This window comes from Coturnix japonica, chromosome 23 (assembly GCF_001577835.2).
Source record: "Coturnix japonica isolate 7356 chromosome 23, Coturnix japonica 2.1, whole genome shotgun sequence".
Classification (NCBI taxonomy): domain Eukaryota; kingdom Metazoa; phylum Chordata; class Aves; order Galliformes; family Phasianidae; genus Coturnix; species Coturnix japonica.
This window is the reverse complement of record NC_029538.1, coordinates 2145346-2281402: the sequence shown is the minus strand read 5'-3', so window position 1 is coordinate 2281402 and position 136057 is coordinate 2145346. Positions and strand designations below refer to the sequence as shown.

At 49.8% G+C, this 136057-nt stretch overlaps 7 protein-coding genes and 1 long non-coding RNA gene across 22 annotated transcripts in view; 5 read left to right on the top strand and 3 right to left on the bottom strand.

Annotated features, from left to right (window-relative positions):
- Positions 1-10196, top strand: part of SRRM1 (serine and arginine repetitive matrix 1) — a 15133-nt gene extending 4937 nt beyond the window's left edge. For 2 of the 9 annotated variants that reach the window (XM_015883626.2, XM_015883635.1), the window contains 15 exons: positions 272-442; positions 649-761; positions 1158-1358; positions 1847-2050; positions 2553-2672; positions 4102-4373; positions 4520-4600; positions 4923-5009; positions 5393-5537; positions 6059-6100; positions 6529-6633; positions 6969-7430; positions 8309-8495; positions 8805-8999; positions 9202-10196. In XM_015883626.2, coding sequence (XP_015739112.1) covers positions 272-442; positions 649-761; positions 1158-1358; positions 1847-2050; positions 2553-2672; positions 4102-4373; positions 4520-4600; positions 4923-5009; positions 5393-5537; positions 6059-6100; positions 6529-6633; positions 6969-7430; positions 8309-8495; positions 8805-8999; positions 9202-9306 — 2490 coding nt within the window. In that variant the 3' untranslated portion in view covers positions 9307-10196. Of the gene's footprint in view, positions 443-648; positions 762-1157; positions 1359-1846; positions 2051-2552; positions 2673-4101; positions 4374-4519; positions 4601-4922; positions 5010-5392; positions 5538-6058; positions 6101-6528; positions 6634-6968; positions 7431-8308; positions 8496-8804; positions 9000-9201 lie in introns of all 9 variants that reach the window. The other 7 variants (XM_015883629.2, XM_015883628.2, XM_015883627.2 and 4 more) reach the window with 7 other exon arrangements.
- Positions 10197-15495: 5299 nt separating this feature from the next.
- CLIC4 (chloride intracellular channel 4) lies at positions 15496-33169 on the top strand. Its single transcript, XM_015883625.2, has 6 exons — positions 15496-15697; positions 23438-23547; positions 26742-26867; positions 27416-27522; positions 28309-28490; positions 29013-33169. Exons 1-6 carry the CDS (start codon positions 15626-15628, stop codon positions 29175-29177), a joined length of 762 nt encoding a protein of 253 aa, XP_015739111.1. The 5' UTR covers positions 15496-15625; the 3' UTR covers positions 29178-33169.
- A 12192-nt stretch (positions 33170-45361) lies between these two features.
- On the bottom strand, positions 45362-74629 carry RUNX3 (RUNX family transcription factor 3). Its single transcript, XM_015883733.2, has 5 exons — positions 73941-74629; positions 73036-73192; positions 69508-69612; positions 56641-56805; positions 45362-48351 (listed from the first exon to the last, which is right to left on the bottom strand). The coding sequence occupies exons 1-5, from the start codon at positions 74556-74558 to the stop codon at positions 47828-47830; spliced, it is 1569 nt and encodes a 522-aa protein (XP_015739219.1). The 5' UTR covers positions 74559-74629; the 3' UTR covers positions 45362-47827.
- Positions 74630-78093: 3464 nt separating this feature from the next.
- Positions 78094-85928, top strand: LOC107324054. Its single transcript, XR_001559396.2, has 3 exons — positions 78094-78407; positions 80290-80657; positions 81966-85928. It is a non-coding gene; the product is annotated as an uncharacterized LOC107324054 (long non-coding RNA).
- A 31986-nt stretch (positions 85929-117914) lies between these two features.
- SYF2 (SYF2 pre-mRNA splicing factor) lies at positions 117915-121326 on the top strand. Its single transcript, XM_015883374.2, has 7 exons — positions 117915-118014; positions 118091-118195; positions 119190-119315; positions 119848-119965; positions 120065-120155; positions 120709-120807; positions 120910-121326. The coding sequence occupies exons 1-7, from the start codon at positions 117961-117963 to the stop codon at positions 121073-121075; spliced, it is 759 nt and encodes a 252-aa protein (XP_015738860.1). The 5' UTR covers positions 117915-117960; the 3' UTR covers positions 121076-121326.
- Positions 121327-121710: 384 nt separating this feature from the next.
- RSRP1 (arginine and serine rich protein 1) lies at positions 121711-126659 on the bottom strand. 2 transcript variants are annotated; one of them, XR_001559366.1, is made up of 6 exons: positions 126421-126659; positions 126220-126275; positions 124506-125129; positions 124035-124189; positions 122645-123136; positions 121711-122224 (listed from the first exon to the last, which is right to left on the bottom strand). XR_001559366.1 is itself a non-coding variant. In XM_015883371.1 (6 exons), exons 1-6 carry the CDS (start codon positions 126507-126509, stop codon positions 122042-122044), a joined length of 1188 nt encoding a protein of 395 aa, XP_015738857.1. In that variant the 5' UTR covers positions 126510-126659; the 3' UTR covers positions 121711-122041. The 2 variants fall into 2 exon arrangements, 1 of the variants encoding a protein (XP_015738857.1); XM_015883371.1 differs by having other exon boundaries at positions 122645-122725.
- A 70-nt stretch (positions 126660-126729) lies between these two features.
- On the top strand, positions 126730-131104 carry TMEM50A (transmembrane protein 50A). Its single transcript, XM_015883376.2, has 7 exons — positions 126730-126844; positions 126992-127095; positions 128347-128459; positions 129257-129324; positions 129520-129612; positions 130307-130367; positions 130634-131104. Exons 2-7 carry the CDS (start codon positions 127003-127005, stop codon positions 130677-130679), a joined length of 474 nt encoding a protein of 157 aa, XP_015738862.1. The 5' UTR covers positions 126730-126844; positions 126992-127002; the 3' UTR covers positions 130680-131104.
- Positions 131105-131898: 794 nt separating this feature from the next.
- RHCE (Rh blood group CcEe antigens) overlaps positions 131899-136057 on the bottom strand; it is a 6509-nt gene continuing 2350 nt past the window's right edge. For all 6 annotated transcript variants that reach the window (XM_032448922.1, XM_015883365.2, XM_015883366.2 and 3 more), the window contains 7 exons: positions 135776-135917; positions 135036-135193; positions 134624-134761; positions 134265-134395; positions 133754-133833; positions 133197-133270; positions 131899-132733 (listed from right to left, as the gene is read on the bottom strand). In XM_032448922.1, the coding sequence (XP_032304813.1) occupies positions 132707-132733; positions 133197-133270; positions 133754-133833; positions 134265-134395; positions 134624-134761; positions 135036-135193; positions 135776-135917 (750 nt within the window). In that variant the 3' untranslated portion in view covers positions 131899-132706. The remainder of the gene's footprint in view (positions 132734-133196; positions 133271-133753; positions 133834-134264; positions 134396-134623; positions 134762-135035; positions 135194-135775; positions 135918-136057) is intronic.

Sequence of the window (136057 nt, the reverse complement as noted above, 5' to 3'; positions counted from 1 at the left end):
TAGCAGTCACACAGTCCAAAAATAATTGTGAAACCCACAAAGGATTAACAGGCCTTTGAATCTTTATGGTAAGACACAAAAGAAAATTAATAATACGATAGACTTATATTGATGAGAAACCACTAGGGAGAGATTTAAAATCTATATACGTAGAATTCTTGAGTGTATATGTATTCTAGTCCCCATGGTAGCTTTAATTTAAGTTTTAAGACAAATTGTAGGTTGTTTTTTTCAGATAACCGGCTTGTCTTCCTGTCATATCTCTTTGCAGAATCCAGATTCCAAAATGATGCAAATCAACCTGACTGGTTTTTTGAATGGGAAAAATGCTAGGGAGTTCATGGGCGAACTGTGGCCACTGCTGTTAAGTGCACAAGAAAACATTGCTGGTATTCCAACTGCTTTTCTGGAACTGAAGAAAGAAGAAATTAAACAGCGGCAGGTAGGATTTCATGACAGAACTGTGGGTGAGTTGTGAGCGTTGTGCAGAATTAGAGGCAGTGCAGGTGCTGATGTTATGGGTGGTGGTTTGGGTTCTTTGAAGCACAAACATTTTAGTCTGAAGCAGTAGATTCTTTGTTTTCTTAAATACAACTTTGATAAGGTCTCTGTGGTGTCTCTGAGTTATGTGATGTTTGGTTACACTAGATAGAGCAAGAGAAACTGGCTTCTATGAAGAAACAAGACGAAGACAAGGAGAAGAGGGATAAGGAAGACAAAGACAACAGAGAGAAAAGAGACAGATCCAGGAGTCCAAGAAGGTAATAAAAATACATGGGCAGTGTATGTCTAGCAGTACTGTAGACTGCAAGAAAGAGTGCATGGCAAAGTTCATTGAAGTTTGTAAATAGTCCCCTTAGCTATTTCAGCAGGCTGATTTGACTTCTTGGAATAATTGATTAGCATTTAGACACTGACAGAGGTACTATTTACACTAGCAACTGCTTTCAGTGGTTCATCTGTTCCAGGCTTTGTCTTTTTGAAGTTTGTGATATTAATGTGGCTGTAAATTACTAGTAGAAATTCTAAGTCCTCCTGCATGCATTGTAGATGAGTACTGAGAATCAACTCTATTCAGAAAAGCTTCTAGGTCCTGAAAATCACTAGTTTTATTTTTATGTATGTTCTTTCATTATGAACTGCTTCTTTTTTCCCAGACGCAAATCCAGGTCTCCTTCCCCCAGGAGGAGATCATCACCTGTCAGGCGGGAGCGGAAGCGCAGCCATTCTCGCTCCCCTCATCACAGAACCAAGAGCCGCAGTGCTACGCCTGCTCCAGAAAAGAAGGAGGCAACTCCTGAGCCAGAACCCTCTGTGAAACCAAAGGAGACCGTTGTTCAAGAGGCGACTTCAAACAGGTGGGTGCGATAACTGTAGAGAATGGTACATTGATTCTTAACGAATGGGAATGATCTTAATGCATGTTAATGCAAGATTATTCCCCCAAGCTGGACTACAGGCAATGTGTACTTCTCGTGGTTCCTCTAAAATGACAAGAGTATTTGTCTAAGAATTTTCAGTAGGGTTTCTTTTTCTTGTATAGAATTCTAAGGGCAGAATCCTAAACTGCCACTGTTGTTTCATTACACTGGGCATCCTTTCTGCTTCTGACAATGTCATCTTGTTTTCCAGCAAGCTAATGCACAGCCTTGGTGTTACTCTTACTTGTCTTCTGAATCACTGCACCATATTCTAATTCTTTTCATGGTTGTAGAGTGGGATCTTTAACATGACAGAAGGGCAAGGGGATGTTCTGTGTTGGGGAATATGGTGTCAGCTTCTAAACTTGCTACTCCTGTGGATACAGTTTGTATGTGCTTGTAATTTAAGTCTTTCTTTTTAATAGTGATATCCCAAAAGCTCCTAAGTCTGAACCTCCTGTACCAGAGACAAAAGAAATTTCACCAGAACGTAATTCAAAGAAGGAGAGAGAGAAGGAGAAAGAGAAGACTCGTCAGAGATCCCCAACTCGCTCTAAATCAAGGTCAAGGTCTCGATCACGTTCTCCATCTCATTCTCGACCAAGAAGGCGTCACAGATCACGGTCAAGGTAGGGCTTCAATTTATCTTGATGGCAGAGATTGAGAACTGAATGTTTTCTTCTGGAACTGCCATTTAATGCCTTACTCTCAGTTAAGGTAATTGTGTTTTTAGTGATGTTGAGCTGTGAACGTTTTGGGCCAGATGAGAATGATATATTCAATGAATAAACATCTTGGGAAGCTGTTGTCCTCATGTCAGACCATGAGAAAGAGGCTGCAGAGACTAATGGTGACTAGGGAGGGAATGGTGCACTCTATGGGACCTTTTAGGTCTGATAATGAAGATTTTGCAAATTCCTCCTGCTCCTCTTTTTTTTTTTTTTTTTTCCCTCTTCACTCCTTTGAAGGTATTTGTAAACTTAAAACCACTGATTGTGGCTGAATGCAGCACTTGGCATCGTGATTTATGCAGTTGGAGAAAAAGCAACCTCACTCAGTGCCCGGAGGACGGTGTTCCTCAAGTCTAAAAATTAGATGGTTGCTTTTCATTGGAATTTCTGATTGTGACAGGTCTTACTCCCCTAGAAGGCGACCAAGCCCCAGACGACGGCCGTCTCCGAGGAGGAGGACTCCTCCAAGGCGAATGCCTCCCCCACCCAGGCACAGGAGAAGCAGATCACCAGTGAGGCGGTAAGATTTCCCTTTTCTTCTTTTTTTCTTCAGTTAATTTTGGTGAATGAGGTTTATCAGGACTGTCTCATTTATCTTTTCTCAGTGCTGCCAGTAATATATGATTTGAATGATGTAGAAACTGCCATGTCATGTTTTGTAAGTATTTTGGGGCCAGCCGGTAGCTGTCCACCTTCCAAAATGTGGCAGCTTCAGACCTTGAAATGGCTCTGGATAGCTCCCACCTTAGGTGGATGAGGCATCCTTTGGCTGATTTTATTTCCCCTTGAAGGGAAATGTTAGAACAAGCCCTGGATTGTACTTGTGGGGATTTTTTTAATTATGACTCACTGTTCCATTACATAAAGTTGAGGTAAAAAATTAAGCTTTGACTTGAAATGTATTTCTTCATGTTCTTCTGATTTTAAAAATAAGAACTCTTTAGGTTCTGCTCCTTAGTGTTGAAGGTTATATTTTTGATCCATGAGCAGTTGTTATGGTAGGAAAGTTCTGAGTTGCATTGCAGAGAATTATGTACTCAGGGCAGTGTCAAAACAGGGATTTGTCTTTGTAGGGATAGGATAAATTCCTGTCCTCTTCATAGGAAGAGAACTGCAGCGACACTTCCTGTGTACAATACTCCTTCCTTTTAAGAAGGAGCAGTTCTTCCTTTTTTTAAGCAAGTGATAAGTGCTTTCTTTTTGACTTTGTAAAGATGTTCATTTTGCACAGTTATTGCAAAAACTGTGGGAAGTATCGAGCGTGTATCTTGCAGGATGTACAAGAGCTCCCTTTCAGCAAGTGTTTGTCTCACTCAAGGTAGGGTTTCTTTTTTCCAGGTTCTCAGGAATTCTGCAGCCAAAGGTGGATTCTGCAGGTACACAGTTGCAACAGAACTTGCCACAAATTTTGCCGCAGAATTCTAGAGGCCCAATCTTTTTAGAGTTACAAAGGAAGGATGATAAACTAAAACATAAGGATGAATACGCAGGTTCAGGATTGTTGTCTGAAATTTTTGCCTCCTGGTGTAAAAACCTCTCAGCGTATTTGCACGCTAAACTCTGAAATAGATCAGTTTTGAAAGGTGATTAAATCACGTGTGCTAACATGGAGAATCCTTTTAACCATCCAAAAGTTAGAGAACCCAAAGAAAACTAATTGCTCCCAGGAGGAAAAGTTTAGTTGTAGCCTGTAGATTGACAAAAAATAAGTAAAGGTAACACTAACCATCTTTTATTATTTTTATTTTTTACTTGTTGTAGTTTAAAAATAATGGAAAGGTTTGATTTGTAGAAGAGATTAAGAACCAGTGCTGGAGGCTGTTCGTCGTGTTTTGGAAGTGCTGCTGTATGTGGCTCTGTATATGTGCTTGCAGACAAATTCAGTTCTGTGTTCATGCTCAAACATTTTCTAGGCCAGGTCAGTGTCTAATACTACATTTGATTTACAGGAGAAGACGGTCATCAGCATCTCTATCTGGCAGTAGCTCTTCCTCCTCCTCCTCACGTTCCCGATCTCCACCAAAGAAACCACCTAAAAGAACTGTATCCAGTCCTCCTCGTAAAACACGTAGGCTGTCTCCTTCTGCCAGCCCTCCGAGGCGAAGGCACAGACCATCCCCACCAGCAAGTCCACCTCCCAAACCACGCAGATCTCCAACCCCTCAGCAGTCAAATCGTGCAAGGAAAAGCCGTGGCTCTGTTTCACCTGGCAGGGGGGCAGGTAAGAAATAAGTTTCTTATACCAGCTTTGTCTCTGTGCTTTCGTCGTCTTCAAGATGACATCTGCACCTTGTTTGAGCAGAAAAACATGCATGGATTTAAAAAAAAAAGAAACGAATTGAAGTGTCTTGTTTGGTTTTCTTTTAGCACCGAAGCATAAGAGTACTGAAAAAAGAGAATCTCCTTCACCAGCACCAAAACCAAGGAAAGCTGAGCTGTCTGAGTCAGGTATGGTTCTTGCTTGTCAACACTGCCTTTGGGGTTTTTGGTCTAAGATGCGTAGCGATGAAAGGTGTTTGTAAAGTGCCGAGTGCTGTTGATAAGCTGGCATTGAAACAAGGTTTTCTGAAGCATAAAATGGTTGTTGATACTGCCTCAAATGTTCCACCTGAGCTTTCCTGTAAGAAGCTCAGCCATAATGTACTCCAGACTCAGTGCTATCTTCAGATATTTAAATTAAAAGGAACAAAGCATGCTTGATTACTTATGCCTGAATAAGGCAAAATTCATTTTCAGTTTGAATATTCTATCTGTGTCTGTATCTTTTCAGAAGAAGATAAGGGAGGTAAAATGGCTGCAGCAGATTCTGTGCAACAGAGACGTCAGTACAGAAGGCAAAATCAACAGTCGTCTTCTGGTAAGAATAACCTGCATTTCCTAAACCTGGATTAATGCTCCTGCAGGAGTTAATTATCACTCAGTCCAAATGTTGATTTCAAAATGATTTTGCTGTGTGCAGTGCTATTACAAACTTAACTGTGTATTTACCCACCCATAATAGAGTATCTTCATTTATTGTTCATGCTACTTTCATTAAGGAAGGCTTAATTCTTAGAGGTTGTGTCACATCTCCTGCTAGGCATCTTTGAAAGCTGCACTTTTAAACTCTTTCCATCACACCCAAATGTTGTTTCCCATCACTTCTTTAGTCTCTTATTGCAATGGGTTATTTCCTAGTATTGTGGACTTCTGACTTAGTGTAGAATCGTTCTCCAGAGGGTAATTCTTCTCCATTTATAGATTCTGGCTCCTCATCTTCATCTGAGGAGGAAAGACCGAAGAGATCCAATGTGAAGAATGGGGAGGTTGGGCGCCGCCGCCGCCATTCCCATTCACGCAGTCCATCTCCATCCCCACGAAAACGACAGAAGGAGCCTTCCCCTCGGTAACAGCTTCTTCCTATGAACACAACTCCTCTTTTTTAGTTTGGTAGCTGTTGAGTTCATGTGTTGATCTGTCAGCAGTTACCCGAAAGAACTAATTTGTGCCCTCTGTGCAAGCAGATAGTCTTTCTTTCTCCAAAGTAACTTAAAGAAGTAAACCAAGATCTTGGTGCTGGTTATACTGCTGGCTTCCTCTTTAGACTTTGTGATTTGAGATGTAATACGTTAAAGCCCCTACTGTGAACTGAGCTTGTACAAAATTTGATGTAATTCTCTTAAAACTGGCAACCGTTGACATTTCTGAGGTAAACTGATTTTCAATACAGACTGCTTTTTGTTATCTATCCTTGAAGCATCTAGCACTGCATATCACATGAGGGATGCCTGGTTAGATTCCAAGATTGCATTCTCTTTATCTGTTGAGAATTAATCTGAATTTATTGGAATGTGTTCATTTCTGCCTCAAATATTGGGCAGTTAGATTTTTTTTGTCTTTGTTTTGTTTTCCTTCCACTGCTGTCAGGATGCAGATGGAAAAGAGGTGGCAATCACCAGTGATGAAAAGGTTGGTTAGAAATTCATCTTTTTAACTGGATTTAGATATTGAAAGTCATTTAGGTTCTTCTTTTGTCACAGATAAAGTAATCCTTTCCTTTGAATTTGCACACTCACAGCACCAATGTGCTTCATGATCCTTGGAGTCCCTTCCAACCCAAGACAGTCTGTGTGTGGTTCAGACTGCTGCTGGCAGTGTCTAACAGGACAAAAACATTGAGTTCCTTCCACCCTGTACACCTAACTTTCATATCACTGTGTTGAGGAAGGTGGTTGTTAGCTGTTCTGGCTCATTAAGGGATCTCCCTTTTTATCCCCTCATTAGCAGTTCTAGTAGAATAAAAAGCACACCAGCGAGATAATATTACATAATGGAATGAGAAGAATAAACTCATGGCTCAGTTGCAACTTTTCTGAGTAATCCCTTTATTTCTGCAGTAGGAGGAGGAGGAGCCCATCCCCCCCACCTGCCCGGCGACGACGCTCTCCTTCCCCACCCCCACCTCCCAGGCGAAGGCGCTCGCCCTCATTGCCCCGCCGAAGGTACCGTGTTCTGGTTTTGGTCATTTTGGGTTTGTTGACTTCCAGCTGTGACCCATACAGGAAATGTGCTGTAGGGAACCCATTCCTTGATGCACAGCTTGCTGAGGGGGATGTAGTTTTGCTGTTGAGGTTTTCTGAGGTAGTTGCATGGTCTGCTTGTGGTTTGATTGCTGTATCAGTCACTGAATATCAAACTTTCCCAAGAAGCTTGCTGTTGAGTGAAGTATTAACTAAGTTTAGAGGAACATTTGTGTAATTCTTCTTAGCCATAGTGAATGACACTTGTAACTGATTTCCATGCCTGTATGGTACCTAAACATTTATTTTCTTTGTAGGTCTCCATCACCACCCCCACGCAGACGCTCCCCCTCGCCACGGAGGTACTCCCCTCCAATACAGAGGCGATATTCTCCTTCTCCACCTCCAAAGAGAAGAACAGCTTCTCCTCCTCCTCCACCCAAACGACGAGCTTCACCTTCTCCGCAGTCAAAACGCAGAGTCTCCCATTCACCACCACCAAAACAAAGGAGCTCTCCAGCTGCTAAGAGGCGCTCACCATCCATATCTTCCAAGCACCGGAAGGGTTCTCCTCCCAGTAGGTCCAATCGGGAAACACGTTCTCCGCCACAAAACAAAAGGCATTCACCTTCACCAAGGCCTAGAGCTTCTCATACCTCTTCAAGTCCACCACCACTGCGAAGGGGAGCATCAACATCGCCCCAGAGAAGACAGTCTCCATCTCCAAGCACTAGACCCATCAGGAGGGTGTCAAGAACACCTGAACCGAAGAAGACAAAGTAAAAAAAATCCATCTAATTTGTTGTTGGTTTTTGGTTTTTTAAATGATACATTACAGGTAGCTAGGGGATCACATGAACAATTGCTCCCCTGTATCCTGAGGTTGCTCGAGTGATGGAGATGCTCCTCAGCTTCCACTTTTGTACTGCTGAATCCTGAGGGGATTTTCCTGTACTTTATTTCAGTGGGTGCTTTTAATCTGAAGTGCAGGGAGAAGCATTGGAGAGGCTGTAGAGTCTGCTAGTAGCACAGCAAAGCACTGGGAGCAAGCAGGCCAAAACTTAGAAATTTTGTTCCCACTGTTGCTTAAAGTGAAATGAACTTTGTCTTATCTTAAAGCTTACTGCAGAAGGGAGCTCCTGCTTTTTATCAGTCATGAATGATTTCCTACCTGGTTGCACAAGATGTAAAAGTACTTAATGTTAGCAGTTATCTGTAGTGGGATTGCTGCTTTTGTGAACAGGTTGTCAGAAGCGCAGTGTGCTTCCTTACCCCTTCAGGGAAAAAAATTGTAGCTGAACATTTGCACTCTTAACTGGATGGTGAAATAGCTTTGCTATTCTCTTGAGGTTTTAATAGAGTTATAAATTAATCATATCAGGAAAAAAGGGAGCAATTACTCCTGACCAACAGTAGTCTTATTACTTAACAAGCTATCGTATTGCAGTATCCTTTTGCATTACAGATGCACACTGATGTAAGATCATTTTGCCCTTTGTGATATATGCCAGCACAGTAGCTATATTCTGTATTTTAAGTGTCTGCTTAACCGGGTTACAAGAGCATCCATTCATTTGACTTGTGAAATTTTTACTCCTTTGTTTCATCTCTTACATCTCTAATGCTAGAATCTAAGTGTAGCTTTTCTGTTTCCAAGGGCTTCCACCCCAAGTCCGAGATCTGCCAGACGGGTGTCTTCATCACGGTCTGCATCGGGATCACCTGAGCCAGCTCCAAAAAAGCACCAAGGGCCTCCATCTCCTGCTCGGTCTCGTTCCCCTTCTGCTAACTGGTCACCTGCAAAAAAGGCTAAAAGTCCAACTCAGAGCCCATCGCCTGCAAGGGTATTTGTTTGTTTTTTGGGGGTTGCATGGTATTATTTTCATAGAGGCAATCAGTTGCTAGACTGAGTAACCTTGGGGAGACTCCGTAGTTTTATAATTAAATATTTGTAATACGTGTTTCAAGCTCAGCACTTCTGAGACTAAGGGAAGTGCCTTTGTGTACCCTCCCAGTTCTGAAGGCAGGCTGTGTTTCCCTCAGTGTTAGGAGTTGTATGGCCCATCTGAATTGCCTGCTGTGGCTGTGGGTTTCTTTTCCCAGAGTTCAGGAGTCTTGGGAATGTGTTATATCTGTTGAATTGCTTATTGCAGAATTCAGATCAAGAAGGGGGCGGAAAAAAGAAGAAGAAAAAGAAGGATAAGAAGCATAAAAAGGATAAAAAGCACAAGAAACACAAAAAGCATAAGAAGGAAAAGGCTGCAGTGGCTGCAGCAGCTGCTGCTGTAGCTGCAGCGGATACCACCTCAGCACAGGAAGAGCAGGAAGCAGAGACAGAACCCAAGAAGGTATGAGTTTGGTTCCTATGATTTAGTGTTTCAGAGCCCGGTGTAAGGAAATAGATGTGAGTGCCTGCAGTGCTCTTGATAACGAATAGCAGTCCTGTTTCAGAAATACGGTGTGGTTTTAATTGATGCTTTACATTACTTGGGCTGCAGCCCTCCAGCTCAGCTTCCAGTTTGTGAAGAAATGCTTTCTCTTTGTTTCAAGGAGACAGAAAGTGAACCAGAGGACAACCTTGATGATCTAGAAAAGCACCTGCGAGAGAAGGCACTGAGGTCCATGAGGAAGGCACAGGTGTCCCCCCCATCTTAGGTCGAATCCTTTGATATAATGTACATTTTATTTGGTTTGTACTCAGAATTCAATTTCAAATTGCTAAATGTGTTTGAGCTTTAGAATATAACATTTGTTGTAATAATTGCTAGGTTGAGGTTCACCATGTACAAAGGGCATGGATTTACATTGCAAAAGGTGTCCACAGTGTACTAGTGACATTCTTTCATTGACAGTCAACATAATTTCCTTTAGAGCGAGACTTCTTAGAAGCAGTAGGGGTTTGTATTGAAGGTTTTTGACATGACCATCAGCTCCCTGGTTTCTTTGAAATTCAACAGAGCCTTTTAGAATGATTTGTGGGGGTCTCATTTGACTTCTTTTGTATCCACTCACATTACGCTACTAACCTTTGTGGTTTGTAAGCCTGCCCAGAAGTAAAACCACTGCAGAATTACCAAGGAAGTACATATATTTTAATGCTTTCTACTGTTGCCTGTACAGTCTCCATTAAAGCAAATCAAGAATAGCAATTTAGAGTGGTACATAAATGAAAGCATGTTGTTTACCAGGACACTGTGGGTTTATATTGATGTAACATGTTGATTTGGAACACTGGAATTTCATTTGTATTTTTTGTTCTGTTTATTTTTTTAAAGGGCAGTTTCCATGATCAGCAATCCCAGAACAATTCCTTCAGTTCCATAAATTCTGTTTGTGAGATGTCGTTGCCCCATTCATAAATCTTGTCTCGTTAGGGTTCCTCTGAATGGTGTGAGCCACTTTCAGAGATGTGGTCTTTGGAAGTGGGAGGAACCTGACCTTTGGATATTGTCATGTTTTCACTGTTTTGTTTTGTTTTTGTTTTTTTAACTAAAGCTATATAAAGCTTGTGGATTAAACAAAATAAATTTCTAAATTTAAAGAGACCTCGCCTATTTTTATATGAACGCTTGGCTAAGCAGCTTTCTTTTGTACAGGGTTAACGAATACAAAGATAAGGAATTATCTAAGGAATCCTGGTGCCTGGGAGGTTGTTGCTGTCCATTCATTTAACTTCTGGTTCAGAAACCAAATCAGTTGTGGAGTCTGAGGCTGCTCTGGAAGGAGGGCTGCAGCCTGGTTTGGAAACCAGTCCTACTTCTTGGTGTGCACAATTAAGTGTAGATATCTAATTAGTCCTTTTATCTGACGTGGTGTGGGATCTTTGAGCGAAGCTGATGTTCTGCAGGTGCCTAATGGCAGGGCCGTCTTCAAAGCTGCTTCTTTCTTCATTTCCTCATCTCTTGTTTCTTAGCCCAAGTGTATATGGAATGCTGGAGTGCTTATAAACACGGTTCATGCAGCATTGTGTGTGTGTGTAATAAATGGAAGAACTTTCTGGAGGAACACATCCTGAACAACACGTGAGTGACACTTGGTGCTGTGACTGCAGACACAACAGTGTTCCTTTTGCCTTTGGAGGTTCTGCTGTTAGGGTCCCCCCTTCTTGTTTCTTCTGAATGTCGATCCATAAGAAATAATTAAAGTTGGAAAAGAGCAATTAAGTGTGCTTTTTGAGGAGCGTTTCACTTTTGAATGGGATTTAGCTTCATATTTTGATTCTTTCCTACTCAGCCAGATTCCGTATTGCATCCAAATCCTTGTCAAGGGACTGCAAGCCTTCCCTTCTGGGTTAGGGCACCGTTTCTCACTGTTTTGAATGCTGCTGTGTGGATGCTTTCAGTACAAAATCATTCTGATATGATCATCCTTCAGTGTTTGTTTCTGTGCTGTGGCGTCCTGTGGTGCTGAGCTGTTGGCATAGGATTCCTTCCTCTCTTAATTAATTGTAATAGACATCACATCATCCAGAGTCACACTGATGGTGAGATGTTTACCACTCAGTCTCGGTTTAAGCTCATATCTCTGTACCTCACCCCTGTAGCCACGATGCTGCAGCTCACAAGGTGACCGTGTAGGACGCCTCAAACAGCATCACAGCATCCCCAGGCTGTGAATCACACAGTCCTTTTTGTTCTGGATCTGCTAACACTGTGTGTTTACATGTTAGTCAAGGCAGCCCTCCTGCAGTGACAGGTGAATGGGTTTGTGGCACTGACTTAATGCAACAGCTCTCACTACGCAGGAAAAAAAGAATGATCAAGCTTAATTAGATTGTAATAATTCAGATAACAGTCAGTCCACGGGAGAGGACGTAAGGATGGAATGAGTCACTGACAACTTGATATCTCTGCTTCTTAGTAAAGAATGATGTGTTTGTTGTGTCAACGCACAGGAAACAATAGCAGGTGTGTGCAATAACTTAAAGTCCATAGGAGCTCACTGTAGGACTGAACTTTTCCACTTGTGTGGCTCTGGGAGATTTGCATGGAGCACTTGCTATGCTTTGCCATAGAAGTTCTGCACTCTAAGGGAATTGGATTCGTGTTCAGGGCAGAGTCTGCTCCTCCTGCTGTGTAAAATGCACAGGGATCTGAAAGACCTTAATCTGTATTTGGGTTCCAGTTCCAGGCAGGGATGTTGCAGGAGGACGTTGCTCACCCCCAAACTTGTGCTGGGGATTGTTTGCCTGTGCAGCTTTGGGAGAAGAGGGGAGAAAAAGAAAGAAATGGGGTGTTGAACAACATCCACAGATACATCTGTTAACTGGGTGGGAGCTGGATGTGAAGGGCTCAGAGTCCATGCAGGGCAATGCTTTGGCAGTGCCACCACTTCCTGAGCACTGATGTGGAAGAGTTACCTTTGTCACCGCTGTGATATGAGACAGAACTGAGGCTCTGCCTCTGCTTATTAAAATCCCTGCATGTTCTCATGTACTGACGCAGGGGGACCATCACAAAACACAACTCAGCTCTTTCTTATTTCTTTTTAATCCGTTACAAGCACGCAAATGACTCTTTCCATTATTTATGCACTGGGAATACAGGATGCTGTTCTCACAGGCTCTGCTTTCAGCTTCAGCTCTGCTCTCTGGCTCAGGAAAAGCACCCTGGGGAAAGGTGACTGCATGGAACCCTCATGACAGCGTGATTCCCCCCCCTGCATCCATCCATGCAAAGTATTCACCAGCAGCAGGGCAGGATTAGCAGGATAATGGCAGGCAGATGGCGTGGACCTTCCCTACACAGCAGGGCTTTGCCACTCTACCAAGGAGCCCCAAATCTGCTGCCTCCCAGGTGAGCACCAACCCCAATGGATGAGGGGCAGATGGGGAGGATTTGGGATTGTCATCTCAAAATGCACATTGCTGTTATGGTGTCATTTGAATTTCAGGGTCCCATTGCTGTCACCAGGAATGGACGTGGAGGATCCTGAGGTGGAAGTGCCTCAATGTGAGGCTCCAAGTGGCCGTTGTTATCACAACCTCACAGCATTGCTACAGAAAAGCCACCAGGCTTAAAGAGGTGATGATTACAATTGCAAAACTAAATACCTGTTGCTCACAACGACCAGAATTTCAGCCCAAGCAGGCAGAGCGTGTGCTGCAGGCAGCTGTGGGCAGTTAGGAGAGCTCTGCCTGCAGGATCGCTGCTCACCCCATCCCTGTGGCTTTGCGTTCACACTCAGCTCTGTGCCTGCAGTGTGGGGCTGTGGGGTGTTGGGGGGGGTGGAGCAATTCCTGCTGTTGCGTTGAGAGCTGCAGATGTTGCTGCAGTACAAATATGGTTTATAAGCCCTGGTAGCACTGTGTGACCTTTGCTTCTTGTCACCAAATGCATTTCCTTTTCTTTTCTCGAGGCCTTTGGAAAAATCTGGCTCCTTCTACGGTGACTCAGAGAGGAGGAAATGCAATCCATGCTCCGTGTGCCACCCCCAGGACAGAGCAGTGCTGACACCACGGCAGCCAGAGAAGCCCAGAGAAGTTCTGAGAGGGTCAGGGCTATTCCCTCCAGGTCTGCAGGTGGAGGAGATATGGAGGTCTCAGGTCAGCATCCAACAGAGCCCAGCCCCATCCTCCCAACCCCCCACCTTACAGACCCCGATCAGATCCCCTCTCAGCTTTCTCTCCTCCGCTGTGAGGATGGATTATCCCGTGTCTACAAAGACTTTGTGACTTTGTATAGAGTGAGGGTTTGGTGCTGGGTTCCCAGGAGGAAACAGAGGTGGACCATAGAGCCGTTCTCCTTCCCCAGTGCTTCAGTGGCACTGAAGGGAGTGAGGTAGGAGCTCTGCTGTAACCCAGTGCGGGGACCCAATGCAATGCAGACAATGCGTGCTTTGTCCACTTCTGTTCTCTCAGTGCCATGAGTGCAAACACTGAACGCAGGACGCGTTAATTACCATCCAGCTCCCCGGGGTCAGGCCCATATGCCAACAACCAGAGCAAAGCATGGGAAGCACCGAGATCGTTAAGCGACGCTGAGCTGCAATTACTTCTTAATGAACGCTTCCTAGGAACAAGCAGCCCTTTGCCCTTTGTGCCCAGAGCTGCACTAACCGTGGGGCTGTGCAGAAGAGGATAGAACAAGAAATGATGGGGTGGAGCCCATTCAGCACGCAGTGATGCTGTGAGCTGTTGGCATTGCATTCACAGCGTTGGCTTTGGGCACACGATGCTGCGTCCTCAGCTGCTCGCTGTGTGTGCCTGCAGTTGGTGCTGCAATTTGGCATTCACCCCTGTAAAGAATGAGCTGCCTGAGGACAGCTGGCTGAGTGCTGCAGCAAACCGCCAACTGTCTGACACACACAGACAGACAGACAGACAGACGGCTGCTCGCCTCCACGTGGATGGGGTGAGCATGGAGCAAGTGCTGCTGGAGCAACAAAGCCATCCAACCTGGTGCTGGGGGATGAGTGCAGCCCCACATCTCTCTGTGTATCCATGCAGGAGGTGAGGGGAGCTGGTGCCTCTATGGGGCTCTGCATGTTGCCTGCAGCTTGGCCCAGGATCCTGAATAGCTCTGGGTGAGAGCTCTGTGTTTTTCACTGTGGTTTCTGCCCTTCTTTTAATAGGTGCCCGTGGGCAGGTTCCTCACACAGCCTCACCCACCCCTGCCCTGTTGTGCCCACGCCAGCCTCGTGCTTGCAGGCCTCATTTAAAGCCCTTCCTTTCTTCCCAGAGCCATGGTGGGGGGTGTGGGGGGTTGTTAAGCTGCTGCCCCACGCTCACACACAGTGGGTACAACATCCACCTCCTCCTCTTTCCAAAGCTCTTGGAAAACACGGGATGGAAAACCTCTGTGTAAAGGCCACAGTGCTGAGAGGTGAAACAATGGCACGCTGTGCTGCTGCCAGGCCAGGGGGGGAAAATAAAGCAGCATGAAATAACACGGAGGGAGCGACCTGCTGCTCAGTGCGGAGGTGGTGGTTGGTGGTGGGAGGCCGGCATTGCTTTGTTCCGGCTCCGGGGCTTTGTGCAAACAGTTCTTAACGCGTCACTTTGCTTTTCTACCTCGTTTCTTGCAGCTGGGAGAGGTGGGAGCCGCCGCTGTTTGTTTCCTAAAGCTCGTTCAGATGAATTGAGAGCGAGAATTGAAGAAACGAACCGGTACGTAACCAGCAATTAAAGAACTAAGAAACAAACGGCAACGTTTCGAACCGCTCCGAAACCGGAGGTGTGTTTGAATGGAGAGGAGGAGGGGCTCGGGACAGCAGGAAATTGTCATCTGAAAGTCAAATAAGCCAAGAGACGTTGAGCAGCGGGCAGGGCCGATCCACCCCCCCTTAATCCCCGCCATCCCCGCTGTGCTGAAGGCGGCCTTTGTGGCACAGCTCTGCTATTAATTGCAGGCGGAGGTTTCCCGGTAGGGCCGGGCGCTGTTTGGTTACGGTGTCACCTCCACCCCGTGAGTCACAGCGGCTCCTTGGACTCCATAAAACAAACAGGGAAAACCTCCAGCGGAGCCGGAATATTCAATTCTCGATGCTCTATTCCGAGCTAAACACCATTTCATCCCATTCCACCACCGCCCAAAATCTGCGCATTTTCTGCCCCCTATTCCTCAGCCCTTGGCCTGAATAACTCAAAGGCACAAACTAGGCTGCAGCTCAGCTCAGCTGCCTGAATAACTCAAAGGCACAAACTCAAAGTCAATCTAGGCTGCAGCTCAGCCCAGCTCCCCCCCCATCACAGCGCCCGTTTAGGGCCACGCGGTGCGCGCTCCCGCCGGCGCGCCCCGAGCTCTTTAGCCCCGCCCACATCCACCTTAGCCCCGCCCACTTAACGCTAACAGCTCGTTAAAGCCCCGCCCCCTTTCTATGACCGCCTCCAATCAGACCACGCCTCTCCGTTCTGGCTCCGCCCCCATTCCCGGCGCGGGCCGCAGTCGCGCGGGGCGGGCGAGGCGAACGGCGGAGCTTCGGAACCGGCGGCGGTACCGGCGGGTTGAGGCGAGAAGCGGCGGTTACAGCCAGCATGGCGCTGTCCGTGCCGGTCAACGGGCTGAAGGAAGGCGATAAAGAACCCGTCATCGAGCTGTTCGTTAAGGTACGCTCCGTTCGCCTTTCGGGGCTCTCCGGTTGTCGGTTCACCCCGTTGGGTTCGTCCCGGTACCGTTTACGGTTCTGTCGGTTCTGTGCTGTGCGGCCCGGAGCTGCGGGGCGGCGGCGGGTGACGCCCGTGGCGGCCGCGCACAAAGGGCCGGGAGGGGCGGGGCGAGGCGGGCGGCTCGTCGGTCCCATCGGAACCCAACGGAACCCAACGGGACCCATCGGTCCGATCAGCCCCATCCGAACCCATCGGTCCCTATCGGTATCAGAAGTACCGGAGGTTAAACGGGTACGTGCGTTCTCGTTGCTCTCGGAGCTGCTTTTGAATAGAGCCGGCTCGAACAAAGCGTTTTAGTGCTTTTAATGCGTTAAACTTTACCAACGGTGACTCCGTTTGTTCGGTGTCACCGCCCCCGAACACCGGGATGTGCAGCCCCGCAATGGGGCTCGGTGGGATGGAGCTGTGCCGAACCATCAGCAGGTCGGGTGTTGCCCTTTTCGTGCTGTACAAGAGGTGTTTTATGTATGAAATAAGCAAAAAACGCTTTGTAGGCAAAAATACACACGTTGGTGTCTATGGAAAGGAAAAAGCAAGGAGTTTCTGTCACTCTTTGCATGTAACTTTAGCATGTAGAAGCCTTTCTGCAGCTCTACCTGCCTGCAGGACAGGGTTCAGGTTAGGAGGCATTTGGGGCTTGTTGGCCCTTCGTGCTCTTCAGGTACGGGTTGTTTCCCTGGAAGATCCTGCAAAGGAAAAGCATCTCCACCCCAAAGCCACCCCAAAGCCGGCGCTGGGCGTTGCTCCCTGTCCCACACTGCATTGATGCTTATGGGACTAGTGGGTTTTGTGCCTTGCCAAGCTCCATGCAAATACAAGCAGCAAATGAAAGCCACTCGTAGCGCCTTCCTTGAGGAGCTCTGAGTTTGGCTTCGTGTCTTTCTATCAATGGGAAGCTCGGCGTCTGTGTTTGTTTCACAGCTTTGTGTTGTTCCAGTCTGGCAGAGCCTGGAGTTGCTGAGTGAGTGTTAGAATGGGTTTGTTTCGAGCCCCCCCCCCTGCATTGCACAGCACGTGGGCTTTGGGTTCTGCCCCAGTGCTGTCAGCCTGCAGCTGTTCCTATGGGGCAGCAGGACTTTGGGATCAAGGGAGAAATCAGGGCCAAGTGTGTGTGGATGAAGGGCAGCAACTGTGTGTCCTGAGCACAGGGGGGGGTTTGCAATGGTTAAAGCTGGGGAAGCAGGACTGTAGAACAAGGGGAGCTGCTTTGGGGGATGGATGTTGTTAACCCAGTGGGGTCAGTGCACACTGAGTCTGTTGTAAGGGGTGTTTGCATGGGCTGTGATGGAGGATGTGAAGAAGAAGGGGATGGAGGTAATGATGTGTTCCTTGGGGCTCCCAATGGGTGACTTGAGGAGCCGTGCCTGCAGCCCCCTGTTAAACAAGGCGCAAATGCATTTCAAGTCTTTCCTTTGAGAGCTGGTAGGGGACGGGTTTCATTTCCTTTCCTCTTGTGTGTGCATGTATTATTAATGGGGAGGCCCGGTGGCATCGCAGAGCAGTGAAGACCACATTGCCACGAGCTCAGGCCTTGTGGTTTGAATCTAACGCACCCAGGCCACTTAGAGTTGCAATTTAGGAGATCAAATGTGGATTTTCACTGTAAATAAGAAACGTGCCCGACTGCTTTGGTCAAACAGGACCCACTCATGTGTGGAAACCACAGGACGGAGCCTGTGTACAAAGGAGGTGGGGATGGGAGCTGCCCACAGCGCGGCCTTTGGCATCCCAGAGGGCAGGGAGGGATCAGGGCAGGTAATAGCAAGGTGACAGCAGGTGTGTGAGAAGGGAAACCCAACCAACAGGAAGTCTGTGGGCTGCTGTCTGCTAACAGGAGGCACTGGGATGCTGTAGGTGTAGGGGATGGCTGGGGAATAGCCCATCTTCACAGCGCAGCCTGGCAATTAATGAGGTGTTAATGGGTATCTGGCAGCTTCCTATAGGGTGTCATTGGGAAACTGGGCTCCTGCTTTGAGAACCAGGTCGTTTCTGTGTGTTGCTCTGCAGAGAAAAGCTGTGAGTTCACATTTAATCAGTATCCTTTAATAAATGGGAATTGGGCAGGTGGGCTCTTTGTGCTATGGGATGTTGGGCTGTTCATATGGCAGGAGGGGGATGCACAGCAACTTGTGCTTTGTGTGAATCAGAGCTCATTGATGGAAGCAGCAAAGCTGGAGGCACAGCAAAGCTGGAGGCACAGCATCGCTTCCCAGTGCTGCTCCTGTCAGGGGCAGGCATTGCTTGATAATCCTGTTAGGTGAGGTTCTTCCCTATGCACCTTTTGGAGGTTTAAATGCAACACTTGAGAACATCTCAGCCTGCACGGTGAGGGTTTTGCTGTTCTATGAGCACAAGAGCTGTTGGGGATCCCTGTGAACCCATGTGTGGTGGCCATTGGGGTATGCGCTGTGCTGGACTGGAAGCTTTTTCCTCTTTTATACAGCAAAGCAATGGGAAATGGGCCTAGAAAGCAATTATCCCTCCAAGGATGATGTGGAGGAGCAGTGATTTATTGGTCAGGATCTGCTGATGGGTCCTGAAGGAGCCACAGCCATAGAGGTGTTGTATGGGCTGCAGTGCCATAGTGAGGGATGAATCTCCTCATCTGTCCCAAGGGGGAATCCTCTTAAAAGAGCTGCCCTGTCGGGAGGTCAGGATGGCTGATGGCTGAGAGGTGAGGGCTGGATGTGTGGGAGGTGTGTAACGTGGTAATCCCTCATGGGCACAGCCTGGTGTGGTGGGGGGCTGTAGGTGGCCATATGAGCACAGTGGGTCTGCAGCTCTCTTTTACCACCAGCACTCACCAGTTTGTTGTCGTCTCCGGGATCCCAGCCAGAGTTCATTGGACTTTCAGCTAAACAGCAATGTGTGCTCTGGTGGACTTTGCACTCAGGGGGTTGCAAGCATAAACTTCAATGCACACCATTAAAAAGATGAGATCCAGGAGCTCCATTGCTCCCCAATGTTGCATTCTGCTCCTTTATCCTGTGCAGTGCCACAACGCGAGGCCTGCACTGTTCTACACCAACACTTAATAGCTAAAACACCCTTAAACAGAACCGCTTTGTGTCCCATAGGAGCTGAAATAGGACCTTGACGTCAAGGGCTGTAAATTCTTTACTTGGCGTGTTGTCCTTTAAAAGATAATGGTTAATTTCTTTCAGCTCGTTTGGATTTCTTATTTTCTTGTTTTTTCCTCCGACTCGGTCTGATTTTCAGGGCCCTGAATGCCGTGTTTGTTTATGCAGAAGTTAAAAGCATAAGCTAAGCTGCTATTAATTACAGCCCTCTTTGTGTGCCCGAGTTCTCCAGGAGTTCAGCCTGATTCCTTGTATTGTTGGCCAGACAAAGGGCAAGGAGAGGAAATGACTGCGTTCAGTGCACTGAATGTCCATATTAGGTATAAACTAAATATAGGAGTGTAATCCAGGAGTGAAGTCATATCTGTGTATTTTCATGGCAAGAGCTAAACGAGATCACTCAGTGCTACTGGATCGGCTTCAGAGCTTGTTGGCTCTGCTAAAGAATGACTCTTTTGGCCAGACTTTGGGCTGTGCTTTGGAAGGCTGCTATTTTTAAGTGAAGGAAACGGGGTGGTGGTGGTTTTGTCTAAAAATAAAGCAAAAAAAGAAAGCAATGGGGCTGTTGCTTTAGTCCTTCAAAGCACTGTTTGAGCTGCCCCCAGTGTGCCACGCTGTGCTGGATCCTAATGAGGCAGAGTGTCCTGAAGGATGAAGCTCTGCTTTGCATGCAAAGAGATCCCGGTGCTAAGGGATGTGGGATGCACTCAGGGCTGGCACAGCAACAGCAAGCAAACCTTGATGCTTTAGCAGCCCCACAATCCAAATTCCAACCCATTTCAGCCTGGGATGGTGGTTTTATCCTGCTTTGAGTGGCCACTTAGCAGGGGGTGCAGGTTCAGAACTGCAGCTCTGCTTCAGTGAGTTGGGAGAATTTGAGCAATGTTTTCATTTCTAGGCAGTTCTTTCACAGCTGTGGCTGGTTTCTCTCTGGTTGGTTTTGAGCTGTATTGCTGCTTTCACACGTTGGAACTCCCAGGTGATGGATTTACTATAGACAGACCCATAATACTGAATAGTCAGCAGCCCAATTGGCAGTTTCCTACTTAATAATATTGCGAGAATGTGTCATAGCAGATTGCCCTGTGTTTGGCCACATTTATCTTATCTGGGTTTGTTACAACCTTTTGTTAAAGGCATTGCCTTGGTGTAAAAGGGGTGGAAATGGTGAGGTTGCTTATTTTTCCTACCTCAGGTCAGGAGGAAGTCACATATGGGCTATCAATAATAACCCCAACTTGCTGTATTAGTTGTATTAGCTGCCCAGATCTGCTCATGGTTTGGATAGGAATGGCATCACAAGGCTAAATACATCTCCATCCTGAAATGGGCTCTGCTGTGTGAGCTGGATGCATGGCCCAGCAATGGAAGGGCTGTTTGGATGGGCTGATAAACGTTTTCTTTCCCGATTTAAGGAGCTCCATTTGTTCATTCATTGATCCTGAAGTGCTGGTTGGGTTTGTGTGGATGTTGGCTGATGTGGGAGTTGGTGATGAATCAAGGGAAGATTACGCAGCTCACCCCAGAGCCAGCAGTGCTAAGGCTGCTGTTACCCTGGGTGGGGTGGGTGACGATCATCATATGGAACCCACAAGTTAATCATCACAGGCAGGTTTGTATTGGTTTGTATCCATGTATGAGCACAGCTAAGCTGATGGAGCATTAGCAAGCTCGAAGCTCCCATATGAAGGTTGAAGAGAGGGGTTGTGCTCATCAATATGGCTCATATAGGGATCACTTGTGCTGTCCCACTGCTCTGCCCCAGGTGGTGCCCGCCCACCCCTCCTCCTGCACATCTTATCTACAAGCCTTGCCCTGCAAGCAGCACGGAATTCTGTTTATCCAGCTTGGCGAGATAAAGGCCAGAGCTGAGCTGGAAGGATTGAGGCTGATACTGCTGGGCTGTTGTGTGTATTAGGTGGGGAACGTCGGACCGCTCCTGTCTGCGTTTCCACCCCTGGGCTTGGAGCTGCTGTGTGTTCTTTCACTTGGATCACTTTGTTAGTTCCCCGTCCAGCGTTTCCTTTTCAAACCCTGCTCCGTATGGGATGATTTGCTTATTATTTTGGATGAGCTCACTGCTCATGAAACATGCAGGAGCGATGGTTATCTGCTCTTTGGGGCCATGGGCATGCACCGTGCTGCTTTCTCACGTCGTCTTCCCAGCACAGTGTTTTTTTTAGTTAAAGCTAAGATACAGCTTGCTGAATTCAAGCCTTTCTCTTCTATTATTATTATTATTATTAGTCTGTTTGCTTGAATTTCCATCTATTACAGTGGAGGAAATGGCTCTGAAGCGGCTCTTGCAAAGACATTGACCAACCCATCTCCCTGTATAAGTCTATGTGTGACCCGAGGAGCAATGCAGCAATGCACAGTGCTGCTCCCAGTGACACAGCACGGAGGTCTGAGCAGCAGCAGGAAGATAGGAACGGGCCTCTTGGGCAAGCACTTACAAAGCAGAATCCCTTGCCTCAAGAGCATTGAAGCCAGAAGTTTCTTGGCGTTCTGACCGCATTCCTTTTCCAGTATGTGCTCAGAATAACTTGGGACTTTTTGGAGCAGAAGTGGGACAACCCTATGAATGCAGATAGAAAAGCCTTTCTGAAAGCCATGGTTCTGTGCTGTGCCATAAAGTCCCAACTACTTTTTGCTCCCAAAGCAGTTTTGCATTGGGTTCCATGTGGCCCAACATTTGTAGCACCGCTCCTTGAGGTGGAGAGTGCTTCATTTCAGCTTCGATCCTTCAGTCCTCCCCTGGAAATGATATAACTCCATGGTGAAAAAGAAGATGTGAGTGCAGGTGAGATGAGCCCTCAGCAGCTTGTGTCCTGTTAGTTAGCTCTGCTGGCTGGCTTTGGTGTCAGGAGTGCTGAATTAAAGATGAGTGAGCAGAGCTCTGTGTCCTTAAGGGTGGATTCATGGGCTGAGCCCAGCATTGTGCTTGGTCACCCTTGGAGGCTGAGATCAATTCTGTACCACAGAATCATTTCTGCTCCAATATATATATATATATATTACTATATATATATACACATAGGGTGTATATATATAGGTATGTTACTTATGGTGGGATGGTGGGAAGCAGGAACACATGCTGCTCATGGTGCAGCAGCTCCCATCCTTACAGTGGTCGTATGCACAACAGAAAGCTGTGTGTTGAGCTGAGCACCCAGGCTTGGCTGCTCTTTGCAGTGTATTCAAAGCAAAAAGCAAGCACAAAATCCAGCGACTTTCCTTCTTCAAAGGTTCATTAGTGGAACTGGGAAAGGTTTGAATTAAAATGGCTTGTGTGTTGTCCACAGCAAAGCTTGAATTGAGGGCGGCAGAAATCAGTTTGAATCCTCCTGGTGCCTGCAGGAAGGCATCTGAATTGTTTTAAAGGTAAAAGAGGCACTTGGGCTGAAAAAGCTTCTTTTCTTCCCTGCCCTTTGGAAGTGCTGCTGCTCAGCTCTGTCACTTGCACAGTCTGTCTGTGCTCTCCCCAATGGGGCCCCACTCAGTGGCCGGGAACTGGCAGAGAGCTGGAGAAACAGCAGATCCTTTGGTGAGTGCCCAGACCTTACTCTGCTTTTGTTTGAATGGATCCCCACCGGTCAGAGCCCAGGCTTTGCATTCAGCCCTTCCAGTCGTCTGCCCCACATCTCACATCATTTCTTATTGCAGTGTCAGAGCAGGACAGTCAGTGTGTCCTATAGTACGGTCTCATACCAGCAGCAATGGAGGAATCAACACGTACCCAAAGACCAGGTTGATTGGAGTCACCTTGGAAGTGTTCTGTAATAATACACAAAACCCTGTAGCTTTTTAATATACAGCAGCCTCAACTCCCGAAGCAGAGCTCAGACTTTACACCAGGACTCAAGGTTTCCACTGTCTGCTTCTATCCCACTCAGATTTTCCAGCTCAGCTCTACACACTGCACTGTCAGAGCTGTGATGGGATGTGTGCCATGGCCGGCTGCCCTGGGGTTGCTCACTGCTGTTGTACAATAACCTTTCTTGTGGCAGCACTTGTTGATAAGTTTCCTATTAGAAGAAATGTCTCTGGAATAGGAGCAGCAAAGTTGCAGCGTGCACAGCTCTGTTCTTCCTTGTAACACCCGTTTGGTACAGCCAAGGTTTGGAGCTGCTGCTTGCAGTTGGCTCGCTGCAGTGCCATGCAGTGAGATGAGCAATGGACTGGAAGATGGCTGTAATTAATTGCTGTGCCTCGGGGAAGGCGAAGGAATCAATCCAACAAACAACATTGGAAAAGTGCTTTTGAACGTGTGGCAGCTCGGGGTGAATTGCTCTGCAGTTTGAGGTGTATCTGCTACCAAAACAACGTGATCCAAGGGGAAAACACATAGAAATAAAAGAACACAGAGGCCCAGTGTGTGAAGTGTGCTGTGTGCTCTGAGGGTGCCTATTTATGTGTGTTGTATGGGGATACCTTTGGGTGCTCTGTTCGGTGCATTGGGTGCATCCTGCAGCCTGCTCTGCTCTATGGGAGAGCTAACGATGTGCAGGCAGTGATGCCCATGATCTGCTGCTGTGTCTGTCTCTGTATGAAGAGCTTTGAGCACCTTCTAACAGCTGTGATCTGCTCTCTCCTGCAGGCTGGAAGCGACGGGGAAAGCATAGGAAACTGCCCTTTCTCACAGAGGCTCTTCATGATCCTTTGGCTGAAGGGAGTGGTGTTCAGTGTCACAACAGTTGACCTGAAGAGGTAAGGAATGTTTGGTGCATCTCATGAGCCTGAGCACAGTGCTGTGACAGACGTTTGCATGGGGCTTCTAAGTTTTGCATATTTTTTCTGAAGCACAATATATATAATCCTTGGAAATACTAAGCGACAACCATGGTTTAAATGCTAGTAGTGTCTGTAATATCATAGCACCATAGAATGGTTTTACCCCCCTGCTGTGTGCAGGGTCACCAACCACCAGGCTGCCCAGAGCCACATCCAGCCTGGCCTTGAATGCCTGCAGGGATGGGGCATCCACAGCCTCCTTGGGCAACATGTTCCAGTGCGTCACCACCCTCTGGGTGAAAAACTTGCTCTGTTCTTCACCTGCAGAACCAATCAGTAACGTGGGGTCTCTGCAAGCAGAGCATTGAGGGTTGCAATTTTGATCCAATAGCCAACAGATGCTGGAGAACTGTCACAAATAATAACATGCAGCCACTCTTCTCTTTAAGGATATTAAGGTGAGGTTGGTTATCATGCACTGAGAATGTAGGAGTGGCTGCTTGTCACCTGAGCTGTGACTTCTGTCTCTGTGGAAGGAAAACCTGAATGGGAGAGATGGGAACGGAGCAATCTCAGTTTGCTGAGGCTGGGTGTATGTTATTAGTTAGTCATGCCCCATTCAGCAGAGGTCTGCTTCTCTCTGGTGGGATCAGTGTTTGCACAGCCCCAGTGTGACGTCAGTTGGCTGAACTCTCTGGAGAGGAGAAACTGCTTGTGCACACAGAGCTTATTTTTGAAGCCAATAGAAATGCTGCATTCTCCAAAGAGCAGAGTGTCAAATGTGTGCATCCTGCTGGACTCGCTTTATTCTTTTAATCTGGTTTTGGAGGGGCTGATTTGGTTTGCTTTCACTTCAAGAAATAAAACATCCTCCACCCTCCCCCTCCGTTCTGACTCTGACAATGCTGGTTTTCAATGACCAGTATTACCTAATTCTCTGCCATAAGTCTGAGGCAGACCACTCCAACAGAGGGTCAAGAAAAAAAAGCAGCTTTTGTCCATTGTTTGCAGCTTTAAGATGCTCTTTGGCCAACGTGGGGTGTTACTGCAGATGTAAATTGTGTCACAGTGCTTTTTGCACCTGGATTTATTTTGCTAGCCAAAAGGCAGCATTTCCTTGCAGACCATGCTTCAGCCCCAGGGTGACTTGTGCTCAAGGGTAAAAGCAGCTTTGTCTGTGCAGCTCCAAAGGTCAGGGCTGGATGTAACAGCTCACAAGTTAACAGCTTGGGATGCTGGAAAAAATGAGTCTGGGTTCACTGACTTTGTGACATGTCTTTTTCCCTTCCATACTTGCACCGAGCATCACGCTGCACTCGCAGGGAACATTTTGCAGCCCTCAGTTCTCCTCTGAGGACACAACACGGACACACGGGCAAACAAAGTGGGAAGCACAGCTCTGTCGAAGAAATAACGCGTTTCTTCCCTCTGTGTGGTCAGACAGAGCCTTTATTCTTTCCCTTCACAGAAGCAGCATTTCATCTGATTTGTGCTGCTGACGAGCGGAGTTACAGTACATAAATCAGCCTGAGAGCATTGTTGGGCTTGTAGCAGCACTCAGGGCCGGGCTGCCTTCAGTTGGGTTTCGAAATCCTATTTTAAACATCTCCATTGTGTCATTTTTAGTTGGCAGGTGAAGATTAAATAAATGTTAACTCAGCCCAGGGCTGAGTGCACCTTCAACAGCGTGAAATGCTGCTTAGGAACTGGTGGCAATGTTGGGTTTGTTTCCTGCTGGTGTTTCCTTCACGTTGCTCTTTGGGCTCTCATTTCAGTGCTGCCATCGTTGTAAATCACACAGTGGAGTGGACATGGATGTGCATCACTTGGGAGCTGGACCAGGTGACCCTTAAGGGTCCTTTCCGACTCAGACAAGATTCTGTGTCGTATTTGGGGCTCAGGCTGTGCTTTGTTAACCTCAGGTTAACAAGATACACATGGTCCAAGTGGAGTGGCAATAGGGATTCATGACGTATCAACCCTTGGGATATGTGCACTGATCCTTTAGGAAGGAGTGTGGGAAGTGAGGCTTTGGTTGGTTTGTTGGATTAGGCTGTTTGTGAAGTTAAAAACCTCTTTGTTGTAGTGTTGCTGTAATTCTGGTGGTCCTCCTGTGCTGGTTTTTAACACGATGTCCCCTTTGAGGAATGTTATCTAGGCAAAATGCAGAACTGGAAGTGAGCCACAATGGCTTCCTGTAATTGTTGTGGGTTGCAGAGCTGTATTTCAATGAAGTGTTCAGCTAAAGTTAATGCTTTCGCCAATGGCAGACCTTAAACCCTAAAAGGAAGAGGGCAGTGACAATTCATCCTTCGTGGAAGCTTAAAAATTGACTGAAAATGGTTAATTTCTTGCACAAACATCTGACTTCTGCCACCTGGCTGAAAGCAGGGGATTTAATGGTCTTAAGAATGAAAATCCTTATTCAGTTTTTACACGTCCAGCCAAGTGCTCAGCCCTGCCCTAAGTAAGTACTCTATGGCACCGTGTCCCATTGCTGTTTCCTTGTAGTGGGCAGGAGGGGAAAATTGTGGCATTGGGACCTTAATCTTGTAAGAGAAGCTGCATTTCCAGAGCAGACCTGTCACTGTGCTGCTTAACAGTGTCTGAGTGCTGCCCCCCAAAGCTCTGCTTTCTCATGCTGGCCGTGTTTGTTCACATTACCAACCTACTTCCCTGCACAGCATGGCCAGGAGCCTTTCCAGCCCCACTACAGGAGGGAGAAGCCAATTCCTTATGGAGCAGAGAGCCTTAGCTTGGCTTCAGGTTTGGTTATTTGCAGAGGAGCTCTGTGCAGAGTGGGGGGGATTATCTCTGCCTGCAGATTACGCTATATATAAACTCTGTAGTCCAGATCTTGGAAAAGAGAAAGCATGTTGGGGGTGTAGAGCTGTGGATCTCCCTGTCCCAGCCGTGCTGTCCAATGTTGTACCATAATAAACCCCATCCAGAAGGTAGGAAGGAAGTGGCTGTTCTTAAGCACTTGAATTGTTGGTAAGAGAACATTAATGGACATATGAGGCTGTTTTCCCATAGAAAACTGGTGATATGTTTTCTGAGCTGCCAAAGAAATTGGGGAACCTCCAGCGGTGCTTTTGGGATTGTAGCATTGTAGGTGGGGTGGTGGATGTGCTGAGCTTATTTCTGGATCCCTTTGTATTTCACCCTAGAAAACCAGCAGACCTTCAAAATTTGGCTCCAGGCACCCACCCACCCTTTATAACTTATAATGGTGAAGTGAAAACGGATGTGAACAAGATTGAAGAGTTCCTGGAAGAAGTTTTGGCTCCACCAAAGTAAGTGTTCAAATGAGAATGTGTCACCTTCGATTAGATGGGGTGTCCTTAGAGGGATTCCCTGCACTAATTAGGAACTCCTTTGGCAGCTATAAATGGAAGATGGGGCTTTGGGAATAGTTTGGAGTTCTTTTACTCTGTAAGCAGATGGATTGTGGATGATCACACGGAATTGATGATTACAAAATGCAAATTGGAAGTAATTCTCTAACATCCAGCTCATTATATCAGACATGACGGTGAGTCCCGGGGATAAGAGCGTTGAGTATTTGGAAGTGATGGCTGAAAATATCGAGCACTTCTTGAGATAATTAGATTACACAGCACAAGCGTGTGAAACGTGGGCTCTAAACTACAGCCGTGGGGCAGTGGCAAAGTGCAGACACTGCCTTTAGTGTGGCACGGCCTTCTTCTTCTGTTCAAAGATCTGGGGCCTGTGATTTCTTTGCCCCTTTGCTCTACACTGCTGTGTCACAGCTCTGCTGAAGGATCCATCTCCTATGAGTTGATTCCTGCTGACCATAATAATTCTGCTTTTTGCTTTTTAGATACCTGAAACTTTCTCCAAAGCACCCAGAGTCCTACACTGCTGGAATGGATATTTTTGCCAAATTTTCTGCATTTATCAAAAATTCCAGGCCGGAGGCTAATGAAGGTAAGTCCCTGCAGTCAGTACTGTGCGCACACTGCAGTGTTTTCTCAGCATTAATTACAACCCATGCAATCTTTCCATTGCATTGAGTTGAAAAACAGCTGCTATGGAAGACAAGAAGGAAACAGTGGCTTTAACACGGAGGTATTCCAGCGTTCTGTTCTGCCCTGGCAATAAATGGGTGTGTTCTGGGCTGTGTGTGTATGGCAGGCTGGCACAATAGCTGTGTGCTTTCTCCTGCTGAGAAATGCCTTTTGTTTCTATGGGTTCTGCTGCCCTCTGCTGCTGGATGTTCAGAACCTCCACAGCTGCTTGCTCAGTCCTGCCTTGCAGCTGAGCATGTGACATTAAAGAGATTACGTTTAAATGAATAGCTTAGCTTAATGCTAATTACTTTAAGCCAGTTAGGAAAAGTCTTAAGGAACTGACATAAGCCACTTTTTAAACCAAAAATAAACACTCTTAGAGCAATTTTAAAGTGCTGCTAGCTCATGTGTAAACCAACTTCTAGATAACATGCGTCTGTGTGATATTTAAAGGGATTCCAGTTGTGTCTCAGTGTTCCAAGTCACCACAAGTGAATTCCAAGCCAACACCAGCACTGCTGTTGTTATAGAAGCTGTGCAAGGACTGGCAGTGCTGCACTGTGCCTCCTGTTCTGGGGAGCACGGTGATGTGGATTTTGTATTTCACATCTGGTGTCACTGTTGAAAGGATTAATTTGCTTTGAAATTTGCTTGCTGGAGTTCATTTCTTTCTTGTTCTTGTTCTGAACTCCTTCCTCTCCAGGCTTAGAACGTGGCCTCTTGAAAACCCTCCAGAAATTGGATGAGTACCTGAACTCTCCTCTTCCTGATGAGATAGATGAGAACAGCATGGAGGATATCACAGTTTCTACCCGCAAGTTTTTGGATGGCAATGAGATGACACTAGCAGACTGCAACCTGCTGCCCAAACTACACATTGTGAAGGTAAATGGCCTGCGGGGTGTTACATGAGGGGATGACACGGTCTATGGCATGTTGGAGTTTAGCTCCTTCCAAGCATGTGTAGGATCCCACCTAAATTTAAGGGTGATATTAGCAGAAAAGTATGGTAGTATAGGATATGGTGGTATATATGGCAGTATAGGGAGCTCGATGTATGGGGGGAGTATAGAAAGCTGAAAGGGAGGTAGCACAGTAAGTGCAGGGGAGGAGGTGGACCTGCATAAGCTTGGCTTGGTCTCTTCTCACTGTTTCCAGTGACCTCTGTACATTTTGTACTGCAGATGGAGCCACAGATTAAGCTTCTGCCTGGCTGCAGGAGTGTTTGCTTTGTGAGGACAGAATTAAAGCCGGCGTGAGGCAGTGTGGTGTCGGGTCTGGGCATATCCCAGAGGGACGGGTTCTGCAGAACATGCGTGTGTTGGAAGGGCAACAGAGTGAGAGAATGAGGAGGGATGGAGAAGCGCTTCATGTGTGTCAGTCTGTGATCTAATCCTTCTGTTCCAGGTGGTGGCCAAAAAATATCGCAACTTTGAGATCCCCAAAGAAATGACGGGGATTTGGAGATACCTGACCAATGCTTACAGCAGGGATGAGTTCACCAATACCTGTCCTGGAGACAAAGAAATTGAAATAGCTTACAGTGATGTAGCCAAGAGACTTACTAAGTAAACAGCACTTGCAAAAAGAGACGACTTCTTGCGTATTCCGTAACAATGCTTCTAACAGACTGCTCTTTTCATATAAGATAGCAATGTTTTTGTTTCGTTTTGGTTTGTTTTTTTGCATGAACTCGCAGTTTATTCCAAGTTATGGTGGATAGACCGGGTACAGTAATTCCCTAAAGTTTGCAGACTTAATTATAGGCTTGTTTTTCCTTACCTCTTTTTCATGGCAAGTCATATTATTAATGCAGTTATGTTACCATTGTGGGGCGTTGGGTTCTTCAGTATGAAGAGTTCTCTTGCCCCCATTCCTTTTCTTTGCAAACATTTGGTCCCCATCTACAAATTGGTGTGGGATATACCTGTCTTTCTGTATGGTACAAGGAATATTTATGTATTTTGGAATTTATTGCTCATCCAGAAGTTCTATAACAGTTGTCATATGTGCAACGCATCGAGCTGTACCTGTTGGTCTATCCTGTTTTCATATAGAAGGGAACTTAGTCTCCAGAAAAAGCCATTTGAGAACTATTTGGCAATGCTTTTAAAATAGATATATATATATAGATATATAAATACACATATATATTATAATTCTCTTGGATTTGAAATCACAGTAATGGTTGAGAATGGACTCACACGTGAAACTTGGATTTGAACAACCTCGAACATCAGGGAGTTTAAATCCAGGCTTGTGCACTACAGCCAGGAGCTCACGGTGCCGAGGTAACATTTAGTTGTGTCTCCAAGAACGTGGTGAGATCAAACAACAGCAAAGCAACTGACAGCTTACTCTTAACCCCAAATTCTGAGTTGCAGCAAATGAATTCCTGTCAGGATGCCCTTTAACATCACGAAACCAAATGAATTGGATGCTTGCCATCTGTTCACCTTAAGCATTTCAAGTGGCTTTCTATTTTTTTTTTTTTGGTAGTTAAGAGCCTTTATTTTGTATAGGTCTTTCTGGTGATATTTACTTACAAATCTTTGCTGTCCTAAGCAAAAACGTGTGAACGTTAGCGACGAGTAGCTGCTGTACGTGGTGGATAGCAGTGCAATGATGGGCGATGCAAAACTGAACGCTGAGAGCCCTTGGAGTTGGAGCCTCTCTGGGAACTTTTGTAAGCTGTTTGACTTTATGTTTGTCCTAAAGAAAGCTGAAGTGACCTTTTAAAGATAACACTTGCCTTAAACTATAGCGTTCCCTTTTCTTTTTTGAACCTGAAAGGATATCTGTTAGTTACTCCTGTCAAGAAAGGGTGCGTGGGATCCAGCCCTGTGTGCTGCATTTACCTGACCTGCTTTCTGTGCATCTGGATTGCAGCTTTGCATGATCACAATCGTTGCACTACTATGCATGACCTTTTTACTGCAACACTGAGGAATAGCACTGCAGGTTTTTTTTTTAAGAACCAATTTTTAAGTATTTCTAAAGTGGGGAAAATGGTTTCCTTGTTTCAGACGAATGATTTTTGGTGCACGGAATAAACAGCTCAGTCATTTTTTAAGAGATCACCATAAACGACTCCAAAGAACACTAGACTTCTATGCCTATCTTTTTTTGTAAAGCTACTTTTGTATTGAACTGGTTTCAGAAGTGCTATTCCTGCTCGGTTGTGCTTGGAATATTTGGCATTCTGCAATAACACAAAGGCGCTCACATAAACACTTTTATACACTATGATTTTTGGTAAGCCCAACTTTTCTAAGCGTCCTGCTTTTGCTACTTTACGTACCCGTGACGTTAGCTTGATGTAGAAGAGGTAGAGTAAGAGATGTGCGTTTGTACACGTGGCTTGTGGTGCCTTGTCCTGCCTTCCTAGAGCTAGAACTGCAATGCAAAGGCGATTGGCAGTCCTGTTACACGTCCTTCTAAGGAAACCATAGATACACTTAGACCTTACTGTGACTTATTACGGGAGTGTTCAGGCACTGAAACAAAACCCTGCAGAGCAACCTGGTTAGGAAGAATTAATTGTTGCCCTTTATTAGTTATTGTGTTCTGATGTCATGTTCTCACCCTGACTGAAGTTTCTCAGCCATAACGATCCTCTGTGTAGGGGTTCAGCCTCTGCTGCAATGACAGGGATGACTTCTTTTGTCAGATAACAGCACTTGTGTTGACGCAGGGTTTGAAAAGGTTGTTGTGGTGCTCCTCGTTTGTACGGTTAACCCTTCAAAACAGAGAATAGGAAGGGATGTCATCAGTTTGTTCCATTCTGAGCTCCCCTTTTAAAGCACCGATCGGCCCTTGGAGCTGTCTGAGGCTCTAAGAGCACGTTGGCTGCTGCACTTAGCACGCCTGCATGCATGTCAGCATGGAGCAGCTTTGTGCAGCTTCTCCTGTGCGTGCTGCCTGCATATCAATGCACGCAAATGCCAAACCTGCTCAAGCAGCAGCAGGCGTGCTGTCTCGTAATGATAATATATTCTCCCTGCTTTCCAGGCAATCTTCAGACCATTGTAATACACCGTATTCAGCACAAAGTATTATAATGATGCTGTCTGAACGCTTGTAAACAAAGCTGAGGCTCTTGCTGTAACGAATGTATGTTTTCTATCCGCACAACGCAGTGCTGAGCGTTGGAGCCTTTCTCTTAGGGGCATAACTCAAGCAAGCGCCAGGTTGGTAATTCCAAAGGCGGTGATGTGTGACAGCTGTCCTCTTGGCTTCCTATGGCACAGCTGGGGCAGAAGTTGGCCATCCCTTGTGGCTTCAGCAGGACTCAATGGGGCTCAGCACTGCTCTCCCCCCAGGTGAGCTCTCCATGCATCGCCGGGGTGGTGCGAAGCCTTCGCGTCTGGTGTGGGCAGAGCGCTTTCATCTGGCCCCAATCAGCAGCCTGACATTAATTAAAGAAAAAAAAAATAATAATAATAATAAAAAAAAGCCCTTTCATAACTATGTAAATTCTTGACTTCTGTCAACTTGTTTACAATCTGATCTTTGAATGCATTTTTAATTTCATCAAACAGCAATTAATCTAGCCCTGTTTAAATTTAAAATGATGCTCCTAGCCCCTTCTGAAGCAGTTACCCTTTCAAGTAGGCATTCCAGTTTGCAGGCTGGCTGCATGTATTAGCACGCTGAGCAACTTGTTCTAATCCCAAGCTGAAGCATTGCATTTCCATTATAACAGGTGACTTCTGTTCCCTGAACTGAAAAACCCAGCTGGTTTTGTGTGGGAGAACAGATGAGAGTATAGGCATGATTTTCTTTCTGGGTTGGTTTTTAACTTGTTAACAAAGCTTTCCTTCTCCAAGAGATTCCCCTACACGTACCCAGCTGCGGGTTGACCAAGAGCCATGGGAACTTCTGGAACATTCCACACTGTCCTGCCCGTCTGCTGCTCTGTGTCAATGGCCCTTATAAATGGGAGCAGCCACAGCTCTCCTACGTTTGCATTTTCCCATCAAATCAGTGGGGTTTGTTTTATTCCCCTGTGCCGGGCATGCCTGGACTGATGGAGAGCTGCATGTCGTTCCATGATAAGAGGGGAGATGTAATCGAGTTTTTATGCTAAAGTAGCAAATTAGCATTTCATATCAAAGGAGCTCAGACATGAATAAATGGAAGATGCCTGCGCCAAACCCGCTGATGCCTATCTCGATGGAGAACAAAAAGTGGCAAAGTGCAGTCAACATATTTTTTTTCCACCCTTTGCCACTCAGAGCGCGATCTGAATGCATCCCATTAACCTTTCTCTTCAGAAGAAAGCTTTATCCAGAGTGAAAAACCCTTAATCTGCCTCAGAACCCGTGCCACAAACTTATGCTGTGTTCGCACACAGGGAAGGGGGGGATTGGAGCTGGATGGGTTATGGAGACTCCCAGTGCAGGTATGGGGAATGGGAGCGTCGTTTGCAGAACTGCTTGAAAGAGTTGATCCGATCTGTTGTCGTTTGCTTCTGTCTTTCACCCTCTGGAACATCTTTGACAGATATCCCAGTGTACTGCTGGCAGCTATTGTTAAAAATAAAAGTATATTTTCACTACCAAGCAGATGCTTCTGTTGTCATTGAGGGCTTCTCGTTGAAGTTGACAAGTTGAGAAGGGAAAGGTTTGTGCCTGCCCTCCATTTTCCACATTCTTATGGGGAAACTCATAAGAATTTAAACTTTGAGTATCTCGTTGCTGTCCTGAATACCACATTTTCCAATTTAAACTGGAAGAGAATGGGTGACCATGACAATTTTAATGTGTTTTCAGTATTGTTTCCAACTTTATTGCTCCCAAGTCGCCATCTCAGGAGCTGAATTTGTGTCTACATAAATCACAGACTGTGGCTTTCAGTGCTCTTAGCCCATGTTTCACCCTGGCTCCTTGCTGCCTTGTGCCTGTAGGTGTATCTGAGCTGGTTGTGGTCAGCACTGGGTGCCCCTGTTTGGGTGTAGGTGGGTTTGTGGTCTTGGAGCAGAGACCACCAGCCAATGGCGGAACTTGAGATGGGATGAGATGATGCTCCCTTGTCTTGTGAGTGTCTGAGGTTCATTCAAGGCTGATTTTTCCCTTTTGAAAGGAAATGTGTGGAATCCAGATGACATCCCCAGAGCCCATGGTCTGTGATGCCATCATCTTGAGTGAGAGCTTGTGCAGGTAAGCAGGGCACACGAAAGAGTAGGAGAAGGAGCCATTAAACCCTTGGTGGGATTCCATCCCTGTATCACTCTATGTACAGATGTGCTGACCATGGGGGCTGTGATCAGGGTTTTGCAGTGAGATCTGCAGTCACTTGGAGTTTGCTCACATAGACACACAACCACGAGGTGGGAGAACACCATCTTTATGTTCCACACGCACTGAGAGGGGATGGGGTTGAGCTACAAAGAAGTTGTGAAGGCTGAATATTTCCTCTAATTATAACTTGCTGCTCCCAATTAGCCGATAGCCTTCACGCTTCTCACTGGAAACCACTTTAAGACGTTTCATGTGACACGTTTCATGTGACCTTTTATGGCAGGGGAGGTGGAACCGAACCGTTTTTCATAACACTTCAGTGATATTAATTGCAGCGTGGAAAAATGCAGACACAATTTTCTCATTGTTTCTTCCAACCAACAAAATGCAGCAGCTGAAAGGCCAAAGAAACCCTTCAGGGTCCTCGTTGGGGTAGGAATAAAGCACCTTGTCTGAGAGCAGCTGAGATTCCTATGGAAGGAGAGAGGAAAGCGGACAAACCTTTGTGTTGAGTGGGATGGAAAGGGAGCTGGTTGGAGGTGGTTGCCTGAGGGCTTTTGGACGCTGGTTACAAGGAAGGCTGAGCGTATGAGCTGAGTGTCTGAACAGTCTTTGCAGTCTCCAAGTCTCCAGGAGAAAGGGTGGATGCAGTGACTCACTGATTGGGGTTGTGTTTGACTGTAGTGGTTCCCAAAGTGCTGTGTGAGTCACAGGCTTGGGATGGTGATGGGTCCATGGTGATGGATCCATGGCAGCATTGGGTCTGGGATGGCAATGGGTCCATGGCAATGGGTCTGGGATGACAATGGGTCCATGGTGATGGACCTGGGATGGCCATGGGTCTATCGTGATGGACCTGGGATGGCAGTGGGTCCATGGTGATGGGTCTGGGATGACAATAGGTCTATGTTATTGGGTCTGGGATGGCAATGGATCTATAGTATTGGGTCTGGGGATGACAGTGGGCCCATGGTGATGGTAGTTTTAATGGCCATCCTGAAGCAGGAGATGGTGTTGGAGAAGGGTGAGTGGGTTCATGATGATTTGATGTTACAGTCCCAGATATGTGCAGGATGATTCCATAGGGCTTCACTTCAGTGCTTTCTCTGCAACAGCAGGATTTTCTTGGAGTTTGGGGTGATCTGCTGTGCTCAGCAGGAAAAGATGTGAAGAGCAAAGAGCTGCCTGTGTTAACTAGGAGAGGAAAAGGAAGGTCTGCAGGTAAGCAGTGCTGTGCTGGTCCGGATGCACTCGGTCTCGCTGCACTCAGAGCTGATGCTGGAGGGTTTCCAGAGCCAGCAAAGAGAACTCATGATTCTTTTGAGTCAGGAGAAGAGCTGCTGTGTTCTTACCACTGGACAGAGAGATGAAAACGGTTGCTAAACAAAGATCAAACGTGAACTTTATAAATAAACAAACAGAATTGATGCTAAGGGACGTCTCAACCGCTTTGCCTACGGCAAAGGGCTTGGCAGGACCTGGGAGATGACTGTCGGTCTGCAGATGGAATTCTTATTTTAAGGAGTCTGATTGAAGTGATATGGGGAAGAGTTGGGAGGCTGCGCTGCTTGAAGTGGCCTTTTCTGTCCATGCACTGCTCACAGCAGCTTCTGCTCTCTGCTTTCCTACCAACACCGCAGCTCACTGCTGGGATTTTCCATGAGATCTGGCTGGGTTGATGGATACCCACAGGCTCCTGCTTTGGGTGCATCTGAAGCAGCCCCGTGTGATGGAGCAGTGCTTGACTTGTGATTTGGGGCACAGGGGGAGCATGGAGAGCTGTGTGCATGGAGGGTGGCATCATAAATGTGGGTCACAGGGACATGGGGTGGGAGAACATTGAGCATCACTTCAGCTCCTGCTCATGTGCGTGGGCTTAAGGTGTGGGCTTAAGGTGTGGGCAGGCGTGTGCTGCTTCAGCTCTTCTTAATTTTAATTTCCCCAGGCAATATTTCCTATGGGGACTGGGAGCTCCTGCAGTTGGTGTTTTCAGGAAGGCAGTGGCTCTTTGCCTTGCTGCCCCCACTCAATGAGCAATCAGCTGGGCCGATGTGTACTGCAGTCATCGCCATTCCAGTGGGTTCTACCCCATTTCTAAGCCCACAGCAATAGGTTCTACCCCATAAATCCACATCAATGAATTCTACCCTACTTCTAAATCCACAGCAATGGGTTCTGCCCCATTTCTAAGCCCCCTGCGATGGGTTCTACCCAATTTTAAGCCCCCTGCGATGGGTTCTACCCCATTTCTAAGCCCACTGCGATGGGTTCTAACACATTTCAGAGTGTATTCTGGACTTAGAACCAGAACTCAGGAATACTTGCCACGGAACAAGGCTGCTCTGAGTATTGGGTGAATGAATGAGACACGGCTGCTGGGCTGTGGGTCTGTGGCTGAGCTCAGGAGGGAGAGGCTGCTGAGTATTGGATGGGTTTAAGAAGGATCCTGAGTATCACAGCGCGACTCGGTGCGTTGGGAGCCTTTGAAGTCTTCTCCTGACATCCATCCCGTGCCAGCATCTTTCATCCTTCGCCAGCGCTTCCCCAGCTGAAGCCATTAAAGGGAAACTACAGAAGCCATAAATCTTGGCTGTTAACATCTCCAGCGGTGAGATTTCACAATGAGTTGCTGCAAAAGATAAGAGGAGGCCTTGAAACCGAGGCAAGTTATGACTGGTTCCCAGGAATAGCTGAGCTCTGCTGCTTCGTTGGGGGTCCCCCCCGGGTTATGGCTGCGGGCGCTGCACCGACACAGCACTGACTGCAGGGCAGCTGGGAGCTGCGACCCAACTGGGGGTGAAGCACCGCTCCCAAGGATCTCCTGGTGGAGCTGAGCTCAGCAATGAGCCCATTTCGGTGCATGCAGAGGGCGAAGTGCCTCTTGCACTCGGCAGAAGGGCCAGGACAGAGCCCCGGTGTGTTGTCCCCGAGCATGTCTGGTGGGAATAGATAAGGAAAGGCGATGGCTTGTTGTACCCCTATGCTGAGGTTGGGGCTGGAAGGCTTTATCAGGAGTGGAGCCTGAATTCCCAGAGTGAAACTGGAGCGATTCCTGGGAGCGAATGGGAGCGTTGATGGTGGGAAAGTGGAGCTGATGCTCCGCATTGCCCTGTTTACACCTTCACTGTGATGCTGATCTCTGCCCAGCCTGAGTGCATCTCTGCACGGAGATCAGTGCACTGTAATGGTGTGGCACTGCAGGATGTGTCAGTGTGCCCATGTTCTGTTCTCAGCTCCCAGTGCATCCTGCAGTGAGGAGCGATGGCTCCACTGGTGGATGGTGGATGTCTTTGGGTTTCCACACCAGAGGTGCTGCCTTCCCATCAGCACTGAATGGGGAGGGTTTGCTCACAGCTCTGGGCTCTGCTGCCCCAGGCTTTGGCTGCACCATGTGCTGGATAAGAGGGAGCACAGCGATGTCAGGCAGATCACCTCCCCCTCCACGCCTGGCCAAAGCCTTCCTACAGACAACTCCAGTCTGCAAACCTTGTGCTTGGCCCTGCTGGTTTCAGTGGCTTTGCTCTGCCCACTCTTTTCCTCCAGGCATGAAGGTGAGACCATGCGTAATGCTCTGTGTGCTTTCCCTGCTCTGACATCTCCTTGGAAGCACCAGCTCTGAGCTGCCCTCTTATAGGAAGCTGCCCCTGGGAGCCATCATGTCCATCCCACCCTGTGCCGGGGTTGAGGGGGGTCCTGTGGTGGTCAGAGTGTGCAGAGGGCAAAGCAGAGCAGTCAGGCTGGGACAGCACTGTGTCCAGCTCCAGCACCATGACCACCCTGAGGAGCTGAATGATGCATCTGGAAACCCAGAGCAGCAGCAGAAAGTCACCCCAGGACAGAGCTTTATGGGGTAGTTACACTGCCCTCCAGGGCTGGATTTGCTCTTTGTCAGAGGGGCAGAAGGGAAACCCTGACTCGCTATTGGTGGGCTGTTCTACCGCAGCCACTTATACATGGAGAAGGGTGGATGTGTGTTATAATCATGGGATCATTGGGACCCTCAGGGCCTGTCCCTGTGGGGAACTGTTCCATCCCTCACATCGTTTCTGTGGCCCTGGACAAGCCCTTTCTCTTTGCTACAAGCAAGTTTCTATAGGTGCCGCAGCAGGGCTGTTATTAGGGCAGATGAAAGGCCAAGGGAAGAGCTCTCTGTGCTCGTGCACGCCTGTGGGGTGAGCTGCTTTGAGAAGCAGGAGAGCTCTGCAGAATGGCCCAGCTATGGTGGTGGTGGAGCAAAACCACACAGTGCTGTACTCCTCCAGCAGGAAGGCTGTCGTCAGGCTGGCAGGTCGCTCTTTCCTTCCTGCACCCCCTGTTTGCATTGTAGGGTCTGAGCACTGTGGGTGTCTGTGCATGGCAGGGTGCAGGACCCCATGGCCTTCAAGTGCCCGCTCCAGCTCAAACGATGCTGTGACAGACGGGCAATTCTTTGCACCAGGTGAGAGCTGATGGCCTCAGGTTGTGCCAGGGGAGGGTCAGGCTGGATATTAGGAATGATTTCTTCTCTCAGAGCATGGCAATACATTGGAACGGTGTGATCACCATCCCTGGAGCTGATGGAGGAACATGGAGACGTGGCACATGGGGAGACGGTCAGTGGGGATGGGTTGGGGTTGAGGTTGGTGATCTGACCCCATACACCCCTGCGTGGTCTCTCTGCCATCACAGCCAGCAGTCACTCCAGCACCACTTTCATTCCCCATCTATAAACACAGCGGTGCAGGCGCTGCTCCAGGTGCGGTTCAGGCACCGCCGCTGCGGGGGCTGCACATCGCGCCGGGTGGGGCTGCAGCTGGGGGCTGTAATTGCCGCAGCCACCGACTTTTATCCACCTCTGTGCGTGAGTCAGAGCCCCCGGGGGCTCCGGTTGGGAGCTTGGGTTCGCTATATATAGTCAGTGGGGCCACTGGGAGGCAAGTGAGGAGCCTGCCCCTCCCCGCTGGGTACCAAAGGTGGGGAGAAATCCCTCGAGATGGGGAGTTAAGGAAACCTGTTTTGCTGAACGCTGGGTGCAGACATGGAGCCCATCTGTGGTCACTGCTGCAGTTCATCTGCGGCCGAGGCACCGTCTCAGCCACATGAATTCGCCCGGAGAAGACGCCTGACTGCGGCTGCTGGGTGGTTCTATGGGGCTCCAGGCATCCTATGGGGCAACAAGCATTATGCTCACCCTAATGGGGCTCTTCCAAGTGGTTCTATGGGGCTCCAGGTGTCCTTCAGGACTCCAAGCAAATTGCTCACCCTGATGGGGCTCTTCCAAGTGGTTCCATGGGGCACCAAGTGTCAAGCTCACCCCAATGGGTCTCCTGGTACCTCGGCCACTCTGCCCTGTGCATCGCTCCCAGTGTTTGAGCTCCTCCACCAACCTAAGCAGACCCATGGAGCCATACCATGTGTGAGGCTGGAGCTCAGTGCACCAGCACTGAGGAGCCAAATCTCAGCCCTGATGGGGAGATGGCTGCAAGTCGGGGTTCCATCTGTGCTGGCTCTGAGAGCAGCACTCGGCCAAGCACTGCGATGTAGCAACTCCCCAGCACACATGTTAGTGGTTTTGAGGGCTAAATTGGACCTTGAGAATTAGCAGCCTTGTAAGTCAATAACAACATGTCCTAATGAATGCAAGATGTCCCTAGGAAACGAGGGCTCCTGCTCCCAACTGGGATCCTGTGACTGGGAAAGGACCAGTAAACAAGAAGGAATGCTTCAGCCGGAGATGAGCAGGAGATACAAAGCCGACATCTAGATTTCAAACTCGCCCTGAATGTGGGCGGTGGGGGGCACAAAGCATTGTGAAACACGGCCCTGTGTCGGTGCCCCCTGCATCTCCCTTGGGTGGAGCAGGCTTTGCAAACCGCCCTTTGCATGCCACATTTCCCCCTCACCATCCCCTGGAATGCAATCGCTCCCCAGAGCCGTCCTGCTGAGCCCGCGGCGTCGCTGCTTCTTGCGTAAGGGTGAGGGCTGCTCTTCCCTCCTCTCCTCGCTTTGGGATCAAGGGTGCTGGGCACTCAGTGAATGATCTGTGTCCATACTGAGTCCTACAGGCCAGCTGCCTCCAACCCAGCTGCACAACTGCTCATGGACCTCTTTCCTCTGCTCCATGATCCCATCAGCTCCCTGCCTGCTTTGTGGTGCAAGGGGGTGACAGATTCCATCACACCAAAGGAAAGTCAGGTTGGGTGATAGGAAACATTTCTGCTGAAGAGTGGTGGTGTGGTGTGTTGGCACAGGCTGCCCAGGGAGTGCTGGGGTCCCTAGGGGTGTTTAAGGAATGTGGAGGTTGGAGACACAGTCGATGTGGATGGGTTGAGGTTGGAGATCTCAGAGGTCTTCTCCAATCTTGATGGTTGGAGAAGAATGGTTCTGTTTAGGGTCATGGTGGGATGGGTTGGGGGTGGACGAGAGGATCATGGAGCTGTTCTCCAACCCCAGTGATTCTATGGTTCAGTCTGGGGTCATGGTGGGATGAGTTGGGGTTGGAGTTGGAGATCCTGGAGGTCTGCTCTAACCTTAATGATTCTATAGTTCTATTTAAAGCCATGGTGGGATGGGTTGGTGTTGGGGCTGGGGATCATAGAGGTGTTCTCCAACCTCAGTGATTCTATAGTTCTATTTGAAGTCACAGTGGGATGAGCTGGAGTTGATGATCTCTGAGGTCTTCCCCAGCCTTAGTAGCTGTGATTCTCCCTTGTGGCAGCCAGAGCTGCTCAGAAACAAATCCCTCCAGCATCCACGTCGGTGCCCAGCTGATCAGGGGCTGCTGCTGGGCTCACAGCTCACACTGTCCCCCCATGCTGGCACATGGCCTCCTCCAGTTGGGTGCCAGCAGAACAGCCAACACACCAAACCTCACAGCCAGTTTTCTATGGGAGATGGGTCTTGTTGCACATCTCCCCTCCACCCAGCTGGGCTCAGAACCCAAGAGCTCTCCCATCTCCCTGCCTCTGGATGTGGCCTCATGCCATCCCATCATGAAGGGAGCACAGAGCAGCGTCCCAGCGGGCGCTCACCCAATAGACACACGTGGAAAGGAACTGCTTCGTGTGCAAAAAAAAGCTGTCATTTCACAGAGGCGATGGGTGTGTGCGTGTGTGGGCGCTCAGGCTTTGCAGCAGCAACCTTGAATGCCCGGAAAAAAAAAAAAAAATCTTCTTTGTGCATTTAATTAGTGGTAAATACGATTTACATGCGAGATGCTTCTTGCTCTGCATCTGCCTGCCGATCAGCCCGTTTGCATTGTGCACTTTGTTAGGCTCAGACCACAGCGGAGCTGCACCAACACTACACACCTCTCTGCCTTTTTGCATTTCAAAGCCCTGCACGCAGCAGCAGTGCTGCCCCATCACCACGCAGCCCATCTCAGTTACAGCCATGCCAGGAGAGCTCCTGGAGATATCACTGTGTGCAGCAGTGATATCTTTGGGGAAGGAGCTGCTCAGTGCCTGGCTGTGTCTGTGCATCCCTTTGCTGTGTCCCTGTGCTCCCATCTGTCCCATGGCAGCAGCTCACACACATGTGCCATTTCCTGTGGTCAAAGCAAACTGTTCCCACAAACCATCGCTGTGTGGTTTTGGTTCTGGTCCTTCTCCTCTCTCTCCTTCAGTGCTGCTGCTAACAACAACACAGGGTCTCTCTCCATGCAGGGCAGTTTGCACCACATCCATGCAGCTCCCTTCTGCACATCCCACGTCTTGCTGGTCCCTGTGCTGGGAAGGGGGGGACAGAATCACCATGTGCCATAAGAGCTGACCACAATGTGGTTTTGAGCTTGCACCTTCCCCATCCTCCCCCTGGCCCCAGTGAGGCTGATGCAGGACAGCTTGCATCTCCTCATCCTCTCCCTCTGTGCTCTCACACTGCACCACAGGTGAATGGGGTGTGCTGCAGCAGTGGCTCATTTGCTCCTTAATGCTGCAGGTGCATTGCATTCCTCCATGCTGAGTGCTGGCTGTACTCAGAGCAGGAGGGGTTCGTGTCACTCAGGAGGGATAGGCCATGCAATGCTGAGTTCTTTAACTTTTTGGCAGCTTCAGCTCCTTTCTATGGCAGCAAAGAGCATGAAAGGGAGGCTGGAATTTCCTCCTTTCACTTGGGCTGGGCCCAAGGTTTGTTTCTGTTACAGGGACAATGTCAGCTCAGATTTGCACCCACTCCAAAATCCCAAACCAAAAAACATTGGGGCCCCCTTATTTTCTTCTCCTTTTTAAGCAGATGTTTATTTCCCCCTTGATTTTACCCATCAGGATGGGACTGGGCACCCACTGCTCTCCCTTAGCAAAAGGGCAGAGCAGCCCCACACATGGGGAAGGAGAGACCTGGAAGGAGGGGAAGAGCTCTGGGCTCTGGCCAGTAAATGGGATGCAAAGCTGTCAGTGATGCTGTTGATGTTCATTCTGTGCTCCAACTGACCTGGACTCACAGCCCCCAGCATGGCCCACATCCCTCACCTGGAGACTGCTCTGCATTTCCTTCCAGTCCTCACTTTTCATCTGCAGAGCTGAAACTATTAATACTTTTGTTGGCAATTACAAAAGCTGTAAAAACAGCTGATTCAGATCCGTGGTATCTTGATGTGGCAGAACGAAATGAGTTACTACTACACGTGGGCTGAGCTGCCCTGGGTGTTCAGCAATTAGCAGATGAGATGGAATGGTGCTGTGGTGCCATGGGGCTGTGCTATGGGGCTGTGCTATGGGGCTGTGCTATGGGGCTGTGCTATGGGGCTGTGCTATGGGGCCGTGCTATGGGACTGTGCCATTGTGGTTGTGCCATAAGGCTGTGCTGTGGGGCTGTGCCATACAGCCATGCTATGGCCAGGAGCAGTGCTTGCTGCCCACTGCTGTGCCAGGGAGAAGTCCAAGCCAGGCATCCCATAAATGATCCCATAATCTCCATTCCTGAACTGGAGGATGGTGTGTAAAGGCTTAAAGCCCTTCAGTGCACCCGTGCATTCTCCCAGCCCTCAGACAGCAACCAGGAATGCAGCAAACACTGTGTTTAAGGGATCAGAATTTGCCAAGCCTGTGCTGTGAGTTAAAATCTAAAGCAAAGTCCACCTGCAGAGCTGCAGTTGCCGATGTCTCTCCCATCACTGGGTAAGGAGGCTCTTAGAGCTGCCCTCGTGAGTCTTCGTCTGCCTTTGGAAGTGATCAGGGACAGGAAGGAGGAGAGGATTGGAGGGGAGGGAAGCAGTGGAGGTGAGCACCAGCACAACCAGTCAGACCAGCACTGGGGGCTGCGCTCCAGCACTGAGCAGGCAGGGATGGGCGATGCTGAGAGCAGATGGAAACGTGGACCCCCAGGTACAGAATGTCTGTAAGGTCCCCCTGTGCACAATGCAGGTTGATGAGAGTTCTTTTCCTGTCCTGCAATAGAAAGCACAGAGCCGCCCCGAGCCGTGAGCTCCAATGGGGTTTCCATGCAGAGGGTCTCGAGGGTTGTGGTGGTGGTAGGGGGAAGGAAACCCACAGCTCTCTGCAGATAGAGGACGGAGAAGGTGGGGAGCATTTTTTAGAACCGTTCCGAAAACATTCCATCCTCTGTAGGAATCAAAGCCCCATTGAAGGCCACAGAACTGCTCACATTCGAGCTTTAATGAAAACCAAACTTTTGGTGCCCCTGTGTTTGGCTTTGCGGGGATTTCCAGGGGAACACAACGGAACCGAAGGGGCGGATGGGGGGGAACTTGGCTGCCATTCCTAGCATCCCGATAGGGCTCTCACTGTGCTTTTTGTTCTGGGGCTAATAGATAAGGCAGCCCATGGGTTGGGGGTCTATCGGGGTGCTCTCAGTGCTGAAGGTGGGGTGGGGGTGCGTGGCCAGGGGGCCCTACAACACCACGGACCCCCCCGGGTTTTGCAGCGTGTTTAATCCCCTCGTTAACATCCCCCCATTAGAACAATTCATTCTTTCACTCGGGCTCAAACACCCACCTTGGCTTTACAGCTCATTTCATTTACGACTGAGAAATGAAATCACGGTATCGATTTCGCTGCAGGCAGCGAACAAACCTGGGTGTTCCCAGTTCTGCCGACCTCCAGAAATAGCAAAACCCACCAATGGTGACGGGCAGCAGCCCCCGGGATCCCTCCCTGTGCCAAACCCATCTTAAAGAATTACATAGATGTGCTTCCAGGGAGCCGGGGGGGCTTTGCAAGTCGCTCTGATGGAAAGGAAATACTCTACCGGGCAGTGCTGGTGAGAATGTTCCCCCTGGACCCAGCTCCCCATCCTGCCCTGCCCAGTCCCTTCACAGCCAGGCTGCTCCCATTGATGGCAATGGAGGTGTCAGCATCCTGCCAGCGCATCGCTCGCTGCCTTTGTAGAGCAGAGCAGAGGGTGCAGAATGAGACTGTATTTTAATGTAGAGCTTTCTGATCTCCCAGCCCAGCCCGAGAGAAAACACTTTCCCCGTGTCCCGCCTGCTGTCAGGGGATGAACAGTTATGCAGTTGGCTTTATTTGCATCACTTCAATAAAAAAACAGTGTCTGTGATTAAATTGCAGCCCCCGTGCGGAGCAGAGTGCTCTGTGCTTCAGGGGAAGCTCAGGCTGCAGTTTATGTCCCCTATGCAGCTGCTGCCCAAGGGCTAGGGGTGGCAATGAGACTCAAACCCCAGTGATGTGGCCCTGTGGGGCAGGAGGGAGCTGGGGGGGGTGATGGGGATCCAGGGATATGGAATTAGGTTTGGGGACTGGGAGGTGATGGGGATCCAGGGACGTGGGGTTAAGTTTGGCACTGGGAAAGATGCTGAATTGCAGGTGTTGGGGGGAGCAGTCAGCCTGGCATGGCCATGCAGTGGGATCTGTGCTGCAGCCCTATTTGTAGTGCTGCACACAATGGGTGATGAGCAACAGGCAGTGGACAATGGGAGATTAGAGGTGGATGATGGGTTGTGGGAAGTCAGTGGGGTCAATGTGTGGTGGTGGGTGATGGGTGGTGGGTGATGGCTCTCAATGGGGGTCGGGGGTCCTAAGGCTCCTCTCATCTGGCCCCACTGCTTCAAAGGGACAGGACTGTGCCTGTGGGGTGCTGGCTGCTGCCCTGCACAAGGCTCATTAAGGATGATGGAAAGGTGTGGCCCTGTGGCATGGCACCAAGGTGGCCTCCGTCCCACCTGCCCTGCATCACATAAAAGCTTTGGGGAAGTGAAATGATTATTTGCTAAGGTGGGAGACAACAAAAGAGGAGCTGGGCTCAGCTGTGGAAGAACACAGCGCTGTGGGTGAGGAGTGAGCAGACGGGAGGCACCAGGAACTTGTAACCGTACGTTTATTATTCCACATGGAAAACCATTAAAACGATTACACGGAGGCCTGACAATATAATCATGTACAATGGATAAGAACATCGACACCAATAATGGAAAAGCAGAACTGACCACTTTGCTATGGCTTCGTACCAATGGCAAGGAGGAACCCGGCCATCTCCTGGAAGCCAACGCAGCAGCGACGTCCCCAATGACTTCACCAGGAGCAGCCCCTCCCCACCCTGACCCCCCCACCCACCTCCCCCCACCCCATTGACAAGTGCTACAGGTTAAAAAGATGGGCTACATATTAAATAGAGGGCATTGCCTTCAAGTAGGGCCGGTACGTTACACAACAACCACATTATTTGGTATCTCTAGCATTCCTTTTATTTTTTTAATGTCCGTTGTAAGACACCATTAAAAACAAGAACACAACAGCTTTGGCCTTCTTTATCTACAGCAGTCTCTGTTCTCATCTCCTTCTCTCTTTGTCGTCGTTTTACCCTGCACGTACAAGTATTAGAAGCAATCGGATCCTTCAACACATTTAAGAATTATATTATTATAACAAATATGATCAAAAATTAGATCTTATAGTTAAATATTCTTAGAGCCAGACAAAAAGGGGTTGATACTGTACAAGCGATTGTGCATTTTCTTTAAGAAAAAACAAAATAATAATAAAAAGCAAATTATAGTGCAAAGCAAAAAGAAAACCATTGGCCTGTCTCGTGACCATCTGCATACCACCGAGGTGCGTATATTTACGCCTTCACATGACAATATGTCATAAAAACAACGTCGTTGCCATTCTTTGTAATCCACTACGAACAGTCTTAAATTAAGCTAGTCCTACAAATGCCTTTTCTGCTTGTGCTTTCAACCAGTGGTGCGATCGGATGACCAACATAAATGCATCCAAACACAGGCTGCTCCAGTCCAGTTTCTCCAGCTGGGAGCACCCAACAGTGCCCGCTGCTGCTTAAGGACGTGAACGTTGCAGTTTTGCTGGGGAAGGGATTTTTTTGGGGGGGATGAGTCTTATTGAAGAGTTGTTTCTCTTGTTGCACGTTTAACTCACTGAGTGGTCATCGCAGCTTAGATGGGGACGCCTTGCTCCCGTCTTGACATGGTAGTGCAATTAGAACTGATTGCTGATGAGCTTCCAACCGAGATTTGGCAAGAGGTGTTGGGGCCATAAGGGCATAAATTCAGCAGGGAAGGATGGGATGTTGGGTTTATGTTTTCTTATGCTTGTGCACAGAGGCACAATGTGGGTTGTGGAATTAGACTGGAATAGACCTCTCAGGTCATCATGTCCAACCACCGCCAACCCAGCACTGGTGGGAATGGATGGAACCATGGTGTGCACTGGGGCTCTAATAGATCCCCCACTGGTTCCACAATGATTCTGAGTGCTGGTCCTTCAGCTGCTGAGCTGACACCAGCACTCCAGGACAGCCGGGGGAAAGGAGGGGATATGGAATGACAGCTGGCATTGCTTGACAACCTTCCCACCATCAAAGGGGCTGAATAGAAGGCGCTCCTTTCTCCAGGTCTCGGTTGGCGCTTTCAGCTCGCACTGATGAGTGTCAGCTGTTACTTAATAAAACAAATCACGGTGTATTGATCCACTCGGGGTGAAAACACAGGAAAGAATCACAGCAGAAGGAGGACTCTGCCACCAGCTGTGTGTGTTGGCACCCAGAGAGGATCGAAGGAAGACCCAGAGACCCACAGTAATGCGGTGCCAAATGTTGCCAGCCCCACAGCAGCTCACGAGCTGGGAAGTGCATCTGACCCATCTCGGGTTGCCCTCAACACCTCCTTCACTTCACTTCACACACCACCATCATCATCGCTGAGATCTGCTAAGAGGAGCAAAGAACCGAACGGTGAGGTCAGGCAAAGAGAGAGCAAACAAAACACAACGCATCATGTAAAAAGTACATCTCATATGTAAACATAGAGGAGAAGGGAGGGCCTGCCGGGAGCGGGATCAGCCACGCTGCTGCCTAAAAAATGACAGCAATGCACAGAAATGAACAATGCAACCTTTGCTGCCAGCAAGGAACAGCCACCATCCCATCACAGCTCCTGTTTGCGTGGCTGATGCCGACCCACGAGGAACACACAGCCCCATAACTTGTGCTGTAAACCAGAGCGCGGCCCCGCAGCTCTTTGCTGGGCAGGAGCCCTGAACTGCTGGGAGGGAATGAGAGGAGACAAAGGTTTCTTTCCTTTTTCTTTTTTATCCTTTTTTTTCAGTTCAGTCTTTGTGCTTTGGCAGAGAGACGGCTCGGATCATCTCCTGCTCTTGTCTCTGGAGCGCTTGGCAGAAGGGCGAGCTTTCCCTGACTCCTGAATGCTTTGTGTGGGGATGAGGGTGCAAGTGAGATGACCGAGAAGTGTCGGGCAGTAAACAAAAATCTGAATCCAATCATCTTTTTTTTTTCCCTATGTACAATCCACATATTAAAACCATATGAAAGGAACCACATCAAGCGACAAATTCAAGCCTCGTGGACGTTCATCTTGAAATGTAACGTAGGTCCCGGCCCAGCTTTGCTTGATGTTTGCCCGTGGTTGTGTGTAGAGGATTCCTCCTGCTTTGCTTTTGGTTTGGGAGACTTTGGTTTACCTTTTCCCTCGGCATCATTCTGATGCAAAAGGAGTAACGTCACAGCGGCCGATCCGGTTAAAGCTCTCGGTGCCCAGCTGCCCTCCTCCTAGTAGGGTCTCCAGACTGACTCATCCATCCTCCCAGTAGTCGACATGGTTGTTGGTGAGTTACTGTGGCTCCCGTCCGCATCCACCCCGTCGTTCTGATTGCCCAGGTTGGGGTTCATTAAGTTGTTCCCCGCCGAGCTGCTCGTACATGAAGAGAGCATCCGGGTGGGAGAGCGTTCACCCCCCGCCACCATGGAGAACTGATAGGAGCCCGACGACGTCCCGTAATACAAATGATAGGGAGATGGATTGGTCTGGAAGGGTCCACTCTGGTTCTGCGTGGAGCCGGGGTAGGGGGGTGGCAGGTAGGTGTGATGGAAGCGCGTGGTGGTGGGCATGCTGGTCATGCTGATGCCCCCGATGCCCGTGGCTGAGGGGGTTGCGGTGTAGGGGAAGGCAGCTGACATGGCACCGGGGTAATGCATCCGTGGGTCCGAGAACCTGGTCTCAGTGAGGGTTGGCAGCGTGGGGAAGGAGCGGTCGAACTGCCGTGGGTCCGAGAAAGGGCTGAGCTCTGATGTTCCTGTGGGGTGCAGGGAGAGAGCGGGCGGTCAGAGCGTTGTGCTGGCAGTGTGCAGCTGGTGCTGCAGCCATGCTCTGCATGAGGAATTAAAGCCAGAGGGAAAGAACATCTCTAGGGTCTGCTGGGGAGGAGAGCTGGGAGACTTAAAGACAAAAATCCCCAACCCATCTCGTTTGAGTCGTTCCCATTTCCTGTCCTGAAATTTATTGTTTCCCATCCAAGAAGGGACACGACTTAAGCTGGCTCCTCCAGGGGTCTATTTGTCTCTGGTAGATTAAAATAAAACCAACAACAACAAAACCCACCTCATAAACAAAGAAAGAAAAAGAAAATGTTTAGCCATGACATCAGCTGTGTAGTAAATAGATGGATGCAGCCCCAGACGGCCGCTCCCGAGATAGCCAATGCTGTGTACACACATAGAGCCAGGGAGGAAAAGCTGGAGCCCAGACTGGGCTGCTGAGCCTTCTTGTGGGTGGCCTGTTCGTGCTGATACCATCAGGGGATGGAGCTGATAAACACACGGCTGAAAACTCCCAAGCTAGGAGCCACAACATCCCCTCGCTTGCTTCGCTCTGTGTATTTTTCTCCATGCAAGAGGAGAAAGAGAGTGAGAAATTCAGGCTTTAATGGGGGAAGGGAGCCCTGGGTCAGCGTGGGGGATGCTGCCCAGCTCCCTTCTCAGGGGGTATGGATGCACAGCGGGGTACAGCCTGGTGCTGTCAGGTCCTTCCTTTGCAGGAAGCCCAGAGGGAGGGGGAGCCAACACCAGAAGCTCCTGGTGGATGCTGAGAGGTTTCTTACCCACCCCAGCTGCCCTGAGACCATTTCCTTCCACAGACCTCTGTGCTGGGGGCTCCCAAGTCAGAAAGTTTTGCTCTCCTGCTGAAATCCTGCTCCCCTCAGCTCAGCTCTGGCACCGGCTGTGCAGGAGGGCACGGCTATCATTGAGTTCCAGCACAGAGCATGCAACTGACACACCGAGCTCAGAGCTGTGGGCTGTCTGGAGGCAGCTTTCCCTCGCTAAAGGCAGGGAGCTGCACCTCGCTGCTTTGGGAGCAGAATGGCCTTTGGCCGTAGAGTCTTTCTCTCCAGGTTCACATCCTCCCCATGCTCTGCAGGACAAAACACGCTCGTCCAAACTATGGGGAAATCCCTGCAGTGTTTCCCCAAGAAAATAACAAAACAAAACACCTAAGCTGCTTCCTTCTAGCTGAGCAGAGGCTGCAGCTCATGATGGGGGTGCAGATGGGGAGGGATCAGACCTGCACCTCTCCTGGTCTGGGTGAGTCCTGCAGCCCTCAGAGGAGCAGGCGGTGCCCACTTCCCACGCAGGCTCCAAGCAGGAGAAAGGCAGAGGAGTGCCTGCGTGGGGAACGTGGCTGTGGCTTTGGTGTGAGATAAGAGAGGAGCAGCTCAAAGCTGTCACAAACTGCAACGCCCTGCCGCCCCTCTGCGCACTGCAGTGAGGGCTGCGTGCTTGGGGCTGGCTGGAAAAGCACTCACAACTGAACAAACCGAGCTGGTTTCACACCTTGGCCTGCCTGCAGGATGCTCTGTCCCACTGCAAAGCTGCACTGCTGCAAAGCACACGGGCTCCAAAGCCCCTAAAAGCAGAGTGATGCTCAGCTGCTGCCCCAGAGCCAATGATGGCCCCCAGCAATCAGACCGTGCCTGTTGGCTCCCAAACACACGTAAATGATACTCCAGAAAATGGAAATGGAAATAAACCACGAGTGCTTGGGGCACATTTCCCTTCTGCTCCATGACACTCAAAGGGTCCTTTAAAAGCTCCGTTTTCTTGGCTGGAATTTGAAACACTTGGCAATTGGTACTTGCTGCTAATTCAGACACGAGAGTGTGAAAGCACTAATTACAGCTGAACTCTCATCCTCACCGCTGGGCTGAAGTCTCCCCTGTTACAAACACTCCATCTCTCTGCTATCCCCACCGCTCTGAGTCTACCCCAGCCCCACGAGAGCTGTCCCTAGGCGCTCGCACAGCAGCAGACGGTCGCGCTCCCCATCTCCGCTGCCCTCCGTCGGTGTCGCACCGCACAGCAGCCCCGCCGCCCGGGGTCGTGAGTCGGTCCGGCTGCCGGCAGAGGGCACGGGGCCGCGATCCGAGCCGGAGGAGCCGCTAGAGGGAGCCGGGCGGCCGCCGGGCGGAGAGAAGCTCCGGATCGCTCCATACGTCGGGGCTGCGCTTAGATCCCACAGCCTCCCCCATTCCCTGAGTCCGAAGATGGGCTATTGGGGGGGGGGGGGGGCTTAGGGACAGCCCCACGTGGAGAATGGCCGTAAAACCCATCACATCCACCTCACTCAGCAACAAAGCAGCCCTCCAGCTACACGCTAAGCAAACCCTGGGGGGAATTGCACCCTCAGCCACTTTGGCGTAGCAGACAAAAGTCACGTCGGGTTGTCCCCATCCCCAGGGTTGTCCCCATTCCAGCACAGGCTCGCAGGGTGCACGCAGTGTGCTCTGCTCGCTCGCCATCCAACCCCCATTTGCTTTTTTGGGCCCTGGCAATCCGAGCTTTGAGTATTTCAGTTGTCCAGTTGCCAATCAAAATATTTGAAGGAAATGTTTATTTTCTTCTCGAAATCGCACCAGCTGCTGCACTAACTGAATAAGCCCATTTAGCTGTAAGAATTTAACCATTGTAAGAAGGAATTGAGCCCCCCCAACTACTCCAAAATCTGACCCAATCTATCAGCGGAAATGTCAATGTTTTGGATGGGAGTTTGGGGAAGTGAGGAATGTGTATTAAATAAAAGCCATGTAAAGGTCAAAGCCCTGATTAGTAATGCCACTGTCTCCTCGTTAGGGCCGTGCTGCCCAGGGGACCACGAGACCAAGGCACACCCTGCTATGTAATCGTGCAGCTGCAATCTGCACTTTGAGAGGACCCCCACATCCCCCCCCCAACTCATAGAGCCTGATAGTAACAGACCCTCAGCCCCTTTGCTGATATCACAACCACTCTCAGGTGTCACAGCAGCTCTGTTTTCACCTCCAAGGAGATGTGGACTGAAGCAGGTCAGGGCTGGTGGGTGCTTGCAGCCCTCATGGAGCCAAAGCAATGTGATGCATGGAACCTGAGTGACTCCATATCCCCCCAGGGACCACTCTCTGGTCCCCACTTTGGAGATGTGAAGGTGCAATGATTTATCCCATAAGTCAGCAATAAAAGGGAGCTTGAAGGTATACCATGCAACAGCCACGAATCCACATAGCGTGTGGTAGGCAGAGAGAATAAAGGGAATCTAAAGGGAACTTGATAACGTGGAACTTTCTGTGTGTACAGAACATATAAATATCTGCAGCCCGGCCAAATATCACTGCTTTATTTATATGCACATACGTGCCTTGCAAAATTGTCCTGAAAAATTTAGCCCGAGGGAAAGCAAGCTCCTTTCCTGCCTTATGCCATGATGATTGACGACAATGTAAACACTAATGATATTTTATGCTCATGTATATAATACGCACTCGTGCGCGAGACGGAGCAGGGACAGAAATCCTCTTTCCATCTACACCTCCTGCTCTCTTTTTCCTCCCATCATTTCCACGTTGCTTGGATGGTTTTTTTGGCATCTTTCTGACCTCTCTCTGCCTCTTTCCTCTGCTCCCAGGGCTCCATCCAAGCACAAAGGGGCAGTGGCCAAGGATGGGGCTACAGGGGAAGGGGTATGGGGTGCACTGAGCCCCCCGGATCCAGATCATCTCTAGACAAGCATTGCTCTCCTGCCACCCACACACACAGCCACGCTCCCACGGCTCTGTCACACATGTGAACAAGTTCATTTGTTTCCCAGTCAGAGCCAACTAAAAAAGAAAACGGCCTCTTCCTCTCACCCTGCAGAAAATAGAGCGGGTTTTATTTTGGGGGGGAGGGGGAGGTGTTGAGAAAAAAATACATATATATATATATAAAAAAAAATGAGGGTGTGAACAGCATCCGTTGTTACACACCCATGGAGCAATTGTTCTGTATCTGATAGTAGCAGTGCACAAACCCGGTGCAAATACTTCCTCTGCTGAGCCTGAAAAGAAAAACCCAAACACAGCAGAGCACGGTGCTTATGGCCAGGCACCACCTCGAGAGCACCCAGCACCTTTGCTTCTTGCTTTTCTATCTGCAAGCCCAGCACCCTGCAGTCCAGCTCTGCTTTCTGCCCCCCCTCTACACCCCCACAGTGGGGGCAGCCCCCGGTTCCCCCCAACCCACATCTCTTCGAGGTCCATGGGGTGTTCGTTGCCCTCACCCTGCCCTCCTCTCCCCCCCCTTCCAGCCGGCTGAGTTCCCCCCTGTTCTGTGCCACCACCTCTTACATCAGCTCTCCCCATCCCCGCTGTTTATGCCCTGGATGTATTTACAGAGCAACCCGCTTTGCTCCCAGCCTGCCCTCTGCTAGACTAAACAAGCCTGCTGCCTGTCCTCAATACCCCCCCCCAGCCCCCCTTCCCTCACCATCCCCACACTGCCCTGAACTAACGAGCTAACAGTGCTAATTGCCACGGGTGGGTGGGCTGAGCAGGAGCACTGCCTACACTGCAGCCCCCCCAGCAGCCTCCATGCGCTCTGCTCTTTACCTGCATCCAAAGAGTATTAAAAATCAAAACAACCCAACAGCAACATTCAAACGAGCCCTGACGACGCAAAAGGAAGCAGCAGGATTTACAACCCCGCCTGCAGTCAGACCACAGCTCTGCCTGCACCCACAACACGTGGGATGCCCTCTCCCACCATCACCCCCAGCACCCATCACACAGCAGCAGTGCCATGGGGAGCTGCATAGAGATGGGTGCACATTCAGAGCCCGGAAACCATCCTCGATGTGTTCCTTCCTCCGAGGCTGAAGCCGAATCCCGCAATATGTTTTCTTCCCACTAATGCTTGCCTGGCTTCCTTTGGAAACAATTTAGCCTCTGCCCACGGTAGAATGTTTTGATCCATTAAGAAACGGATATTTTAAAGAAACCATAAGTCGATCTGGACAGGGATTAGGAAGCAGCAATTCAGTGTATTTGCTGGGCCCATAATTCAGGACTTAACCTCAGAGCAGCCACGTTGCATTTCGGAAACAATGGGGCACTCGCTGGCTATGCCAAGAAGCTGCTTAAAAGTAATCTAATACTTTAAAATGTATATTTAAAAAGAAAGAAAGGGAGAGAAAGAGAGATTTTACTTTGGCTGCGTATGAAGCGCTCTGCTGCTGAGCAGCCTGTGTTCAAAACACCCCATTTGAGAAATGGGTTGTTGAGAAACGGATCACAAACCCAACTGGTTCGACTGGGCAGCGACCAGATGAGAGCTGAGGCTGTTCACCAGCAGACTAAAGCATCCAGCAGACGTTTACGGTGCTGTGAGCTCAAGGGAGCTCGGTTTTGCTGCAGCAACATGAAGATGTTCAGTGCATCATTCACAACAGCTCACTCTATTACTGCAGAGACCGTATTTAAAATCACTTTGCAATTGTCCCCATGCACTCAAGGCCTCTCCGTGCTGCTGGATGATGCACACAGCTCCTCCTGAGCAATTGAAGATGTTTCCACCACGAGGCCAGCAGGCAGGAGACGGCCGCCTGGGCGGTCCTGCTCTGTTGCAATGGGAATAAAGCAGTTCAGATGGAGCTGCCGGAGCACAGGCAGGGCAGTGAGGCTGCAGGGCTGTCTGGGTGCTCCCAAAGGATGTGCCTGTCAGCAGCCCACTTCCCCAGAGCAAAGGGCCCAAGAGGCAGCCAGCAGCAAGTTCCTTTAATATCTTGCTTCGCTTTTGTGAGCTACTTGATTTTTTTCCTTCTTATTTTATTTAAAGCTCGAAGACAACAGTCGCAATGAAGCCAGCACGCAAGGCTCTGGCATCGTGTGCCCCATAATCAGGAACCATTTCAGGCCGTCCTAATGACAGCGTGGTGCCTCGCTGCAGAGATGGGAGAGCCAGGATTTCAAAACCTTGGATTTTCCAGACCTCGCTGGGAGAAAATTGGGCCAAACCCTCAGTGGAGGCCAATGGCTCTGCCCAGCCCACTGGGTTTCTCATTTTCTCTCCCAGCACAGTGGATGTGGCCAACAAACCCGGCACGTTTGGGGCTGCAGACGTCTGTTCCAGCAGAACAGAATGGTTCCCTGCTCAGCTGCAAGGGGCAAGGCAAGGCTGGAGCCTCTGCAACAAACTGACCCTGGGCAGTGGGCACTGCATTGCTGGCACAGCCCTCGGGGCCCATTGGTGCTCTCCTGCTGGGTGGTGTTGCTGGGAGATGCTCAGCATCACAGTGAGCACTTTACAGGAGATATTTATAACCCCCAGGAGCTGCTGCACAAAAAGCCTGTAAAAGGCTGAGGGCCAATTCCTCTCCCATTTACACCACAATCCCCAATGCAGCCAGAGGGGAGGACAGAGCAAACAGCTCCAAAGGACCTCAGTTCATGCAAAAGACAAACCCCATCTCCTGAGCTCCTTCCTGCCTCACAACCTCCACGTGCCCTGCTTGAGGACCCAGGCTCTGTCTGTCCCTTGGTGGTCAAGGCTGTTCTGAGCACTTCAGCTCACCAGTTTGGCCACAAGCAGATTAGGGATCGCTCACACAATGCAGAACTGGGAGGCCACCAGGAGAGGGGATGGGGACAGGAGGATCAGCAGCACCCAGCAAGAGACAGCAGGGACCGGTGAACTTCAGCCTGCCCCATCCATCCATCCATCCTAACCAGTATCTCATTATGCTTTTGCTAATCAGCTTCTCGTGTGTGTTACCTGAGAACGTGCCAAGTCGTGAGAATTACAGGCCTGTTAACTCCTGTGTTGTTCTTGGCATGGGGCAGCCTCCACTTGCTCGGGTAAAAATTACGATCTTTGTGAATAAGCTGTGTGTGAGAGAGCAAGAGGGGCTTTTTTTATGATTATTATTCTGCTCGGTTATAACCAGCACTGCGTCCAAAGGACACGGCTGCAATTAAAATCACTGAGTCAATTCTGCTCCTGGTTTTTAAGACGGTTCCTCCAATTTGGAAGCAGAGAAGCCGAGAGCGGAGCGCGCACCAAGAGCAGCTTTGCAGCATTCCTGGTCCTTTGGATGTGCTCTGCAGGAACGATTTGGGATGGGCTAATTCTGTGCGTCTCCACTCCTGCTGTCACTGACATTTGGGAATCTGGCCCAGGCGGTGACTCGTGGCCTGTTCCATTTTTCTTTCTGCATTTGTGTCATCACCTGATTCTTTGCTCCAAATGATGCTCTCTGGGTTTCTGGCACTACAGACAACTGTGCTAATTTAAACTATTCCTCCCCCCTCTTCCACCCCCCTCCAAAGAATCTCTATTGTACAGCCAATGAGATGAGTCTATAAAACTCAGCCTCTCTTTTATTAAACAAGAATCCAATGATCATCCTACCCAAAACGCACTCCTCACAAACCGTGCTGCTATCAATGGAAATTCCAAGCACAGAGATTTGATTTCGATGAGACATACATAAATTCTGGTGTCTTTGCCCAACAGAACTGGGGTCATCAAACATCTACATCGCCTCTGATAGCGCAGCATTGGGGCTTTTGAGACTTTCAGCCCCAAACCTTCCAACGGAGACAATTACACACCGCAACTCAAAGCGCACATCGCTTTAATAATACCCCATAGATCTGATTCTCAAAGGAAAGCAACACCGTGATTAAAAACACATGGGAACCGTGTATCAGGTACCATGCAGATGGGAGAACAGCTCCCTGAATTACAGCAGTGCTGAGCAGTGCAGCAAAGCAGCCAGATTGCTTCACGTGCAATGCCTACACCTTGAGGATGAAACTCCAGCACGCAGAATGGGCAGGCTGCGGTCCCAACCTCTTTGCTGGCAGCTGCCAGGCAGACACACAGAGCACCTGAGGGCTCAGAGCCACTGATAGCACACATGGGAAGAGCAAAGGCTGTGCATGCGCCTGTGCAGGTGTGCATACATGTGGGGAATGAGGCTGGAGTGAGGCGGTGGATTGCTGGGCTTGGCATCAACACAGCGCAACAAGATAAGAAACCACTTGGATTAGCATGTAAAGTGCAATACACCCTTTATAGTTGCTGCTTAACCGTCTGCACAGTGCCTTCATATCAAAGGAGCGACTGGATTCCAAGCACGTTGCTTTGCTCTCCCAGCATTCCGACTGGAGCTGCTCGGTTTTACTGGGTGAAACCACTGGAGCGTGCAGCTCAGCAGCCAACTGCTCACCCCATGGGTGTGAGGAGGCTCCCTGGGGACAAAACCCCACCCCAACCTTGGAGATGCATACCAGCCTTACCTTGGATGGGAGTCTGAGCCTGTGACCCAAAGTGGCTCGGGGTGCTGAGGGATCCACGGGGGCTGGGTGTTGTTGGGGTGACCCTCATTGACTGGCGCAGCCGTTCCAGCTCCCCATAGCGGTCAGCAAAGGGTTTGGTTTGGTCTTCTAGCTTTTGTCTGTGCCCTGGAAGGTGATAAGAGAGGATGGTGTCCCAATCTGTTCCCTTTTGGTGGGTGCCCAGCTCTGCCCATGGCACCATTTTGCTTCGTTGCATTCCCCTTCTCCCAGCCCTAAAGCAGCAGCTAACGAGCATTTGCAAAGTGCTCCCAGCTCCTTAGGTAGCAGCTGCTGGAACAGGGCAATAATAATGATTAAATTTATGCTAATAGGCCTGAGGCAAGAGGCGCATGAAATACACTTGATACATAACTTTCCCATTTTACTACATTAATCGTTGCCGAACGGCTTCTCTCTCCCTGGGCTGGATTCCAGCCTCAGTTACACCCGCACGAAGCTGGAGGGCCCCACATCTGCTTGGCGTGAGCACGGTGTCAGTTTATAGCAAAGTCACAGAAGGTCCCCAGACTTTCCCCTCCTTCAGCCTGGCATCTGCTATCTCCCCATCTTGCCTATGATTGACTTGGGCTGCACTCCCAGCTTTGTGGAGCCTTTGGGAAGCTCAGCCCTGACTCCAGCATCAGCTCCAGCCCTGTGCTCTGATGTCTCCATGTTGTTCCCCTGCACAACTCCAGCCCCAGTGCCAATGTGCTGATGCCACAGAGCAGGATGTGCTCCAAAAGGGCTCCCAGCAGAAAGCAAAGCCCAATGGTGATCTGAAAACACGTTTCCCTGCCGTATGAAGTAAGCCAAGGAAACCTCGAATGCACACTGAAAGAGATCTCTTCTAATCTCTCTGTTCCCTAAGACCTCAAGTACCTGCATGTCATCAGAGGCTCCTTGACAAGGAGCACATAGGGAGGAGATGGGCATGCAGCGAGGTGTCTTGCTGGGGCCACATCTCACTGTCTGGACACACACAAGAAGAAAAATAGGTTTAAATAAGTTTTTCCTTGAGCACTTCTTTCAGGCAGGACTTAGCAGGGGAGCCAAAAGGACTGCGAAGACCAAACTGCACTGAAATGTAATGGAAATGTGACTCTCTGCCCCTACCTCAGCCGAAACCCCGTCCTGCAGCAGTGTTTGGCACAGGACACAGAAAAGCCTGAAGTGCAAATCAAGTGATGTTGATGCATTTAAGTATTATTCAGCCTCACGACTGAACCAAGGGCTTTGCACAGCCACGCTGTGCTGCACTGCAGTCCCTTCAGTAAACAGCAGCATCCCTTGGAACAGGATGGTTTGTGTGCAGGCAGAGCCATTACCAGCAAAGAAAACCCCAAACCTAAGGCTGCCCTGATAAAAATAATGTAGAAAACTCAGTGTGGATGCAAGCCAAAACAAATACTGGGGCTGGGTTAGGAAGTGAGTAGTAGTGGGGCTCAAACCCTGGCCAGTTTCCCCACGCCCTCCCTGGTGCATGTTGGCCACACCAAACTCCATCCATGGGGCTGAGTTGGGGCAGCACTTTGTTGTATGGGGAAAGGAAGTGAATGAGTTAAAAACCAGCAGCCCCATGGACTACCAGCCCTGCTCGGTACAAGCTGTCTCCCCAGCACTTCCTGCTGCTTGTCACTGAGAGCTGGGGACGTCAGACTTTGTCACGCAAGAGAGAATTGCTATTAATGGGTTTCTTTCATCAGAACAACCTGAGCTTTTTCATTTCTGCAGCGGTTGGCTTCATTAAAAGCCCTTCCCCATCTGCCCACAGCTGACATGCAGAGGAAACCAGCGCCGTCAAACGAACAATAGCTCATACCTTAGAGAAAAGGAAGGTGGTTTCAAGCTTAACCCAGGGACTGACTCAAAGCCTCCTGAAGTCAGTGGGTGGATTTTCAATTGACTTCAAACAGCGTCAGACCTCAACCCAAGAAATCAGTCAGAGGAGGCTTCAGCTCCCTGAATCATTTAATGCTGACACTCAGTGTGATGACGTGCAAATTTGGACAGATCATCTCAAATCCTGGTGCAGGAATGAGATCTGCATCAGCCCAGCAAACAAGCAACCCCATCAAACACCTCCCAGCTGGGAGAGCTGTGACACTTAGGCCACTAATAGGGTGTATCCTGGAAGTTCGGGCTGTTTTCTTGGAAAGCTGACAGCAAAAGTCAGTGCTGCACTGAAGCTCGGGCCCTCAAAGCTGATTTAAAGGCAAGTTTCTGCACTGAAAGATTCCAAACACTACACAGAGCCTACTTTTCTTGCCAGCAGAACAACCTGATGTGGCTGCAGGGTTACCTGCAGTGCCCAGCAAAGCTTCCCAAGGTTTCCAAGGTGCAAACACAAAGCTGACCAAAAAGGGACTCCAGGAACGTCATGGTGCAAACAGCACCCAACTCTCAGTGCTGTTCAATTGGTTTTGGCCCAGTACAGATGCTGGGGTGCCAGGTTTCTCTACATGTGGGGGCAGATGGAGCCATGGCCAGGAGACTCAGGGGCTGGGCAGAGTGCAGCCCTGTGCTACCAAAGGAAGGGGAGCAGATGGTGGGAAGTGGCTCATCCCTCCCTGGGTGTCTTGCTGGAGCAAAGGAAGCACAGAGCATTTCAGCTCTGGGCCAGGGGTGTTCATTAACACACGCATTTGCAGATCGTTTCCTTCACTCCACTAAGGAGGAGATGAGAACCAGGAGACAGTAGCAGCTCCAACTGAGCTCCAACAGCTGTACAGCCCAATGTGTGCCCACCAGCACCCACCTGCTTCCTTCCCAGGCTCTTCTCAAGCACCAGCCCAGCTCTGCAGCCCAACCAAGGAGCAGCACTGCAGTCTAATAGCTCAGCATCTACACGTCCACGAGAATGGACCACAAGAAAGCAATCAGCAGCGGATAAAACTCCATCTCAGTGCACAAAACACCTTTCACGTCCCTCCCGAAGCCCTCAAAAGAGCTACTTCAGAGAGATGCGCCAATCCTCTACAGAGGGTTGAATTTTTTCCCAGTCTGAGCCTCAAGTACCAGCATGAGCTCTGGGAAGAAGCCACATGAGAAGCACCCGTGTTATGGGAACATCAGGGCTGTCCCTCGCAGCACAGGGCTCAGTGGTTTCATCTTTGAATACCTACAGTGCAGGATGTGAGTGTCCCTCCAACCCTCCCTGGACACACACCTCCAGCTCAAGGTGGAGCTTGAGCTTCTTGCCCAGCTAAGAAGCACACAGTGGGTCCCACAGCCACCAAAGGATGGGAGGAGAGGATGGGAAGCTCTGCAGAGCCCTTTGAGCAGCAGCACCAGCCCATTGCTAAGAGGGAAAGAGGGAAAGGTTTGCAGGGACCGTCTCTTCTGCTGCTGAACAAAGTGAAGCACAGATAAGTCATTATTCACATGGCCAAAGTCGGCCTGCTTACGCCATTTGGAAAGAGAATCAGTCACGGCGAGGCTCTGCTTTGGTTTCCTCTGGCTTTCATGAGACACTGCTGCTACTGTCTTCCTGCAGCTTTGAGAGCAGGGCAGCGTGTCGCAACGCAGAGGATTTACACCGACTCCAACAACGAAAGGAAAACAATATTTAAGGGGGTGGGGGAGAGAATTAAAAAGGAAAAAAATAAAATTTTTTAAAAAAGCTGCTAATTTCGGGAGCCTTTTTAGCTGGTGGTGGTCCGGGATGAATTGGCTGCTTCTAAAAGGCTGAAAACAAAAATCCCTCTTTTTTGAAGCAAACATACTGGCTTGCAGCCAGCTGGCAGGAAGCACAGAGATACGTTGCACTTACAGTGGGTTTTTACTGTCTGAAGCTGCAGCAGTGGGAGAGATGTTCATTATATGCAGGCTGGTATTGATTAGCTGGTTCGCAAGCCCCTAATCTCCTCTCACTTGTGGGTTGGTCCCTTGGCTTCACCTCCCTGCCCACCCCATGACAGGAGGCCATGCAAACACACAGCTTCCGATAAACCCCATCATGCTGGGAGCTTTGCTGATACCAGCACACCCCCAAACTAAGCTCCCTGGGAGGAAAACAAACCTTGGATAGGACTTTCAGCAGCTCCTAATGACACAGGAGCTGTGGCTCATAGGCTGAAAGGAGCATCGCACCCAGATCTCTGTGCAGCTTTAGCACAGACCCCTGAGGGATACAGGCTCCCCATTGCTAGGCTTTCCATAGGAGAACTGAGTCTGGATGTGCAAAGGAATTAAATAAAGCTGGTGGGAATCCCAGCAGCAGACAGGGGTAAAGTTCACCAGGTCTTCCCATCCTTAAATACCCCTGAAAAAATAACCTGGCTCTGGGGCTGCAGGGTGAATCAAAAGGGTTTTAAAGGTCTTGAGTGAAGAACAGAGAACTTCACCCAGCACGTTGGTAGGAAATCCTGCATCTCTCATAGCAAGGTGTTAAAAAAAAACCCCACCATCCTCCCTCGCTGCTTCTGCTCCCATTTCCAGGAAGGCAGAGCTCAGCTATGGGCTGCCATCCAGTTCTCACGGAATTAGGCAAAAAAACCCCGATTCAAAGATTTCCAGGCTGGGTGCTGGGGAGGAAGCAGACAGATCTCAAGCACATCCAGCTGGTATTGCCTCAGTGGAGTCTGAGATCAGATTTCCAAGTGCATACATTAGCTGTCAGTGCACAGATCGGTGGAGTTCTGCCAGTTTGCAGCAGGCAGTGAGTTAATGCCTGCTATCTAACAATTCGAAATGGAACCTGCGTGGTACCAGTATAGCTGGTTTTTCCCACCTAATAACCTGTTCCATTAGGGCAAGCGCATCAAATTCCTTTGGGTGACACTGGTTAGGATTAGGATACTCTGCCTTGGACAGGGAGGATCATCTGCTGGGTTCAGATCCGTGCAAGGAATGTGCAGCGTTACAGCTAATGCATACGAGATGTGCCTGATGCTGCAGGGCCAGGCAGCAGCCAAGTGAATGCAGGAGCTCTTCCCAGCCGGTCCTGCACTCCCAATAACACCACACAGATCAGATCCAAACTTTCCCAAGGTTTGAGGATGCTGAGCCTTGGGTTTCCCCTTTGCCCTAGGACAGAGCTGGAGCAGAGCCCTGACATTTGAATGCTAATATCCCCCGATCCCAGGACTGAGCTCCCAGCTTCATCTCCAGAGACTGGCTGGTATGTTGGATAATTACAGCTCCTGTCGAGCTTTGCCAGCACTCTCAATGCAACACCGTGAGAGCCCCAAAGCAACGTTACCTGCATGGCTCCCTTAATGCTCTGCACAGTGCTCCTCTAGGGAAACAGCAGCAGAGCTGTGTTCCCACACCAGCAGCCCTGACAGGGAAGCACAGCTTTGGCCCCATCCCTCTACCAACATCCCTGGTGCCGTGGCTCAGAGGCTGCAGCACGGGGCTGCCCCCCATTTCTGGTTTGCTGCTCCTCCCTCTCCCACTCAGTGCATAGATTCACTGGAAAGAGGAAGATAAAATAATGCAGAATAGTATCTAAGCCCCTTCCGCTGCAGGATATGATTTATCTCTGCCACATTTCAGAACAGGTGATGGGTCTCCAGCAGCAAAGAGCGGGGTCTTAAGAACTCAATTTCATCTCACTCTGAGTCAAATCCTCTTCCTCCCTCTGCCACATCACTGAAGCGATTGGTTGTGCTGATAAAGCCTTCGAGAGGGAGAAACGAGACGTGTCCTGCCCTGATATCTGATGTGATCTTGTGGTTTTGTTTGATAGTTTTGGTCCTTTAGCTGCTATCTTCCCTGAAATGAAACTTGCCTTTTAGCATTGACTTTCTTTTCAATTTCTTTTCAATTGTAGACCCTTTGTGCTGCCTTCCTGAGCTTGCAAATCCTGCCCATGGAAAGCAGGGTCAATGATCATACATGGTGCAGCCCCGGCTGCAGCTCAACCATCCCCACCAACAGCCCCCATAGACACTCTGTGCTCCCATTCAGCTCGCTGCCCTCCACCATCACAATGAAGTGCCCCTTTGCAAAGCTCACAACACCCTCAGTACAAACACTCCTCTTCAGCCCTTGTGTGTGCTGGGAAACACATCCCCTCCTGCCCCATCTCAGCTCAGATTAAACACAGTCCCATCCAGCAGCCATTTATTTCACTATCTATCTGTACAATCCCTGCTCACATCCAACCACCACCGATCCTTCTGGAAGCATCCTTCACCAGACCTCTGCTTCCCAGCCATCAAATCTGCTCCACTACAACCTCTTCCAAACACAATCTCAACACCCTCATCTCCAATCCCAACTCATTCTTTCCTTTGCAAACCCAGAGCAGAATCGGGTTCTGCTCTCCTCCAGCCGTACCCTGGGGTTTTCCAAAGCCTTCAAAAGCAGGAGGTGTTGCAACCAATCTCAACAAAGATTCTTTGTACACCGGGAGCAAGAAATAATTTCCCTGCTCTGCCTCCCAATGCTGCTTTGCTTAGAAAATATCGGTCGTTTTTAAGTGAAATGATTTTGCAGTTATTATGCACTGGGTGATTATAAAAGCAGAGGTGGAATGCACTGCATGCAGCAAATAAAATAATTAGAGGAGCCAATTCAACAGAGCCTGTATAATTTGGGTTGCACTGTTATTGCTTCTTTCAAGGCTGGGGTTAAAGGAGTGGGTGATGCAAAGCTGCAGCCGGGGGACATTGCCCTCCTAGGAGGGCTTTGAGGTCCATGCAATCCTCCAGGCAGCGTTTGCCACCCCTCAAGCTGAACCCCGACTCGTGCCTTTGCCCAGAAGGGGTTAACAGGGTAGCAGTGCCTATAAGAAATTAGAGGAGGTAGTTTAACATAATTGCCTGCCATGCATGTATCAACAGCAGTCCCGAACTGCCTCTGCAAGAAAACAATGCCCTGGATGGTCTCAGCAGATACCAAAGGGTTCAGATTTACCCGCTGGGATCAAAACACATTAGCAATGGGAATACAAACAGAGCAACCCTGCTCCGCAGCAAGTACTGATCTGCAAGGACTCCTGCGTGAACTCGGCAGCTCAGAGCTTTGCACTGATTCCCTGCACCCCCAAAGGAGGAGGCACAGGGAGAGCCTTTGGGACGCACATCATCTCACTGCCATCAGCCCAGCACCTGCTTTCATTTTGAAAGAGCAAATGGACACTGCACCGACACCACAACGTGCCCAGAGCCCCTTCTGCTCCTCCAGGTTGGGATGGGGTGGGAATAGAGAGCCCAAACCCCGCAGCATAGAAGAGGCAGAGGCAGCACCACGCGCCATGAGCCAGAATGGAAGCAGGAAATGGTCACTGAGGATTTCCTCCTCTTCCTCCCCAGGGAAGGGGGCAGGTCAGGAGAGGTGGGAAATTGGTGTAGTTTAAGCACCTTGCTTGAAATTAGAACAAATTAATGATTGTACAGTAGGCAAATAACTGTTCCCGAAGCGCTGAGGTCAGCTATTTTTCCTCTTCTTTTTACTTTCTATTTTGTACATTATTATTACTATTATTGTTTTAATAGATCCCAGATAAACTGGGAAGCATTTGTTTGTTTATATCTCACTCAGAAGAAGCAAAAGAAGAACACAAAAGACCCTCATCATACCCCAAACTGTCGCCCCATGGGAGCAGTTCAGCAGCAAGCCCGGCCAGCAATACAAGGACAGCTCGAATTCAAGTTTCATGCATCCCCATGAGAAACCCTTTTTGCCAAGATAAAGATCTGCAGTCGTACAACTGGCACGACGCAGCTCACAGCCCAGCCTAAATGCAAGCACAGAAGCAATCTGCATTTCTCAGAGGTAATCAGAACGTTCCTGGATGATCCTTCCCTCTTTTTTTTACTGCTTTTCTTTTAAAGGGAAGTCCCAAAGTGATGCTCTTTGTTAAAGGAGCTGCCAAAGGAGTTTGGCCAGAAAACACTGATGACTTCAAAAATGAGAAGTCAGTATGGAAACAATCACGTTCACTGTACAATTAACACACTTTTGTGCTTTTTGTGGCATTTAAGCCATGAAGACTTGAAAACAAGGTGCTGTAAAGAATCAGCTTTGCATAATACAGCCATAATGTCTCAGCATAAGGCAACACAAGGGGTGCACCCACAGCCCCAAATCTGAGTGGATAGGAGGCTCAGCTTAGGCAGCATATCCTATAGGGGACACCTGGCAGCTCCAAGTTGCTACCGTCACACTGGGGAGTTTATTCTGATGAAGATCATTGCTCCGATTTTCCCTTTCCTGTTGGTTTCGCTGTCTCTAGAATACAAATCTAACTGCTCTGCAGCTGTGGGATGGGGGGGGGGGGAGGAGGTGGATATGGGAACCTCACTAGCACAGCCCCATATATCCTCCTCCTCTTCCTCGAACCAGAGGACTATCTGAGAATCAAAAGTAAAATCCCTTTGAACAAACCCACCAGAATTCGAGGGAAAAAAAAAAAGATTCAGATCCACCTTTGGAGCCAAAGAAAAGCACCAAATTGGTTTCCCAGGGTGGCTTGTGGGTGCTGTACCTGGGGCAGGTCAGGAAGGATTGTTACCACCACTAGAAGAAATAGGGCTGGGGGCAGCCCTATTCAGGCAGATGTTCCCCATTCCCAGCTCAGCCTTTCCTCTATTTTGGGGAGTCTTTCTCTCCTCCCCTTTCTGCTTGCAGCCATGAGCCCTTCAACACATAGGCTGCTGGAGTGCAACCTCACACCCCCAACCCCCTCATTCTTGGGGGAGAGGCGTCACCAACACCTCCAATAGCACCTCGCTCAGACACAGAGAAGGGGCAGGAAGGAAGGTTTCCACTCTTTGCACACTACAGGTTCTCCATTTCCCAGCTGAGAGTGCGTGGCTGGGCTGCAGCTCAGCCTGACATTGCATGCAGGGGACAGGCAGGGAGGAAAACCTTCAGCCCAGTTCTTGAGAACATCAAAGCAAAACCCAGCGTGGATCCTGGAAACAGCTAAGAAATGTGGGAGGTGAGAAGCTACGGGCACACAGGGTGCTGAGGACAAGGCTGCAGCCCATCCCCTGCATTCAGAGCTGTCAGTGCACACATCCAGCACAGCCCCACAGTGTGCTGGGGTCAATAGGATGATGGAACCCCATGTGTTGCCCTGCCCATCCTTGCTTTCCTTCTCATCAGTGCAGGAGAAGAGAGAATGAAGCTGAAGAGCAAAAGCACACAGGTCTGTGCCCAGCACCCTGCTCCATCCCCACATGCTTTTTGCTGGAAGAGGGATTAAATAAAGTAATAATAATAAGTAGAACACATCTCCATCCCCCAGCTTCTCCCGACCTTCTATAGCAAGTGGTCCAGCATTCAGCAGGGAAGCAGAGGGCTCTGAGCATCCCCACCTCCCACAGCCTGAGAGGTGGGTGTGCTCCTGGTGACACAGCTGCATACGTATGTGCTGCCCCACAGGGCTATGGGTGGGTGATCCACTCTGCTTCAATTCCCCTCACTCCTCACCAAGGTGATCAGGATGGGGTAGGAAGTGAAAGCATGGGGTTAAGGGCTGTATAAAGCTGGGGGATGAGTGTTAAAGGAAGGCTGAGCAGCAGCGTAAAACAAATAGAAAAGACACTGAAAGGATGAAAGCAGGAGATTACAAAGAGTTCCCAGGAGATGGGCAGAAGGAGTGGGGAGAGGAGAAAGTGGAAAGGGTTGGCACAAAGTGACAGTGAGGAGGAGGACAGAACCTTAGGAAGGGAAGGGGAAAGGGAAGGCAGCCAACAGGGAGGTGTGAGGGGAGGCCCTGGAGATGCTCTCATTTATCCAGATATAGACTACACAGCCCTGCATAGCTCCCAGCTATTCCCTTCTCCACGTTCTGCCTCCTGTAGGTGGGAGAGCCTCCGCATGAGGACTGCAGCAGAGCTTCAAAGTCAGGTTTTCTGCTAAATGGAGAGCTGCAGAGAAAGGGGGGGGGAAGGAAATTCCACAGGAAGCTCAAATATTTTATTACTTCCTGTTTGCACAGAATATGTCAACACTCGGCACCTGACACGCCACTTGTTTAGAGCTAAGGTGTCAACTCCAAAGAAACAAAAGATGTCCTCTGCAGATCAAACCTGCAGCAAAAGCAGAATGCAATAGAAAGAATGGAGCAAAGGAGCTGTGGGGACAAGGCAGTGCTGGGAGCTCAGAAGGGCTCCATGGGCTCAGAGCTGTGGGTCCCAGTGCCCAACCTGCTGTCCCCCAGCCCAGCTCATCCCCCTCCCAAAGCCCTGCCATGAGCTCCAGCTGCAGCCCGGTTCGCTGCCATTTCTCACCCAACTCAACTTGATCTCCAACTCCTCAGATGTTTTCTGGGCACAGCTTGAGTGAAAAGAGTTGCTCAAGGGCTGAGATGAAGCGATGGGACAGGGGTGGAAGATGAATGGGAAGCTCAGAGGTGGGGCATGGAGAGGAGCCACGGTTCTGGCCAAAAACCCCACGAGAATGTTTGCTGGAGGAATTTCACCGCATCTGAGAAGACGGTGCCCAGGGCTTTCCCAGGATCCCAAGACAAATGGCCAATTCTTTCTGTATGAAGGATGCTTTTCTGCACGGTCACACCAAACCCCTCCCCAGCCCCAACACCGCTCCTACACCCAACGCTCACCACGTCCCTCTTGTTTGCAACACTGCTGCCAAGAAGGGGCAAAAAAGCACAATTTTCACCTATATTCACAATGCACATCCACACAGATACACTCATCTATGAAATACCTGCACTGTACACACATGACAAATAACCACAAGCCCTGGCAGTGGCTCTCACCTCCCAAAGCAGAGCAGGGATGGCAGTGGGAGCCGTAGGGCTCAGCCAAAGCCCCGGGGCTCCTCCAGGTGAGCAGTGCTGTGCCAGAGCCCCCCAGTGGCAGCCAGACCAGAAAACCACCTGTGACATCTCAAGCCCAAACCACCAGCAGTTCCACATCATGGGTGCACACATGGATGGATGGGGAGGGGCAAAAGGATCTTTTGTTTTAGTTTTAATGGTAGGTTCATTCAAAAAATGCAAAGCAATGAGTATAATGACGGAGAAAACCACCCCCCATCTCCCCACTATAGACTGGATTTTCACCAAACAAGGGTCAAATTAAACGTAGGTCCCTTTCCTGCTAACAAATGTAAAACCATCTGAAAAGGAGAAAAGAAAAGCTATTAAAAAAACAACTTGGGTCTAAACTGCTCAGGTGAATGATTTGTGGGGAAGGGGAGCAGGGAGGGGGTTCCATGCAGACTGAGCTCGTAGGGGGCACCCAGCCCATGGTGGGGGCTGGAACTGGGTGGACTCTACGGACACCTCCAACCTCAGCCATTCGATGCTCTGATGAACCCACAAGATAAAGGCACAACCAACACGCAAACACCACACAGACCTCCTTAAGGAGCCGACATCTCCAGCACAGGTATGCAGATCAGAACAAAAGAAAAGCCAAAAGCACAGCAGCAAAGCGCTGACCTTGCATCCCAGGACAGCATCCCTCGGGCAAACCAAGCGAGAGGCAGAGCAGGCTGCTCCATAGCAGGTTTTGGCTAATGGTGCCAAACGAAGGCATGGCACCAACGCAAACAGAGCAGGGAGAACGTGCCCACAGCTCAAACCCACAGCTCCCGCCCGGTGTAACCCCGTGCCTCCATATCAGAGCCTTTAAATTAAAGATCGGCGGCAGCCGGTCCTTGTGTTGAAATGCAGGAGGAGGAGCAGCTGTGATTCAGCTGGGGTTTGGTGAGCACGGAGTATCGGTGAAATCAGAGCAAACCAAACGCTAAGAGTAGTAACTATCTCTCCGTGTATTATTATTTATATATTCCCTGTGATGGTGATGATGATTATTATTATTAGAAAGGCAATGTGATGCAGCAGATAAGGGGCTGAGCAGGAGTCAGGAGGCCTGGTTGGTTTCTATTCCTGAGCTGGAGATGTTGTGCAATAACACACCTCCTGTCCTCAGGTTCTACAGCGCCCACCACGACCTGCAATGCCCTCCACCTGCAGGGCTGAGCTTTGGGTCTAAGAACCAACTGACCCAAACCCAGCAGAGCTGCATCTCCTGGGTGCCAGCTTTGCAAATGAGCATCCCAACCCTGCAGATCACATACACCCCCCCAGCAGCACAGGCTCCAAAATTAAATAACGAGCAAAGAAAAAAAATAATTAAAAGAATTTTAAAAAAGGAGGGGGTGAAAAATCAAGAGGAAGCAACGTAAATAAAACCCTCTTATAGAGGGAACAGCCTCAGCTTGGCCTGACATCAAGGGGTGCCGATGGCCCGGCGACAGTGTCAACAGAAAATGTTTTCTGAAGCATGTTTAGAAGGATCAAACTGCTTCCCTTCCATTTGGGCACCGACAGCTTCACACGCAAAGCGAATGAACTGGGCTTTATATCCTCAGGGTGGTGCTGGGTGAGCAGGAGGACGGCGAGGCCGGGATGAGGGCACACAGAGCACTGCTCACTCCCAACCCTTCTGAGAGCAGGGAGCCCCAGTCACACCGACCTCAGAAATGGGCAGCAATGGGCTGCCATCGCAAAGCCCCACTGCCTGCATCCCCATCACACAGAGGGGTGGTTCTGTGGTTGAGCTGCCTGCTTGGTTTTTCCTCATTCTCCACCGGTGGCTGCTGCCAGCCAGAGGCTGTGCAACCTGAAAGCAAAACTGGCAGCGAGCTGCAGATGCCCCACAAGCAGGGAGAACGCACAGGGCAGCCTGGGGGATTGGGGAGCAGCAATTCCAACTCAACACCCCCAACCTGCAACGCTCTGCACATCCCCAGCTGCACCAGCACCTCGTTAGCTCCATGCTATAATGAAGCCATGTCCTTCCCCTATAGATGAGGAAAGCTCAGGCTGCTGGCAACCCAACCCCTCACACTGTTGGGACCCCCAAGCCCCCCCCATACCAAACAAAGCACAGAACTCACGTCGTGGCTCCCGAGGTCCATCCACAGTGACTTTAATGGCTCGGTGGTACGTAGCGACCTGGGTGGGGTTGGTGAACACTGTGATTGTCAGGGTGAAGCTTTTTCCTAAGTAAAGGTAAAGGGAAAAATAAGAAAGGAGACTCACATGGGTTTGCTTCCTTTGAGAGCAAATGGCTCCTGCTGGAGGGTGCTCAGACATAAATATTCACATACACCAAACTCCAACATGCATCATTTCATTTCAGAGGCATTATGACTGAGCCACAAAGCTTGGCTGGCTCTGCCAGGGTTCCACTGCTGCAGCAGAGAGGCCTGGACTGGCTCAGAACAGCCCTGACTTTCCTAGATAACCCTTTGTCCCCACATCAATCCCCCCACCCAGACAATTCCTTTCTCCCCACAGGAATTCAGCCCCAAAACACAGTGCTGGACATTGGACCAGGAACCCATCAGAAACCCATTGCCAGGAGACATTCCATCACCACAGGGGACCGTAGTGACGCTACTGAAGCACCAAAGTTGCTACCTTTATTATTAAATAATAATAATAATGATGGGGGAGGGGGAAAAAAAGAAAGAAATAGGGGGAGGCAAGGAAGAAATGATCTCCGAAGCCAGGTTTGGGAATGCAGCACCAGCTTGGAAGGAGGGCAAGACAGCAGCAGCCATACACCCCCCACCCTGCCCATCGTACGGCACCTGAAGCTCTCTGAGTCCATGGGGCTGCAAGGGAGCAGCTCCAGCTGAGCCTCCCCCGCCCTGCAGGATAATGAAGGCATCGGGTGCTTGCAGAGCTGAAGGGTGAGCAGAGTTCACCCCAAAGCATCGCCCTCAGCTCTGCAGGGAGAGCTTCCCCACTCCCTCTTCCCCCGATTCAGGTTTCTCAGATCAGCCACCATCTGACGCTAAGGGTGGACCTGAAAGCACCCACAGCAAAAAATAAAGGCTATTTATACAGCTAGGAGGAAATAATAACAATAATAATTCCTTCTTCCATCTACTCCTGTTATTATCGCCTCCGGAGAACACCCTGCAGAAGCAGCTCTGCAAAAATCCCAGCACCAAGCGATGCTTTCAGCTCATTCTGTACACAAGAAGGAGTTGTGCCCCCCCTCCAGCCCTCACCTCTCACTTCGGACCCATTCCGCAGCCGCACAGCGCCGGGGATCCGCATAAACCACGTCAGCTTAAAAGCCGACGGGAGCGGAGCTGCGCAACCCGAGCGAACGGGTGAGAGTTATTAAGGATCATTATTTTAGGAGGGATTTTCACGAGGAGAAAAGCATCGGTTGGGAGGGAGACCCCGAGCAGAGCTGCAGCTCCGTGCTGGTTCTGCAGGCTCGGATTTATTTCTTATTCCTTTGTTGTCGTTAACTCGATGCTCCTTCTCCAGGTGATCATCTCCCCGCATTTCGGTGTCCCCTCCCCGCTCACACAACCACAGCCGCGACCCTTCTGCCTCTCTCTGCCAGCTCCCATGAATCGAAAACGACCATTATTACTCAGCACCGTTTTAAACTCATTTCTCTCCTTCTCGGGAAACCCGGGCTGACGCTCCTTCTCCTCCTATTCCTCCATTCACCTCTCCCGGCCCCGACGGCCGCACCCAGAGCTCCATCCCGCACCCCAGCCCAGCAATGGGGCTCCCCAAGGGCAGCGCACCCCCTAAACCCCCCTCTAACCCCGGCTTTCGTTTGGGGACCGCCGTACGGACGGGCTGCTCGAGCACAGCGTTTGCAGCAAACCCAGCTCATGCTCGAGGTCTCCTCCCTTTGTTTTACAGATGGAGACTGCGAGGTACGGACCCGCTCCTGCCTCTGCCCGCAGTGCGAACACAACCCGGTACCGAACCGTTCAGCGTTCACAAAACGAGAGCCTCCCGAAGCCGGTTTGAGGGCACAGCGTCTTTATACACACACACCTCATTTACACGAATACACACACAGCTCTGCTCCAACAAAACACCGAGCAGCAAATTCAGATTTTCATCGATATAAACAAAACCAGCGCCGGGTTTGTAGGAGTGAAACAGGAAGGTAAGAGCGACACCCGGGCTAAAAACCCAACCGGAACGATTCTGAGCATTAAATATCCCTCCGAGCACCTCGGCTTGAGGGGGAGCACAGCCCAACCACCCACCAGAATAGGGGAAGAAAACAGCCTCGATCTCTGCTCCTTCTCAAGGTGCGAGAGAGGGAGGAAGGAGGGATGTGCAGAGCGCTGCTCGCTTCCAACACGGGAGAGCAGAGAAGGAAAGTTCTGAATGCATCCAAGGTTGGGTTGAGTTTGAAAAATTGGGGGAAGAAAACAAGAAACAACAACAACAAACCAGAAAGAAAAGAGCCGAAGGGAGTAATTGATTGCAGAAATGAAGGCTTAATTCATAAAAGAAGAAACATTTTCCACCCATCAACCTGCAAGCAGTTAAGCGGGGAGGTTTTAAAGAAACGGCAACTTGGAGAAGGAGCCAACAGGAAAAAGGAAATGTATGAAAGAATGTAAACTATTCAAGTTTCATAAAGAGGAACAAGTAAACAGTTATTACATGCAAATAATTCCTAACATCGCTGCTTTTAATTAATGCAGAGAAGTCAAAATATATCCGACGTCGTATGTGTACATCCAGAGATTGAGAAAATGCTACCAGATGGCCATTAACGTGTAGCATTCTGCTTTTCTTTGCCTTTTTGGAATGAATTAAGTGGTTCAGTCTGCAGCGTTTATTGGTGATGAAATGCTGAAAAGCTATTGACGCTGTCGGGAATTCAGGTAGGACGCGGCTGGGAGGGGGGGGGGAAGGATTTCCTTCCAGCTGTTTGCAGGGGATTCGTTCTGCTCTGGAGATGGCACAGAATCATTTCCTGGATGGTTTGCTGTCAGAAACCATCCCCACCATCGGTGCGGGGCTAAAGGACAGAGCCAGAAGGTAACATCTCCCTTCTGGTTTCCCGTGCAGCACGGGGAAAACAAGTGCGCCTTCCCCACAAAGCACCGCTCGGCTCCCGCATCTCCCACGGCTCTAAGAACGAATCTCCCCGCAACTCCCACCCGCGGGACACCGCTGTGCCCAGGAGAACCGCACCGCCCCGCTTCCGTCGGTCAACAACGAGCTCTGCCCTCCTCCGACACCGCATTTCCCTCAATTCCGCAGCGCTGAGGTCGAGGGTTTCAGCCCCGCACCGGGCAGGGGCTGCTTTAACACCCTCAAGCTTCACAATGGGGTTTTTTCTTTCCCTTTCCCCAAACTCCCTCGAACATCACAGGAGGAAAATAGTCGGGAGGAGCAGAGAGCCGTACACACGACCCATTCAGGAACCACTTTGATGCCGTGGTTGGGATTGTGGGGGGTTCCTTCCTGCACACCCCACAACACAACCGGCTCCATCGGTTCGAGAGAAAAACGCCGTTAAATGAATAAAAATAAAGAGCTGTTTGTTTGGTTTTTTTTCCCCTCTTCCCCTTTCTTTCTTCCTTGGAAGAAAATAAACCCCGAACAAGACGACCAACCATTCCCCGGCCGACACCTACCCCTGCCGCTTCTCCCGACAAATCGGAGGTCGTTGAATCTCGCCACTTGGTTCTTCATCACAGCCGAGGCGTTTCGGAGCTCTGCAGAGTAGTTCTCGTCGTTCCCGGCCATCACCGTCACCACGGTCCCGTCGGGAACGTCTCCGAGAGCCACGACCTGAGGGCAGGACGAGGGGAATTCAGGTTGAGGTGACCGCGGTCTGAGCCGAACCGCTCCACGGTTCTCCTCCCCCTCCTCAAAGACAAAGCAAAACCAAAAGCAATTCGGGCTCCCAATGATAGTTAATAAAGAAAACGAAGGGGAAAGGAAAAGCGAGCTTAGAACAGAGGTTAGAAAGCAGCGAGAGGCTCCGGAGGGCCGAGGCTCTACCGTGTAGCAGCAGGGAGCCGCTGGATGGGGGGGGTTCGATTCGGGATAACTGCACTGCGGTGCTCGGGGCGCAGCGGAGGAACGTGCCCAGGGCCGGGCCCCACATTGCAGCCCCGCACTGCAGACACCCCCCATCCCTGCGGGTCCCTCGGAACCGCTCCCGGCCCCGCTCCCCATCCCAAGCTCGGGCCGCCCCGTCCGAACGCACCGCGGTGCTGCCGTTGCGGCGCTTCGCCCTCCGCTCGCGGCTCGGCTCTCCCTTCCTTGTAACCTTCTCTCCCGGGAAGCTAATTAACCTCCGCTCTCATTACATTTCAAAGTTGCCTGAGAGCTCCTAACTGTACGGAATATCTAAGATGCCGTGACCGGAGGGCAACGCGGAGACTTGATTAAAAATAACAAGAGCGGTTCTCCTCAAGGTGATGTCAGGAGCGAGTTAAAGCGAGAGGGGCGGAGAGACAGCGGCGAGAGGGGGGGAGAGGCACCCGGAGCCCCGCAGCCCCCCCGGGTCCCCCCTAAGGAGGTCTCCTCTTACCTTGAAGGCGACGGGCAGCGTCTTGTTGCAGCGCCAGTGTGAGGGCAGCACGGAGCACAGGAAGTTGGGGCTGTCGGTTCGCACCAATTCGCCGGCGTGATCCGCCAGCACGTCCACGACGGAGCGCACCTCGGGCCGCGCCCGACCGCCCGCGGCGGCGGCCCCCAGCGCCCCGCTGTTCTCTCCCATCTTACCGCAGGGGAACGCTGTGGAGGGGGGTGTGAAGCGCCTGCTGGTGCTCGGATCTACGGGAATACGCATCACAACGGAGGGTGTCAAGGAGCCGCCGCGGCCGGGGGGTACGAGTTGAGCGGCGGAGTTCGCCGCGAGCAACCGGGCCCCGTCCCGGTAGACCCCCGTTCTCGGCGGAGCTGTGAAGGGGGCTGCTCGTTCCCGGCCCCGGGAAGCGCCTGCGACGGCCTCGCCGCTGTCCCGTCCGCCCCGTCCGGGAAACGGCGACACGGAGCCCCGGCAGAGCCACGTCGCGGCCGGGCTGTGGGCTGCTCCCCTCCGCCGGGCGGCCCCGACAGCAGCTCCCAGTGCCGCCGCACCGCCCGACACCGTATTTACTGCCGGCCCCGGTGGGGGGGCGGACCGGCCGTGAGTGACGTTGTGCATCACCAATGGGGGGCCTTCCCCCCGCCCCCCGCCCGGCTCCCGGGAGGCAGAGGGGCGTGGGCAGCGCAGAAAGGGGCGTTGCCTCCCTTAACGCAGGCCCCGCCTTACCGGGTCCCGCCCCGTCGGTCCGTACGGGCTGAGCGAGCGCCCGTCGGGGCTTTGGGGCCGCTCACCGGCCGTGCCCCCGCTGCAGCTCAGCCGTCGCGGGGCGGGGAGAACCTCTGCCCTCCTCCTCTGGACACCGCCTCCACCCCACAGCGGTCCCGGGGCGTCCGCAGCGGGAGCGGGCACGGCCAGACCCCACCGCAATCGTTAGCGAAGCGACCGCGTCTGCGAGAACGAAACGGAGACGTCGGTGTCTTCTTGGCAACGCCGAACCGGGAGGAGAAACGCACCGGGGGCGGGTGGGGGCAGCCCCGGGGGGTGTCACGGAGCGTCTGCCCCTGTCCGGGGGGGTCCGAAGGGGCAGCCCGCGGCTGTGGGCACGTTGGGAGCGATGCGGAACGCAACTTCACTTCGCTTTGTTTTCTTTTCCTTTTAAAACTCCCCGTTAACGAATACAACGTTCTTCTCCCCAACCCGCAGTTTGTGGAGGGGCCCGAGCCGCCCTCCAGTCCCGCAGAGCCGAGGACAGGAGCGAAAACAGAAATAACCCCGTGTTTGCTTTATTTCCCCCCCGTTTGTTTGCCTCTTCGAAGACGTTCTGTTAACAGGGAGCAGTGCGGGAGGAGCTGAGGTTCCCCTCGCCCCGTTAAGCCCCGTCCCGCTGCTCTCCTGCCCTTTTTAGGGGAAATCTCCCCGCTCACCGCTGCTCTCAGCGCTATTTTCTGCCCCCGTTCAGCCGCGGGGGGGAGAAACGCTCTTCCTCCTCCCTCCCCTCGCGGAGCCCGGAGTGTGACACTGCGGGCGGGTCGGCTTTGGCCTGGGCTCCGTTCCCCCCCCCTCCATCCCCATGGGATTCCCCGGGGGTGGCACGGAGATGGTGTGTTCGTGAGGGGGGGGCACACGACGCCTGCGCAGTGCCCCGCGGGCTGGCAGCGCTGCAGTGAGACCCAAACACCGCTCGTTGGCGCCGCGGTTCCGCGACGGGGCGGGCGGAGGGATCAGCGGTCCGGCCCGGCACAGCCTCCCCCCGCCCCCCTGTGGCTGCTGTCCGGCCCAGAGCGGCGGGACTCCGGTCCTGGGCTTCCCCCAGCCTCAGCCCAGCGCCCCCCGCTTCCCTCCACACACCCCCAACGGGCCCATCCCATCACCTCCGAGGTGGCTCGGAGGGCTCCCACCGGTTCTCCCTCGCCGGTGCATTGGGATAAAGTAGGGGAGCATCGCTGCAGCGAGGCGCAGTGCTGGGACAGCCCTGGGGTCAGCACGATGCTCGGTTCCAGGTTTAGTGGCTTTACATTTCCTTCCTTTCCTGTCTCTTTTTATCCTGTCCTGCTGGGAACCTGCCTTTAAAGTGGCTCTGCCTAAAAGCCCACATCCCTGCAGAACACAGCGTCACCTCGGCCCCTTCCTCCCAGCCTGCTCCCCACCTGCAGAGGTGGCTGCTTCCCTTTCTCTTCACTGCAGCCACTGAGTGAGAAGATGCTCCATCCATGGGTGGCCAGGAAAGGCCTGAACACCCAACATGGGGCACGTCAGCCCCAGGGAGCTCACATAGAGCAGCCCTATTCCTACGGGGCAGCCCCATCCCACAGTGGGTCTCAGCCCTTCTTTACACCCCTGGGAAATCCTCGGGGCTTTCACAGCTGCTGATGTGGTGACACACGGCTGTGCTCAGGGCTGGGTGAGCACTGTCCTCCCTAGAAGGCTCTTGCCTTTCATTAAGCTTCATGCAAATGTGTTTCTTCTGGCCCAACTTTTAGTGAGGTGAAGTTGCTCACCAGCAACCCTGGGTGCTTCCTATAGTCTGATTGCTGTTCCCTCCTCACCCAGGGGCGATGGAGGTCAGTGCTCACACACAGCCCTGCTGCCCACAAAGTTCTCCAATCCCTTTTTATACCACTTACATCATCTCCGTGTCCTCAAGGTGCCATATAAGTAAATGCCATCCCCAAACACCAGGTCCCCGGGGGGATATTCCCAGCTGCACAAGGTATTGCACCCTGCCCATCCCCAGCAGCCACCCTGAAGTCACCCTCTGTCCTCCCCCATTGGCTTTTTCCCCTTCAGAGCAATGAAGGTGGACTCATCCCCACAACCCAATGCTTCGTTTTGTGGCCCCACACTTCCTCATGGCACTGACGCTCCCGTTCACACTGCGGGGAGGTCAGCGGCTCTTTAAATCATTACTTGTTGGGATTGCTTCCCCCACAGCCTCCTGTGTAGCTGGTAATTCATTTGAGCTGCTATTTAGCAGCAGAGCCTCTCGCTTCGACGGGTGCAGGGCCTTATAGGAAGCTTTCTATTAAAAATTCATCTCAAACTCTGTCTCAGGAGCACAGTGCTCAGTAGGGCCATGCGGGTGTCTGGATCTGTTTTGTAGTGAAGGGATGGGGATCTGAGAGCAGCATGCAGGGAGGGAGCGTGCTATTCATTCATAAATCAAACAGCAGATGCTCGATCCAATGGGGTGTGCGATGGTGACAGCTTTAACCCCTGAGTGTCACCGACAAAACGGGTTCTCTAGAGGCAACGATGGGTGCTGCAACTGGAAGATCCTGCAGGAGGGAAGCTGCTGTGCTCAGGGGAAGAAATAGGGGAAAACTGTGGGGAGAAAAGGCAGCGTCTGCCCCAAATGTAACTCACTGGAAGGGCTGGGACCAGCTGTGTGTCCCGTCCTGCTGATGGCTCCAGCAGGGCTGCACCAGGCACTGCCAGGGCCACAGCTGTCACCAAAACCTGAGCAGGGACATCCATTAACCCCATCACACCTCACTGTCTGCACCAGCAGCCTTGGGCATGGCAGGATCCTCACATGAAGCAGCTGGAAGAGGAGGAAGGCATTGCTGGGAGTTTCAGCCCCAAATGCCATCACTTGGGAAATTCAATGTGAAATTCCCTGCCTGCTGCCCAGGGAGGGCTTTAGTCACTGCCGTGCACTGTGCTGCAGGATGCAGCCTCAGCAGTGCTGCTGCTGTTGGCACAGAGCATGCAATAAGAGCTGAGATGCACTTCTCCCCTTGCAAAGTCCTGCAGGCGCCGCTTGCAGCACCAACACCCACAACCGTGCACAGCCCGACAGGACGGGGTGTGATGCACAGAGGAGCACGAGAGCCACTGACGTGAATCCTGTGGTTCTGAAGTCACAAAAGCACCGTTCTACATTGTTCAGAACCACGATTCTCTTCTCCCCTCAATGGCAGCAACGAAGAGCGTGTCCAGGGCGCTCATCCTCGGTGCTATTGATAGCGCATGGCAGAGACTTGTGAGCATGGGTCCCATCTGCCACTTCCACTCCTTCTTTAAAAGATCCTAATGACTGTCAGATCCTTTTAGTTCTTAATTATTTTCAGAGTTCAACTGCAAATAGGAAACAAGACAGCTTTTGCCCTTACGCATATGAATATTACTGTTCCATTTAATGTGGTTACTGGTGGAATGCTGTTATTCATTCCTGCCTGCAATAAAAGCCACATGTTTTTAAAACTTTGCACTTGAAAAAACTTTTAGGAAAGAAATCAAGTATGTTTTGTATGCATGGCATGAGATAAAAACTGGTCATAAATATTCAAAGAACAGTCAGAGCTTTATGCTTGATTTAAACAAGTGAACAGAGAAGCGCGATGGTTGAAGTGGAGAATGAAAGCCTGATGTTCCTTTAAGAATGTGCTTATGCAGAGAAAAGGATCCATTCATGCAAAGGTTACGGAGCACCTGAGGACATCCCATCTCCTCCAAAAAGGCCCCAAGGTGGGTAACAACTGGAAGCACAGGGCTTGATTTGGAGCTATTGGAGTGCTGGGGGGGTCTTGCTTGTTTTGGAGGGGTTTTGAGGATGTGATGTTCTTGCTGGACCCTATGGGGATGGAGGACACTTTTCACCCGTTCCCAACCGGAGGGACCATGGAGGCACCGCCTGGAGCCCTTCATAACCCCACAGCACGATGGGGAGAAATAATAAGAATTAAAAAAAAAATTCCAAAGGAAAGAAAAAGGGGAAACGTCTGGATGGTGGAAAGCGGAACCGAAAGGCACATGACGGCGAGAAAAGTACGACGGGGCAGAGGCAAAAAAAAGGCACAGTGTGATTTGTGAGCTCGAGGAGAGCGGCTGTCACGGAAGGGCAGCACCCCCTCCCCGTGCTGAGCGTGCAGTGGTGTTTCCCTGCTCGCGTTTCCCAACGCTGCTGTGATGCTGGTGCTCCCCCCTGGGCTGATGGGGAAGTTGGATGTGAGCGGAGAGAAAGCGGCCACTGGGAAGTGCTCACGTTCCCCACTCTCACCTACATCCCCACTGCAGGTTGTGCTCAGGGTGCAGGCTCAGCTGTTGCTGTCTTGGGGCTGTGCTGGCTGGGAATCCCCATGGGGGTGGGTGCAGACATGGGGGCTCAGGAAGGGCCGAGGGGGGAGAGCTGGCAGTGTGCAGCTGGTGCTGGTTGGAACTCTTGTCTCTCTTGGCTCAGGTCTGATAGAGCATCTTAGTGCTACATCTTGACAAAACCAGCTTTAGAGGCAGGTGCAGCCACCTCGTGATGGAGATGGGAGAGCAACCCCAAATCTCAGCCCTTCTCCCCCACCATCTGCTTTCCCCCATCCCCTCCCAGCAGGGAATTACAGCCTGGGTTGGGCAGAACCCCAAAGCACAGAGCCAGCAGCTGGGAGGGCGGCACGTTGCAGGAGGTGCTCCATGAATATGTGGTTTGTTAGCAAGCCCAACCCAACTGCTTTCATCCAGGTGAGGGTTTCCCCACCTGTCTGCAGGCAGATGGCTGCAGTTAGCTGTGCAGGCACAGAGTGGTGGTGGTTGTTCAGCAAGAGAACAGAACCAAAGCCAAAATTAAGCACAGGTGAAAGACAGGATGCACAGAGAGATTGCAGCAGTGGAGCCTGAAGAAGCTGCAAGGTGAGCAGCAAGCAGATCACATCCAGCTGCAGGAGTGCGACAGGAGGGGAGCAGCAGGTCTCTGCACCCTGCAGTGTGTTGCTCAGTGCAGCACAAGCAGACTGCTGCCTGTGAGCATCAGCTCAGCTCCAGGGGCAGCTCCCAGCTCTCTGCATTCTGTTGCTGCCCCTGATCCATGTTGCAGCTCAAGCTGCTTGCCCAGCACCCCCATGTTTCTGGGGTCCTCCCAGGGGGGCTGTCCCACTTGGTGATATACCTACACTGGGAACACACCAAACCCCCAAAGAGATGCCATATGCTCTCAGAATCGCAGCTCTCAGCCATTCCCTGCAGATCACACCAGTTACAGAGGGAGATGTGAAGTCACAGGCGAACAGCTCAGTAATGTCACCCCATAGCTCAGGGCAGGTGATGCACGTAGAGCTCAGTCTGCCTTGCCAGCCCCTTTGCAGTGCCACTGCCATCATCACGCCCTGCACGTTTCCTTGCAACGAGCAGCTTCTCCTGCACAAACTGTTCCTCATCCCCATGGGATCAGCTCCTGCTCATGGCCATGTCCACAGACTGTGGCATTCTGCAGAGAACCAGTGACAGTTCCCCTCCGGTGACACAGTGCAACCTCAGACATCCATCAGTGGCCAACGCACAGTGAAGTCATTTAGACAAAACTGCCCTCTGCTTCCAATAGCAAATTGTCCTTCATGCTCAGGCTGTTATTTTTTCCTTCCAGGCTGGTTTGCTTTCTGCAATTATTCACCAGTTTCACTTCTACGAATGAGGCCGGGTGCTGCTCTATCACTGCAGTGTCACAGCGGAGCTGCGGTCGGACGGCTCTGACTCGATGGGCTTTGGGCAGCGCCGCTTCTGCTCCTTCCTCGGATTATTTTTTCCGGTGCAAACACTCTCTGTTCACATTTCTAAGAGAGATTCTCATTGCCAACAACCCCCCCCCTCCCGGCTGCTAAGTTGGATTGTATAGAACAGCTGCAGAAAAGAAGCCCCAAAGAGAGCTCAGACCACATCTCACCCTGTACAGGCATCCAACAAAACCCCCCTGACCTGGATGGAATTAGTCACAAACATACAGCTACACAGAAGGTACTTTTCTGCTTTCTGACTATGAACAAATCAAGTGCAGCGCTGTTTAAGGGACGTTGTTAAGTCACTATTTGCTGCACATCCATCTCCTGCAGCTTGGTAAGATTACGGCTACCTCCAGGCCCTCAATGAACTCCTGTTTGCAGAAGTTTCTTAGCAAAGTTTGGAGCTGTCTGTCTGCCTGGGTCAGCTGTCTGACACAGCCGAGGCCGCGGGCTGGGAAGCGAAGTGGTTCAGCAGCAGGTTAGGGCCAGAGCCCAGAGAAATGGAGAACTTGTCCAGACAAGGCGGTCGTGGCTTTGGGTCTCTCATGAGCAGCCAGCTTTGTGGGGAGAGCGGGGATCTTATCTGCAAAATGCAACCTCAGCTGTTTCCTTGGGCAGGAGCCATTCTGTGTCTGGCTGAAGGGACCGCCTGAACCTCCAAAACTGGAAGAGCTCGTGTGGTTTTGGAGAATATTTTTACATTTTCTCCTAAAACTGAACAGAGGGCCCTCGCTGGCAGGAAGCGTGGGCTCCGGGAGAAGACATTGGCGGAGGAAGCAAGTTGTCTGGGTTCAATTCACAGCTCCACCGCAGCCTTCCCCAAGGACCCCGGACAAGTTGCTCGTGGGCTCCAGCAAGTGCTGCAGCTTCCATCTGCAGAGCAGCGATAATGGTGTTTGCACCAACCCCAGCACCACAACCTGCCCCACACTGCTGCCCCGTGCACGGCTTATATCTGGCCTCGAGGAGCACCCAGCTCCCATTGGGGTGATGCTCCTTCAAGGAAAGCAATGCGAGCCCCAGCAGGCTCACATTCTTGACATTTCAATCTGCTGTGCCAATTGAACGCGCACGTATGAGCCAACCCTGCCAACAGCAAGCGCTCTTGACTTCCATTTATGTCAGTGGGATTGCGTTTTAGAAGGATTGGGGCTTTTGATGTCTCACTGGCTTTGCTCTACCACTGAAATGCAGCCACAGCCGTGGTGAGGTGGTGGGGATGGGTGGTGGAACGTCTGCATCCAAAGTCTAGGGATATAAAGTGTGAATTCCCCATTGCAGGAGCGCATCCCAACCCGCCCCACCATCACAAGCCTGTCATGGAGTCTCAGAATGGCTGAGGTTAGGGAGGACTTCAAAGATATTCCAGTTATATATACCCATATACCCATGGGCTGGGTGCCCCCCACCAGCTCAGGCTGCCCAGGGCCCTATCCATGGCCTTGGGCACCTCCAGGGATGGGATACCCACAGTGCTGTGCAGCAATACCAGTGCTTCACCTCCTCCCTTCTTCAGCATTAACCAAACCTATTTGTTTTCCAGCCTGTCAGGTCCAACCATGTTTCTCAAGGCTGAGGATGTCCTGTGCTGGTTGGGCAAACCAGAAACTGCTTCATTGGTGTCTGTTCCTCCACTGACCTAAGGAAGGCAATGAGGAGAACCACAGGTGGAGAGGGCTAAGGACTGAAGTGCACAGATTTGGCTCTCAGCACCTTCAGGTCTCCCAACTGCCCTCTCCATCTCTCGTACATCACAAAACACCTGTGCAACCCTGACACAAACAGACTCAAACAACACAAAGAAGCCTGTGCCAGTGGGTTCCATCCACCCCAGCATCCACAGGGGCAGTGAAGCCATCCCAGGGGCTGCCACACACAGCGCCAGAAGGGGAGAGCTGGCAAAGCAGAGCTAACAAGGAGCAGACCCATCAATTTTAGGGGGGGAAATTAAACAAACAAGGGAAGTTGCAGCTCCACGCCCAGCTCAAGGTGCAGTAATAAACAGGCAGCACTAATGTGGAGCAAATGAGGGTCTGACACCCTGTGAGCTGCAGCAGGAGGGAGAGCTTAAAGCACATACTCGGGACTTTAATGCCAGTGGAGCTCCCAAGGTTTGGGGCTTTGATGTGGGAGGTGAGGATGGAGCCAGAGGAATCCTCACCGCCCCAATGGGGACCTGGCTGCAGCCCCACCACCGTGCTCAGGGCTGGGGCTGCTGCTCCCCAGGCTGGCACTTGGGCTGAGCTCATGGAAAAAGTGGTGGGCTCGCTCCTTTTGTGAGATTTGCCAAACTGACCCAGGGCTAATGAAAGGAGGTGTTTAATTATAGGGTTGAAGGTAATTGGGCACAAAAGTGGGCAGTAAAATGCAGCCATGGTACAAAGGAGCTGAGGAACAAGGGCTTAATCCTGGAACAGCACATCTGATTTACTCTTTAAATTCCCTGGCCAACTCTTTCTCCCTCTCCTAATGAGGGAAAATGGCACAAGTCCCCACTAAGCAGTTTATTCCTGACTTCAAGTCACCAAAACCATGGCACTGTGCTCCGTCCCGGAATGATCTCAATGCATATGCTTTGAGTTTAAAGGGAACAGCACAACCCGCATCTGCAACTTCATGTCTGCCAGGCTGCAAAGAAGCGACAGCTACAGCTTTCTGTGCATGGGATCAAGCATCCATCTGCATCACAGCACACCATGCAACCCCATTGCACTGGTAAAAGGATGTCCCTGCAGTGATCAGCAGGGAGCAAGCATGCCTCTCCCATAACAACCCACGTGCTCATCCCAGGGATCAGAAAGCAAATGCATCAGTCTGTAGCACCCAACTCACCCCACGTTGTGACCACAGGCACCGGTGGCACATGGAGCCCATCTCTATGCTATGGCCTCCTAGAAGGTACAGGGGGTGTGAGGAGATGGGAAGGCTTTGGTCCCAGTGCAGACTCTGGTCTAAGGGCTGATTCACATCCAGGGTTATGCTGCTAACATCATTCCTACCGTTTTGTTTTCATATTTTATTTTATTTTTTACTTTTTTTAGGAGTTATTTTAACACAAACCAGGCTGCGTTGTGAAATCACAGCCCAATATAGCAGACTAACACACACAACTGACAAAAAATGCCCTGCCCAGCCTTCATCTTCCCAATCTGAAATACAGACCCAGAGCCTCTCCCCTGCAGCCCTCCCATCCAGGATATGACCATCCCAAAGGCAGAGGTTGGGCTCCTGCAGGTCCCTCCCGCACAACAGGGACTGTTGAAAAAAGCACATTTTTCTGTCTCCCTTCCCCACTGAGGACGGCTTCTTCTTTTAAAAACAATCTCTCTGCCTTCTCCTATTTTGGCTGTTTTTATATTTTATTTTACAATAGCTTGTGTAATCCATTCCTCATGTTCCAAAGGCGCTCGCTTCTTCCAGCGGGAATGGAAAAATCATTGTTTCTTTTTGATTTTCCCTTTTCTTTTAATATGTTTATGTTATGGAAAATACCCCCAGACTGCAGACGCATTGACTGTCCCACTCTATTAAAAAAATAAGTAAATAAATAGAATAAATAAGAAAATAAAATGTAGAGAAATGGAAGAGCCAAGGAGGATGCTGTGGGTTGAAGCCCCCCAGGAGACCTCAACATGGTCCCACTTCTACTGCTGACATCTTGCACGAGCACAGAGGAATTCTTCCTCACCTTATTGCATAGCAAAATGCAAAATGCTTCCCTCAACCTCACAGCAACCCCAACCCCAGGATGGGGTGGGCAAGGCCAGGATGAATGGTGGTTATGCACCATGTTGGATATGAGAGGCCAATGGGAGAGCGCCTGGGTGTTGGCACACACCAAAACCATGACAAATCTTGTCTCTAAACCCATGTTGGTCCAGCAACAGGGCAAAGCTGGTGGGTTTTGGCCAGCAATTAAAACTGAATCTCTTGAAAGCCAACCAGACTTGGTTGGGAAGAGCATTTGCTCCAGTGTCCAGCGTGGTTTCTCAGGAAGGCATTGCAGAGCAGTGCTCAGCTCACACCATTGGCTTTCAGAGTGATGCTTTCTGCATAGGACAGGAAACGTGTGAAAGTGGTGTGAGCTCTAAAATGGGGGGAAAAAAACAAACCCAACATAAAAAGCACCGAGGAGCCCCAACCAAAGGGATGGTCAAGGCTTCCAAGGGACTTCTGTGTTCAGAATGGAAGGGATGGGAGTGCTGATTAAACCCGTTTTCAGCATGACCACAACAATGACCCCAAACAAACAAACATGACCCCAAACAATGACATTTTCTTCTCACTCTGGCTGGATGTGGCCATAAGAAGAACTGGGTGCAAATGCAGCATGCAATGGGAGGAAAAGGGAACATGAACCCATGGGGCTGAGCCTGGGGCCATCCCACTGGGCTGCTCCACGGGCTCCTGCTATCAGCTCCATTTGGGGATATTTATGGCGTGGCCGTGGCTCAGCCCTGCTGCTTCGGATGGGAAGTTGCATTCTTGCTCCTAATGCCAACCATGTGTGGATCCAAGCACACAGCTCATTCTTTGTTTCCCAAACTGTACGCGGCCAAAACAGTGGACCGCAAACGCTGACGACATATCAGAGGAGATCAAGTCTAAGAAATCATCATGAATTAAAGTGCTCAACACAGGGAAATGCCACTGTCTCCCTACCCCCATCAGATCATAACAAGGCGACGAAAGACAATGGATTTATGCCCATTCCCCCACCCCAAAACACACAAACAGAAATATATTATATATAAAAAAATAATAAAATAATAAAATAAAGACATGCCACGAGCCAGCAGGGTGTCCTTGGAACAGGCAGAGCCACTGACAGGCGGTCGGAGCAACGCACAGCCTTCCCCAGGAGTGGGGGGGATGAATGGAGACAACACAGACTTTGTGGCCCCAGCATGCAGCTCGGGCTCCCCAGATGGCCCCCAATGTGCCACTCCAATGGAGAGTAGAAAACAACTTTTTCTTACAAAAAACAAAGTGTTTTGAGACTAAGAGATATCTTTGGGGGGGTTTTAATTTCATTCCTTAAATGTTTGTGCAAACTGACCTCTGTTTTCATGGATATCACCAGAAAAGTTAAGAAAAATAAATAAATAAGAATGGAGTTGAATCCAAAAAAGCCAGGAGGAATTTAAGTGAATGTTCATGGCTGTTTTGCAGTGCTCACCCAAACGTAACTGTGTGCAAAGCCATGGATATGAGGAAAGACTTCTCTGAGAGTGTTAATGCATTGGTGTGGGATGCTTGGGGAGGTGGGAGGGTCACCATCCCTGGAAGTGTTCAAGAACCTTGGAGATGTGGCACTTGGGGACATGGTCATTGCACAGTGTTGGTGGCAGGTGGACGTCTGGATTGAATGATCTTAAAGGTCTTTTCCATCCTTAACGGTTCTGTGCAGGAGAAGATGCTCTGAGTTCCACATAGAAAACCATTTGGCCACATTCCAGCCTTGGAGCGATCATTTAATTCTCTCCCTTTTAATAAAAATTATGTCTGAAACAAAGATGTTTATTGCTTTTATGAGTTCCTATTTGTATGGAAATTGCAAACAAGACGTGATCGTTCTGTTTCTTGCTCTCTTTTTATTTCTGAACAAGCAAGCCCAGTTAAACCTCATCACCACTTCATCTGGCTTTGGAGGCAGAAGTACAGATTAAAAAGAGCCATGCAAATGTTCTTTATAAGCTTCTCTTATTTCCTTGCCATGGGACTGCCTTTAATTATCTCCGTGGAGCACAAAGGACACATCTGTAGTGCCATCATCCCTGAGTGCAGGGCAGCAGGACAAATATGGTCCTTGTGTCTGTTTGCAAAACTCTGGCTCCTCCTCAGTGCTTAGAAGGACACAGGGAACCTCTTGGTACTGCATGCTGACCCCACTGATCTGCCTCAAAAGCACACGTAACATTTGGTTTTCTCAGAAATAGGCCAAAATCCGGTCTATGTCTGATGCATTTCTTGTCACGTAGTCAGATGGCCCCACTGAATTACAGCATCTGCTGTTCTGCTCCTTCAGTAGGGATGGGTTTTGGGGGTCACCCTGCCCCATTCTATTCAGGTTCAGTCCAAATGAACCATCTGCAGAGCTGTTGCTCAGGATGTGGGTCTTTCTGGCCATGATCAGCTCAACATTTTGCTTGTACTCCTTAACTATATCTGCAAAGCCAGGAAAGGAAAAGGCAGCAGCTCATGGAGCTCTGCCCAACTCTTTACAAGCATGGAGCCTCCTCCTGTAAAGGTCTCATCCCACACCTTGCAGCCATGCTCCCCAGCAAGAGCTGTGGGCAGCCTGAATTCCTCACACTGCTCCCTCACTCATTGGTTTCAGAATCAAGAACATCACTCTGCACATGCCTAGCAGCTCACCTGCACAGCATTCATGATACTCCTATGAGCAGCATTTGGAATTGTCCCATCCTTGCAAACACCCCAGGTCAACGGATGGGGCTTTGAGCAGTGACAGAGCTCTGGGTATCCCTATTTACTGCATGGACGTCAAAGCAGATGACCCACAAGGGTCCTTCCAATGATCCTACAGGACTCAACACAGCACAAACTCCATGCCAACCCTCCCTTTCCCAACAGGAACGCAACCACATGGAAAAAAACAAACAGGAGGAAACCACACACCAAACCTGCATGAGGACGACAACGGCGCACCACGTTGGGAACCCAACAGAACACCCCAGTGAGGAGAAGGGAGAGGAGATGTACAGCAAAGCTGCTGCACGACCCAACGCTGGTTGGTTCCTTCACAAGATCAATAAGCAAACACAACCCCAGCAGCGTTTCCTGTTGCACTCACCGCGCAGGAAAGTGGAGGAGTAGGCAGCGAAGGAATCGAAGACGCCGTTGGAAGCCATCCCCTCACCCCGTGGTTGGGCTCTCCTTGAGCAGCTGCAGGAAGAGGAGGAGGGATGGGGAGGAAGAGGAAAGCAGCGCAGGTTGTCTGGCTCACTCGTAGTGTTGTGGTTGGGAGCGCAGCATCACCTGATCCGTGCCATCAATGGCCTCGGCGGTGGTTGTGGTGGCTGGGTTGGGTTTTTTTCCTCTTTTTTAATAATAATTTTATGGCTTGTGTTCGTTGGCTCGTGGTGAGAAACAGACAGGAGCGCCGAGAGGTTTTCTCTTCAATTAATCACGTTGTTGCCTGAGAAGAAACAGAGGAGAGAGCCCATAGGTTCCTAATTGGGTGATTGAAGTAACGGCCCATTTACAGGCAGTGGTTTTCTCCTTTTAACTGCCTCTTCTCCCACATTCGCCACTCATCTGAGCCATCGTTTTGAGCTGTGCTTTCTGACTCCTGGCCCTTGCAGACAACCACTGGAGCGGAGACTGCTTCCATATGTGTAGATGGGTGGCTCTTCTTCACAGGGATTTTATGTGAATTAGCATTAAGCAAAAATCTGAAGCACATGCGGCAGAATAAACATGGCTCTCCACAGTGCAGAGACCTGCTGTCATTGCTTTTGGGGCTGCTTTGGGGTTTTTACATCTCTTTCCATGCAGAAAAAGGGTGGGAGGTTCAGCCTCCATCTGGCTCAAGGCCCAGTAGGGTAACCAGGGAGAAAAGTGAGGATGGGAGGAGGGGAAGGTGCTTTTAAGGCTCTATTTCTGCCCTTCATCACGTGCCAGCTGGGAACACCAAGCAAACCTCCATCAGCTGTGCTACCTGTGGGCTCTGGTGGGGTCTTTTCCTCTTGGTCACCCTCCCACCACCTCGTTTTCCCTAAATCATGACTATGCCATCCCCACAGACACAGCACCAAGCCCCTCAGGAACAGCTGAGACCACTGGCCTTGGCTACTGTCCCTCTGCAATCCACAACATGGGCTGCAATTGTAATGTTTCCCCTCCAGCTCTTTGGAATCAGGACATTTCCTCCGCAGGTGAGGCTCTAAGTTTGCTCCTTCAGATGTAAGGGTTTATTCTGTAGTCTACAAGCAAGGGGTCATCCCTTGCTATCTGTATGCCATACCTACATAGAACTCCCAGTGTGGGTCATGGAGATCAGTGCTGCTTCATTAAGTGCATTGATTGCATTTGGGTGAGAGCAACAGGCACCTCCAGCAACCAGTATGGAAACACATGGAAATCCAAAATGCCTCTCCTATAGGAACCTTTAGGAAGCAATTGCAAGACAAAGCCCACATGAAATCCTTCATTTGTTGCATCCAAATTTCCAGACATTGCTGTGAATGAAGTTGCAAAGCACTGAGCAAAATCCACTGAGCCTTTGTTGCCCTCCCCCTGCAAACAGAGCCCCAGCTGCTCCTTCCCATCCTGTGCATGGTGCAGGAGCTGCAGTGCTGCCCCAGTGCTACAAGCTGCAGGAGCAGCCATGCATTTCTAGTTTAGCAAACCCAGCGTTTTACCCTCCTCTGCTCAGAAAGAACTGACACTGGCTGCTGCAAACAGGTTGCCGTAAGCAAACTGACACAGGGGCTTTACCAGCCCGTTGACTTCCCCTATGGTGCTGCTAAAACCACAGCTGTCTGCAGCCGCCCTCCACTCCTACACCGCAGCTCTCACCTCTGGGAACAGCACCACCAAACCCAGCCCCAGGGCTGCAGGACAGCAGATCCAGCACTGCTGTACGTGCATCCATGTGCAACCAGGTGCCAAACAAAAGGCAGAGCTCAGGGTGTCAGCACCTGCTAGTTTGGCCCATAGGAAACCACTGCAGCATGCATGGTGCTTCCCAAGCACAGTTGCAATTGCAACAAGTGAGGTGGGATGGTAGTTTCACGTGGGAAAACAAGGCATGGGGTGATGAGGATTAAAACCCCTCTTCATTAGGGCTGAGAGCAGACAAATCCATGCCCTTAGCCCTGCAGTGTGCCATCACCTTTTGGAAGGTTACCTTTAAGCTGATGCAGCTGTCAGATGTCCTGAAGCTGCAGTTCAGCTTTGCTTGCCCCATTCCCCTGCCTGGTGGCCATGCCCCTGCAGCACAGCCCTCCTCCACCCCTGCTGTGGCTTCAGCCATGGGAAACAAGGCATGTGATCGCCTCCATCCCAGCCATCATCCTCAGCCTCGCCGGCGCCAGGCTGCTCTGCTAACGCCATGCACTGCCAGGACCCTCGTTGCACGCGCCCGTGGCCCAGAGGCACAATGATGCCATTATAACCCGGATGCTCTGCTGATCCCCTGGAGCAGGGACCGGCCACGCGGTCACTCCTTTCTCAATGCATCTGAAGGGTTAAAGAAAAGCTCCCGAGTCCTAGAGCTATGGGGTGAGCTGCAAGCAGAGGGAATCTGCAGTGGGTCGGGGGATTGTCCAGAGAATGGACCACAGCCCTGGGGTGATGGGGGAACAAGGAGAGAAATGAAGAAAGTGTTTTTAGGAAGAGGCCAGGAGTCAGGGGCAACATGCAGGCACTCAGTGCTGCCTTGAAGCACAGACCCTGCGCCCATGTGGGGGTCTTTGGAGCCCTGAGGGGCTCTGGGGAAGGGTGCTCCTGCAGGACACCACCTGGGCCTGGGGCCCCTCTCACCCTGTCAGAGCAAGAGCACAGCCCTGCAGGGCTTTTATCTCTCCTTTCACTACCTCAGGGCTGAGAGCAAAGTGGAGAAATTGCAGCTGAGTGCACCACAAAGCAGCACACAGCCCCACACTGCCGGGCACCCGGCTCTGCTTGGGGCGGTGGTTGCACCATCACTGGTCACACCACGGTCACGCAGTGCCCTCCATCCGACCCTGGGATCACACGCTGCTGGCACCTCCATGGACCACATCCCTGTCCTTCAGTGCACTCATCTCCACAAGCCCCAGCCCCTGTGTGCTGCCAGCTGCAAAGCTGCAAGGTCCCTTCCAACCCAGTCATGATGAGATTCTTTGATTCTCTGATTTCAGTTGCCAGCAAAAAAGCACAGGGGCCCACATGAGCCCCATGGGTGCAGCTGTGGGGTCAGATAAGGGAGAGCAAGTGGGATGGAGGAGATGAACAGCAGAGCTGCAATGGGGGGTGCTCAGGGTGACTTGGAGGGGAATGGCCCCCAGAGCAGAATCACACCCCCAGGTGATGACTTTGGCTGCTCAGTGGCATCCCTCAATGGTGTCACACCATGGATACCCTGCGGCTGCTCCCTGCGGGGCTGCATCCAACCACACAGAGGGAGAGAATCTAAAAATAAGCCCAACCTCAACCCATTCGCAGAGCACGAGGAAGGTCCCTTTCTTCCCTGAGTTTTCCCATTACAAAATAACAAGGGGAACATACAAAAATCACCCATCCGTTTTAACAGCTCCTCTCGCAAACAGTGATGTGAAAACAAACAATTTATGGCAAATGGTGTGAATTTTTGTGTCTGGTCTGTGGTCTCAGAGCATGCGTTACCCAAGAAGAGCTCTGTGCAAAAGCCAAGGAAACCAAGGCGGCTGTTGGTGGGTTCCCACTCCACACATCTCCCATAAGGATGAGCAGAGCAGCAGTAACCCCACACTGACCAGTGTGGAGGAGGAGGACCATGGGAGAAGCCCTGAGGTCTGCACCCCACCGCACAGCCACAACACACACACTATTAGCCCTGATGTGGTGGGATGCACGAGGTCTAAATCAGGGGTAAAATGAGCCCAAAGACCAAAGGATGACCATTAGTCTGCATTGCTTTTTCTGTTGAGTTCCTTCCAGTCCCACAGTATTGCCTCATCCATTCCTTAACAGGGCATCACCTGGATTCATCCACCCAAATCCTCTTCTCATCTCAGTGTGTGGTGCATCTCTTACTTTGAGGAAATACTTTTTCCATCTTCTCTTTCCTTCTCATGCACAGCAAACTGCACACCTGGCAGGATGGGATCCTGCTCTGCTGACCCCAGAACATGGCTGGATCCCATACAAGCATCTCTTAAAGGAACAGCAGAGCAGCTGCAGATCCCCACACTTCTCCCTTCCAGGTTTGAGAGGGCAGAGGGCTTATGGGGTGCCCAAGTCTGGGGCTCGAAGGGAGACTCAGAGCAGCCCTTGCACCCTGCTGCATTCATATTTGTTTTTATTTAGTTAGCAGCTTTGCTCATAGCAAAGCAGTGGCGTGACCGCCTCGTGCCTTGGATGTAGGGCAGCAGACGTGGGAAGCTGCCTGGTTCAAAGGCTCACGCGTGCCCTATGGATCTGGGCTCTCCACCCTGCAGTAAAGCGAATCCGTTTGGGATTTGGCATCGTGTAAATCTGCAAAGGCAGTGTGGAAAGAGCAGCTCTTATTGATCCGACCCCAGCGCCTCTGTGATAAAAAGAGCTGCTCACTAAAATGTGAAAGCCACAGGGCACAGCCGGCTGCTGACCTGGCACCCAGGGAGGAGCTGCCATTTCTCACACTCTGGGGCCAGAAGTGAGGCTCTCAGGAGGGTCCCAGCATTACCCTGTGAAGGATCCCTATGTCCTGTGGGATGAGGTCTCCAAAAGCAGTGTGGGCTGCAGTGTGCCAGCAGGAGGCTTCTGAAGCCATTAGAAAACTGTGTGCTATCCTACAGCCTGCTGTGGGCTGAGAGTGAGAGTTAGGGATCTCCACCACCAGCAGGGAGAGGAAACCCCCAGACATGGTGTTCATCCCATCCTCCTTCCTAACTTCATCCCATCCTACTTCACACTTTCACCCTTACCAAATGAAAGGGCACTTGGAAACACTTTAATGCTGCACAGTCCCAAAAAGCAGAAAATACATTAACATCATCACAAGAATTGTAGAGAAGAGATCTTGGGGAGTCACCAAAGTCCTTCCTGGGGTACATATGTGTGATTTGGAATTACAATCCTGATGCCTCACTGTGGCACTGGAGGCCCTGGGAAAAGCCCTGAACTGCAGCATCTTGTGCTATAGAAGGGATTCAGCTCTATTTTTCCTATATGTCCTTCTCCATAAACCTGTCTTGCCCTCAAGTACACAGGGACCAGCAAATAGGATCAAGTTCAGCCTTCTTCCTTCCTCTTTCCAAAGGCAGAACAAAGCTGCAGACCCCCAAGCATTGGACTGCAAGGGAAATGAGGGCTGGCATCTGCATCTCCAGGTTATTTTTTAACCTGATTGCCCAGAAAGATCCTTTTGCTGCAGCCCACGTTTACTGAAAACAGCATTTTTCAGTGGGATGTAGGGATGCTTTTCATTGAAATCCAAGGGCTGGGTGCATCCCTGGGCAGGTGCAGATCAGGTGCAGATGTGTCGGATCCATCAGCTGCCACATGCAGCTGTTGGCTCCAAAAGAAGCCATGAGAAGAGATTGGTGCCCAAACACAAGGAGGGACAACCACCAACACCCCCCAGCCAGGTGCAGTCGTGGATGTCTGATGTCTTCCATTCAATCCGTGTTAAACTGCTGTGATTCTTGATTGCTGCCTTCTCCATCCACAATCTCAGCCCAAGGCAGAAGCGCTGCAGATCCCACGGATGGAAGGATCAGCTCTAAATACAACTACTGGGGCAAAACCTGCCAACAAAAGGCACAAAAGCACTTCAGAAGGGGAGGCAGAACTTTCTCCACGAGGTTTCGGGGGGGGAAATTTGCTCCTGAGTGCTTTTAGTGATGGGAACAACCTGAGAGGAGAACCATCCACGTGCACAGGGAGGCACATCCACCACTGACGGAGCCCATTGCGAGAGCAGGGCGTGGGAAACTGCCTCTGACTGTGGTTTCTCTGAGCTGTGGACTCAGTGTCGGCGCTGCCGGGTGAGTCACAGTCAGAGCAAGAGAGAGGGGAAAGAAAAAAGAAAGAAACGAAAGAGAGAGAGAAAAAAAGAAGCAACTCAAAGCCCAGCGGCAGCAATGAGCGCTTCGGACCCGGAGCAGCCACCTCCTGCTCACAAGAATGAGGTCAGAGCTTTGAAGAAAGAAAGATCCAAAAATGGTGTTAGTGGGGCTTTTTTTTTTCCCCTCTTATTTATTTATTTTTAAATTTTTATTTTTTTTTTTCTCTTCAAACCATGAATAACAGCCCCTGCCTGGAATAAACCAACAAACAGCACCTGAAATCTCCCCTCTGGAGTGACTGGAGGATGGGCAAGGAAGCTCTAAGGCACTCCTGACCTGAGTTTACCCTTAGCTGGAGTAGCACAGGCTTTTGAAGTGGCACTTTTCCGGGTGAAAAAGGCACAATTTTGGGTCTCTTGCTGTCCTCGTGTGTGTACCATGCAGGGTTCTTTCCTCTCCCCCAGCTCCAGACCCTGGGTGTGGGACCCAATTCATAACACTGACCTGCACTGGGAGCCAGGAAGGGGGCTGCCCCTATGGGAAATATCAGCATGGAGATGCCTGCGGGGTCACAGAGGCTCCATCGAGCGCTGCTGACGTGAGCTGCCGGGGGTTGCACCTCCCTGCAGGCATCAGTAGATCTCCTCATGAAACGAAACCGCCGTGAGATTTGAAGTTTTGAATTCTTGTAATTTGTTCTGAATCATTTTCAGCTCGGTTCTGCAGGTGACTCAACCTGGGAGTAAAACAAAAATCGATTCATTAAATTAAAAAGAAAGAAAGAAAGAAATCACAAAACCACATTTCATTCATGTTCAAGAGGAACCGGCAGGCAAGGAGCAGGCAGGGCACACATGGTGGGGAGATGTTGGAATGGCTGCAACGGGGGGCCCAAAGCTGCAGATGAGGCCCTGAGCAAGATGAGCTTGAGGAGAGCAGCCAGCCCATGGCAGGGGATGGGGGGCAAGGCACTGCAAGGACCCTTCAAATCCAAACCCAACCATCCTACAGTTCTTGGATCTTTAAGGACCCTTCCAACCCAAAGCTGAACAATTCTGTGATTTTCAAGTCTTTAAGAGCTCTTCCAACCCAAACACAACCCATTCTGTGACATTTAAGGACCCTTCCAACACAAACCCAACTCATTCTATGGTTCTATGACCTTTAAGGACCCTTCCAACCCAAATCCAAGTCATTCTGTGGTTCTATGACCCTTGAGGACCCTTCCAACCCCAATCCAAGCCATTCTATAGTTCTATGACCCTTAGGGACCTTTCCAACCCAAAGCCAAGCTATACTATGGTTCTATCATCTTTAAGGACCCTTCCAATGCAACACATTTATGGTTCTATGATCTTTAAGGTCTGTTCCAACCCAACACATTCTATCACTCAATGATCAAGTGAAAGATGGAAAAGCCTCCACCACACGAGGAGCAGGAACCACACCAGGACAAGGACTGCGGCTCTGGCTCTGCACTATTGGAGGGATTTGAAACCCAGGGCCTGCTCTACCCACAGACACTTTTGAACTCAACAGGAACCCTGCGGTGACACAAAGCCATGGGCCAGAAGTCACCTTATCTGCGACCCAGATAACTGATGTGAAACCATCCTGGTGCTGGGGCCGGACGGGGTCTGTGCTCACACCACAGCATCCGCTCCCCAAACACATCCCTTGGTGATAGGAAGGGCTGCAGCAGCCCCAGCCCTCACCCGCACACCTCTTGGGGGTGACACCAGTGTAGATGCAGGATGGATCAGTGATGGCTTTGCACCACTTCTACCCCCAAACCTCTGGGACTGTGGAGATGAAGGAGAAGTAGGTGAAGGAGCACAGCAAGACGGGGGCACAAAGCCTGGAGCTGGATATTGTCCCCCCCAGGGCTGATACCCGCCATCACCTGCGGCCAGGAAGAAGCGGAGGAGGGTGTTTTTTTCTCCCCCCCACCCCCCTGCAGACAAAGCTGCTGCACGAACTCATGAAATGGCCTTTTCTCAGCGGTGGAGCAGACACAACACGCAGCAGCTTCCGGCCCTGGGGGGGAGGTTGTGGCAGCGGCTCACGCACCCCAAGCAGAAGTCTGCGCCGCGCGGAGGAAGTCACTGGTGGCCGATGGCCCCATGGTGGTTTGCAGCCCCCATTGCACTGGGGAGGGAGGGTGGGAGGGGAAGGAGATGTGGCTCCCAGTGACCCCCCCAACCTCCCCCACCTGCAGCTCTCTGGGGTGAAGAGCAGCCAGTGCTGCACGCTCTACAAGGATCGGTCTTTCTAGCAAGGCTAGAAAGGACTTTGCTGTCGCGCATCCCCTCCTTCTCTCTTGGCTGGAGAAATTCAACCCCCCTATTAACCCCCCCCCCCCATGCCAGCAGGATGCTACTCTTTGCAGCAGCAGCCCCACACAGTGCCCAGCCCTATGCTCTGCACACACCCAGCCAGCTGCAGCCACCAGCTTAGGAATAATGCACTGAGAAAACCCCCATCCCATAAACACTCGCGACCACGGCCGCTGCACTTCCTTGATTACCAGCCCCACACTTTTCATTAGGAATTACTTATTAAACAGGGATCTAACCTTTCTCCCAGCTGGTAGCAGATAATGAGGGTTTTATTAAGTTGTCATGAGCAATCGGCGGCTAATGCAAGCTGCATCCACTTCATCCGAGGGCTCCATGCTTCATTAGTGATGGGTTATTAGGCCATTTATAATTAAACATTCAGTGGTGGTGGTCACCTGTTGGGCAGAAGGGACTGAGGAAGCGTCCCACAAATGAGGTGGGTTCTGCAGTGATGGGTCACAGAGTCATGGGGAGGAACTGATGCTTGTGCCACATTTTGTTGCCCCATTGGTTTTTGGGTCTGACACGACCCAATGAGCTCCAGGTCTGGGGCTGGAAGTTGCACCTGGAGCAGCATTTGCAGACCCATGACCCTTTTGAGCCTGGATCACCGATAGCTGTGTAGCAAAGCAGAAAATCCCAGCATGTGGGAGAGTAATTTAAGAAGAAATAATTAGGGAAGGGAAATTTGAATATGCAAATGAGCCTTTTTCTCTTGCCTGGGAATAAAACCATAAATTTCAGTAGAGAGAATGAAGTGCAAATTGATGAACAACTCGTGCTGCTCCCATATTTCAGCCATGCCAAAGAAAGAGGATATATGAGAAGAGATGGGTTTTCATGACGTTGTTTGGGGCAGGGAAGGGAACAAGCACTTCCTTGATGGAAACAGAGCTGGAGTCGGAGCACGCAAGCATTTGCACTCAGCCCAGCATGGAAGCAAAACCCAAACCATGAGTCAGACCCCATGCCAAGGCCAGGAGAGGTGCAAGGAGCAGCAGGAAGGCAACGCATTGGGACCACCGGGCTCCCTTGGGATCTCATAGGCTGCTCCTTCCACCTCCCAGCTCTGGGGGAGCTCCCTCCTGTTTTCCTCAGTGGGGAAACTGAGGCACCGCAACCACCTCATTGTTTTCCTACACAGCATCTCCCAAATTGCCTCTCAACCCAAAGAAGGAAACCTCTAACGAAAAGAGTAATTAATGGATGGCTTTGTCCCTACGTCCAACGCCAATAATTTAAACCCAATGAGCGAGGAAAGAAAAACCACACTGCCATTATTTCAGACTCTCTAAGTTTGGTCACTTGGGTTGTGTTTTTTCATTAGCCCGCTCTCTGGCAATAAGTAATTTTCCTTAATGCCTTGAATCACTCTTGATACCGCTGTGGTGTGCCTGTGGCCAACGTGAAGGATGAGGAGGTCGCAGCCGGCGTGTCTTTGTTGGGATGGGGTTTCATTAAATGTGAATGACCACAGAATCCAACGGTGGAGCCCAGCAGCACTGCCCACTAATTGCTTTAGCGTGCTGCTGGTACCACCACAATTTCCCCTCTTCGGTATTGGGATTTGTCTGCTTCATCCAGTGCCCTCCATCAGGACTGCCATACAAATACTGCTTTTCAGGGCTATTTCACCACCGAGGACATCAGGCACCTTGAAGGCCTTGGGAGCTCAATGCCCCGCAGTGTCCTTCCAAAGCATGGGGCCAACCAAGTACAGCCCTAATGCTGCTGTCTGGAGCAAGGGTGGACACCGCAGCCCCATCCCCATTACTGAGCAAACACGTGGCTCGTTGTGCTTTAACTAATCCAAATCCGTCTGCGTTATTGTGCTGTTCTATTCCTAAATCTTGCATTACATCTGAAAGTCTTTCAAACCATCTGCACAAAAGGACTCTCTGTGGTTTCTAGGGCATTTTCTGTTTAACTTGCATTAAAGTGTACCAAAGATCTACAAGTGCATTAGCGGTCCTGCTCCCAAATTGCTGTTATAACCTTTGCCCTCAGTCAATCAATCTTGCTGACACCCATTAAAATGAGCTCATGGTGCTGTTTTTATGGCCGGATTAAGTGGTATATCTGTAGCTCGGGCGGTTTGGTAAGGGCGTCACACTGCTAATGATTTCTTTATTGATCTTTAATGATTTCCTACATTAGTACAAGCAACATTAGCTTCAACAACATGCTCCGGGACAGACTGACTAAATAATTCACTGCAGCAAACTGTGATCACATAACTGCACATTCCTCTTCTGTGTTAAGAAAAGAGTGAGGGAGCTGCCTAATTATATCCTCTGATACAACAGAGAAAGTTGTGGCCTCCCCCCAGGTTTCTCCCTGCCTCCCCATCCCCGAACTGAAGAACAAACTGTCCCATAAGGGGTTGGGGATATGCCCCAAATTACTCCTTGGGAGAAGAACTCGGTGGCGTGGGTCAAATTCTCCATGGGTGTTGGTGCAAAGCCAGATGAAGCTGGGCATGCCACAGTCTTCATTAGTGTAACCGGTTGCAAACCACAGCTCTTGACCTGCAAATAGAAATGATTCCTTCATTAATGGAGATGTCAGCAGTGGGGAACCTGTGGTTTCTAATGACAGAGCCATTTTCATCAAGAGTACAGACTATTAGGAAAACAGAACTGTGGCCTTCTTCCCTCTATCCCAACTTAATGCAGGGATGGTTTGCCTTGAGATGAAATGCGACACTTTGAGGTCCTGAAGAGCAGCTCCTTCCTATAGAGACACTGTGTTAAACGTCATCATGACTTACTTTAGTTGACAATGAAAGCCTTGGTTGATGTTATCACCAGCACTTCAGTGATGGGAATGGCTTCAGGACAGTACCTGCAGATGTCACAGCATGGGGGTCTCAAAGGGCAAGGCTAGAAGGACATGGGGTGATCAGTGTGATGGCCCAGCGTCCATCCCTGGAGGTGCCCAAGGCCATGGATGGGAGCCTGGGCAGCCTGAGCTGGTGGGGGGGCACCCAGACTATGGCAGGGCTTGGAACTGGATGGTTCTGAAGGTCCCCTCCAACCTAAGCCATTCTGTGACTCTATGAATGCAGGCTGTTTTGGGGGCTGCTGGGTTGTTCTGTTCCTAACAAGGCGTTTCACAATATTCCCATCCTATTGCCCTCCTCTATCCTCCCACCAGCTGGGAGGCACTGCATGCAGGTCACAGAACTCCTGGTCTTTCAGGGGGTTTTATCAGGTGTCCTCAAACCCAAGGCCAGCAACGGGTGCCAGGGGAGTGATGCAGGAGGAGGAGGAGCACCGCCTCCTGTGCCCACCCCGCGGCATTGCTCAGCTGCTGAGCCCGCAGGAGCCCAGAGCTCCACTGGATGAGCTCAGTGCCAAGGGAAAATGTGCCAGAAAAAGGGTTATTTTTTGAAGCCCTGGCACAGATGGGCTCGCTAAGCAAATGAGGCCGCTCGGACGAGTCCAAATTAGAAGCCAGAAAAGGCAGACCACGGCCCTAAACAAATAAACAAACTAAAGCAAGAGCTCATTTGCATCCCTCAGCCCTCAAACAAACCGCAGAGGATATTCTCGGCAAAAACGCAGCGGCAGCGTCTGACACCTGGCCCAAATCGTGCTGTCAGCAGCACAAAGTGCTGTGCCAGCCCCGTGCCCCACGCACCGCCCTCCTCCAGCAGCCGCCAGGTCGTTCCCCCACCCCCCCCATCATCCCTCCGGTCCCGATGCCGCAGCTCAGAGCGTGTTTTCGCCGCCTTAATTATTTCCAGGAGCTAAATACGAGCTCAGATCGCGGCGTGCCAACGGCTGAGTCGGCAGGACGGGAGTTTGCACGGCGCTGAGTGGGGCGGGGGGAGCGGAGGAGCTCAGGTGCGCAGTCGAGCATCTTCGCGATGGTTCGGAAAGGAAAGGAGCTGTCTGGCCCCGTGGTCACGGGCAAAAGTGGGAAAAGTGAAGGAGAAAAACCTCAGCTGCGGCTGACAAGAAGCTAACAGCAACAAAAAGCTCTGCTCGTTGTAATTTTCGGGGTGATTTGTTTTGTTTTACGGCCGTCCCTGAGTTGGCTGAGGGTGGCAATGCTGTGAGATAGCATCTCTCAGGGAGAGAAAGTGTGTTTTCTACCGGGAAGAAATAGATCAAAAGGGGGAAAAAAGGTGCAAACAAAACCACAGTGAAACAGAGAGTGGGATGGTGGAGGCTCAGAACTAATCCTGTGCTCTTTGTTGGAAAACTGCCTCGGACTCCAAAGGGGAATTGACACGGAGAGCTCAGGGCAGACTCAGTCCCTGGGTCTCAGGTTCCCTGAGGTTCACGATTCCATATGCTGCTCTGGTTAACTCAACGGTAGGAAAGGTGTAAAGGTTGTGCTTACAGGATGCAGCCATCAGGTTAAGTCCTCAGCCAGCAGAAGTCAGCGTAGTCCCTTGAAGTCAAGAAATTTTTGTCATGTTTGGCCAGCTGAAGCCCTGCATTGACCCACACATATGGGGCAGCAGTGATGGGAGCACAGCAGTGGGGTGGCCGTGTCCCCAGGAGACACAGCCGGGGGATCAGAGGGTGCCAGCAAACACCACGTCCTCACGGGGGAAGGAATAAAGAGGGAAATCACATCTAATCACAAGAGCAAATAACGGTGCTCCTTGGAGGAGCAGTTCTGACTGCTGCTCGGGGACAGCATCCTGCCCAGGGAGTCCCTGTCACACAGAAATCCAACCCCCTTGTTTCCAGTGCTTCAAGCACCGGGATGGCCTCACCACGGCTGCAGTCCGGCCGTGGTAACCCCGATCGCGCTCCCCATTTGGCTGCAGAACCTCTTGCTGCCCGTGGCCGGTGGCTCCGATGGCAAAGCCACAAATGGCCCCGTCTCCAGCCCCCTTAATGCCTATTGATCAGCGGAAGGCGCTGCCCCACGGGCCGCATCAGCGGTTGGGGACATCGATCGCCGTCACAGCAGCAGCCGAGGCCACCCGGGGTGGCACATAGAGCACAACCCGGGCACCTCACCACGGGGGAAAGCCCGGTGCCTCCACGTGTCCCGGTGCCACCTCGGGGCGAGGAAGGAGGGGGGTAGTGACACCATCTGCTGCACCCAGAGGTGCTCAGCTCACCCTTAGACCCACCCAGCCCCACAGCAGCTCCCGAGTGAGGCTGGAGGGACCCGACCCCAGCGGGGCGGTGGGATGGGGATGTCCGTCCCGTGGGTCACAGCCGGCTCCCACCCCGCACCCCGCTCCGCAGCGCGGGGCTTTGTCTCCCTCTAGCGCACAGCGCTCCGAAGCGGCTCCGAGGCGGCCGCAGGTGGCCGTATCCCTTGGGTGTCCCTGTCCTTTGGGTGTCCCTGTCCCGTTTGTATCCCTGTCCTGTGAACACCCTTGTTCCATGGATGCCCCTGTCCTATGGATGTCCGTATCCCAAGGCTGCCTCTGTCCCATGGGTGCCCATATCCATCATGTCCCCCCCTGTACCTGCAGCACAGCAGAGCTTCATCCTTTCCCCACACCTTCTATATTGACTTTCCCAGTTGGTTCTGTTAAACAAATACTCTGGCAGGGGCATAGGGTGAGTTATTATCTCGCATTACCATATCCTGTCCGCTGATATATCTATTATTCATTTATTTTTCTATTATTCATTTATTCGCCGGGCGTTCAGAGGCAATCAAAAAGGCACTCTTGGTCATTTTGCTATAAAAGCATTTTTGATCCTCTTCTCTGCCAACTCAAACTTGTCTCTCTCTCTTAAAATACATTAATGACCCATTACAGGGGTGGGATCTGATGCCCTGCTTATATATAGGAACGTCTTTGGAGATTTTGAAATTGAAATAAATAAAGCAGGGCTTGTTGTTAATGCGCTCATTAAGCAAGCAGTGGGCTGGGATGGGGAACACTACATTTTCCACTCCAAGCTCCCTGGGGGTTCTCCCATCGTAGATGGAACCAAGTGACACGTCGGGCATTCATCTCTGCATTTACCCTCCTTGGTTTCTGAGCTCTCACACCCCTGACCTTCCCTGGGGGAGATGTCATGGCCTTGAAGGGTGCAGAGCAGCACCAGCACCTCTGTCACACAGCCCCGAGCTGTTAGCAGCCAGGGTCACACTTGGGGACACCCAGGGGCTTTGGGTCCTTTTGTAGCCCCTTTTCCCAGCAGCTAACAGGATGCTTGCTGTGAATGATGTGGATGTGGAACAGCACCGCCTGCCACCCAGCAGCTCTCAGCTGTGTGATGTCTCATTTCTGTTCTCCTCCCCGTGACACTGCGGCCATTCCCAGCAGTGGTCACCCCCTGAGGTGGCCTTTCCCCACTTCTCCCTTTGTTCCCAGCCTGGGACATGGTTCTCCAGCCCTGCAAACTCTGTAACCCCATGGCTTCCCCATCCCACCCACTCCTTTCAATGTATAAGAGCATCCCACCCCCTGAAAAGGGTTTCTCGACCCCATTGTGCAGAACTGGCCCCAAGCATCACCCACCGCACAGTCACCCGTGGGGTTCCACTTTGAGATGGAGCCAGACGAGGTGGTTTTCTGGTGTTCTACTTCTTCTTTAAGGTCTTGACTCTTCTCCCACTTCCATAATTGATGTCTTTCCCCACACAACCTCTACTCCAGGGGACAGTGGGTTCAGCAAGCACCCGGGCCCATACGTGGCCCTTCCCTGCCCCACGATTCCCCAACCCAGAGAGAAGAAAGAAGCAACAAAGTGAGGGCTTGGATGGAGATCTCCCACCTCTTCCCAAGGGGTCTGGGTCAGACATCTACCCCCCAGTTACCACCTCCATGCTCCCATGCCAACTGCAGAACCCAAACACCCAATGCCTCCATGGCCCCAGGGCTGCAGCAAGCCCTGTGATGGGCACAAAGCCCACAGTCAGAAGTTGTTAATTATTACATCAGTGACAAACATTATAATAAATAGAAGAAAATAACTTGACAACCAGCCCCCCCCCCCAAACCCCAAACTAATTGCACCACACAAAGGAAAAAAAGCAAAGTTATTACTGGCTGCAATCATTCAGGCTCCTGAGCAAAACCTTTCATAGGTAATTTCTGCTGTAATTAACATCTCTGGGGTTAATGGATCCAAGTTTCAGGGGATAAAGGGATGCATTGTTAGCAGCCCGTGCTCCTGGCTGCGTCCCGGCCAGGCTGGGGGTGCCCTGACCAGGAACTCAGAGCTTTCATCTGCCATTAGTGTCAGAACAGCTGTTTGAGCCCGGAAATTAAAACTATTCACTGTAGTAAAGTTTTAATGTCCACGGTTTTATTTGACATCCCGTGACTTATGGGCTGGATTGGATCCCCCCGCTCTGATCTCGTGGATTTATGGGCTTGGAAAAGGCACAGAGCCACTCTTTCAGTGCCGCAGCAGCCAATGCTACATGCATGGGGACATTGCTGCAGAGAAATGGAAATCCACTGTGCTTCTCAGCCCGGCCTCCAACTGCCCCACACATCTTCCTGCATCCTAACCCTTAGGGTGGGTGGCACCTTGTACTGTGGTTCCCAGCACAGAGATGAGGAGCTGCAAAGGGGAATGCTGCAGCAGTTGCACCCTGCATCGCAGCAGGCGAAGAAACGCTTCACAGATGGATTTTGCATCCATCCTTGTGGCTCCTAGAATATCTTCATAAGCCACAATGTGCCCTTAATCCCACAACAAAATCAAGTCAAAGAGCAATTAATATTCTGATACCTGTGGCTAGCTGAAGTGATATAGAGCTGAAGATTTCTTTTTCCATTTCACTCCAACTGTGGTTTCGTTTTTTTCCAGCCGTTCTCTGGTCAGTGGTTTTAGGGGCACCAAGGTTCACTTTTGTGGGTAACCTCCACTGTTAGCTGTTGATTTAATTAACTCAGGCTCCTCTGCTTTCTTGACCATACCAACCCCAGCAGGGCTGGATTTCAAACACAAGCCCAGAGTATTTCTGCTTGGCAAAAATGACGGGTTCTGGGTCAAGTCTGAAGCCAGATGGACAAGGAAATAAAAAGGCAATGCTGAATAACCAGACTGCATGGCACAGGGAAGGGCAACAAGGAGCATCACACACCTGAACAGCACTGCAGATACCTCAGGTCTCAGCACAGCAGGGTCCTCTGGGACCCCAGGATGGTGATATTGCTTGGCCCCAGGTGTGATCAGCAGCAGCTCTTCATGCCTGGTTTATTCGGAGGCTGAGTGTTAATTAAATGGTTCACAGCCAACACTCAAGGCACAACCATGGGCCCACATCAGGAGATAGCACTGAATGGAGCTCCTGCTCCCCTGCAGGGATCTGACTGCATACACACACCCCAACAGGTAGGAGTTTCTGGGCAGGTCAGATGTAGAGATGAGCCAGACACCAGGGATGGGACCCACGTTGCCACAGAGCAGCCCTATAGTTTCATCCCTATTGGCAGCACCTACAAGACCATGCCCAGGTGGGTTGTAGGGAATCCAAACCCTCTGAGTTAGGACAACAGGCTGAAAACAGCTACCAGGTACCCCAATAGATCTGATCAACAAGGTTATCAACCCGGAGCTACATGAGAAACACAGCCCAAGAAACCCAAGCAAAACATGGGGATGTCCTTCACCACCTGCTGAACTCCCCTGACCTTCACTGGCAGCTGAAGCCCCATCCGAGTGATTGGTCCAGGCAGGTGCTGCCTTGTTTTTAGCAACATCATTGAAATTTAAATTGATTTGTTATTTATCCATCTGACAACAAAGAGAGGAAAAAAAGTCATAATTCTGTGCGCTGGGGAGATTGGGTTCCTGTATCACTGTCAGCTACATTAACTTACTTCCTGGATCTAAATTCAATTAGGGCAGCATTCCCTAGCATTAATAAATCAATACCGATGCCATTTTGATATATTTTGAACGTCTTTCATTATATATTTCAGGGCAGGGATTAGTGCTGAATTAGAAGTTAATGGGACGTGACAAGGCGAATCAAGTTGGGTAAGTAAAACCTTAGAGCTGTTAGCAATAATTGCTTTGTGATGCAAAAGGTTGCTTTGGTGAAACAGTGAGTTCTTGAACTTCTCTTGCTGGGAGTAAACCCAGTCAGGGGGGATCGTGTCTCTTTGCAATGGGGGAAAGAGAATCATGGAACCATTAAGGTTGGAAAGACCATGAAGATCATCCATCCAACCATCACCCCTTGCCTGTGACCAAACCCCTCTGTGCTACACCCACCCTTTCCTAGCAAATCCCCAGGTGATGAGCAGTTAAACATGACCAGAAAGTCACCATTGGGGCTTGCATTGGGATAGTATGACAGCATCCTTGGTATTGGCATCCTTACACCTGGATATCAAAGGATAAAACCCAGATTGTCAACTGGGATTAATCTGACTCTCATAGATAACCCAGCCCTGATTTTGGCTGTGTTTCTCTGAGCAGTAATCCCATAAGACCTCCACATCCCCTCCTGGCCGCACATGAGCCAGCTGCCTCTCAAATTGATCAGGACAGTGCTGATTGCAGATTAAGTGACTGGCTATCAGCGACCTGAACGCTGCCCATCAATCACTCAGTTCGGCCCTTTGCAAAACATTACTGAAGCCATTCATCAGAGTGACTCTTCCAGACTATAAACCAGGCACCTCACAAAATAGAGCGCGCGACTGTTAAAGGTCTTAAAAGCATTTCCCTGTGATGAGTGGCCTGAAGGGAGCCATTCCTGCTGCATCTGGGGATGGATAAAGATGGAAAATAACAGTACGTCAATGGGAGTGCAACTTTGCTGCGTGCATCTTTCAAGAATTCGGGTTGCTTGGGGCTTCAAAACAGGTGTAAAGCACCAGAAACACGAGGATGTTGATGTGGCAGAAGCAGAACAACTTAGACTGAGATTTCCTCCACTGAGTTTGTCACGGTTGTGTCCCCTAAGAGACGGTTTCCTTTGAGTGTTTCCAAGCCAGCCCCCAAGTTGCATTACACTGTACATAAAAGTCAAACTGTACCATTAAGAGCCATTCAGACTCAGGGCTGCCCTTTGAAACCAGGTGTTTCCACTTTCAGGGGCACCTCGAGCTGCGAGAATGGGATGTTTATATGGATTTTCCATAGTTGGCTTGGAACAACAGAAAAAAACACCCCACACAGAGCCCACTAAAGCATAGCCCTGAGTAAACAGGTACAGCTTCATCCCTTTGCAATTCATTAGGTCCTTCCTCCTCCAGCAGGCAGGTGCTGATCGACCCCGTGGGTTGGATGAGGGAAAGAGGCATAAAATGACAGCACGCTTTTGATCAAAACCATTTAGCCTGGACCAAAAACAAAAACCCAAGTAGCTCTTTTTCCTACTGGACTCCAAAGCCTCATAAAAGGGTGCTGAAAGCTGCATGACCTTATAAAGCTCAGCCTGTAGTGTGCTTGAACCCAGGTCTGGAGGCAGGATCTGGCCTTTCCACCCAGCACGGTTTCCAAAATGCCCCCATGGGGGTTTGGCTGCTCCAAAAGTCCTTTTCTCTGTCAGAGCTCTGTGAAAAGCCAGAGATATTTTGGCCACGTCTGCGGCTTTCCAAATTAAACAGGGCCTTTTCTGCCCACTTCTGAGTGACTATCGTGGAGTTTTATAACTCCTGGAGGGCCTGGAAAGTCAGCTATGGTAGGCTTGGATTTAACTTGGCCATGGAGACTTTAAAAAGATTAGAAAACACGTTAATTAACACAAGCATTGATGAGGATTTTTCCACCTTGGTCACAGACAGCATGCTCTCCTGGACAGACTCCTTTCATCAGTTCATAGAATCATAGAATGGCCTGTGTTGAAAAGGACCCCAATGCTCATCCAGTTCCAACCCCCTGCTGTGTGCAGGGTCTCCAACCAGCAGCCCAGGCTGCCCAGAGCCACATCCAGCCTGGCCTTGAATGCCTGCAGGGATGGGGCATCCACAGCCTCCTTGGGCAACCTGTTCCAGTGCATCACNCCCAGAGCCACATCCAGCCTGGCCTTGAATGCCTGCAGGGATGGGGCATCCACAGCCTCCTTGGGCAACCTGTTCCAGTGCATCACCACCCTCAGGATGAAGTGGTAAGGGTTTCTTAACTCCACCTGGGATGAGCTGGTTCAGCTCCTTGCATCTCTCCCTGAAGGGATCTGCATTTCACCAACTCTCATATCTCATTTTTCAGCCCCCCCCACACACACACCTTGCACAGACCCAGAACAAGCAGAGCAGCCCCATAGCTCAGCAGTACACCTGCCTGCCTCCCCCACCTTCATGCCCACTGAGACACCGAAGGCAGCCATGATCTGTGCTGGTTTCCAGCAACTTCCCCATCTCACCCTGCAGAAGAAGAAGAAGAATCAAGAATTGCTTTCCCCAGATGTGTTGCACAACCTTTAAAAAAGCAGAAGCCCCACTTGCAGAGAAATCTACTCTGGGCAACCCAGACAAACCCCAAACCTCTTTGCCCACAGTCTTGAGCAATAACTTATCCCAGCCATGATGGGGATCCTCTCTCCCCATCCTTCATCCTACAGACACAGCCCCGTGCTGCTGGCCAGTTCCTAGAGAAGGGAATTAAGGAGATGGAGAACTGGAAAGCTCCAAGACCCCACATCTGCATAAGGGGTGTCTGATTTGTCCTACTTTTAAGCAATCACAGATATAAAGTCAGCAGCCCAGGGTGATACAACCCAGAGCTGATGCAAACTCCCATGTATGTGTGTGAAAACTGGACAAGGTGTTGGGTGACCCAAAGGGGGAATAATAATAATAATAATAATAATAATAATAATAATAATAATAATAATAATAATAATAATAATAATAATAATAAAAGAAAATGTTTCAAACATTCCAGAAATAACACAGGCAGTTCCTGAATTACCACTGCATTAATGGAGACTGTTCCATTGGCAAGCCATGGAAATCTACCGTAATCCCACAAAAATCGATGCAGTGATAGCACTGCCAGCCTGGAATTATTTATGCATCTCCTTGGGCTCCTGAGCAGCGTTTCTTGCAGGAGGCTCAGACGCAGCACTGATGCGGATAGCATTGCAAAGAAGCACAGCCCCTTTGCCATGGCACTGCCAGGAGCTCAGGAACCCAATGGGGCTGTGGTGCCCCATCTCTGGAGACACCCAAGGTGGGGAGATGGAGCTCTGATGGAGCCATAGGTGTCCCTGTGCATGGCAGCAGGGTGGGACCGGGCAGCTTATAAGGATTCCTTCCAACTCAAACCATTCTATGAACAAATGCGGGCTGAGGAGCACTGCTGAATCAAAAGCAATCAGATGTGGGGCTGAACAAAGCCAGAAAACCATGCACACCCCATGTTAAGGGCCATCAGACCCGCACTTCTCCTTTTCCACCCCAAGCAAAGCTCTTGTTTCCCTCCCTGGAGAAATTCTTGAGGATCCCTTTCACCAGGAGCCCATCAGGAAGGGAGCAGGACTCGTTCCATGAACATCTCCCCCTACTTCTTGCCTTTACTTCAGACATGACCTTTTGATTTCTCGGGTAGAGTGTAAATTACATGTCGCCAGCATAAAATATTAAATCCAATTTATATTTAATTATTGATGTTATTATGTATTCCATAGTAATGGCAGCAGGAGGGGGAAAAAAAAGATCCACGCCACCATTAAATAGCTTGGTTGCATTAGCAGCTTCTTGAGGTTAGAGATCTTCCTCCGTTCCTTCTTAACGGTAAGATTGATGGCTATGGGGAAGTTTGTAAATAGTCTTCCAGAAATATTTTATCTGATTATTGTACCTATAAAAGGGAGCAGGGAGGGGGAGAAGGGGACTTTTTAAACCGCTACTAATTATTTGTTCAGATAAAGGGCAAACAGCTCGGCCAGCTGCAGGCAGCTAATGCTCTCCAGCAACCCCACTGGAGGTCGGTGGCTCCAATAGCCCCCATAGGCAGAGATGGGGCTGGGGAAACCAACCTGGGTTTAAGAAAAAAAAAGGGAGGTGGAGAACCACAGTGGTTTCTTTCCAGCTGAGATTTAACCAGTGTGTTAAACTGGAGTTCGACATTTGGACTAAAATATTAATTGATGCTGCAGCGAGTTGATTAAACTAATTTTCTCCCCATATATATTTAATGCCATGGTGACCCAAGGTGCACAGAGCTTTGTTGTGTAGGTTTCGCTCCTGTTGACCTCATGTGGGATGGAAGGAATTTGTGGACACAGAGCACGTCCCACCACCACGGATGGATCATTGTCTGTGCCACAGAAGGGGCTGATCCTCTCTGAGGAGCTCAGATCGAAGTGCTGAAGACTTTACATCTTTATGTCTACAGTAGAGAGATGTGGGTTTGAAGGGTGGGTTATTGGGTGGACAACCTCTGGGAGCAGCCAAGCTGTCTATGGAGGCAGAAGGGGAAGATCCTCCTGCCCACATACGGCACAGAGTGGAGCCCACAGGACTCAGTGCTGCTCTCCAGCCCCCACCAACACCCTGCCAACACCAAAACCAGCCATAGGTTTGGAGTTTAAAGGAGTGCAAGGAAAGGGACCCACAGGGATAACAGGAGAGCAGATGAGCAAAGAGAGCAGGAAAGTGCAGAAAGCTGAACTATTGCTGCATCAAAAATGGGGTGGTTTGGTGAACCTGCACCCAGCCTAATTCCAGCAGCCAAGGGAGCCTCCTTCCTTGGTATCTCCCCCCACACACATTTGGACAACTGACAGAGCAGCTCAGCCCCGCATGCTGTCAGCAGATGGGAGCAGCTTCAGGGAGAGCTCCTCCATTAAACCTGGGCTCATAGCGACATCAAAATGCTCTGCGAGTTCCATTCCGTTTCCTGAAGTATCATCTTAAAAGTCAGAACTGTCAAATGCCTTGAGTCAGTGCTTCAAAATAAAGCACTCTCCTTTGCTGGTGCTCCCATCAGAGATTTTATTTATTATTCTTTTTGGTGCTTAGAAACATCCCTTGGCCGCCTCTTAAAGCCATCCGCAGGACTTTTGCAGGCAGTCCAGAAGAGAAAAGGTCGATTTGCTTTTCTTAATTGGGTTAGTGAGGAGATTTGTGGGTATTTCCAGGGAGGGAAACACGAGGACTGCACCCCAATCCCAGCGGGACAGGGACCAACATGATGCTGCCAGCCTGGGGGCTGCAGAGGATGATCCCATTCCCCATCCAGAGCCCAAGCAGTGGGACAGCCCAGGGCAGCCCCAATTTTACCCTTCTGCTACTTTCCAGCCCTCAGCTTTCCCAGGGCTGAGACACCCCATTAGAAATGTGGGCACCACAGCAGCCCCACAGAGCAGCAGTGCTTTTACAAGCCTCACATCTCCCAAAGCAGACCTTAATTAACTCCCAATTACCCCAACCCTGTGGGCAGCTCAGGTACCAGGCTCTGCTCCACATCTCCTCCCATCCTGTGCTCCATTTCTGACCCTGCAGGATCCTGAGGATTTCTCACAGAGCTGCTCCTTGCTACATCCCCTCAATTTCAGCCCATCCCTCTTTTCCATTCCCAGGAAGGAAGCAAGTGTTGTGCTCCACTTCCATGGCCACATCTGCGCCCAGCTTGCTGCCTTCCCAAGGAGCTGCTCTCAGCATTTCAGGCTTTCAAGTGATGAGACCCACTCCTGCTTCTGCTTTTAGGCACTCGTGTTTTGCCAGGCTGATGTTTTCCCCTAATAACACACCGCTGTGCTCTGGGTCCATCACTCAGCAGGTGGAAAGGAGCTGAGTTCAGGTTAAAAAAGCAATTAAGATGTTCTTAACGCCACATTGCCAAAGGATGCTCCAGATACAAGGAACAGTGTTAACTATCACACTGAGCCCTGAGCTGGTTATATGGTGCCTTCCCAAATCACAGCCATGTGTTGAGATGTCTGACATGGGGACAGAGCAGCCTCAGTGCCAGCTGTCAGAGAACCAGAGCATGGTGGGGTTGGGTTGCACATTTCAGACCAATACCCCAGCCATGGCACAGCTGCCAACCTCAAACTCAGGTTGCCTACCATTAGGTCAGGTTGCATGCCACTAAGTCAGGTTGCCAACCACGTGCTGGCCTGTGGAAGCACATGTTGGTTATTACCATCCTCCTGCTAATACGCATCGGGTTTTTATTCTACTGACTTACTCCCTTTGACGCCTAAATCACTTCCAGCCAAGCTGTCTGTCAGACCCTCCAATCCAGCAGCACTGACTCCCATATTGCATCGTCCACGTCCTAATCCTGACTTGCTTTAATAGATATTTCTATAGATACAATAGAGCTACAGCCCAAGCTATGACATCCCCCTAAGCTCTGACTACACCACAGCCTCACACTGCGACTTCAACACCTAAAACCACCCCGTACCCTCCTTTCCTTATCCCCTAAAAGACCAAAATCTGCAGCTCTCCGTTATGTCCTACACACACACAGAGCAGACCCTGGTTCAGATCCAAGCTCAGAGGGAAACAAAGACAACTCATCCCACTCCAAGACGAGGGATGCACAGTGCGGCCGGCGCGGAGCTCTGCTAATTTTACCCTTGCTGGCTGCAGCCCGCAGCCACTGCTTCTCGTTACACCTCCCGCAGAGCAGCAGCACAAGCACGCAGCATTTTTGCACAGTTACTGGGGTAGCAGAAATATCCTCGTTTTGGTTTTGTGCCTTTTCTTGTTGGGTCGTTGTTTTTTTTTTATCCCTTCCAAAAGTTGGGAGGGAAAAAGCAAGAGAGCAAAAAAAACAATATAGAGAAATAGTAGATAAATAAACTGCTTTGTTGAGATGGGAAGGGGGTCGGTCACGCTGCAGTGGGAGAGGGAAGGTGTTTGAAATGCAGATAATGGGGTTTTTCTCCCCCTTCCCCTTTGAATGTCTATGGGATCGGCAGCAAGGTGGGCGCTGCGGGAGGAAGCGGTCCCAAGGAGCCGCGCCTGGAGCTGCTTAGCGCGGCGCTGGCGAACACATGTCACCGAGCTGAGAGCCAAATGCAGAAGGAAACAGAAGGTGACAGGAAAGATACCGTGACTAAAGGGATCTTCCAGGGCTCAGAGAGGAACCGGCTGTGCCTGGAGGTGGTCGAGGCTCTGCCGGAGCCGATACCGTCGCGGTGCCACGCAGGTGGTTACGGGGAGGCGGAGCAGGAACACGTTTGCAGAAGTGACCCCTCCGGGCTCACGGTTCCGCTGTTTGTTCCCCAGCATCAAACCCGAATCCAGCCCCAGATCCGCACCCTCGGAGGGTTTTAACCCCGAGCTGAGGCCTCAAAGCGGGCATCACTTCTCAGTGGTGCAGCCCAATGCATTCTAAGCTCAGCCAAAGGCTTCGCATCAGTGTATTCCTGTATTCTGGTGCATCCATCACTCTGCACTCACTGTCCCTCCCGTAGGCAAAGGATGCTCCAAGCACCTCCTGCACCACGACCACAAAGCACTGAACGGCCCACAGCTCAACGGGCTCCCTGCACAAGATGGGTCGGACCTGAGCTTGCATTTCCCTGCATGCAAACCCTTTTTTGTGCACACACACAGCAGCTCCCAGCTCTGCACCTCCATGAGAGCCAAGCAAATCCAGCTCGCCCGCAGCCCCTCTGCTCCTTTCACCAAAGTTTCACCATATTAAGCAGCTGAACTGCATCATCCAAGGAGTGTCAAATTGGTTTTAAATGGTTCTAATTATAACCAGGAAGTTTTAAAGTGTGTGGGTGGAAAGGAATGCAGCAGATTAATTTAATAGCAGTTACCACGGCACAATAGTCCTTCAATTAAGAGTTCTTTCTGGCTGGGCTTTTTTTTCTTTCCCCCTCTCTCTCCCTGTTAATAATAAATGTCACAAATGAGAATAGACATATTACTTCATCAGATGCTTTGGCATATCTTGTCGCCGAAAGCCTTTAGTGCAGAAATAGTAGCTGAAAGGGTAATTTTATAAGGCTTAGCACTCACTTAACGCTTTAGGGGCCGAAATCAGCCCTCAGAAGAAATCAATTCAGCAGCACTTGTTGCACCCAGCTCTGCAAGCACTAACCCTAACCCTACAGGACAGAGGGACTGCAGCCCCAGTGTGCTGTACTGGGAGCACTGGGAGGGCTGTGCTGCTGATGGACCACAGCTCAGGGTGAGGTGCTGCTGCTTACCAGCATTGGCTGCCCTTTAATATTTAACGACAGCTGAAGTGTGCTTCCCATGCAGGGGGGTCGCAAGAAAGCGATAATCAGACGGGAAGAGCTCAATTTGTGGTGGCAAAAATGCATCAAAATGAACATCAGTGCTCGTTTACAAACAACAGATCAGGGGTGAAGGGCTGAGGGGGTCCTCCCATAACATCAAGTGATGGAAACCAGCAGAAGTTGCCTAAAATCCCCCAAAACTGGCTTTATTTGTGCACAAGTTTGGAGGACGTGATATTGAGCAGACTTTGGTACTGCAAAACAACACGCTGGAGGTAAACAGGGAGATTTATCCTTTTACTTTTGTGGTTTTGAGATAGTTTATGACAGCGGGCTAATAACTCACACACCAAAATGTGCATCGATCCGGGATGATGCGACATGACCCACAGCCCTGCAGCCACCTCTGCCTATGGGACAACGCCTGGAGCATCACAGGGCTGGGTTGGGGATCCCTGTGTGGTGCAGGGAGGAGTAACTCCAAGGTCCCATATCCCCTGCATGCTTCCCAATGGGAGTGCCCTCTCCATGCTGCCCACCACCCCCTTCTCCCCCCACTTCCTTATACCAACAGTAGGACCACGGGTCCCATTCTTCCCCTTTACTGACAGTTAATTAATTGCCACTTGTTGCGTTCTCCCAGAGGAGCTCCTGTCCCCACTGATGGATCCGTGCTGCCGCATGGGGACCTGCAGTTATTCCCATCCCAGTGGGGCCCAGCAGTGCCTCCTGTATTGGCTGCACAGAGCACGATCCCACTGCACAGTGAGGGATGCTCAAGGGCAGCGCATGGGTTGGCTGTTCCCAATCTGAGCCTGAAAAGGGGCAAAATACTGTTGAGCAGCCCTGCAGCTCTCCCACTGTTCTGCAGTGGCATCTTTCTTTGATATCTACTGTAAATCTGCTTCATTTGAAATTCACAGTTAATGACTGAGGTGCTCTCATCCAGGAAACTCCACAAGGTTCCGGCTTTTAAAGGGAAAAGATGTAACCGGGCAAGAGCTGAGCAATGCAGTGAGCTGCCCCGCTCTGCAGGCACTTAAGAAGCCTCCAAAAGAAACATCCCCCCCCATGGAAACTGTGATTTACCAGCAAGGAGAAGGTGAGGGCTGCTCCTGTTCCACCTCCATGGGACCTTGAGACATTATGGGGAAGCTTTGGGTGCATTACAGTGCTCCTGCTGCAGGGTCACTATGGGAGGTGATGGGCCAGGCTGGGGCCAACAGCAGTGGGATGCATTGCTGCTCCTTCCCTTCTCCCTTAGGGTTGCACTGCATGTCTTCCATCCCAACATCCCATTCTCAGCTGCAATCCCAGACTGGTGCAATATGAAAGAAGGGAACTTTGAGCACAGCTCACCCATTGCCCCCCATTGGGGTGAGCCTTCCACTTTGCCCACCCAGTAGCATCAAATGCAAACCGTTGCCTTCATTTGAACTATATGATCAGGAGCCTAATTCAATACAATTAGGATCATTGTTTGAGGGTTGAGCATTTAGCTGAAACCCTAAGCCGGCCCTGCAGTAATTTGGCTGTGGAGGAATTGATTTTGACCATCAGCACTTTCTCATTTTCAATAGAGTACAAACATAACCAGGTTAATTTCTGTTAAGCACATTACCCAGGTACTTTTTGCTCTCCAGCCCAATGATTATGTGTCTGATCTGAAAGATTATAATTGCAACCCAATAGGACACAAACCATAGTCTATGATTGAAAGGAATAGGACTGAAAGAAAACCAGCTTCTCTTCTCCCTACAGAACAGTCTTCACTTTTCCCCTATCCAAATTTCCTCATGGCTCGTGTCTATGTGCAATACAGCAGCACGTTAGATCTGTTTCGATCAGTAAATACATCCTGATTAATCTTATCTTCAGTCATAGGATCACAGAATGGTTGAGGTTGGAGGGGATCTTGAAGACCATCCAATTCCAGCCCCTGCTATGGGCTGGGTGCCCCCCACCAGGACAGGCTGCCCAGAGCTCCATCCATAGCCAAGGACACCTCCAGGGATGGGGCACTCACAGCTCTGGGCAGCAGTGCCAGTGCCTCACTGCCCTCTAAGTAAAGCGTTTCTTCCAATCAATAACCAATATCTCTCCTCTTTTAGTTCAAAGCCATCCAGTTGTCCCGTCCCTATCAGACTGTGCAAAAAGTCAGTCTCCCTCCTGCTTGCAGGCTGCCTTCAAGAACTGGAAGGCTGCAGTGAGGTCTTGCTGGATCCATCTCACTGCATCAATGTTTTTCTTGCAGGTTTGATTTGGTCCAACACAAGTTCTAGGCCTGATTTCCCCTCCTTCACCCAACGCTTCTGCTTGCAAAGGGCTTTGCAGCATGGCCGGGCAGGAAGGCTCCAGGCACAGGGTGCTGCCCATATCCTGCTGCTCCAGGCAGCCCCCCAGCTCCCCCATAATCATAGAAGGGGTTCTCCCACCCCTAAGGACATCCTTCCCCCAGCACTGCCACCCATCACAAGCACCAGGACTGGGATGAGCCTTGTCACCAGCCCTGCCTGTACATCATTCCTCCTGTTCATCAGAACGTCCTTCCGCTTATAAAGCACCTTTCATCACGAAACAGGATGGAGTGCAGCAGCTGTTGAACAGCACGGAGCCGCGCTGTGCAGGGCAGGGCAGGAAGTGGAAGCGGCTCCAGCAGCTGCTGGGACAGCACAGGAGAGCTGTGCTCACGCCACCGCATGCCGGGGCCTTATCACATCCCCCAGCACGCTCACGGCTCCCTTCTGACACGCAAGAAGCCCCATGTGGCACATAACATGTGACAGCACCAATGCAACACGCAGCAGCTGGGGAGCTGCACCCTACAGGTCGCTCGCAGGACAGAGAACAGCAGAATGGTTGGGTTGGAATGGACTCCAAAGCCTCTCCAGTCCCATCCCTGCCCATGGGCTGGGTGCCCCCCAATAGCACAGACTGCCCACAGCTCTATCCATGGCCTTGGGCACCTCCAGGGATGGGGCACCCACATCTCTCTGTCCCTGCAGCCCCCACATAGTGCCCACACCCTGTGCAATGCCCACATGCCACAGGGCTGACCAGCAGCTCCACGTTGTAGCTGTGGGTCTGGGTTGTGGTGATGCACACACAAACCACGCTACAGCACACCCAAGCCACAGCAATGCACATCCAATCCATGGCATGGCAGATCCAGCTCCCAGCAAATCCAAAGCACATCTCTGCACGTGTAGGTTTGCCCTGGGAGTTGCAGCAGATCAGACCTGCAAGCAAAGAGCTGGAGGCAGAACTATAGGGCAGAAGCAGCACTGCATGGCTGTCACTTTGGGCAGGGATGCTGACCAACATGGAATGGAAGGGTTTTCAGCACCACCTGGGCATAGAGCTGGGCCTGCAGCAGCACTTCGCTTAAACCACAGCGTGTGTTTTTTGTCCCTGCATAAAAACTGCTGCAGTTGGAACCAGCAACATCTTCCCTTTATGCTTCTCTGGCACGAAGAGGAATGGCACGAACCCTTCTGGGCTCTGTCCTCACACTCTGCATGACGCCAGGAGCAGTGGCAGCCTCCCAGGGGCTCAGCCAAGCCCTGTGAGTGGGAACTGTCCTCAGATCCAGGGCTCGCTACCTACAGGGCACACAGGCTTGGCTGTGTCCTGGGGAGCACATGGTGGCCTCTGTCACATTGGAGCCACCACTGTGTTTCTGAGAAACAGCTCCACACGCTCCCTTTGCTTCTACCCAAACTGCTGGAGCAACCCCAGCAGCTCCATGCTGTGAACACACCATGGTGCACTCATAGAGGTCACCCACCAGACCCCTAAAGACAACCTCAGTTTTGCTGTAGTGGGGTGGGAGCTCATCGCTGCTGTTTCCCCACTCAAGAAAAAAAAGGACCTTCCCCTTTGAAAAAGACAAATATAACCGAGATGAGTCAGTTCCTCCGAGCTCCCATCCCCTGTACAATGTGTAACTGGAATTCTTCATGTCGGCACTGCAGGGGAGGCAGAACTGGAGAAGACAATGGAGGCAGCTACAACCCACAGCTACAACCCCAATAAACACACACACACACACACACAACCCAGCAGCGCCAATTCTGCGCTCATGAGAAAGAAAAACATTCTTGAAATCTAAAAATAAATTAACTGTAAATGACAGCGAGAGCAGATCTGTGTGTACTCACTGTCAGCCAGAGCAGGATCCGGCCCTTCGGGTGCATTCCCTGCTCTTTTCAAGGCAGGCTGTGATTTGCAGTAGTGGCATTAAGCTGGGGACACGCTCAGCAACCTGCAGCAGGAGTTGGGTTCCATGGGCTGGAATCAGAGCTAGAATTGAATGTGCAGGAGGCAGGAAAACCTCTTGAGTTTCTTCTATAAGAAGGGAAGGGTTCTTGGCTGGGTCAAAGCACTGCACAACACATAGAAGCCATTCGGTTTTCTGTGATTAAATGGAAAGGAAGGGCTGCCTGTTTTGGAGGGGTCAGTGCTCTGTTATGGGGCTCAGCTGCCTTCGTTCCCTGCTGCTCAGCCTACTTGGAGGGGGTGAGGAGTGTCTGGTGTCGCAGGACATTGCCTGGAAGGGTTTTAAGCACCACCTGGGCATAGAGCTGAGCCTACAGCAGCACCTTGCTTAAACCACAGCGTGTGTTTTTCCTCCCTGCATAAAAACTGCTGCAGTTGGCAAAAGAAAGAACTTATGGGGGAGCTTCACGGCCCAGCCCCATCCACTTCTGCTCCCTAAAAGCTCAATGATCCGAAACCAGCGGGCAGTTCCCATGTTGTGGGGATGGATGCAATGAAGCCAAGCACCAAATCAAGGCCAGAGCTGCCAATCTCCTGGGCAATTTTGAGATGCAATTAGAGGAGACACTGAAGTTAAAGGAGAACAGGGATCGCTGCGGGCTCCAGAGCCGCCTCCGCATCCATATAATGTATAATTTATAATGTATAATGTATATAATGTATATAATGTATATAATGTAATACATATAATGTATGTATTATACGGCACATATGAGTGCCATATATGTAATACATATAATGTATCCGCCGGTGATAGACCTCCCTCTGCTGGCAGGAAGGCTCAGATCGGGGCATGGCCATGTAACACAGCTCTGATATGGGGTTTGATTATGGGGTTTGGAGCTCCTGCAGAGCATCGCTGTGTATCGCTATCTGATACCCCACCAGCTGCTTCCTCACGGCAGCTTTGCATCACCCCATTGATTCCCCATCTGGGGAGGATGGGTGTCTATGTGTTGATATAGCGGTGTTCATTAAATATAGAGTGATTTCAGGGTGACTGCCCGGCAGGAGCACAGCATTAGGGTTAAGACGTCGCAGCACCACGAGGTGACCCTACAGCCATACACAGCGCTGGGACCTCCCGGCCGCCAGGGGGCGCTCGACGCGCAGTGAGAGGAAGCGGAAGTTCGTGCCGGGGAGGAAGCGGAAGTGCTCGCAGTGCAAAATGGCGGCGGCGGCGGTGTCAGCGCTGGGCGGTTTGGGGGATCCCGGTGACGGGGTGAGGCCGCGGCGGAGGGATGGGGGGGGGGTATGTCGGCCTTTGTGCCATAGGAGGCTGAGCGGGGTTGTTTCAGGGATCCTCGGGATCGGAGGACGAGGCGCAGCACAGCGCGGCGACGGCGGCGGCGCAGAAGCGAGAAGAGCGACTGAGGAGGTTCAGAGAGCTGCACTTAAAGCGGGTACGGGACGGGACGGGATGGATGGGATATTATGGGATGGGATGGGATGGGATGGGATATTATGGGATGGATGGAGGGGATTATGGGATGGATGGAGGGGATTATGGGATGGATGGAGGGTATTATGGGATGGATGGAGGGGATTATGGGATGGATGGGATGGGATGGGATGGGATATTATGGGATGGATGGGATGGGATATTATGGGATGGATGGGATTGCCGGTGGGCATGGGCATGGGTATTGTGCGGAGCTGGACTGCGGATGGGATGCGGATACCATTATCGGGATGGGATCGAGGATATACTATCGGGATGGATGGGAACTATTAATGGGCATTCGGGATGGGGATTTACAGGGATGGTTGATTGGATATCTATGCCGGACTGGATGGGAGAATTATGGGACTGGATGGGATGGGATAACTTATGGCCGATGGATGGGGGTATTATGGGATGGATGGATGGGATATTTGGATGAATGGGATAGGTATTAATGGACTCGTGATGGGGTGCACGATATTACTGGAAATCGCGATGGGGTGGGAAGGATGGGATGGGATGGGATATTATGGGATGGATGGGATGGATGGGGTGGGGTGAATGGGATGGGATGGATGGGAAGGGATGGGTTAGGATGGGATGGGATGGATGGATGGGATGGGATGGGATGGGACAGGATGGGACGGGACTGTGCTCACCTGTGCTGCTGGTGATACGGGGGGAAGCGATGGGAGAACTGGCCCAGTTCGGGTGTGGGTCGGTTGCGGCCGCTGCCACCCCAGAGGGATTCGTTGCCCATAGTCGATTCGGTCCTTCCCATAAAGGGGTTTTGTAGCCTTATGTCTAATACAGCGTTACTGAGTGAGCTGTGTCGGGAACTGCAGAGCTCAGATACCTGCACCTTATTGAGCCACCTCAGTCACCTGGGGTCTGGGTTTTAGTGCTCACATAGTGCCGTGTCATCACTTTGCTATGGAATGTTTTGTTCCCAGAATGAAGCTCGCAAACTGAATCACCAGGAAGTGGTGGAGGAAGACAAAAGGCTCAAATTACCACCCAACTGGGAAGCCAAGAAAGCACGACTGGAGTGGGAGCTGAAGGTGGAGGAGAAGAAGAAGGTAAGAAGAGCAAAGTTGTGGCTTTCTGGAGTGCTGCAGTGACGCTCCCCTTTCATTGAGTCTAGAGAGCTTTGACTCAAGTTACAGAATCACAGAATGACCCAGGTTGGAAGGGACCTCAAGGATCATGTAGTTCCAACCCCCCTGCCTGGCAGGGCCACCAAACATACACATTTACTAGATCAGGTTGCCCAGGAGACCCCATAGATCCCCATAGAGACCACACAGACCCCATAGAGACCCCATAGATCAGGTTGCCCATGGCCCCGTCCAACCTGGCCTTGAACACCTCCAAGGACGGAGCATCCACAACCTCCCTGGGCAGCCTGTTCCAGGGCCTCACCACTCTCCTAGTGAAGAACTTACCCTTGTTACCCTGTGTTGTGTTTCCTCATTCCCCTTTCCCCCTAAGAAAACCCAATTAAACTCTTGAGTATGTATGTATATGTTAGTTCTGCACTTGAGGCTGACCCTATTGATCTGTGTAAGCTTTGAGTTTAATCCTTGTTGCTCAATATTTGTGCCCTATTAGGAATGTGCAGCAAGAGGAGAAGACTACGAGCGGGTTAAACTGTTAGAGATCAGTGCTGAGGATGCAGAGAGATGGGAAAGGAAAAAGAAGAGGAAGAATCCAGATCTAGGATTCTCAGGTGTGTTTAATTGCACTATTGTCTTAATGTGTGTTAATATTTCAAGTAGAATCATGAAATAAAATCCTTCACCTTAACAGTCATTTGTTTTCTTATTAGATTACGCGGCTGCTCAGCTGCGTCAGTACCAGAGGCTGACAAGGCAGATCAAACCCGACCTGGAGCAGTATGAGAAGCTGAAGGAGCAGTAGTAAGTGCCACTTCAGTCACCTGTCAGCAGTACTGGCTTTATAAATGACTGCTTAAGACTTAAAAAACCAAACATTTCAGCACGTGTATGTTGTTACATGTACTATTTTAACATGAAATGTGTATGACCTGCTTGATAATGTGATGCTTCCACTCTCTACTTCAATAGGTAGAAGACATTATTGCAGTTTATGAGGTGGTTTTTTTCCTTTCAAGCTCACAATTAATGGCTTTGAAGCAACACTGCTACCACTGTGAAGTTATTTAGATGGGCGAGTTGTTTGCTATTTCTTGGCTGTATTTGTTTTCTTTAATGCTTTGGGGGGTTTTGGTGCTTAGTTTTATTTTTCAGCAGGTTTTGATATTAGAAATTGCCATGTTTGCATTTAAATAGATACAAAGACTTTAGTGCTGAGTTCTTTATCCTGTATAGGCATGTTTAAGTTTAGGATCAGCATGTTCTCATTGCATCTAACTCCTACAGTTAGAAATTAAATGCCTTGCAAGATTAAATCTATTGTATCTGTAAACTGCTGCTCTTCTGCTGTTACCAGTGGTGAAGCGCTCTATCCAACATCTGACAGCCTCCTCCATGGAACTCACGTGCCAGATAAGGAAGGGATTGACAGAATGGTTGCAGATCTTGAGAAACAGTGAGTAAACAAGATCAATTTCACCATTCCTCCATGTGCCATTCTTTAATTAAGTGCACAGACCCACCTGCAGGCCTTTAAACACTGATGTTTGCCTTGCAGAATTGAGAAGCGTGAGAAGTACAGCCGGAGACGTCCTTACAACGATGATGCGGATATTGATTACATCAATGAGAGAAATGCCAAGTTCAATAAGAAGGCAGAGCGCTTCTATGGGAAGTACACGGCTGAAATCAAACAGAACTTGGAGAGAGGAACAGCTGTCTGAACTGGGACACCCAGCAGAGCACACCCTACAGCCCTCCTCTGCCTGTTAAAGTTCAGGGTGATTCTGCAAACAATTTTAAGCTTCAGCAAAAGAAATACACATTGCTTCAGGGGGTTTCCAAAGTAAGATGGTGTGTTTCATACAGTAGATGTGCACACTGTATGCCTGCAGTTGTATATAAGCTTTACTTGCTGAGCAGCCAGCTCCTCCAATGTCATATTCTAAATAAACTCTCACTGATTAAAGGTGTGTCAGTATCTGAAGATGCTTGTTTAGCAAGATGAAAATACAAGTCAAAATCATACTACTCTATTTAGTAACACTTCAACAGTCTTCCAGCCCAGTCTCACTTCAATTATATAGAAATAAAGAGCTATTAATAAAAAAGAGGCTTAAGATGGAATGGTGATGGCTTCACAGGGCAGCCAGACACAAAACTGCCATTTGCAGAGGGGTATCCACCACAGTTACCTACAGACCCTCAATTTGCCAGAGCCTGGACAGGAATGACACCAGTATGAAGGTCTGTTTTCAAGGTGACCTTTAAAACTATCTTGTCACACCTTCCAATAAGTGGAATTTAAAGCTGGAAATAACCACTAGAGAGAAAAAAAATAAGAGCCCAATACTTGATATACGGATGCCAGTGCAAAAGTGAAGTTTATTTTCTTGAAGTAAACTGTTACACAATGTAGTTTAACTGTTCAAAATTAACAGCTACTGAACTAGTCTTTAGAAAAAATTACCCACCTGTTAAGTTCTAGTCCATTAAAGCAATACAAAAATATTTACAAATATACACAAGATTCCATCTGTGGCTTCTGGATCACTGCGCTTTACATCTGAAAGAGAAACCTAAGATTCCAAAATTAAAGATATCAAAATAAATACTCAACAAGCTGATCAGAAAAGGTCACACCTCACTACGCAGGTATTACGATACTCAGTCTGAGGAACAGAGCTATTCTAGCGTGCTCGGAACAGTGTGGATTTGGGTGAGAAGTTTAGGAACTTTTTCTCCTCCTTCTTGACAGGAACCCACTGCCCATAGGGACTTCCCTTTTTGTCATCTTCTCTTCCTGGAGAAATGGATGGTTCTTTAACAACATGGCTCGCTGGCTTCTGTTGTACTGGCTTTGCCATTGTATTCTGGAAAAGAAATTACATTTTAAACCAGTGGAAAGACAAAGGACATACAAAGACCCAACAACTTTAAGAGGCTTGTGTTGACAAGACACTTAACTAACCCAGAATGCTGAATAACCACCCCACCCCTGCATTACTCAAACACAACCAAAGACGCAACTTCAAGTTGCAGCATGAAATACCAGAAACAAAAAGCTCACAGCACTGAGCGTTATGTGCAGAAACATCTGCATTTAAACACTACTGTAGTACATTAAAACAGCACTGTACTGCTGAAGAACTGATCCAGCTCCTTCAGGAAAGGAACTGCAAAGCCCTCCAAGCGTTACCATTGCTAAGATGTTTGATTTGGCAATCATTGCTGTGGAGACTGATACAAGAGGGATTAATTATGGGATTTCCATCTCCGGAAAGCACACTCACATTAGGGCTGAACGAGATGCTCCGTGCGGTTGCTCTCTCCATTCCACTTTTGGTTATGACTTCTGTCAGTCCTTTGGGTTGCTAGAGAAAAGCACACAGCACTTCAGTGGGAGGATACAACACCCTCTGTAGGTTAAGGCAGCCTTTACAAGTTAATAACTTCCCAGTACAGTTGTTTCAGATATTTACAACAAAAGTAGCCAGAAGCTACCAAATGTGCCAATAGATCAGCATTGAGTTCAATGTGAAAACCAGTATTTTTAATCAAGGTCCTTGTGCCGATTCAAGGACCTGCTATGACCTGATATCCATGCCCCACTTACAGTTTTAAAGAGTATTCAAATGATTCAAAGCATGGAATGCCATACAATGAAATGTAGTGTCAGAATAAGTCGCATGAAGTTCTGCACGTTAATCCTGCAGAGCTTTGGATAACAACAATAAACTTATCTGCAAGTGATGCAGGCCTCTTCTTCTGTACTCTCTCAACATCTGGAATATATTGCATATATTATGAAAGGGATGCCTGTACCATTTGTCTAAAACCTTTAGCAAATTTACTTCCATTTGAAATAGCAGCATTGGATAGATGTAAAGTTACTGCAGTTTTGCATTTACTATCAATCAGATTAACAAAGCATTAACACAGCCAAACTACAGCTCAGTTTAAGATGCTGAAGTTTCTCCCTCCCTTAAATTCACAGTAGCTACAGCCCACAAGACCCTTAATTACCAACAGATTTTCTTCATCATGTCTGGAACCATAGTCATGATTTCTATAAGACAGAAATAAAGCATGTAAAATGCATTGTGTGTTCGGGTATGTAACTTCTGGGAAATAGTATATTACATATGAAAAGCTTTTAACTGTTAGAAAAGGTAGTAAAATTAACCTTAACAAGAAAAAAAATAACAGGTTTGCTAAGGAGTCTCCTTGTTTTAGATCAAGAAAAAAATAGTTTCTGTAATGAGCAATACAATGCTACCATTGAGAAGCTGCAAGAACTACAATTCTCTCCCCTTCCTAATGTTGTAACACCAAGGAAAGCCTGCATGCAGCAGAGCCACAGCACAGCTTGGGTTGGAAGGGACCTTAAAGATCATCCAGCTCCAACCCCAGCCACAGGCTGGTTGCCACTGGGACCCCATCCAGCCCGGCCCTGAATCCACTGCCCTTCAGAATCCAGTGTACTTGCAGTGAAAAGCAAAGTCTACAGTGGTTTCTAAAGCACTTTTTAGCATTCTGGTCAACCTCAGTTCTCTGTTCAGGAGTTTCAACTTTTAATTAACAAACTCCTCAATAAGGAAAAAAGAATCGTGGCACATCCATGCACACCACAAGTCTTTATGTGCTGACCTTTTCATTCCCAACACTCCAGTTCGTACTTACCTCATCCGACTCCCCAGAGTCTTCATGTTCTTTCTTAATACTGCTGGTCTCCTTAGAAGCAGTGCGGATCTTCAAGCTAGCAGGCAAGACTATATTGTCTGTTCCCAGAGCTTTTGCAGCATTAGCCTTTGCAATTTCCAGAAGCTCCCTCTTTTCTAAAAGAAGACATAATTGATTTTTAACATGAGATACGTATCCTTCCAATACAACCCTAAGAACTGCAGCCAAACCACATCTGCACTGAAACATTAACTCTGATGGATTTTCATCTCAACTTGAGAGATACAGCTTCAGTTGAAATACAAAGATATGCTCTCAACTGCTGTTTATACCCCCCTTCTTAATATATTTTTATAGATGTAGCAAGATTCTTTGCAACCTCCTTTTATCAGATAGGCTCTATAAAGTAACTACAATTTATCTAGTCAATAAAAGACCCGTTTCCAATGCTCACACCCAAAGTCCAAGTACCTTTCTCACTCAAGTGCAGAGGTGACCTACTCCGAGACCTGGTTCGTGACCTGCTCCTCCAGCTCCTGTAAGTCTCAGGGTACACTGTCCGCCCAAACCCATAGTTTCTTCGGCCTCTGGAACGTGACCTGCTTCTTGAATAGGACCTTCTGTAATATGATCTTCCACGGGACCACGACCTACTGCGTGATCTGTACCTCGGAGGAGAGCGGTGGTACCTCCTGTAGTGCCTGGAGTGGTACCTTCCTCTGTACCTCCTGTAGCCACGCGATCTTGAGCGGCTTCTTGAATAGGAACGGGAGCATCTTCTGTACCTTCGGGAACTGTATCTTCGATCCCTAGACCTGGATCTGGACCGACTCCAGCTCCTGGAGGAAGCTGAAGATGACGTACTCGAACTGGACTGGGAGCTGCAGGAAGATCGACTGGATGACCTTGATGATGACCTGCTGCAGCTTCTTTTGGATCTCAAACAATTCTCTCTTTTCTTTGGTGAATTCAGACTCAAATCATCCATGCAGTTTGCCATATCACTGCTCTTACGAGCCACTACTTCTTCCTTGCAGGTACTTTCAGAGCCCAGTTCTGTTTTGCTTGTTGTTCTGCAGTATCCAGTCTCTGTTCCTGGGTAAAGAAGACAGAAGCAAATGAAGACACGAATCATTTACAGACAGCAATTGACATACACACCATCAATTATTATGGCACAACACACAAACAAGAAGTTCAAGGACAATTCAACGCTGACAATCTTTCCTGACAATTATGAGCATGTTTTATGCCTGACAATTATGAGCAGCATCATTTCCTGTCCTGTGGTCAGACCTCTGGGACAGGCTGCTCAGGAAGTGGTGAAGAAATGTTTAGATCTTGTGCTGAAGAACGTTGTTTAGTGAGGAAATACTGGTGGTAGGACGGCTGGACTGGATGATCTTAGAGGTCTCTTCCAACCTTGGTCATTCTATGGTTCTATATGAAAGTTTAAGAATGCGTTAGTGTAAGCCACTAGTTTTGAAAGGTTTGCATTGGCTTTAATGCCCCTCACACAACTTTTGTGAAGATGAAATTTACTGCTATTTCCTTACCCCAAACAAAGCTTTCAAGGTACTCAAGTTCCCATCTGTTTTAAGCGCAGACTACTGCACCAGGAGGGGCAAAACAAACATCTACTTTCAAGGTCAGAATAGACATCATGCTTTACATCCACAGCTTTATAATAGGCCAATGATCACAACTAAATTATGCCACTAAACTACACCAGTAGAATCTTACATGTGTAGTATAAGACACAGATCCGGGATCATAGGGTAAAATTCGTTAAGGGAACACATCAAAACAGCTTCTCTGCCCAGTGGTCCTATATTATAAGTACTGTGTTAACACTCTGCTTCTCAAGGCTTGTCTGCTGAACCACTGAGCTCAGACTCACTGCTTACTATCAATAAGAGCTACCGAGCCAGCTCTAAGAGCTGATTAAGCTCCTCAAACAGCTGCAGGAAGTTCCACCCATCACCTCCAAGCAGAGACCCAAGGTCACAGGCACTGCACAGCCCATGGGAACACCCGATATACCCCTCCCACCCCCCCACATACAGCTCAGAGGTCAGATATACCCCTCCCACCCACCTCCATACAGCTCAGAGGCCAGATATACCCCTTCCACCCCCCCACATCCAGCTCGGAGGCCAGGGGGGCTTCTGGTGAGGCCGCTTACCGCTGGGGGCCGCCGGACATCCCCGTTGTTGACTCCCATGGGTCCCTATGGCGCTCCTGCAATAACACAGCGGTAAATGAGGTGCTGCCATAGCACAGCACCAGCCCACAGCCAACAATACAATACAATACACCCCACCTCCCACCCGGCCCATCTCCCCCCTCAGCCCTAGGCCGCACCGCTCCCCCCGCTCCTCCTCACCCGCTGCACGCAGCCGCTCCCCCCCCACACGGATCCTGCTCCGACGGTGACGCCCGAGGGGACAACCCGGCTTCGTGTGTTACACCCATAACGAACGGCCGGGCCCAGACAACGCGCCGCGATCCGAACCGCCGGAGCAACGAGCGGACACAACCGACCCCACCGCGAGCAGAGCGCGGACTGAGAGCGGCCGCGAACCTTCCAGAACGTCACTCCCCGCTTACGTAACGGAGCGGACTGCGCATGCGCGGGCTTTGTGCACATGCGCACTGCCTGCACTCACCCTACTCCCCCCTCCCTTTCCGTACTACAGCGCATGCGCAGAAGAACCCATTCGCCGCCCTCTACGCGCCTGCGCGCTGGAGGCGGGGAGCTGCTGTTGCGTGCTGCGCATGCGCACTGAGCGCGTCGGTGGAGCCGTGAGGTGAGCGGCGGGTCGGGCCGTGTTCTGTGTGAGGACAATATAATGCGGCTTTTTAGAGCGATAATTGCTGTGGTGGGTTATTTACTGTGTGAGAAACGCGGTTGTGGCGATTTGATTCGTTTTATTTTGTTTTCTCGCCTTCTTCAGAGCGTTGAAAGATGTCCGGTTTCCTGGAGGGCCTGAGGTGTTCCGAGTGTGTGGACTGGGGGGAGAAGCGGAACACCATCGCGTCTGTGGCCGCTGGAGTGCTGGTGTGTGAGGAAACGGGGTATAAGGAGGCTCTATTTCGCCATTATAGGGACAGATAGACCCCCACCCAGCCCCTCTGTGCTCTGTGCTGGTGTGTGAGGAAACGGCGTCAAAGGAGGCTCCATTAAGCTGTTATGGAGACAGATAGACACCCACCCAGCCCCTCTGTGCAGCCAGAGTGCTGGTGTGTGAGGAAATGGGATCAAAGGAGGCTCCATTAAGCTGTTATGGGGACAGATAGATCCCCATCCAGCCCCTCTATGCTCTGTGCAGGAAACGGGTGTGTGAGGAAACAGGATCAAAGGAGGCTCCATTAAGCTATTATAGGGACAGATAGACCCCCACACCTCCAGCCCCTCTGTGCTCTGTGCAGCCGGAGCGCTGGTGTGTGAGGAAACGGGCTCAAAGGAGGCTCCATGAAGCCATTATAGGAACAGATAGACCTCCCCCCCCCCCCCCCCCCCAGCCCCTCTATGCTCTGTGCATCCCCCCCCCCTGCTCTATACAGCACCCACAGAAGGCAATTGGTGCTGCCCACCCCACTGCAGCCATAGGGAGTGTGGGGTGGATGTGACTGACAGAGCTCAGTGTATTGGTGTTCGCAGGGGGCAGTGCTGGGGCTGGTCCTGTTCAACAGTTTCACTTTATTAAAGGGATAGTGCTGATGATGTTAAGCTGGGAGGGGTGGCTGACACACCTGAAGGCTGTGCTGCCTTTCAGTAAGACTTGGACAAGCTGAAGAGCTGGGCAGAGAGGTGTTTAACAAGAGCAAGTGATGACTATTGCACCTGGGGGGCAATGGAATAACTACATGCATCCATACAGGTTGGTGGTTGACCTGCTGGGGAGGAGCTCTGTAATGAAGGACCTGGTGGGCCATAAGCCAGCAGTGTGCCCTGGTGGCCAAGAAGGCCAATGGCATCTTGGGGTGCATTAAAAAGAGTGGCCAGCAGGGCAAGGGAGGTGATCCTACCCCTCTCTCCTTCAGTACTGTATCCAGTTCTGGGCTCCCCAATACAAAAAAAGGCAGGGATCTACTGGAGAGAGTCCATCAGAGGTTCACAGAGATGATAAAGGGCTCTTAGATGTCCCTTCCAGCCCCTACAATTCTTGGAGCAGCTAAATCATGGGGTTTGTGTTTAGCATGTACCTGACTAAGCTGATGGTAGAGGCAGCTGTGCTGTTTGTTTGGGTTTGTTTGGTCAAACCTTTTCTATCTGTGTTTTAAACTATTGTACTTTTGCTTTTAATAGTTTTTTACAGGTTGGTGGATAATCATAGATGCAGCTGTGAAGTACCCTACCATGGAAGACTTCAACCATTCGTATCATGCCTGTGGGGTTATAGCCACCATTGCATTCCTAATGTAAGTGTAATGTCCTGATCAGAGCTGTGCACACCTGGAACTTCTGTGAAATTCAGAATTAAAATAAATAACGTAGGCTTTAAATTGGGAGATAAGTGAAAATAACAAATCAGGGTCTGAGTGTTGCTAATATCACAAAATGGTTTGGGTTAAAGGGATTTTAATCATCACCAAGTCCAACCCCCCCACACCATAAGCTGGGATGCTCTGACCAGGCTGCTTAGGGCCCCATGCAGTTTTGCCTTGGATACTGGCACTGTGCAGCCACAGCTCTGGGTGCCATGGCCTCATTGCCCTCTAAGTGATAACATTTCTTCCTAATTATCTCATCCAAATCTCTCCTTTTAGCTTCAAACCATTCTGTCCTATTCTGTCCTAAAACCTTTTGTCCTGTTCCTACACTGAAACCTTCTTCCCTTCTTATGGTGGGGGTCCCAGAGCTGAATGCTGCACTGCACTGTGGTCTCATGAGAGCAGAGCAGAGGGGGAGAACCGCCTCCCTTGAGCTGCTGGTCATGCTTTGTGTGATGCAGCCTAGGATCATGTGCCTTACATTTGCCTGTGGTAAGGAGCCATTGAAAATGGAGTAGCATATAAATCAAAGCATTAAAAGTGGAAGAAAAGCAGAGCAACGTGTTTAAGTTTTAGCATGTTTCCCATTTTGAAAAAATAAAATACACGTAAGAAATGCATTATGTCTCAATTTGTTCCTAAGGAATTTCCCTTACTGTTCTATAAACATTTTCCTTCTTGCTTTATTAATCTTTACCCTTTTTCATCCTGTTTTGCACGTTCAGGATCAACGCAGTTTCTAATGGACAAGTGAGGGGTGACAGTTACAGCGAAGGCTGCCTGGGACAAACAGGTGAGTGCTGTGCACACACAAATACCTGCAGTCAGTCACCCTTGGACGAGCTATAACAGCTGCACCAGTGCATGCACTGATTTATGTGCATGGCTCAAGTGGGTCACATAAAGTGCTCTGGAACTGAAGCATCTTGAAAGTTACTGGTATCTGTACACAGGAATGGGCATAGAACACCCACGTCTTCTTTTTAAGGTGCTCGGATCTGGCTCTTCATTGGCTTTATGCTGATGTTTGGTTCACTGATTGCTTCAATGTGGATTCTTTTTGGAGGATACGTCGTTAAAGGTAAGATACAGCATGAAGCATGGCCTGACCCTTTCTAATTCTTCCCTATCCGTTATTCTTTTCTTTCTTCTAACGTATGGAGGATTTTAACACCCCATTGCTGTCATTTAAGCTCTTGTCAGTCTGTTTTGTAGGGCACAGACTGTCCTGTTAGCCTCAGTAGAAACTGGTTGGGTTTTAATTGATGTTCTCTTTAGTTTTGGCATTACACAGTTCACAGGGGGGTTTCAGAGACACCTGGGCACATTAATTTCATGCTAGTGCTCCATTCTGCAGCTTGCCATCATAGTGAATGTGCACATGTACATGTATCAGGTTACACAAGTGCAATCCAAAGGGGATGTGTAATCCCACGTCATAGTGAGTGTTATGATTCATGAGTGTTAGATCTGAATGCACATCTTTGATTATTCAGTTATTTGGAAAGCTGAATAACTGGGGAAGGGGGGGGGAGGTATGAAAGCCATTGAAATTACTTTGCACTGGGGGTAACAGATGGGAGGGAACCACCTTGTCAGAGCATGAAACAGATGCAAAAGGTGCACAGTGCTCTCTTAACTCTAGGAGAGAACAACCCATATTAGGCACATCTATTCTGTGGTAGGAGCAGCAGCAGGATTCTGTTGTGTGATCTCTTGGAAGAGAAAAGGACTTATGAAATATTAATGGGGTGTTTTGTGTTGTTTTCTTGTAGAGAAAGCAGTTGTGTACCCAGGAATTGCTGTATTTTTCCAGAATGCATTCATCTTTTTCGGGTAAGCTTCTCATCCTTCGTTCATTTCTTACCTAATTGGTTTTTAATGATCAAAACCAAAGCTTGCTGCAGTCTGGGTTTTATTTCAGCTCTATTTTTGGGGTGAATAAAGTGCACTCACTGATCTGCCTGCGTAGGTTTTGCTGCAGGAACAGGATGTGGGTTGACAAACACTACAACCTACTCACAAAAATAACGTAGTTAAAGTATTATTTGGTATTTAATCCTCCCCCTTATGTGCCTGTGTGCCTTTCTTGTTTCAAACAGAGGACTGGTCTTCAAATTTGGCCGCACAGAGGATCTGTGGCAGTGAACACACTGATGGAAGTGCATTGGCCATGTCGGTTCTTTTTTAGCTGTGTGGAAGTTTTGTACAACCATTTTGTATGCGGTGCCCTTCAATCATCACTAAGGGTAAAAAGAAACATGGGGAAGTGAAATCTCAGCACTAAAAGATCCTGGTTGCGTTTTAAAGGAAAAAATACCCCAAAAAGCAGCTCTGTTGATTTCAGTGTTGTGTTTCTGACGTGTAAAACTGCTACAGGTAGCACTGGAAGTCACTTTTGTATGATGTTTGCTCTAAGTAAATAGAATAGTGGGAGATGAACACATTTAACCATTTAACACTTTCTATGATATTTACAACCCAAGCCCTCTTTGCTTTAAAACAACTTTTTAACATATATTTATTAAGTATTTCCTATATCTGGACAGTATAAACAGTTCTTCACTTTCAAATTTGACTGGTTCGTGGTTTTTTTCCTTCATAAAGCTGTGCTGCTTTAGACTTTGTTTTTCCCTGAGTGTTTAATACAGTGATGGTGAGGGCAGCGAACAACTCACTGTTGCTGCTGACATTGTAGGGACACAGGTTTGAGTTACATACTGGTTCTGGCTGTAAGGAGCTCATCCACAAAGCTTGCTGTAAACTTAATCCCTAACCACAATAAAAAGAGGGAAGAACACTCCTCAGCTGGCAGGGGACGGTCCTTCTAAGAGAGAATTCTGGTCCATACTCATTTGAACTCTTTGAGATACAAGAGGAGCTGTTTTGCTCCTTCCTATACATACATCTTGGTTACTTGCTGAAGAAATCAGAGAGCAAAGTGAGAGAAACAGAGGAGTGAAGTGCAGTTCCTTACAACTACTCCTGCTGGAAGACATCAGAAACACATAAGAAGTTATGTTCATTGGGTTGCTGCAATGTAAGGAACTGAAGGCCACAAGTTCAGCCAGGGCAGTAATGTGCTAAATGTGTGATAAGGAGGCTTATAAATGTGTAGGTATCCACGCTGAATGGCACTGTCAGCTGATAACTAAGTAGATCACTGGCTGTTTTGTGAAATAAGAAACTTTCACTTCCTCTATAAGTAACTTAGAACTCTGTCTCAGCTTCCTTAATTGCAGTAATCTGCTTTCTTCCCTAAAGAACAAATTAGAGGTCTGCAAACATTACTGGATCGAATGCTCCATCTCTTGTTATGTTACTGTTCTTCATTCCTTCCAAGCATGCTGAGTAAATACAAACAACCAAGGGTCCACTTCTTTAATTATGTAAGCAGTTAGAAAAAAAAAAAAACCATCAACTAATTTGAAATGAAGAAAAAAATTAAGACCAACATCCACTTAAAAACATGTTTTCACAGCATCCTCTGAGCACCGAAGCCCCTGCATGTCTCAGCTGGAGTACTCTACGAGCAGGAATCTGCTTTACCTCATTCAAATCAAAAGGAAGGCCTTTAGCTGGCAGTACTCAAGGAATCATTGCCAGGTTGGCTGCCCCCCCAGTAGAAACCCAGGGGGTTCTGCTCGTCATTTCTTGCCATCAGATCTTCCAAATAGGCTGAGCCAACAACAGGTTTTTCTTTATAGAGATAATATGAGTTCATTCTGGCACAGCGTGGAGTTCCATCTCAGTCATCAAATCTCTGCTTAACAAGGCCTTCGATATATATATATAAATTAAATTATAAACAAGAACTTCAGCACTGCGCTGGATCAGAGTAAGTGCACTGCGCACATTTGAACTAAATACAGCTTTAAAAGCTTCCACACCTTTTAATTGATAAGCCATGACAGCAGCTTTCTGTACATATACTACAAAAATAGTTAAGGTAAAATTATCAAAACAGAAGAAAATGGATTATACATTTCTCCATCTGTAAATATATGTCCTGATTGTTCAGGAATAATGAACGTTTTATTGCAGACTTTTCACGTGTCCATTGGGAATGCTTTTTTAAGTGTGTTAATTGATAATTAAGTGCTGTTTCATCGTAGTTACTCATTCTCTCAGGCGATAAATACAGATCTCAGTCAGGTCTTTTTGGTTTCATCCACTCAAAATCCAACAGCCAAATGAGGAAACTGTGAAGACAGATATTCTTATATCAGAACATTTCATCAATCAACATCAAATCAACGCATGGAAGAGGTGATGCAGAACCTTATCAGGAGCTGGTTCTGTAGCGGGTCACATTCAGCACCTAAATGCACACAAGGTCTGTGTTTATGCACTCAACACTCAATGAAGGCCAGGAGTTGTCATAAAAAGAGCCTTCCACCCATAGAACTGCCTTGTAAAAATCCTTCTCTTGGCCACTCTAGTTTCTTCAAGGTCCTGTCTATGAAGCATAGGGTATCTAAAAGCATGGATATTATGTGTTACAACAAAGATCATCTTACATTTAGCCATGTGCCCACCAACAGGAATGAGATCTGAAGAATATGTGGCTTCAAAAAGCTGAACAAACAGGGCATTCAAATGTACCCTGAAATGGATGCTATGCGTACTGCCATGTGGTTAATCTTACATTGAAAAGGAACTTACCTCCCAGTACATCTGGTCGTCAAAGTACTTGGAGACAGGGGTGGGCTTCAACAGTTTGAGGTTTAGGATTAAACCTAGTTGTAAAAACACATAGGATGGATGTATATCTGTACATGTATCATGGAAAGGGGAAGGCTGTGTAACTGAAGGCTTCTTAATAACACACATCCAAATGTAACATAGGCTAAAACACAAGATCAGAACAAAACACTTCAGCAGAGCCCCGTGGCTCAAGTTGACCTTAACTACAGAGAAGCTTATAGGTAAAAACCCATTAAACAACCTACCAGATTCTAAGGATATATAAAAAGTCTTTAACTTCTCACATGAAATGTCTGTATACGTCTCTTCTTCAAAGCCTATCCATGAAGAGTCCTTGGTGTTAAATGTTCCCAACTGCTTCTAGGTCAATATTTATCCATAGATTTATCCATTAGCACCCCAGTTATACTGGTGTCTGTTTGCAAAGGATGCTGACGTGGTAACAGCTGCAATAGGAAGACACAGCCCTTCTCCAAAGGAAAACATGGAAGATGAAACATGTTTTTCATGCTTACCTGTAATAAGGCCTGCAATCAAGGCAGTGCTGATGGTGAAACAGAAAGCCCCGATGTTCAATATGACCTGGTAACCAATGCTGAAAAGCAAAACAAGTGTTTCACCTTTGACAGCTGCTGACTGGAACATTCAGCCTGTGGATGTGTCTGCCCCACGTGGTCCCTGTGCACGGATCTGCTGCCATCACATCTCAATTCCTGTATCCAGATCTCTATACAGCTGCAGTTGGCTGTTTTAAGAGAGCTGAGCAGGAGCCTACAACCAAGTTATGCTGCACTGTGATTCATTCCTGTGTAAGCTGAGAAAACCACAGAACTTGTGGGAAGGATGCACTTTCCCAGCCTTCATCTCCTCTGTACACTGCTCTTAAGGGCCAAATCTAGGACTAAAACCTAACATGATTTATCTGTGAAGTCTTCCAAGCCTTCTGCAATTATGAGAACACTCAGGGCACCCTCCAGTAACGATTAAATAAACTTATTTTACACTTAAGGACAAACCTTCACGTACCTCGGTAACGTAGTCTGGATTTCCATTACAAAGAAAACAACCTGGGCAAGAGCTCCAAGCACAGCAGGCAAACCAAACGTGAAATGAACTCCAGATGCATCGTGAATCTTGAGAGGAGGGTTGAAGCAACTCTGGGAAGAGAGAAAAAAACCTGATATATGAGAACACAGGTTGATAACAGGACGGTGCCTATCTTCCAGTTAGCAAATTAACTTCAGTCTCTTAACTTCCAATCCCACATCCTGCTCAAGACTTCAGGTTTAATCTTCTCTAAAAAGAAGCTGACCTTGAGGTACGTCACACTGGAAAATAAGTTTACAACGTTTATACAAAAAGGAATTTCAGGTTTTGAGTGTTACCTGTAAACAGAAGGATCCCAATATGCTTATCACACTAGCAAGCAGACCCAAAATCATTGCAATCCAGGGATAGTTGATGCTGCTTGCTGCATAACCAATAGTCACCCCACCAGCCATTGCTGCCCTGTGGATATGGGACTGTAAAACAAAGTAACAAATAGAGAGGGGAAATTCAGTGGTTGCTTGTTGTACACAGTACATCAGGCTGGTTTTGGACTTTGTATACAGTGAGTTTCCATCAGAGAATACCATTTCTAAGTTAGTTTCTTCAGTCTTCTGCTTGGCAGCTTAATTATAACTGACACGCTGGAAACTCGGATTTGCTTTCATTTAATAGCTATTATACCCCTCAATGTATTACTGAGAGTAACAGAACAGCTTTTCCACACCGTCATTCTCTCTCATGTCTTACCATTCTGAACTTGCCATCCTTTGTGGTCAGACCAGACAAGGCAAAGGCAGTTACGGCGCTCACTGCAAGTGCTAAGCAGGTGTTGAGGATTGCTTTATTCTTTTCCAGTGCCAGTATAGAATTGAAGCTTGGCCAGAACACCCAGAGAAAGAGAGTGCCTTGGAGACAAAGACAAGCAATTATTACCTATCCTGAAACACAGTAAATCTACTATTGACTGTCTCTGGATGGTTCCAACCCATATTTTTGCATTCATTTCAACTTCTTCATTCAAAGAGAAGTTCCTGCCCATTGCAGTACAGACAGCCATGCCACTGCAGCCTAAGTTACACAGCACAAGTCACACTAATGAAGAAAATACATGGCTGCTTTAGGAATAAAATGGAACTCTAATATCACCACTCAGACCTCTTCTCATACTCCTGTCTGTATCCCGTTCCCCCCCCTTCAGCATGTTTTTATCTTACCGCTCACAGGACTAGGCAGGGACTGCATTGCCATATCACACTACAGCACCTTGATTTTGCAAACAGCATTTCAGCCCCAGATGGGAACTGTAAGCACTACTGAAATACAAGCCATAACCTCAGAGCACAAGTCCCTGACCAACATGTCCATACAAACCCCAAAGAGACAACTTAATTGAGAGAGGAGGGCACAGTCAACCTGCTGTTCTGCTTTCCTTGTGCTCTCACTGCAGTCTCTTTTTCCCTGCTGAAACATGAAACCAAATGTCTCACCCAACATTGCCAACAAGTCCGATTGTGAAGTACTTGCATTCTTGTCAGACCTTGGTGATGGCTCAGAGAAACGTGAGGATACAGCCAGACCAAAGTATGCCCCAAACAAGTGAACGTGCATCATGCTCACGTGGTATGAAACCTGCATCAATAGAGCAATGACATTTGTAAGTTATCTTGTGCCACTGGAGCCCTTCAATGCAGATCCTGATACAGTCAACTCATGCAGCCTCCCTATGAAGTCACTTGGTTTACGCTTTAAACGTGAGCTTTTAATGCCAA

Bases quoted from the DNA above. Each gene is read 5' to 3' on its own strand.
- TMEM50A (XM_015883376.2), top strand. From the start codon at position 127,003: ATGTCCGGTTTCCTGGAGGGCCTGAGGTGTTCCGAGTGTGTGGACTGG. The intron at 127,096-128,346 runs GTGTGTGAGGAA...TGCTTTTAATAG, and splicing joins CTGTGGCCGCTGGAGTGCTG to TTTTTTACAGGTTGGTGGAT. The intron at 129,325-129,519 runs GTGAGTGCTGTG...CTTCTTTTTAAG, and splicing joins AGGCTGCCTGGGACAAACAG to GTGCTCGGATCTGGCTCTTC.
- SYF2 (XM_015883374.2), top strand. From the start codon at position 117,961: ATGGCGGCGGCGGCGGTGTCAGCGCTGGGCGGTTTGGGGGATCCCGGT. The intron at 118,015-118,090 runs GTGAGGCCGCGG...GGGTTGTTTCAG, and splicing joins TGGGGGATCCCGGTGACGGG to GGATCCTCGGGATCGGAGGA. The intron at 120,808-120,909 runs GTGAGTAAACAA...TTTGCCTTGCAG, and splicing joins GTTGCAGATCTTGAGAAACA to AATTGAGAAGCGTGAGAAGT.
- RUNX3 (XM_015883733.2), bottom strand. From the start codon at position 74,558: ATGCACAACGTCACTCACGGCCGGTCCGCCCCCCCACCGGGGCCGGCA. The intron at 73,193-73,940 runs GTAAGAGGAGAC...TCCTGCCCTCAG, and splicing joins CGCTGCCCGTCGCCTTCAAG to GTCGTGGCTCTCGGAGACGT. The intron at 56,806-69,507 runs GTGAGTTCTGTG...ATCACCTTCCAG, and splicing joins TGGACCTCGGGAGCCACGAC to GGCACAGACAAAAGCTAGAA.
- RSRP1 (XM_015883371.1), bottom strand. From the start codon at position 126,509: ATGGGTGTAACACACGAAGCCGGGTTGTCCCCTCGGGCGTCACCGTCG. The intron at 125,130-126,219 runs GTAAGCGGCCTC...TTCTTTACCCAG, and splicing joins ATGTCCGGCGGCCCCCAGCG to GAACAGAGACTGGATACTGC. The intron at 122,726-124,034 runs GTAAGTACGAAC...GCTTTTCTCTAG, and splicing joins ACTCTGGGGAGTCGGATGAG to CAACCCAAAGGACTGACAGA.
- CLIC4 (XM_015883625.2), top strand. From the start codon at position 15,626: ATGGCGCTGTCCGTGCCGGTCAACGGGCTGAAGGAAGGCGATAAAGAA. The intron at 23,548-26,741 runs GTAAGGAATGTT...ATTTCACCCTAG, and splicing joins ACAACAGTTGACCTGAAGAG to AAAACCAGCAGACCTTCAAA. The intron at 27,523-28,308 runs GTAAGTCCCTGC...CTTCCTCTCCAG, and splicing joins CAGGCCGGAGGCTAATGAAG to GCTTAGAACGTGGCCTCTTG.